The sequence below is a fragment of the Castor canadensis genome, chromosome 11 (genome assembly GCF_047511655.1).
Source record: "Castor canadensis chromosome 11, mCasCan1.hap1v2, whole genome shotgun sequence".
Taxonomy (NCBI): Eukaryota; Metazoa; Chordata; class Mammalia; order Rodentia; family Castoridae; genus Castor; species Castor canadensis.
In genome coordinates, this window is record NC_133396.1 from 36,955,582 (window position 1) to 37,099,760 (window position 144,179).

Here is a 144,179-nt window from a genome sequence, read left to right on the forward strand (position 1 = left end):
CCCAGAACTACTTTTTTCCCCCTCCTAACTCAACAGTGTCCTTTGCCTCAATAGACTAGGTAAAGAATGATTTGTATTCTTTCTGTTCATACTTACATTCTGCTGTTAGCAGTTGTTGTCTCTACTCCTTTCCCCATCCCCTTGCTCTCACACCCATTTTTGGGAATCTCTAAGCATTGTTCAAGAATAAGGTCAACCCATGCCCTTTCAACATGACCTCCTTGGTGTGGTCTGCTCACTACCAAGCAATTTGTGGCTGGAGCCTAGCACACCTTTCCAGATGCTCTCAAACATGCAAGACCCTACAAAGACCACAATGTTACAGATTCTTATCAATCCTCACTCTCTTTGTCACACCACGTTCTGGGAAGAAAAGACATGAGAGAGACAAAATGACTGCCTCTATCTGACAGAGCTCAGAGGTATTGGAAGGTATTGGGTTAGAAAATAGAGGCAGAAACCACCTTCTCTTATGTCTGTCTCTAACCGAGGCACCCCACACTTCTCCCCGGCAGCCTCACTAATTCATGCAAACCAGGCATTCAGGTGGCTCTACCAGGTACCGTTCAGACTTGAAGAAAACAAGAGCAACTGGGGACAGACACATCCTGAAGGAAAGAAGAAAGTCTCAAGGATGAGCTGAGCCTAGCAAGGAGGTTTGGAGACTGCTCTCTGGATTTGTCCCCAGCCTTCATGGATTAAGCCAGAGTCAGTGGGGCCAAGGGAAAAGGGAAAAGCAAACTGAAAATAAGTTTTCATTAAACACAGAAAGCTGGAAGGCGCTGGAACTCAAGTTGCCATCTCAAACTGAATTCTCTGCCCAACACCCCACAAATTTTGGGTCACTGCTGTTCCCAGTATGTGCTCCAAGACATGCAATTTGGAAACAATTGCCCAACTGAGATTTCAATATGTTATAAATTAAAATATATCTATAATTAAATTTACCTGAGTTGTTCTGTATATTTTGTCAAAAATCTACAAATGGGGTGAAAGGTATGAGGACTCTCTGAGCTGTCTTTATATAACTTTTCTGTAAATCTAAAACTGTTGTAAATAAAAACTTTTATTGAAAATAACTACAAGGCACAGGTATTTCCCAGGACAGGCCTCCATTGTAAAAATAAAGGCATGTCACGTGGGTTATAAACATGGGTTTTGGAATTAGTTATAGAGGTAAAAGCTAAACTCTTGACTCTGGCATTTTGATCTTGAGTATCATGGTCAAGTTGAATATATTTCCAAAGTTTTAGATTTCTCATTTAACAAATAGGAATGGGGGTTGAGGGTGTAGCTCAGTGGTCAAGTGCTTGCCTGGTATACATAAGGCCATAGGTTTGATCCCCAGCAGTGGAAAAAAAAAGAATAGTTTCTCCTTTTTGAGTTTGTTGATTATTAAATGGAAAAATACTACGAAAATTTAAGCTTATCAAGAGTCTTTCATAGCCAGATGTGGTGGCTCATGTCTATGATCCCTGCTACTTGGGAGGCAGAGGTAGGAGGATTGTGGTTCAAGGGTAGCCCAGGCAAAGGCACGAGACCCTATCTGAAAAACAAACTAGTGCAAAAAAGAGGGGGAGAGGAGTTCAAGTGGTAAGGCCCTGGAGTCTTATCCCAGTACCATTAAAAAATAATTATTTCAGGGGCCGGTTCAAACCCCTATACCACACACACACAAAGTCTTTCAGAAGGTTATGCTCAGAAGCTGGCATTAATGGTACCTGCATGCTACCGAATCTGTGACTTTTTACTCCCTATAGCAGAGGGGCATGCCTGCAAGATATGCAAAAGAACCCCTGGAACCAGAGACGAAGTGCAGTTAGACAAAGCTGCCATGAAATGTGACAGCTCCCAGCAGCTGTGTCCAGAAGACCAAGGCTATAAATTGGAACCAAAGATCTTTGAGTTCATTGTGGGTAGAAAATGGGAAGCAAAACTCCTGCATTTAAAATGTCAAATGCATGTTAAGATTCTAGATTATTGTTTTTATCTTTTACATTTGGGTCCATGATCTATTTGGAACAGATTTTTTTGTGTGGCATGAGATGAGTCAAGGTTCATTTTTGTTTATATGGATAATCAAATTAATCAACTATCTTTATAGAAAAGACCATTCTTTCCCCCATTTGTTTAAACTACGGTGAATCCTTTGTTATAAATTATATTAGAAATAAGACCCCCAAAGATCACTGGAGTCAAATTGAAGACACAGAAATGGGGAATTGCCTTGGCAAGGCAAAATTTACTTCTGCAGAAGGGTGCATGGGCACATGGGCACAGCACACTCTAAGGGGCGGGCAGTCTGTCCTTCCTTATATTCCTGATACGACTGATTCTGCCTCTTGACCTGGATTGGTCCGGATCAAAAGTTCACAATCTTCTTGGTTGTCTGAAATTCTGTATTAACTTGGGGGAAGGGTGAAGATACCTAGCGTGGAGGGCAATTTTTGCAGGCAAAGGCTTAGCAAGAACCAGAAGAAGAACCTGAACTACAGACAGTATAGGTAATTAAAATGGTGACACACGCTTTGTTTTTTTTTTTTCATTTTTCTTTTATTATTCATATGTGCATACAAGGCTTGGTTCATCTCTCCCCCCTGCCCCCACCCCTTCCCTTACCACCCACTCCGCCCCCTCCTTCTCCCCCCCCTCAATACCCAGCAGAAACTATTTTGCCCTTATTTCTAATTTTGTTGTAGAGAGAGTATAAGCAATAATAGGAAGGAACAAGGGTTTTTGCTGGTTGAGATAAGGATAGCTATACAGGGCATTGACTCACATTGATTTCCTGTGCTTGGGTGTTACCTTCTAGGTTAATTCTTTTTGAGCTAACCTTTTCTCTAGTTCCTGTTCCCCTTTTCCTATTGGCCTCAGTTGCTTTAAGGTATCTGCTTTAGTTTCTCTGCGTTAAGGGCAACAAATGCTAGCTAGTTTTTTAGGTGTCTTACCTATCCTCACCCCTTCCTTGGTGACACACGCTTTGATAGAAAAGACTGCTTTCTCACAATTAGGAGACTGTTTTTTCTCATATTGACTAATTTGTACTCTTGCACTAATACCTCACTGTCCTATTCACTGCTGCATTATAAGTCTTTATAAAGGTTAGCTTAAGTTCTGCAACTTTACCTAAGATTGTTTTATTATTGCCTTTTAGAATTTTCATGTAAGTTTTAGAATCAGTTTATTAATCTTCATGAAAAGTCCTTCATTATTTTGGCTGAAATTGTAATAAATATGTAGTTCAACATAGGAAAAACCAGGACTTTATAAATCAATCTTCCAATTCATGAACATGGTATGTCCCCCATTTTTTAAGGAATTTTTTCTTAGCAATAAATTTATTTCTAGGCAATTGATGTTTTGGGGTGTTTTTGTTGTTGTTTGTTTGTTTGTTTTTGTGGTACTGGGGGTTGAACTCAGGGCCTACACCATGAGCCACTCCACCAGCCCATTTTTGTGATGATTTTTTTTTTTTTTGAGATAGGGTCTTCCAAACTGTTTTCTGGGGCTGCCTTTGAACCATGATCACCCTGTCTCTACCTCCTGAGCAGCTAGGATTACAGGCGTGTGCCACCAGCACCTGATCAATCGATGGGTTTGATGATATTATCAAACATATATGAAGGCTGGGCACCTTCATATAGGTGCACTGACCCAGCTGTCAAGAGATCCAAAGCCTTGGTCAGGTTCCATCAGTATGTCACTGGTGGTCACATTCCAACCTCCCTGGAGCACTATAGCAGAGGCATGAGTAAGTAGGGTGTTTTGGCTTCTGTAGAGAAAGATACAGGTGTCCTGAATTGTGGCCTTATCCCCAATGTCTTGGTCCTAATTCTGTGAATTGTGAAATGTCTGGCCACTCTGGGGCCTGACTCCCTGTGCCTGTTTGCTCTCTGCCAACCCCAGGGGCCAGAGATTGACTCAGCACCTTCATTGAGGACCACAGTGTTTCTCTGCTTCCACGATCTCCTGTTCACTGCTGTTCTGTAAGCCTTGCTTGCAAGACTGGCCTTAATGTTCCCTATACCCCATCCCTTGGTCCCCAGACAAAGTGTCTTCCTCTCAGCCCACCCTTTGAGTCCCAGCTCTGAGGACTCCTAGCTCAGGTTTCACCTGACTTGGAATTGTTATCGGTCTGGGGTGCAGTGGTGGAACTAAGCCACTGTCAACCATGGCATCTCCAGTAATTCCTTGAGCTGAGACAGGTCCCATGTCCTTATCTAGCAGGTGGAGATAATAAAATGGCACTCGTAGGACAATTAGGAAGAGCATAAATGAGGCAATGTAGATTAGAGTTCTTGTTTGTGTTAACTTCTTTGGACCCTAATTATTTGAAAGCAGAGACAACCTTAACACATTTTTTCTTGCAGGCACTGGGGTTTGAACTCAGGGCTTCATGCTTGCTAGGCAGGTGCTCTACCACTTGAGCCATACTGAAGGACTCAATAATGCACTGACTTCAACTATTGAAGGCAATAGCATTCTTTGTAGATTTGGGTGGCTCCGTTCACTGGGATTACAGATATCATTTATACCTAGAACACACCAGGCCCTGCACTGGGGTTTTACTTGGTTATACTCTCTACCTGAGGAACTGTTCCTGTGCCCTGGTGTGACTTGCTAGTCAGAGGCAAATTGCCTGTTGGTCTGTTTAGACCTGTCCCTGTGCTGCCCAAGCTAAACCTTTGCCACTCAATGGAGAAGCAGAATGTAGCAACAGATCCCGTCTCCTTTTGAAGCTGCTTAGTCGTACCCTCCACCACCCAGCTAGCAGACTCTGGACAGCGACAGGATTCAGGGGCTGGTGCAGGGCCCAGGCCTTGAATATGAATTGTGAGCTCCTGCTTCCTGGTCCTCATGGGTTCTTGGCACCTTCAGCTGAAGCATCTGCCTTGTGCCCTGAAGCAGCAGCCTTTGGCTCCCTTCCCTCCCCACCCCCATCCCACCACCCTGCCTTTCTATGCAGCTTTTGGTGTGGAGAGTCCTTACCGCCCATGCATGGCACACAGGGCTCCTCACCTCCGGAGAACCAAGCCTTTGGCCTTTTCCTTCCTTAAAATCCACTCTCAGTTTTTACTTTGATGTTGTTCAGAGGCCTTTGGGTTGCAGTTTGAGTGAGCCGAGATGACTGCCTGCTGCTTACTGGGAGGGGACTGTGGTTGTGGGGTGAGTTGGGAGCATGCTCATCTGGCCACCATCTGTCCCAGCAGGTGTCATGTGAGTCTCCTCGGGAGCAGCACCTGAGTGGAAATGCTGTCAGTGTTGGAGAATGGACAGGAGCTCCCGGCTGCCATCTCAGTAGGCGGGCACAGGAGGATCAAGGGTGGAAAGGGCTGTAGAAGGCTGCATGGCTTTTCTCACTGTGATATGAATGGGCACTGTCCACGGAGATAGCCAGGTGGAGAAAAGATTCCGGCAAAAGCAGGCTCTGATGAGATCTTGTCCTTCCTAGGAGATGTCTGCCCTTTTCTTGCTTGTAAAATGGAAATCTGTGTAAGGCACAACGGGGACTTAAGGTGGGTTACCTGAAGACCAGGAATTTTCGTTCAACCCTCAGCACTCTGCTTTTACACTGCAAGTGGTTCACAGTTTGCTGAAGACTTTGATTGTCTGAAACAGTTCTTCCCAGTCACTCGTTTGTTGCCCCACAACAATGGCAGTAAATTGGCAGCTGACATACATCTTTGAACATTTACCATGCTTCAAATACAATTGTTTGTGACCAGCTCACCAGAGCCCCTTAGATGCCCTGTCTTGGAGAGTCCTTTCCCCTGGACTGGCCCTGGGCTGTCTTGGGCACTCTGGACTGGCTCTGTCAGTTCCCTTGGATTGGGAAGAGGTTTGGTAACTTTTAGGGTCAGTGGAAGCCTGAGGTGGCTTCTTGGGGGAAGCCAGAATGTCCTTTTCCTCCCCATTGTTGTTCCCCACTTCACAGAACTTTCTCCTTGAAAGGAACTACAGCCCTCAGAGGTAAGCCTTCCCCACCTGGCCACCAAAGGGTCAGCTCCACCTGTCTCCCTCTGGCTTTCATGCAAAGGCCCTTTCCCCATCCCACCCAGAACTCCCTCAGCTGTAGCTGAGCCCCCACTGAGCTCAGCCCCCACAATGGCAGCATAGACTGACTCCTTGAGGGTTTGTTGGGCTTCTAGAACTTACGTGCTATTTATCCCTACGTGCCCTGACCCAGCACCTAGCAAATACTCAGAAGTAGTGTTTGCACTTTTATATAACTAATGGTAATATCTTGCATATAAAAGAACATTTAAAATTGAGACTTCTTCAGGGTTAAAACCTTTTTGTGCTTCAAAGGACACTATGAAGAATGTGAGAAGACCACCACAGATAAAGAAGATATTTGCCAATCCTATATTTGATAGGGATCCAGTGTATCCAGAATGTATGAAGAACTGTTAGAATTCAGCAATACAAAGACAATCCAGTTATAAAACAGACAAAGGATTTGAACAGCGTTTCTCCAAAAAAAAAGGAAATGACCATGAAGTACATGTAAAGATTCTCATTGCTATTAGACTCAGGAAATGCAACTCAAAACCATAATGAGATACTATTCATTCCAGTAGGATGGCTATAATCAGTAAGACACTAACAAATGTTGAAAAAAAATATGAAAAAAATTTTTTGTCTTGGTGGTACAAGCCTGAAATTCCAGCTGCTCAGGAGGAGAGAAAGTTGGATCACAGTCCGAGGCTAGCCTCTGAAAAATGGTAAGGAGGAGCGCCTATCTCAACAACTAAGCCAGGCATGATGGCACATGTCTGTAATCTCTGTAATCCCAGTTACTGGGGAGGCAGGAGGATGGCAGTTTGAGGCCAGCCCAGGCCAAAACAGGAGACCCTATCTAAAAAGAAAGCAATAAAAGTGCTGGGAGCATGGCTCCAGTGGTAGAGCTTTGCTACCAAGCACAAGGGCCTGAATTCAATCCCCAAGTAGTACCCCCCACGAAAAAGTGGAAAAATTGGACCAGTGAGACATTGCTGGTGAGAATGTAAAATAGTGCCGTCACTTTCGTGAACAGTTCAGCATTTCCTAGAAAGGTTAAACGCAGGGGTTTTGTTTGTTTGATTGGTGGTTTGTATGGTGCTGGGGAGCTCATGCATGCTAGGCAAGTGTTCTGTCACTGAGCTACATCCCCAGCCCAGCACAGGGTTTTATATGACTTAGCAATTCCTGCCTGAGTATATACCAAGAGATTTGGAAATGTGTCTACACAAGAACTTGTACGTGAATATTCATAGCATTATTGCCAAAATTTGAACCAACCCAAATGTCCATTACTGATCGGTCAATAAAACATGGTACATCCATACAGCTGAATAAGGAATGAAGTCTTGATAAATCCTCTAGGATAGATAAACCTTGAAAACATGCTGAGTGAGAGAAGCCAAACACAAAAGGTCACATGTTGCAGGAATCCATTCATATGAGATGTGCAGAACATGCAACTCTGTAGAAGCAGAAAGTAGATGAGTAACTGCAGTCACTCCCAATTCCCTTCTCTCCATCTCCGGCAATCATTAATATACAGTGTTTCTTTGGGGAATGATGAAAAGGTCTAAAATTAGTGATGAAGGTTACACATTTTTCTGAACAACCATTAAATTCTATAATTTAAATGGGTGAATTTTGTGATGTGTGAATTGCAGCTCATTAATTTTTTAAAATTTAATTTTCCAAAGAACATTAGCGTTTACTCTTTGGGCTAAAATAAAAATGAAAGAGTTAAATATTTAGCCATCATCATAACACTTAATTCAAAGCAGTTTTTTTTGTAATCCCTTCTAGTCTAGTGTGTTTGGAAAAAACCCATTTCTATAGTTTTCACAAAATTATGATTCAATAATTTTTGCTTTTTCCAAAGGATTTTGTGTGCACTTTGTAATGTATTCAGTACATTTATTTACTATATTACACCAGGCATAGTGCCAAGTGATGGAGACATAAGGATTGAGTCCTGTCCTCAGGAGCGTTGCCCCCTCTGCTGTAGATGAGGAAGGACTGTTTCATTTAACAGATGGGGAACTGAGGCTCAGAGAGGTTAAATGCAATGTCCGAGGTGCCCCCACTGGTTATGACAGAGCTGAGACTGAATGGAAGCCTTTGGCTTCCAGGCCCAGGATCTTCCCTAATGTAACCATGCTATTTTCTTACTGTTGTTGTTTGGCACTGCGCTGGAGATTTAACCCAGCACATGCTCGGCATGCTTTCTACCATTGAATCACACCCCAGCCCTTTCTCGATGTGTTTATGTCCCTTAGCTCATCTCTGCAGAGTGCTGGCCATGTAAATTAGCTGGAAACCTTAAGCCCTGCCCTGCCCAGTCTCCTATAGACATTAACTGTGATGGAGCCAGAATTTAAACACAAGATTATATAGCTATAAATTCACTGAATTTGGTTAGAAAACAAAAAGAATCCACAAGGAAGAATATCCAAATAATATCTTCTCTATGATTTATCTTTATTTGTGATAGTTAATGAGCAGAAGGAGTCTATATACACATACACAGCTGTGTGCGCATTGTAGTTGAGCACGCATTGGATGACAGGCCAAGGGTTACATTTTAGGGCTTTCTATAGAATCATCCCCTAAAGGTGTCTGTTGTTTGGCGCTGCCTAGGTCATCAAGAGGAAACTGGTGGGATCCGTGAAGGCACTGCAGGAGCAGTATGTGTGCACAGATACAGTGGTCGCTAGTGAAGACGGAGATGCCAACACCATGTGCAGTGCCTTGGAGGTTCTGTTTATCCACGACCTGCCTGCATGCCAAACACATCCAAGCTGAGGCTGGAGGAAAAAGGAAGAAACATGTCTACCAGAAATCTCTGCCTCAGCCTGTCTTCTGGCCCCTCCTGAAAGCTGTCACCCACAAGTGAGATCAGCTGGAGAGGGTTTGGTTGGGGGAGGAATGTGGGATCCTTGGCTCTTTCTCTCCAGCCGTGTGGAAGACACCCTGTGGTGTAGTGTAGAGATAGTCAGATAGGCCCAGAGTGTCTACTAGAAAGGTTTATCTCCAGATCCAGCTGCCCAGCCAGTCACTAGACCTTTCCACCCTCAGCCTTCAGGCAAGAACCTGTGGCTACTTCCCCACCCCCCCCCCACCCCTGCACAGGGCCTCTGACTGTTTTGACCACACCTGGCAGAGAGAGGCATTTATTAGAGTTTCTGCGGCCTTCAAAGCCTAAAATATTTACTCTGTGGCTCTTTACAGAAAAAGTTTGCTGAACCTGCCTTTGAATATATGAACATCTGTGTCCTAATTATGACATTCATAATGAGGTTTGGGGATTTTTATCAAAGAATGGGATCCAGTTGGAGCATCTGAATTTCACCTGGGGACCCTGTCTTTGGCCTTCCCCTTAATTGTCTGGGCTTTTGAGCAAGTAGCTGTCACTGCGCCTCTAAGGGATATTAAATGCCACCTTCAGCCCAAAGGTGCCTTGTCAGTCTCTGATCTGTATTTCCATGCCTGTTACCACTCCCCTAGGTCCAGTTCTTATCCCTCTCCTGGGTGACATTGACTTTCTAGCTGTCCCCCTACCTTACTCTGTGTTTCCTTGGGCCAGTCAACTGGTCAGCCCATACTGAGCTGAAGCTAACTGGAACTCAGCCACACTGTCCAGGGGAGTGTGGTCTGCACTTCCACATAGGAGGCATGCTTAGGGCACTGTGGCAGCAGAGATGAGGGGCAGTTATGTCAGACTGAGGCATCCAGGACCTGAGTTTGGTACACCTGAGGTCTGATCTCCTTACCCAGAGCGATCCACCCTAAAGTGACATAGCTGTGGCCAGGTCACTTTCCTGTACAGTAATCTTTGGCTCCCACATGCAAGCCTGGAGTCCAATTCACTAAGTTGCGGCCCCTGCATCTGTACCCTGGTAAGTTCTCCAGGGGCTTCTGCTACACACCTATGTGTGGGAACCTTTGCTCCAAGTGGCCTTATCAGTTTGATATTCAAGACCCTCCATTACCTGGCCTTGCCATGTAATCAGCCACTCTCCCTTCACCTGTTGTAACTGCAGTGTTCTCACTCCTGTTACAGGCCTGTTGCTTTCCTACCCTTTATCCCTTTTTCTTTCAGAACATTGTGCCTAGAAGGTTCTCCATCTTTGCGTCTGGAAAGCCTTCAGGGACTCGCTCAGCTGCTGACCTTTCTGTGGCATTTTTCTTACTCTAAGTTCGAACGTCCCACACAAGCTTCACTAACAGAAGGGCTCCATGGCAGTTTCTTGGGGCTGGGGATATACCTCAGTGGTAGAGTACTTGCCTAGCATGCACAAGGCCCTGAGTTCATTCTCCAGCTATGCAGAAAAAAAAAAAGTAAAAAGAAGAGGAAAAGTTAGTTGGATCAAGGGTAGGAACCATGTCTTTACCCAGTATCATCCCAGCTCCAAGGACCTGTAGGCTCAGGAAACCTGTCTTGGATGAGCAGATAATGTCAAGGATCTTAGGGGTGGTTGTAATGAACATAGTGATTATATTTCATAACACCAACCTCAAAAAGTTATGGGCTATTGTGTAGTAACATCTCCCCTTAAGACTATTATCTGAGTAGGGTGCCAGTGTGACTCACACATGTAATCGTAGCTACTTGGGGGGCTGAGATAAGGAGGATTGTGGTTCGAGGCCAGCCTGAGTAAATAGTTTGAGAGACTCCCATCTCCAAAATTAAAAGAAACGAAACCTTTTCCGTACTCCAAGACACAAAATTTATACCTATATTTTCTTTCAAGAGTTTTATAGTTTCAGGTCTTACATTGATGTCTTTGATCCTTTTTGAGTTAATTTTTGTATTGGTGTAAGATAGCAATCCAACTTTATTCTTTGGCATGTGCTTGTTCACTTATCCCAGCACATGTGTTGAAAAGACTGCCCTTTCCCCCCAGTGCAATGTCTTGGTGTCCATGTTAAAAGTCAGTTGCTATCAGGTGCCAGTGGCCCATGCCTGTAATCTCAGTAACTCAGAGGCAAGATCAGGACTATTGCAGTTTGAAGCCAGATGGGGCAAATAGTATGTGAGATCCTATCTTGAAAAACCCCAACAGAAAATAGGGCTGGCAGAGTGTCTCAAGTGGCAGAGTACCTGCCTAGCAAGCATGAGGCTCTAAGTTCAAACCCCAGTATTGCCAAAAAAAGAAAAAAAAGGCAGTTGCTTATAATTATCTACATATTGACTATAATGTCCCAGAGTATTGTTTGGGGTTATGATGGGATTGGTAACAGCAGAACTCAGCCTGAAGACAAACAGGCACACAATTTGCATTCTAAAACCCTCATTTTCATCAGCCCAAATGAAGCAGAGCTTACTGTATCCTGTGGACCCAGTCTAAGCCATTAGGGCAGGTATGTACAGTCTTTGAGCTCCAGGTAGCCTTGTTGCCTTGTGAGCCTGCATATATTCGTCAGTGGCATACTCACTGGTTTTATAAGGAGAAGAGACAGAAAATGGGCTCGTTAGAAGGGGAACTTGGACTCCTGGAGGCCTCAGGAAGGAGAGGAGCAATCCTAGCCATGGCACATTCCAGAAGTGTTTCCGTGTAGCATGTGTGTGTACAAAGGCAGTAATGTCTCCCTGTGGTGCCTCTGAAGGGACAAGGAGCTGCAGTCCCACCAGGAGGCTTGAGTAGGTACCCACTCTGTGTATAGTTTTGTACATTCTGTGTACAGTTGTGCCCACTCTGTGCATAGCCGTACACACTCTGTATGGTTGTACACACTGAGCTCCACCAGCAGTTTCTGGGGACATGAGGTTTCTCTGACCCCATGCCCAGGTCAGCTTTGAGGGGGACCAGCCTTTGTACCTCATTGCGGCCTTACTTCCTCACAGCTGAGTAAGGTAAGGAGAAAGTACTACTTCCCCACGACATAATTTGTCCTTACCTCACCCAGCGCCTGTTCCAGAGAGCAGTCTTGTGTCTTGGCTGCTTGGCTGTCGGGAGCCCAACAGACACTGTCAGTTCCAGGAGGCTCGGTTGCAGATGGTGTTGGAAAGCAATTGCCCACAATTGGGCAAAGACCACCGTTAGCCTGTTCAGACTGGCGGTCAGTTCCCACTTGCATCAAGTGCTCATATCCACCATGTGAGTGTTTGATCTGAGACCCCAGGCTCCACAGCTCACCTGCCCACCAAGCCCTAAGTCCTGGCCTTTGTGGGGATCACCAGAGGAGGGCTGTGTGGGAGCCAGGAATGCCATGGGTAATTAAGAGGCCCCCGTGGCCTCAGGCATTCTAGCCCTTACCTGTCACACAGGTTTCTTTGTTTAAAATTTCTACAGTGTTGTCAGAATTCAGCAAAGCCCAGGGAAACTCTGTGCCATCCAACAGACTGGGCCAAGAGACAAGAGGCCCACACTACAGGCCTACATCTCCCTCTATGGGCTCACCACCAGCATGCAGCTGCACTCTGATAAGCCTATGGATCTCTTTCCTTCCCAAGCATCCTCTGGGACCCCAGATGGTGGCCACAAGCAAGAGCCACTGCCCCAGGTGTCTGCTAACCCAGACATGAAGCAGCCAGTCTCTGCCCAAGCTGCCCCTGCAGGGAGCACTTCAGCAGCCTTCTAGTCCTGTGAGTGGAGCAGTCCGCCAAGGGAGTGGTCAGCAGAAAGCCCTGGACTGTGGTGGAGTTGGACTGAAGCTTGTGGTTTCTCCCCCCACCAGTCCAGTGAGTGTGCAGGCTATTTGGGGGAGTCCTGGGGAAGAGTCTCAACTAAAGCAGGGTTTCCCCAGCTAGAGACTCTGAGAGGTTGATCACAGCATAATGGTAAGCTAATGTGTCTTGGCATGTGAGTAGCAAAGATGAGCCAGGCACTGTGTTAATCACCCCCATGTGTATCTCCTGTCATCTTCATCTTCATGATTCTGAGAAGGAGGTACTTCTGTCTGCTCCCAGTCAACAGCACTCACCAGCCTAGGCCTTGGGCAAGGGACTTCACCTCTTTGAGCCTTGGTTTCTTCCTTTGCACTTTATTGTTATTAAATTATTCTTTTTATAAAATACCGTGTTTTGAAAAATACTCATTTTACAATATGAACCAGGTTTAGAACTGCGTGGTGCGTTATGGCAGCCCTTAACCACTTAAAATGTGGCCAGACCAAATTAAGATGTGCTCTGTAATATAAGCACCAGATTTTGACAACTTAGTATGAAAAGAAGAATGCAAGCTCTCTCATTAATATTGTTTTATTGATTACTTGCACATAATAATAATGTGACATATTAAAATTAATGTCACCTATTTCTTTTTACTTTTTTAAATGTAGGTACTAGAACATTTAAAAGTATACATGTGGCTTACATTGTGTTTCTATTGCACATCACTGTTCTAGAATAAGTCACTCTAATTTGTCAGTAACTTGTGAAAAGCTAGCATTGTGTATCTCCTTGAGAGAGCTGTGTTCTCATAGAGAGGCTTGAGGACTGTTGCCCAGTGACTCGAGCTCCATAGCCTCTTAGATTTGCCTGGTCTATGACATTTCCCAGCGAAAGTTATTGACTTTTATTTTGTGTTTGTAGGAAAGAATGCCCTTTCTGTGACTCAAGCCCCCCAGCCCTGCAGGGTAGGGAGGGTAGCTGCTCAGGAATGCTCAGGGAGGTCTACAGAGGGAAAAGAGAAAGCCAGAGTAAGGGGAGAGAGAATGAACTTGCAGAAATGAGTGTCTCTGACTGCTTCTCTCTCTGGTGTTCACAGTTAAACTACATCATGGAAGCAAAGCAGAGGTAGGAATTTGCATGCCTGTGCACACACAGACACATAAAGCCTGGAGTTAATCCCAGCTCCCCTCTGGGACTCAGATTGGTTTATGGTCTTACTCCTTTTAGTTCCAGCCAAGCTTATCTCTCCTTTCAGTAATGGCTTCCAGATCATATAACTCAGGATGGGGTCATGCAATAGACAGGAAAGGCACAGCTCCTGTGCTGCTGCCACCCCCCCCCCCCACACACACACCGCATTCTCTTTTAAGCTTTTTAAGACAGTATCCCACTATATAGCCCAGACTGGCCTCAAGTTCATGGTCTGCCTGCCTCCCTCCACTAACAAAGTGCTGGGATTAGAGGTGTGTGCCACCATGCCTTGCCATCTCCCCTGCATTTTAATTGGTTTATTGACATGTACTTCACATATCACCTGATCAGTGTAATTTGATATTTCTTAGTATATTCATACAATTATGCAGCCATCACCACAATCTACTTTTACAGTGTTTTACCTCCCATTAAAGAAACTGTACCCATTAGCATTCAGTATTCAGCTCTCTCCTTCCTTATCTCACTCCCTTCAAAGTCTGACAATCACTGATTTACTGTCTTGATAGAGTTACCTGTTCTGTAAATTTGTATGCGTAGAATCATAGGATGATGGTCTTTTGTGCCTGGCTTCTTTTGCTTAGCATGATATTTGTAAGGTTCATCCATGTCATAGCATGTATCAGTACATCATTCCTTTTTTTGCTGAGTTTTATTCCATGGTACATTCCATCTTATGACTAAGTGACATTGTACTTATGTGTTCATTATTTGAAAGACATTTAGGTTATTTTGACATTTTAGATATTGTAAACAAAGCTGTGACAGACATTAATGTGCATGTTTTCATATGGGTGTGTGTTTTTAATTCTCTTGGATGCATAACTAGGAGTGGAAATTTTGGATCAGATCGTAACTCTACATTTAAGTTCTTCTGGAACTCCCAAACTGTTTTCCAAAGCAGCTGCCCTATTTTATACTTCCACCAGTAATGTATTTCTCCACTTCCCCACCAACGGTCATCATTATGTAGTTAAAAAAAAAATGCATCTATCCTAGTGAGTAAGCAGTGGTAGCTCAAAATGACTTGCATGATTGATTTGCATGTTCCTGATGCCTAAAGATCCTGACACCTTTTCATTTACTTATTGATCATGGAATCCTCTTTTGTGAATCAGTTATTCAAGCCATCATCCCATTCCTAAAGTGAATTGTGTCTGGTTTCTCTATTGACTTAGGGTGCTCTCTATATAGAGATAAGAATTTTTTATTAGAGGAAAAATACATATGTGTCAAGTATCTTCTTTCAATCTATGCTTTTCCTTTTAAATCTCTTAATGTGTTTTTGTTGTTGTTGAACGAATGCTCTTTGTTTAGGAGTTTGGAATGCAGCTCAGTAGTACAGCACTTGCTTAGCAAGCATGAGGCCCTGGGTATAATCCCCGGGTGTAATTTTTTCTCTTTTTTTGGTTGGGTGGGACTGGGGTTTGAACTCAGGGCTTTGCAATTCAGGCATGCTACCGATTGAGCCACCCTTCTATCCCAAAAATAATGTTCTTAATTTTAATGATGTTTGATGTATTGATCTTTTTGTTTATGGTTTGCATAGTATTTTGTCCTACTTGGGAAATATTTGTCTACCCAAGGCTCTAATGATACTCTCCTATGTTTCCTTATAGAAGCTTTGGAATTTACCTTTCACAATTAGGTTTTTGTCTTATATAGATTCATTTTTGTGTACTGTGTGAGGTGGGAGTCAAAATTCTTATTTTTTTTTTTTGTGGATATCTTATTGACCTAGCACCATTTACTGAATATGACTGTATAGATCTTGTAATTGTAGTCAGACTCTCCATATTTCCTTCCTGGATTGGAATCCTTCCTGGGCTCGGGTTTGTCATGCCTGCAGGGCTGGAAGTGGACGGCCTTGTGGTTCCCCTCCCAGTACGGACATTATTCCCTTGATTATTTCCAGTAGCTAGGTGTCTAGCATGTGGTCCTGGGCGAGCAGGCCACCCCTCCTGCCTGAGACTCTAATTCTGCAGAGAGGAGCTTTTCAGGTCCTCTGAGGCACCTGTAGAATTTTGGCCACAATTGGTACCTCATAAAACAGTATCTCAAGGATGCCTTCCTTCCAGTGTTCTGCCTCCATCCCTGATCCTCCTGGGTCCTACCCAGAATACTGTGTGCTGTTGCCCTGCTGGACAGAGAAGTCAACAGAAGCTGAGAGGCCCTTATAACTCTGTCACCCATCCTGTTTCCAATGTAGAGTGACCCTCAGAGACAAAACTTTTTTTTTTCTCACCTCCTTTTTGCTACAGAAATGTCTCATACTTCTTTGGTGACTAATGACATTGAGATGTTGTCACCTTCATGGGCAGGTGACAGGTTGTCAGGTCATCATTTTACAGATGGTTAACCCAGTGCTGACTTGGTGACATAGATAGAAACTGAACTCAAATTTTATGCTGGTAAAGACATTTAGTGAGTCTCAGAGATGCAGGAAGGAAAGGGTGGGAAGTCCTATAGAGGATGGACTGGGACTAGAGCCCAGGCAATATTCTGCTCGCTCTTCATGGAGCAGCCCTCCCCCGTGCACTGTGTAAAGTGCTCACGAGGATGGGGCACAGACATCCCCTGTCACCCGAGGCAGGCCCTGTGACTCGCAGCTCCCACCAGAGCCCTGTGTGGAAGGAGTTTCCCCAAGATTGTCCTGTTCCCAGAAAGAAGGGATGGGGCAGGTAAAATCTCATCCTGCCCAGTTGTCTCTTTCATACTTGTCACCTCACCTTCTAGGCCCATCTGCCGTTTCTGCCTGAAGCTTGTTTAATTTACATGGTTCCAACCAGTGTGTTTCTAGGAACGTGATGATGTCACAGAACAGGGGTTTCAGAAGGCTTTGTGGCCCACACTCCCACCTTCTTCAGAAAAAGGAGAGTGTTTAGTTAAGCAGACTTGGAAAGTGGCTGTCGAGGAAGAGGACACCTAGCTTTACAGATCCTTGCAGAAGGCCTGGGCAGGCTTGGAGCTGGGGTCAGAGAGGGATGGGAAATAGATATGCCAGAATAAGGGGCGATCACATGGTGGGGCCACTGTCTTGTCTGGGGGGACCCCAGAGGGACTCTGTGGGCAGAACCAGAGCTGCCTGCTTCCCACGGCTCAAGATCCTCCCGAGTCAGGATGGGGTGGTTGCTGGAGGCATCTACATACTAAACAGCTATTTGCTGTTTGCCTGAAATTCTAATTCAACTGGGAATCATGTCATTTTATTTGCTAATTCTGTCATGTCTCAAGTGGGAGGCAGAGAGCAACAAAAGAATGTCCCCCAGTTGAGAAGATAGAGACCAGCAGGGAAGCAAGCTTACTAGTGAGGCCAGCCCCCAGTGAGGCCATCTTGTCCCCACACAAGCTGCTCGACACCCAGGGGCTGGCTGGGGAACCCAGGCCTTATCCTTCAGCATCACACACCTGGTTTAAGGGAAGAGACACATACCCTGTGACAGAAACAGTCCCAGTCTCTGTTTTCATGGCATTGATCATTTTGGAGAACACAAACCATGCTATTTTATAGATGCTCCTTCTCTTTGGCTCTGTTTCTTCTGGATTAGACACAGGCTATGCATCCTTGGCCAGAATGTCACATATAAGAAAGTTGTTGCCCTTCTCAGAATATCATGTCTAGAGCCACACAGTGTCCCTTTATGCCTCATTGATAAAGTTAATTCTGATTGCAAGATCAAAACACAGCGAACAACTAAGCAATTGTAAGGGACTCTTAAGAGCACATACACATCGAGTTCTTCATCTACCAGCTCAGACAGCCCCATTGACAATTCTCACTCACACCAGTTTAGGATGGTATACAACGTTAATGGGTGCAGGGTTTATTTTGGGTTGCTGAGAAAGTTCTAAATTTGACTTGCGGCACAACTCTTCAAATATACTAAAAACTATTGAATTGGACAGTTTAATTAAATTAATTAATGTGAATTACATATTGTGCGTTAGATCAAAAAAGCTGATAGGAAAGCATGTTGTCTATAGTTACATCATAGCCCAGCCTTTGAGAGCAGGCAGTGTGAATGTGGAGCCCCAGGTCTTCACACACACACACACACACACACACACACAGAGTGACACTGACAGCAAAGCTTATTTCTACACCTGGCTCACTCTTACTTGCTTTCTGATATGCACCTCTGAGTGGAAAAAGGAGGGAATGTGACCTTAGGGAACATCATGTATCATGCGTCTGGGATGAGATTGGGGGAGATCAGCACCCAGTGTCTAGCCCATCTAGAAACACTCATTCAAATATATATGGACAAATGTCGTTGAAACAATTTTCACTAATCTGCCTGCCAAGCTTACTCCCCAACCCAATACCTCAGTGATACCTGTACCTGGGCCAATTACAAAAGAACCTACAAGGGAACCAGCTTAGCCTTGGCTTTTAACTATTGAAGCTGGGAAATGGGTATGTGAAGGTTCATGGGAGTACTTTCTTCTATAACATTTCTTCTTGTAAATGTTAATTTTTTGTGATCAGAAGTATTAATAATAAATGAGAGGAAAGACACAGGACCCCTCCAGGTGGTGAATGAGAGAGGACATTTGGCTACTCTCTACAGATTCCCCACGCTCTCAGAGAAGACCAGCAGAAAGTCTGTGAGACAAAATCCGCAGGCCCTACCAGGTGCCTTCTCCCCTCTGAGGATGAGCACAGTGCGGTCTTCCAGGGCATCAGCTGCCTCCTTGCTGTAAATGGGGACATGACCATCAGTCGCTGTGAGTTGGCCAAGATACTGCACAAGGAAGATTTGGATGGGTTTGAAGGCTACTCCTTTAGCGACTGTGAGTGCCATTTCCTCCACCCCTCCCCTTTCTCCTTTTCTACTCATGCCCAGTGCCCCTCTTCTTTCCTCTTTCAATGCCACGTTGAAAAGGATACCCATCCCCAAGAAACCTTACCCACATTCAGTATTCATCCAACAGTTATTAACTGAGCTCTTATTATATGCCAAGAATTGTTTTAGCCTCTGAGAATGTAGTTCCTTCTGTAATAGTGTTCATACTCAAGAGGAAAGGGCAGCAGCAGCCAACCACACCACACACACACACACACACACACACACACACAGACACACACACACATGCTCACACACACACACACACACACACATGCTCACACACACACACACGCTCACACACACACACACACGTCTTCCTACACCTTCCTCCTCTATCCTGCATTGTGATTTTCTACATACATATCCTCATTCTTGCCCTATAGACTTTAAAGTGACACCTGTATTTGACCCAGTTGAAAGTCCCTTATTAGGCTTTGCATAGGTCCTGACACAGAGGAAGTGCTCAGTAAGTGCAGAAAGCATGGATGGACAGATGGAAGTTGTATGAGTGGATGGGGTAGATGAGTTGAATGATTCCAGGAGAAGCCCATGGGTGGTTTTAGCCCTCTGGCCCTAACTATTGCGTCTTGAGCCTTGTTCCTCCCTTTGGATTCCTTCCCTCCCTTTCTCTGCCATCTCTTTTCTCAGTCATCTTACTCCTCCCTAAATCCTGACCCTCCTCTTCTGCTCTAAGGGCTGTGCCTGGCTTTCATGGAAAGCAACTTCAACATTTCAAAGGAACATGAAAATTCAGATGGCAGCTTTGATTATGGCATCTTCCAGATCAACAGCCATTACTGGTATAATGCCTACCAGAGTCACCCGGAAAACTTCTGCCACGTGGACTGTCGAGGCCTGGCTAGGGTCCCAGGGTGGGAGGGGACACCAGGCTCTTCTCCCACAACTTCGCTTCCAACCCACATCCTGGGCATGCCCTCCTGGGGCTATTCAAAGAGTCAGGGAATCCCTTAACTAAACAGAGACTTGACTTAGTGGCTCTAATGTCCATCCAGTCAGGAGTTACTGCAGATATTTTGAGACAATCAGCAAACTGAGTTTCAAAGAGAGAACTGAGCCAGGCGGGTATTTAATGTCTGTATTGCCATACACCAAGCTAGAAATTCTCAGAAATTTTCCATAGCAGGTTCCTGTTTCTGTTGGTGAGTTTGAGTCCCTCTGGTCTCTGCAGACAAGCTTCCTCTGCTCCCCAGTTCACAAGACAGATTATAGGCCCCAAAATTTATTAGCAGAAATCCTCAGCAACCATAGAGAATGACAAGGCTCAGTCCTAGTCCAAAATCCTGAGCTAGATAATCTGATTGGTTCAGCTTGAACCATGTTTCTGCCCTGTCCACTCAGTTGTAGGTGTGGGAGAAGTTAAGCTGTGAACACATGGGTGTCCCAGGGGCTCTCTCATAATTAAAAGTGTGGTGCTCATTAACTGGGCAGATACCATTAAAGCTTTCAGGTTCTCAACAGTGGATGCTCAGGATGGCCACTTGCCTTTTCTGTGCTTCAAACTGGACTTGTAATATAAATGACTGCCTCTACAGGCAGCTGTGAGTACGGAAGGAACTGTGTGTCTTGTGACTCAAAACACCATCTAGGAAGGACATGGTGATTGTCAGGGCTGATCTTTCTGAAGACTCAATGGTTGCCTCTGTGATTTTTTTTAAATTACTTTCAGTCCTGTAAAACAGTGCTGTCGAATATTAAATAGTTAATATTCGATAAATATTGTCTCAATAGAGATGATTAGCATATATGACCAGGGATGTAGCACCATGGAAATAAGAGAGCAAGAGGATTTGCTAGTTTCCCAGATTCACTTTTAATACACAATTCTGAGTTCTTGTTAAGTCAATTTTCTTTTTTTTCTTTTCTTTTTTTTTTTTTTTTTTTTTGGTGGTGGTGGTGGTAGTAGTTTATTTGATTGTGTGGTTTTGGTTTTTTTTTTCAGAATTATAAATAAGTGTTTTTTTTTTTAATACACAATTCTGAGTTCTTGTTAAGCAAATTTTCTTAACATTATTTTGTACAAATAGTCTCTCAAAATATGTATTAAGTGGGTAAATCAGACCTGATTTATAGTAAATTATTATTTCAAGTGATAAGACATATTCAAGACTACTCGTAAAATCCTGAATCTGAGAGCTTTGGACCAGGAAAGAAGAGGGAGAAGTGTTGTTATGGTTTGACTGTGATCCCCAATGCAATGAGAGTGAAGACCTTTAAGCAGTGTTTAGGTCATGAGGCTAGGGCTGTAATAACCTGATACTATTGCTCTTGCTTCTGCAGTAGTGGGTTTGCTATTGAGAGTTCAGCCCCCTCTGTGCTCTCTCTTTTGCTTGATTGTACTTGCTCCCTTTTGTGTGCTCTGTCTTTGTCTCTGTCTTTCTCTTTCTCACGATACAGACTTTCTTGTCTTTCTGCCTATACAGCAAGAAGGCCCTGCCAGATGTTGGCCCCTTGATCTTTGACTTCTTGGTCTCCAGAACTGTGAGAAATTACCTAGCTTCAGGTATTCTGTTATAGTAGCACAGAACAAACTAAGACAGGTGTGATAAATTTTCGTGGTGCAGTGAGATCTCAGAGGATTGGCTTTTATTTACTTATTTTAAGGCAGAAGAATGGGTCCAATTATAATCTAGGGACGTACTTTGAGAAGCCCTCCCTCCACCCAACAGAATGTGGCTCCACTACACATAATATATACTTACAGCATGCATGGTGGAATGGAGGGATGCCAGGCTCAATGGTGGTGCCTGGTGCTCAGTAAGTGTTCATTGAATGAATATTGAAGGACAATATACCATTCATAATTTTGGGCACAAACAATACATTGTAACATCCAGGAAAGTTACTATGTTGTTACCAGACAAAAGGTTACATTCTCTATTTTTTATAAGATTAAAAAAACTAACCTGATATTTTATATAATCAAAATAACATGCTTTAAAATGTTATTATCCCCTAGCTGAGAGTTGGGGATGTAACATACCCCATAATTAGCATCTTCTTGCTTCACTTGGTGATAGTGCTTTTCTTTTCCTGGGAAGGTACACCTGCGTGTGCTCTGGGAACAATCTATAGGCTTCTGCACTATCCTGGCCATTTGGACCTGTGATTCAAACTTGCCTTGACTGATTTTCCTGAGACAGAATCCTAAGATTCATCTGGCTTCATCCTCCTGATGAAACTGTTAATTTGTTCCTGTGATTATCTGGACCCTATGATGCTACCTTTGTTTTGGTTTTTTTTCAATCCTCTATTTTCAGCTGTTTCTTTGATTCTGTAAATCACTCTAAGGCCTTCCAAAATTTTCTCTTTTGCTTTAATTAGCCAGACTTAGTTTCTTTTCACCATAAACAGAAGACCTTAATAATAGGAAAAACCTTTGTATTTTACCTTTTACTGGCTTTTTTAGTCCAAGGTAGAAAAATGCTGTTTTTTTCCTTAGGTTAGCAACAGATCATGGAACATCTGTTCCATGAATTCTGACACTAGTGGCTGACTTTGTGCCAGTCAATTACCAGTTTATACAGAACAGGAGCCACAAGTGAGGAACTGTTCACTCTAGATTTGTTGGGCTTGTAGTGCTGGCTGCTTATCTCCCTTCTTATCAAGTATGAATGGAGAAGATTCTTATTTAAAGTCTGACTTGAAAGTATGACTATCTTCTTGGATTAATCTTAGTCTGTGAGTTGGTCCTCACGGAACAAACAGTTCAATTTTGTCTCAATTGCTTGTGATAACAGCAACAGCTTTACATAGTTTCAACCTAAGTATATGAAAAAATGATCAACATCATTAATAATCAGGCAAATGCAAGTTAAAATCACAATGAGGTATCATCCCACTCCATTTAGAATGGCTATTAAAAGGACAAGAGATGCCAGGGGTGTTGGTGTATGTAAGCCACTTAACTGTGGAACCTGGGTGACTGAAGCCGTAAAAGAATGGGGGGACTACTGAGTCCTGCTCAATAGTCACTTTAATGAAGCATACTACTGGTTTTATAAACTCCTTTTACACAGAGCACATTTGGTCAGAAAAAGTATGCCAAGTATTACATTTCAAGGTTACATTAGTACGGGGAAGCACAGTTGAAATTAACTCTGTTATGTCTCCTTTAAAATGGGAACAGAAAAAATAAATAAATAAAATGGGAACAGAGAAGCAGGAGAAGCACATGGTCAGTATAACCTTCTTATTTACATCTGAAGGACACGAAGCCATCTGGGAACCTTGAACACTGTTTTTCTGGACGTCTGGCTTTCTCACAATGCCAGATACCAGATCACACAGGCACAGTCTGGTCCTGAGACTTTTGCCTCAGTTCCTTGGAGCTTTATCATAAGGCCAAATACCAACTCACACAGGCACAGTCCCACTGTTGGCTCCAACAAAGGGTACACCAGTAATCCCAGCACTTGGGAGGCTGAGGCAGGAGAATCTTGAGTTTGAGGCAAGCCTGGCTACTCAGTCAGATCCTGTATAAATAAATAAACAAGTAAATAAATAGACAAACAATAACAAGTGTTGGTGAGCATGTAAAGACAGAAAAACTCTCATATACTGTTGATGGGAATGTGAATTAGTACAGCCATTATGAAAAACGGTATGGTTGCTCCTCAAAAAATACCCATAGGAAGGAAATGTTGAGGAGATACCTGCATTCTCATGTCCATTGCAGCACTACCCACAATAGCCAAGATACAGAATAAACAAGTGGCCATTGATGGGTGAATGGAGAAAGAAAGTGTGTGGGACATACACACGCACACACATGAATATGTTTCAACTATAGAAGATTGAAATCCTGTTATTTGCAACAACATGGATGGAACTGGAGGACATTAAATAAGTCAGGAACAGAAAGACAAATATCACATGTTCTCTCTAACAAAAATGGATCTCATTGAAGTAGAGAATAAAACGGTGGGTATGAGAGGGAAGGGGCTGTGGAGATGTTGGTAAAAGGATACATAACCCCTGTTAAGTAGAAGGAATCAATTTTAAAAGAAATCAGTTGTATAGCAAGGTGACTATAGTTAATGGCATTTTATTATATTGTTGAAAATTGTAAAGAATGGGTGTATGTGCTATCACCAGAAATGATAACTATGTGAGGTGATCCATTTGTTAGCTAGCTAGATTTATCCATTCTGCACTGTGAATAAACTTCAAAATATTTTGCTGTACAAGACAAGTTACACAATTTTACATTTCAGTTTCTAAAAATCAGAAAGATGGTCAGGCATGTTTTCTTTTCTGAACTTCATGGTGATTTAAGGGATTTAAATTTTTTCTTGACTGATATTTAAATTTCTTCTCGTTTTCATTTTGAAATACTCTGTTATTTCTCTGTCTTCTTAGGCTATCAACTTCCTCAATGGCATTAGAGTTTAATTTGTAGGTGTGGCTCATTGCTTAACAGATTATTGATCTGATTTAAATATTATAATCTGAGAAAACAGGTTTTTCTATGTGAATGTCTTTGGCTTAGTGCTTCCGTGAAGGCACAATGACATGTTCACTGTAGTTGTCAGGTGTTTCTTCAGGTCCTCGATTTCCTCATCTCTAGTTTATAATCCATGTCTTCTAGGATGTTATCTATTTTAGAGAATAGCACGTCCCACTTTAGGAAAGAAGGAAGTGATAAAAATAGGAACTGACAGCTAAGAAGTATGATCAGATAGAAGAAAGCTACTGCTTAATAATGAAAAAAAAAACCTCTTCAGGGCTACAGAGATACTTATTGTGAAAACCAGGAATATGATACATTTTGCCAATCTTGCTCCAGGGTATGCTTTCTATAGTTTGCAGGAAAGGAACATTTAGAAGAGAGTTAATTATATATTATCTAAAATTTTATTTATATATTAATTACATGTTCTACTTTTGTATATTATAAATTAAATATATCTTTTAGACAAGCCTGATAAATTGTATTAGACAATAACTAGAGTTCTGGATAGCAGATAAAATTTAAAACATTTTATTGTTAGAAAACTAGAAATTGGCTGGCGAAGTGGCTCAAATGGTATAGCACTTGCCCAGCAAGCGTGAGGCCATAAGTTCAAACCCCAGTACCACAAAAAAAAAACAAAACCCAAATAACTAGAAATTATCAAATTAGTCATAGCTGCAACTAAAAGATCAATAGGTGAATGGGATAATAAAATAAACAATCTAATTATTACATAATAAAGCCTATAGATCTAGTTTTACTTGCCTTCTTATTGGTATTCTGACTTATCAGGAAACCATTTTATATGATCAAGCAATACATTTTTATACACTTTCCCATCATCTGTAAATTAAGGCACAAAAAATTATATAGACAGTTCAAAAGACTATAAAAGGATAATTTTTAAATGTAAATTTAAAGACTTACTTTCTTAATTTATACCTTTACATTTTTCATGCCTATATACCTCTTTATAAATAAGTCCAAAAATAAGATGAGACTAATTCCTCCTTTTTTTTTTTTTTTTGTGGTGTTGGGGATTGAACTCAGGGCCTCAAACATGCTAAGCAAATATTCTACCCTGAGCTACACCCCAGCCCAGGAAAAAACTCTTAATGTGTATAGTCTACACTGCAACCAGCATACCTCTTTCCTCACTCTGAGTTCTCCCTTCCTTCTACTACTTGGTAATTCATCTTTTTTCTCTTTGCCCTGCTTATGCTTTGTCTCATGGTAATGGTACTCTTAATGGCAGAAGTGATAGGGCCTTTCAAAATAACAAGTGTAAATGTCAGAGGCAGAATATTTTTATAACTAGAGGTCAATGTCTTCATCCTCTAGGGTTTTATAGGAAGTCACAGCTCAACTTCTATGCTGTTTGCACACTCAAGTCCACTCTATCACAGACATGTTCCACAGTAGTGCGTGAAGTATCTCCCAGTAACTGGCAATGTTTTCAGCAGCTCCTTATGTTCCTTATTTGTGAGCTCTATCCCCATATTTCCCAATACTTTTTGTATCACTTTGGTACCAGTTTCTCCTCCTTTAAAAAAATATGGGAATGGTAAAAGTGAGAACTGCCTTCTGACTCCAAATGATGAAAAACTGTCTCCAAATGATAAAGGATTGTCTTCAGTTTTTAAATGGAGCTCAGGAAATGGATGCTATCTGGTTTCTTTTCCTTTTTTTGGGCAGTAACTGGGGTTTGAACTCAGGGGCCTTGTGCTTGCAAAACAGGCAATCTACCACTTGAGCCATGCGCTGGGAGTTATTTCTTTAAATCAAAAAAAAAATACTCATTTTTAATAGTTGAAGGACCTCAGAGGTTAACCCAGCTTATAGTAAAGTGATATCCTGGGGGTCCAGTCATCTAAGTATGCATGTGTTGTTACCTAGTCTAAATCCCATTACCATAAGGTAGAATCTGTGTTATTCTGCTTTGCCTGAGTAATGAGGGAGATTATCCTTCCGTGTTGATCACATTATTCGTAATCCTCTCAAAGTTTTAATCTTAACATTTTCTGGTTACAGTAAGTACTAAGTAAGTATTTTGAATGAAAATATAACCATGGTGATAAGAATTACAAAATAAAAATGAGGTTTCAGAATATAATTATCACATTGTAGAGATACATCACCACAAAATTTTGCTAAAACATAAACAATCTGATGTAGTTTTCATGTCATTAGATCCAAAATTTAATCCCTAAAACAGCTGAATTTAAGTCAATAGGTAAGAAAATTCAATTTTAAATGTATATGTAAATGTGAAATACTTTCATTAGAGTTTTGCATGTTTTTACAAAATGTTTTTCCTACCTGTGAATTTCTTTGCTTCTTTTAGCAATTTATGCAGATCAGTCATCCCAGAAGCTGAAACATAAGCCACAATTAGATATGCATAATTGTGTACTGATTCAGAAAGATCATTCAGTAGAACTCTTTTCTTTATAATTTGCTTTGAATTATAGCCTAATGACATACACAGATGAATATGAAATAGGGAAATTACTGTCTAAATATATTAACTATTAATCCCATTATTTATTATTTCTCTTTTTAAAGATCTCAACCTCTGCACACCATGAACACCTGCCTCCTCTGGCTTGCTGTCTCTGCCCTACTACCTCCAGGTCCTGGGAATGAGCTGAAAAAGTTTGGAACACTAAGCTATTTGTCCATTGAACATTGTCCCTACCAACATCCCTGTTAGCTTCATTTATTGTAATTATTTTCTACAGATCTTGTTCCTTATACACTCCAATAGTGGAGTGCTTTAAAATAAAAAGGATATATCTACTTTTTCTGTATTCCATTTAGAGATCTGAACACAGCAACTAGCATCAGGCTTGATGGCATCATTAAATAGTTCTTTTACAGGTGGTGAGGAAGGCTAGAGTTAGGGAAAGTTTGGGACTTATAGAAAATATATGACTTACTACTATATTTCAGATTGAACATTCCTTTCTTTCTCTGAGCCTTCTATTCAATTGCAGATGTGTGTAGGTTGTCCATGCCATGGCTCAGGGACAGATCCGACAACCCTCACCTGGCCAGGGGACCACCATGCCCCTCCCCACTCATTGATTATTGGCTGGGAATCGCCATGTTCTTCCCTTCCCATAGGTTAACACCTGGAAAAGAGAAGCTCGTTCTCTCTGTTTCCAGCTTCCACCTGGGCCCATCATGTTTTCTTTTGTAATTCCCTTCCCTAACTTTTAATTAACTCCATTCACACCCACATGTCCTGCCATGGATTGTTCCATCCGGGACACAAAGGATTTGAAAATCTTCTGATCAGAGACTGCACCATTTCCATTAGCAGTGGTAGGAAATGATCTGAGTCTCATACATGCTAGCAAGCACTTTACCACTGAGCTACATCCTCAGCCTCTTATTAAACATTTTAAATGATGGCCTGGAACATTTCAGTGGTAGAATTGGCTCTTAAATCAGTATTTTTTTTCAGAATGTAGATGTGGTATATTTTAAAGCAAGAAGAAAACTAGAAATTGTGCATATTACTGATATTTCTTTACACAAAGGATATGCTATTTATTATTATGTAGTCCTATTCTTCCTTTGGGGTAGTTTCTATTATCATATAAGTAGCAGGTTTGCACTTTGAGAACTCTTACTACTTACAGAACATATATTATGTAAAACTTCTTGAAGTACAGGAAGAAAATACACAGAAAATGGTGAAGACAAGTTAAGACCAGGGAGAATATATATAGGGAGAAGGTTTAACATATATTTAATCAGAATTCCAGAAAAAATAGAAGACTACAGAATAAAGATAATATTGGAAGAGGGTTGAAGGCATGGCTCAAGTGGCAGAGCACCTGCCTACCAAACTTGAGGCCCTGAGTTCAAACGCCAGTACTGCCAAGAAAAAACAAAAACCAAAATCCTCAAAGACAATACTGGAAGAGGACAGCTGACGATTTTCCACATCTGGTAAAAGATTCCAATTGTCAGAGTCAAAAAACCCAATGAATCTCACAGATTCATTGTGAAATGAAAACAAATTAATTCCTATTTTCCACATCATGGTCAAACTTCAGAAAAATGTCCTAAAATCAACAACAAAGAAATGATTACTCTCCAAGGATTCATTATATTTACAGTGGACTTTCCATCTTTTCTCTTCAGTAATATTTTAAAGCATAAGATGGTGGGATGATACTTTAAATGTGATGAAAGAAAATAACTTTCTAACTAGAATTCTTTATCTAGAGAAAAATATCAAGAACAAAAGTAAACCAAAGAAATCTATTTAAATTAATCAGTTAGCTAATTAATTTTAATTGGTGTATATTAAGCTGTACATAGTAAGGGTTTTATCATGACATTTCTATATATGCATATAATGTACTTTGGTCATATTCACTCCCTTTGTTATTCTTTCTTATCTCCTCCTTCCTCCCCTTATTCCCTTCCCCTTTAACAAGTGGTGCTGGGAAACCTGGATGTCTACATGTAGAAGACTGAAACGAGACCCCTCTGTCTTAACCTCACACAAAAATCAACTCAGAGTGGATGGAAGACCTTAATGTAAGACCTGAAACTTCAAAACTGCTAGAAGAAAACATAGCAGGGAAATACTTCTGGATACAGGTAAAGCAAGGACTTTCTGAATAGGATACTAAAACTCAGGAGGTAAGAGCAAGAATTGACAAATGGGGTTGTATCCAGTTAAAGAAATCTTTCCAACATATGTTTTAGACCTTTGTCAGGGATGAGATGACAGTGCCTGCTCAGGCTTATTTCTGGGTCTCCTATTCTAGTCCATTGGTCTGGTTTGCCAGCAGCGTATGCTTTGTTCTGCGGCTCTGTAGTGTAGTGTGAAGTCAGGTCTGTGACACCTCCAAGCATTCCAAGCACTCTTTTTTATTTTTTGGCTTGGAATTATTTTGGTGTTTCCATGTGAATTTTAGGATTGATTTTTCTATTGAAAGGGTTTGCATTGAATTTGTATGCCAGCTTTGGTAGTATGGTCATTTAAAAATATTTATTTATATAGGATTTCACTATGTAGCCCAGGCTGACCTGAGTTCATCCTCCTGCAGCCTCCCAAGTGCTGGTATTACAGGCATGTTCTACTATGCCTGGCTAAAAAAATAAAGCTATTTTTGTACCAGAAAAGAGAGTATTTATTACTAACAGATCATTAATAAAGGAAATTGCTCTAGGCAGAAGAAAAATGATCTCAAAGGAAAGGTCAGAGATTCAAGAAAGAATGAAAAGCAAAGAATAGGCGAACATTTTGTAAATCTGAATAAATTTTGGCTTTATAAAACACTGCTACTACTACTTACTAAAGTAAAAGAAAAGATAGATGAATAATGTCAATATAAAGAAGGAGAAAAGTTAAAATGTTCTTAGGTCCTTCTGTTTTTCAAGAGGAAATGAATCTGGAGAGACACAAACCTGCATGTTTCTATGGTTCTATAGCAAGGCTCAGCAATAGAAGAGAGATTCCAATGACTGGGTCAATCAAATGCCAAGTGTGTCATAGAGCAGGAATGACAGAGAGAGCAGCTGGACAGTGAAATAGGCTAGAAGACAGTTTTATATTGAAAGAAAATGGAATTTTTTTCCTTTATTTTTGTGATGGGTGGGTGTACACTGTGGTATTATAGAGGTTCTTACAATGTATCAAATATATGAATTGACCCCCTCAACTACTCTTCTCTTTATCAGCCCCCTCTCCCCATTCCTGGAGTAGTTTCAATAGATATAATTTTTGCACTGACTTACATGTGTACACATTTTTGCACTGTATTCACCCTCTTACTCCCTTCCCCAAACACCTCACCCCTCCCACTGGTGCCAGTCCTTCCCTCTAGACAGGACTTGTTCTGCCTTCATGTTCTTCGATTTTGTAGGAGAAAAAAGAGAAAATATACAATAAAAAACATTATATTTTAGCTTGTTTGGGATTACACAGGGAGTTTCCTTGTGATATTTCCATGTATATGTGTATTGTAATCCCAAATGGTTGATCTCATCTAATTTTAGGGACTAATATTTTTTATAATTACAGGGATAGATTTCTTGGGAATGCTAGTAAAAGAACTCCAAGTCTATTTTAAAGAGAAACTAAAACATTGCTGTTTAAAATTCCTAATGTAGAGAAGGTATGAGACTAGGAAGGAATAATGTGAGCTAGTATAAAATACAGGAAGAAGGGACCAGGAAGTTGGTCTATTACAAGGTAGAAGAATGACTTTTGAATGATGTTGAAATGATCTAATTAATCTGAAATTAGCAACCTTTTCTCTGTGGGTAATAAACTGTCCTTTAGCTTCTCTCGAGTAAAGACTTACCACCTATAACTCACTCTGGTACATATGTCATGCACTCTGATGTTAATGAAAATATACCAAATCAAAATGTGCTCTCATGTGGACTGGGTTCTTTAGATTTTGAAAGTCATACTAGCATTAAAACAGATCTAATTTCAGGAATTCTCACATATAAGACTGTAAGTCTAAATATCTCTATAAGGACTAATAATATCTATTATGCTCACTAGCCACTGGTAAGTTTTGTAACAAATCTTTAAGTTTCTCATCTGGGAGTTTGATTTTCATGTTTTCCAAAGTGTTTTTCAGGTTATTAACATTAACCTTCCCACCTAAGGAAAGAATCAGAAATGCAAAGGAAATGTAATGAGTTTACTGAACAAGAGTGAATTTCAGTTAATTACCACATAATATGGCTATCAGCAAAAAACGTCCAAACTCAAAATATCCAAGTGCAAAAAAGGGGACTGTTAGGTCCCTGGCATTCTTGGGGTGGGCAGAAGGTCCTGAGGCTAGCACTGAAACCAGACCCCCTGATTTATGACTGCTTGCCAAACTCCCCTGCTTGTTTCCCTGCTCTGCTTACAAAACTCAGGAACTTCCAGTTACTCAACTAGCCAGGTATGTCGACCTGTTCCATCTGGTGATCACAGATAATCAGAGACCAGAGACTCTCTCCCTCCTCTATGGCTCGGCGCCTCCTATAAAGCCCACTACCCATTTCAGCCAAAGTGCTGCACTCTGAACCCGAGAGTGACATTCCTGCTGTCTGGTTCCTAATAAATCTTTCTTTTCCACATGTGGCATGGTCTTTATTTGGCAGTTCCTTATAGGGACAAAGTAGACTTAAAATTGTCTACTTGCTTGGTCTTCAGGAAAATCCTACCAAATAGAAATTCACTCATCAATGAATTATAATGGTGGAGAGAAATCTAAAACTTTCAGGAAGATAGGACTTAAAAGCTCAGTTTTGTTCATTTAGTTACTGAAATGCCATAAACAAGATTTTAATTTTTATAACAACCTTTAACTTGCCTTTAACTGCATTCATGTCATCCATCACTTTTTTCAGAGAAACATTTCCATTAGCTGTAATACAAAATACATTGTGGACAAGTGACAGAGAACTTAGAAAAACTGTAAACTAGCATCCATTGCAAGTCTATATATTTTACTAAATTATTTGTGTTCACCTTAAATTTATCTTTCCTGATTCAAGTGCTTGATTCCTTTGTAGTAAGAAGAACTACAGATTTTGGTCCATGTCCCTTGAACATAGGGTTTGACAATAACAAGTGTACTGTAGCTCTAGTTTTTGGGTCTCCAGAAGCTTTCTTGCAAGCATGGTAAAAGATACCGTTTATAAAGATTTTGGTGGGGGGAGGATGAACCTTACACAGATACGAGCTAGAGGCTTTGTATCTTCCATCTATTCCTAATATACTTTCCTCTAATGTTTCCAACTTCTGTAATCTCAAAATGGTAGTGACATGTGGTTGTTAAATACTTCAGAAAATATTAATGATGTTTTGCTATTCCCTATATTGATATATTTTCTCAGTTCTGACTCTCTTTGTATTCATGCATTCATTCATTTCCCTCCTCTTGCGCCCATATTTGTTTCTTCCAACTATTCTTTGGCCTGTCCTCTCAGCTTTGCTCATAGTCAAGTAGGACGATAACTTCAGACAAATAAAAATGACAGATGACAGAATTTCTTCTTACTTTCAGGCCAAGTTCTTCTCCATTAAAAATGTCCTAACTACCTCAAATCAACCTAATACCCCAAGATTCAAAATTTTCCCCTAAAAGGTAAAATAGTTATTTTGATGCTCACCATTAATAGGCTGATTTTGTATTACACTTTTAAGTTCCTTATTTTTGAGGTTGATTCTCATTTTCCCTAGAATTGTTTCAGGTTATCGACTTCAACCTTTCCTCCTTAAGAAAGAGATAGATATGTGAGACAAACCCAATAAAGATACGGTGTAAAAATACTTCTCATACTAAGTTAAATTAACCTTCAATAGGCTTGGCTGCTAGTGAGCATTAATTGGAATTCTATTACTGGGAAGTGGTTTGGCAATTAACTCTCATGCTCCTTTAAAATATTCATTACTAGTGTTGGGTGTGTTGCTCAAACAGTAGAGTGCCTACCTAGCAAAAGCATAAGCCCTGAGTTCAAACAGTACTGTAAAAATAAAAAGTTCGTAGCTGCTCACCAATTCTACTTTTTACAGAAAAAGGCTATGCAGAAGGGGAAGGGTAAGTGTTCATTATATTTATAATAAGTAAAAAAAGAAGAAAAACCCCAGAAATTAAATACCTAATGACAGTGTATTATTAAGTACACTAATATATTTTTATTCCATAGAAAATTATATCACTACAGCCATTAGAAAAGATGGTTACCACAGGAAGAGTTGCTTTCTAACAGGGTAGAGTTATATTGTATGGTCATTTAACTTATATGGATTGAAATCACTTGCCTAGTAAAAACAGACAGGAAGTGAATAGCATAAATGATGTCCGAGACCCTGCCCTACCATATGCAGCAGGCACAAGAATAGAGTGAATCTCAGAGAGACAACATCAACTCATTACTCCAAGAGATGTATCTGTCATTGTAAGTATCACCAATGCAATGTGATTTTAGCATTACTCATATTTAAGCCAATTATTACTTCATCTAGCTGCTCAAATATAGGCGTAATAGCCTGTTCCAACACTGAGGAAAGTAATATTAAATCATCACAACTAGAATGTTTGTATCTTTTATGTAAATTTCCAACGTCATTTCAGAACAATTTTGACTATATGAGATTTTAAAGAATATTTTAATTATAGAGAGCTTCAAAATATTGAGTGATTATGATTATATAGTAAGACTATGAGTGATAATTTAAAATTTTTAAGTGTTTTCTCAAATGGACATATGACATCTTTTTAGATTTATTTATTTATTTTGGCAATACTGGAGTTTGAACTCAGGGCCTTACACTTGCTAGGCAGGTGCTCTACCACTTGAGCCACACAACCAGTACTTGCTTTTAGTAATTTTTTTCAATAGGATCTCTCCATTTATGCCCAGGCTCTGACTTCTGTTTGTACATTCCATGTAATTTATATTGAAAAAAATAAAACTAACAATTCACAGCTGAGCATTATGATTTTTATTTCTAGCACTTTGAAGTGCAAAGCTTTCAATAGATCAATCCAGGAATACACACAGACATACACACACACACACAAAACCAGCTATGATGATATTTACGACTAGTTCCTTTGAGTCTGAGCCTGTATGTGCTTACACAGCACATACATAAAAAACCATAAGATCAATATGTAACCAATATATAGAAGAAGTAGCAGAGAAATCATAACCTAATAACTTGGAAAAAAGATAAATACAAAGATTGAGAATCTCAGTCCTATAAATTTTTTCATAAACTTTATTATACACCTTTAAAAGTCTTCAAGGCCAATAACAGTCTATTCTGAAAAACAATCTGTAAGAAAAGGTACAGTTCAGGACAAAGAATGTCTTTCAAAGAGAATAACAATTAGACTCCTTAGTTTTACTGACTTGAGGAAAGTCTCTTTCACCTTCAAATCATGATGAAATTAAGCAATAAACTCTTATGGTATGGAGTGGTTTACTGGTGTAAAGGTCAGGGGTCTTCATTTAAATCTTTCTCTGCTACCGATTAGCTTTTGGGCTTAAACAAATGCATGCTATATTTCCTCCAGTGTAAAATGGGATAATTGTCATCATTGTATGTGGTGAAAATGGTACCTGAGCATCATTAGGACTCAATAAGTGCTAGAGGTTATTATTAATAGACCTAACTCCTCAACACCCAAGGCAGCTGTTGGTTTACTGACTGTAGAACTGAAACCCATATACTCATCTTTTCTTTTCTTTCTTTTTCTTTTTTTGAGACAGGGTCTTGCTATATAGCAATGACTCCTGATCCTTTTGCCTCAACCTCTGGAATGTTGGGATCTTTCCTATTTTTGACTCCTTTCATTCTATTTCTTTCGCTTCCTCTTACTCCTAAAGTTTAGCATGCCAAATGGTCTAATAGGTTAACAACAAGAATTTTTTTTTTTAGTCCCTGATGTTAAACTCATGTTTGTAGGTTTTGCTAACTTCCAAACTAGTATAAAAATATGGTAAAATGCAATTTCATAGCAGCTGGTACAGGAATTATTTATAGAGGCAGATAGGCCTTTGCTGAGAAGATTCTTCTTTTCTTTCTTTGCAACAAGGTCTCACTATGTAGCCCAGGGTGGGCTTGAACTTGAAAGCCTCCTGCCTCTGTCTCTCAAGTGCTGGGATTATAGTGTGTACCAGCACAGCTGGCTAAGAGATGCTTTTTAAAGCTCACTTTGAGAAGACATTTCACCTTTGTGTTTAAAGGAATCGAGAAACAACAATGATAATAGACAAGGGAGAGAAATTTGGCATCCTTCCAGAAATTGAGGAGAATGAGGGAAGAGTTTTCAGGGTTTAGCTCTGTAACGGATAAGGGTCAGGAAAAGGGAATTGTCAGTAACAATCTATGGAAAAGTGACTCGGGAGGGGACAATGTCTCATGAGGACTTTTGCAATGTTTACTGAGAAATAAAAGATGTAAATCCTCCTTTCCTCTCCCTTACCAAATCATCAGCAACATCTCCTCAAAAATGATTTTGTGAAAGAGGTTCTTTTGGAGATTGAACTGTGCACCTGAGTTGATAAATAATAATAGAAGGACTGTTTATAAGGAAAAATGAGCTGCAGGATGGGTGCAGGTAACATCTGAACATGCATCACTTTAAAATATAAATTTCAAAAGTAGAACCATAAAACTAAACTTTCTGGAGGTCATAGTAATACATATGCAGCTAGCCATCAACTAGCAATAATTCTGTAGGTCATAGTAACATACAGACAGCTCACCATCCACTGGTAGTGATTCTAACAGTTCCACACATTCCTTGTTAGTGACTTTAAACCCCATGTCTCCAAGCACACTTTTCAGATCACTGGTATCAATCTTTTCTCCTTTAAAAGACAGAGTGTGGTTACAGGTGAAAAAATTTAAAAATTCAGTATTTTAGAGGTTCATAAGAATGTGTTATTAGCCAGTGACACACTGGATAAGGAATTGGATTGCAAATTGAATAATGAATTGCCAACAGAAATAATTCTAGCAATAATTATCTGACAGATATAACTGATCATTCAAAAAGTGATCTTGGGCTTTCCAAAAATTTACTCAGTTTATGAATGTACTTAACCAAAATTTAGTTATTTTGCCTATTTACATAAAGGCAAAGAAATATTTATAAATGCAAAATATCTCTAAGTATGTAAGACTTGTTATGAAGAGTAAGTCCTATAGTTTATTTTAATATGCAGATTGCCCAAGATCAAATAAATTTTATCAGGCAGAAATATTTTGCAACAACAGGGTAAATGGCTAAATTAATATCAACAAAATATTAGAAAAGTAACACCTAAAATAAAATTTATTGTAGAGCATTAGTGTATCAGTGACATAGAAAACCACCTGTGAAATCCTTCATTTTCATCATTACATCTTTTCTTTTATTCATATGTGCATACAATGCTTGGGTCATTTCTCCCCCCTGCCCCCACCCCCTCCCTTACAACCCACCCCGCCCCCTTCCTCTCCCCCGACCCCCCTCGAAACCCGGCAGAAACTATTTTGCCCTTATTTCTAATTTTGTTGTAGAGAGAGTATAAGCCATACTAGGAAGGACCAAGGGTTTTTGCTAGTTGAGATAAGGATAGCTATACAGAGAGTTGACCCACATTAATTTCCTGTGCATGTGTGTTACCTTCTAGGTTAATTCTTTTTGATCTAACCTTTTCTCTAGTTCCTGGTCCCCTTCTCCTATCGACCTCAGTTACTTTTAAGGTATCTGCTTTGTTTCTCTGCGTTGAGGGCAACAAATGCTAGCTAATTTTTTAGGTGTCTTACCTATCCTCACCTCTCCCTTGTGTGCTCTTGCTTTTATCTTGTGATCAAAGTTCAATCCCTTTGTTGTGTTTGCCCTTGATCTAATGTCCACATATGAGGGAGAACATACAATTTTTGGTCTTTTGGGCCAGGCTAACCTCACTCAGAATGATGTTCTTCAATACCATCCATTTACCAGCAAATGATAACATTTCATTCTTCTTCATGGCTGCATAAAATTCCATTGTGTATAGATACCACCTTTTCTTAATCCATTCGTCAGTAGTGGGGCATCTTGGCTGTTTCCATAACTTGGCTATTGTGAATAGTGCTGCAATAAACATGGGTGTCCAGGTGCCTCTGGAGTAACCTGTGTCACAGTCTTTTGGGTATATCCCCAAGAGTGGTATTACTGGATCATATGGTAGATCAATGTCTAGCTTTTTAAGTAGCCTCCAAATTTTTTTCCAGAGTGGTTGTACTAGTTTACATTCCCACCAACAGTGTAAGAGGGTTCCTTTTTCCCTACATCCTTAGCAACACCTGGTGTTAGTGGTGTTGTTAATGATGGCTATTCTAACAGGGGTGAGGTGGAATCTTAGTGTGGTTTTAATTTGCATTTCCTTTATTGCCAGAGATGGTGAGCATTTTTTCATGTGTTTTTTGGCATTTGAATTTCTTCTTTTGAGAACGTTCTGTTTAGTTCACTTGCCCATTTCTTTATTGGCTCATTAGTTTTGGGAGAATTTAGTTTTTTAAGTTCCTTATATATTCTGGTTATCAGTCCTTTGTCTGATGTGTAGCTGGCAAATATTTTCTCCCACTCTGTGGGTGTTCTCTTCAGTTTAGAGACCATTTCTTTTGTTGAGCAGAAGTTTTTAGTTTTATGAAGTCCCATTTGTCTATGCTGTCTCTTAGTTGCTGTGCTGCTGGGGTTCCATTGAGAAAGTTCTTACCTATACCTACTAACTCCAGAGTATTTCCTACTCTTTCCTGTATCAACTTTAGAGTTTGTGGTCTGATATTAAGATCCTTGATCCATTTTGACTTAATATTGGTATAGGGTGATATATATGGATCTAGTTTCAGTTTTTTGCAGACTGCTAACCAGTTTTCCCAGCACTTTATGTTGAAGAGGCTGCTTTTTCTCCATCGTATATTTTTAGTGCCTTTGTCAAAGACAAGTTGGTTATAGTTGTGTGGCTTCATATCTGGGTCCTCTATTCTGTTCCACTGGTCTTCATGTCTGTTTTTGTGCCAGTACCATGCTGTTTTTATTATTGCTTTGTAATATAGTTTGAAGTTAGGTATCGTGATGCCTCTAGCATTGTTCTTTTCACTGAGTATTGCCTTGGCTATTTGTGTTCTCTTGTGTTTCCATATAAATTTAACGGTAGATTTTTCAGTCTCTTTAATGAATGTCATTGGAATTTTGATGGGAATTGCATTAAACATGTAGATTACTTTTGGGAGTATCGACATTTTTACTATGTTGATTCTACCAATCCATGAGCATGGGAGATCTCTCCACTTTCTATAGTCTTCCTCAATCTGTTTCTTCAGAAGTGTATAGTTTTCCTTGTAGAGGTCTTTCACATCTTTTGTTAGGTTTACACCTAGGTATTTGATTTTTTTTGAGGCTATTGTAAATGGAATTGTTTTCATACATTCTTTTTCAGTTTGCTCATTGTTAGTGTATAGAAATGCTAATGATTTTTCTATGTTGATTTTATATCCTGCTACCTTGCTATAGCTATTGATGATGTCTAGAAGCTTCTGAGTAGAGTTTTTTGGGTTTTTAAGGTATGGGATCATGTTGTCTGCAAATAGGGATATTTTGACAGTTTCTTTACCTATTTGTATTCCTTTTATTCCTTCTTCTTGCCTAATTGCTCTGGCTAGGAATTCCAGTACTATGTTGAATAGGAGTGGAGATAGTGGGCATCCTTGTCTGGTTCCTAATTTTAGAGGGAATGGTTTCAGTTTTTCTCCATTAAGTATAATGCTGGCTGTAGGCTTGTCATATATAGCTTTTATAATGTCGAGGTACTTTCCTTCTATTCCTAGTTTTCTTAGAGCTTTTATCATGAAATGGTGTTGGAGCTTGTCAAAGGCTTTTTCTGCATCTATTGAGATGATCAAGTGGTTTTTGTCTTTGCTTCTGTTAATGTGGTTTATTACATTTATTGATTTTCATATGTTGAACCACCCCTGCATTCCTGGGATGAAGTCAACTTGGTCATGGTCAATAATCTTTTTGATGTGTTGTTGAATTCGGTTTGCCATTATTTTGTTAAGGATTTTTACATCAATGTTCATTAAGGAAATTGGCCTATAGTTCTCCTTTTTGGAGGTGTCTTTGCCTGGTTTGGGATAAGTGTAATACTGGCCTCATAAAATGTGTTAGGCAGTTTTCCTTCCCTTTCTATTTCGTGGAACAGTTTAAGGAGGGTTGATATCAGTTCTTATCTAAAGATCTGATAGAATTCAGCAGAGAACCCATCAGGGCCTGGACTTTTCTTTTTAGGGAGACTCTTGATTGCTGCTTCAATTTCATTTTGTGTTATAGATCTATTCAGGTGATTAATTTCCTCTTGGTTCAGTTTTGGATGATCGTATGTATAAGAAATTTGTCCATTTCTTTAAGATTTTCAAATTTATTTGAATATAGGTTCTCGAAGTAGTCTCTGATAATTTCCTGGACTTCCATGGTGTTTGTTGTTATCTCCCCTTTTGCATTCCTGATTCTACTAATTTGGGTTTTTTCTCTCCTTATTTTAGTCAGGTTTGCCAGGGGTCTGTTGATCTTGTATATTTTTTCAAAGAACCAACTTTTTGTTTCATTAATTCTTTGTATGGTTTTTTTGGTTCCTATTTCGTTGATTTCAGCTCTTATTTTTAATATTTCTCTCCTATTTGTTTTGAGATTTGCTTGTTCTTGTTTTTCTAGGAGTTTGAGATGTATCATTAGGTCATTGATTTGGGATCTTTCAGTCTTTTTAATATATGCACTCATGGCTATAAACTTTCCTCTCAGGACTGCCTTTGCTGTGTCCCATAGGTTCCGGAAGATTGTATTTTCATTTTCATTGACTTCCAGGAACTTTTTAATTTCCTCTTTTATTTCATCAATGACCCATTGTTTATTAAGTAATGAGTTATTCAGTTTCCAGCTGTTTGCATGTTTTTTGTCTTTACTTTTGTTGTTGAGTTCTAGTTTTATTGCATTGTGATCAGATAGTATGTACGGTATAATTTCTATTTTCTTATATTTGCTGAGGCTTGCTTTGAGCCCTAGGATATGATCTATTTTGGAGAAGGTTCCATGGGCTGCTGAGAACAATGTATATTGTGTAGAAGTTGGATGAAATGTTCTGTAGACATCAAGTAGGTCTATTTGATCTATTGTATATTTTAGATCTTGAATTTCTTTATTTTTTGTTTGGATGACCTATCTATTGATGATAATGGGGTGTTAAAGTCTCCCACAACCACTATGTTGGAGTTAATATATGCTTTTAGGTCTTTCAGGGTATGTTTGATGAAACTAGGTGCATTGACATTGGGTGCATATAGGTTGATAATTATTATTTCCTTTTGGTCTATTTCCCCTTTTATTAGTATGGAATGTCCTTCTTTATCTTGTTTGATCAATGTAGGTTTGAAGTCTACTTTGTCAGAGATAAGTATTGCTACTCCTGCCTGTTTTCGTGGGCCATTGGCTTGGTAAATCTTCTTCCAGCCTTTCATCCTAAGCCTATGCTTATTTCTGTCGGTGAGATGGGTCTCTTATAAGCAACAAATTGTCGGACCTTCCTTTTTAATCCAGTTTGTCAAATGGTGCCTTTTGATGGGTGAATTAAGTCCGTTAACATTAAGTGTTAGTACTGATAAGTATGTGGTGATTCCTGTCATTTAGTTGTCTTAGTTGTTTGAAAGTTTGATTGTGTGTACATAAGTTGAGGTTACTCTTTACTTTCTTGCTTTCTTTTCCTATAGTTTGCTGCTGCCTGCCCTTTCATGGTTATATTGGGTTTCACTTTCTGTGTGCAGAATCCCTTGAAGAATCTTTTGTAGTGGTGGCTTTGTGGTCACATATTGTTTTAGTTTCTGCTTATCATGGAAGACCTTTATTGCTCCATCTATTTTGAATGATAGTTTTCCTGGGTAGAGTATCCTAGGGTTGAAGTTATTTTCATTCAGTGCCTGGAAGATCTCACCCCATGGTCTTCTTGCTTTTAATGTTTCTGTTGAGAAGTCTGCTGTGATTTTGATGAGTTTACCTTTGTATGTTATTTGTTTTTCTCTCTTACAGCCTTCAATATTCTTTCTCTGGTCTCTGGTTTTTGTTGTTTTAATGATAATATGCCATGGGGTAGATGTATTTTGGTCTGGTCCTTTTGGTGTTCTGGAGGCCTCTTGCATCTGTATGGGAATATCTTTCTCTAGATTTGGGAAATTTTCTGTTATTATTTTGTTGAATATATATGCATTCCCTTTGCTTGCACCTCTTCTCCTTCTTCAATGCCCATGATTCTCAGGTTTGGTCTTTTGATGGAGTCAGTGAGTTCTTGCATTTTGTTTTCACAGGTTTTGAGTTCTTTAACTAATAGTTGTTTGGTTTTTTCCTTTAATTACCATTTCATCTTCGAGTTCTGAGATTCTGTCTTCTGTTTGTTCTATTCTGCTGGATTGGCCTTCCATTTTGTTTTGCAATTCTTTTTCGTTCTTTTTTCTGAGGTTTTCCATATCCTGAGTCCCTTCCTCTTTAATGTTGTCTATTTTCACCCTGAGTTCATTTATCTCTTTATTAATCGTGTTCTTTGTTTCACTTTGGTGCTGATACAGTGCTTCTATGGTTTCTTTTATTTCTTCTTGTGCTTTCTCAAATTCTCTATTTTTGTTGTCTTGGAATTTCTTGAGTGTCTCCTGTACATTTTGGTTGACCATATCCAGTATCATCTCTATAAAATTCTCATTATGTGTAGTATTTCTTCTTTTAGATTATTTTTGTGGGCTTCACTGGGTTCTTTGGCATAGTTTATCTTCATTTTGTTGGAGTCTGGATCTGAGTATCTGTTTTCTTCATTTCCGTCTGGTTCCTGTACTAATTTTTTGCTGTGGGGAAACTGGTTTCCCTGTTTTTTCTGTCTTCTCGTCATTGCCCTTGGTGTTGTTATTGTCCCTGTACTGTGTGCTATTAAGTATTTTCTAGCTTGTAATCATAACAATGGTGATATTTAGAATGGAAGGGTGAGAGGAGAGGGAAAGCAAAGAAGTTAAAGAAAAAGGGAAAATCAAATAAACAAGTAAAAAAACAAAACAAAACAAACAAAAGTTTCAAAGCTATAAGCAGGGAGAGATAACACATATCTTAAATGTATAAACAAATTTTAACCATAAATAACTAAATGACATTTTAGTCATATTTAACTGGTTATCAGAAGTGAAGGCAAGCTGGGCAGGGTGGTTCATGTGTGTAACCTCAGCTACGCAGGAGATAGAAATCAGGAGACTCATGTTTCAAGCCCAGACCCTGCAAAAAAGTTAGTGAGACCCCCATCTCTACAAATAAGCCAGGTATAGTAGTACATGCTACATACAATTGCACCTATGAAGGAGGTGTAGGAAGGAGGGTGGGTTTTGAAGCTGGTATGAGCAAAAACCAAAGCTCCTATCAGAAAAAGCAAAAAAGGCCTAGAGGCATGGCTCAAATGGTAGATTCTTGCCTAGCAAGTACAAGCCCTGAGTTCAAACCCCAGTACCACCAAAAAAAAAAAAAAAAAAAGGAAGAAAGAAAGAAAATGACATTTTAAGCATAAATATAACAAAGAAAATTTCAAGAGGTTTTTATTTGTTTTTCTTATTTGTTTTGTTGTATTAAGGATCAAACTCAGGGTCTTGGGCAAGCTAGACAAGTGTTCTGACACTAAGCTACATCCCCAGCCCTGGGAACACAGTACACTGTAACCCATGTTTTCCTGTAATATTTAAAAAGCTATCCATTTACTATTATAAACAGTGCTGGCTAGGGATATAAGCCAGTGGTAGAGTGCTTGCTTAGAGTGCATGCATGAGATCCTGGGTTTTATTTTCAGCACTGTAAAACACAAACCAAAATAAAACAACAATAAAAGAACCCATTGTGGAATAGAATCTTAGAGTTATCAACAATGCTGCTGCGAGAATGCTTGCATGTGTACTTTTTGCAAAGATGCTTGTATGGTAAATTGCTAGCAGTGACGTTTCTAGATCAAAGAACAGTTGATATGGACTATAATAGAAATATCTAATTATATCCTCTGAATTGAGAGTGCTTGTCTCCCACACCTTTCCCAGTCCTGCATACCTTCAGCCTTGAAAGGTTTTTTGTTAATCTGATAGATGAGAAAAATCTCAGTACTTTTTTGTGCAATTATGTTTCTCCTCATAATTTTAGCTCTTTAATCTACCTGCCATTTTATTTCAAATGTGGTATGAGTTAAGGACTTTAACTTTTCTTTTCTTCTTAAATACAGTATTGTCCCAACAAATGGATAGGCAGTTTTCCTAACATCAGTTAGTCATTTCCCCAATTATTCAAAATGCTGCAGCATAACTGTGTATATTCCTTCACATGTACACTGACATGTACTCTCTGTTCCATCAATCCATTTGTTCATTTCTGTTAGTGACAACTTTTATACAATATTCCAATATCTGTAAGGCAACTAACCACCTTTCTGCCCCCACCAATAACAACTGGGCTACTGTTACCCACTTTCTGTTCCAGATTAATTTTAGAATTAACTTGACAAATAAAAAACAAAACAAAACTTGGAAGTAAAAACTAAATCCAATTGAGAGTTTGGTTAAAATTATAGTATATTTGTAGATTAATTTGAGACAAACTGAGTTTTCTTATCGAGGATCATGATATGATTTCATATTTATTCAGAGGCCTTTTTTTCCTTTTGTAAAGTTTCATAGCTCCCTCCATATCAATTTTACACATTTCTTGCTAAGTAATAATCAATTCACTTAATTTTATCAGAGTATACAATAATGAACAAGGGAAGTTCCCTTTTCTCATGGAGCCTATATTCTACTTACTTATTTCTTTTTTTTATTTTCGACTTATTTGGCAGTTTTCAGAGCCTTGCACTTGCTAGGCAGATACTTTACCACTTGAGCCACACCTCCAGCTCCCCTCTTTTTTTTTATTCCTGTATTTTTCAGATAGGGTCTTGAGTCCTTGTCCAGGGTTGGTCTCTGGCTACAATCCTCCTACCTATGCCTCCCACTGTAGCAGATGCACAATGCTTCTAGGTCAGGCTTGTTGGTTGAGATGGGAGCTTGCTAACTTTTTGCGTGGGCTGTCTTTGAACCATGATCCTTTGGATCTCTACCTTCCAAGTAGCTGGGATTACTCATTGAGTCTATATTCTATTTGGGGAAGACAGACAATAAATAAACAAAAAAGAACTGATAGTGAGGACTGGGGAAATGGCTCAAGTTGTAGATCACCTGCCTAGCAAACGTAAGGCTGTGAGTTCAAAGCCTAGTACCACAGAAAGAATAAAATTCCTTTTGCTGGGTGCTGGTGGCTCATACCTATAATCCCAGCTACTCAGGAGGCAGAGATCAGGAGGATCACAGTTTGAAGCCAGCCCAGGCAAATAGTTCATGAGAACCTATGTCAAAAATAACTATCACAAAAAGGGCTGGCAGAGTGGCTCAAGGTGAAGGCCCTGAGTTCAAGCCCCAGTACTGAAAAAAAAAAAACAAAACAAAAAAGAACAGATAGTGAGAAGTTCTGTGTAGAGTTAAAATGGGATTATGTGATAGAGATGTTGGGTAGCTATTTTAGATTGGATAGTTAGAAAAATCTCTTAATACTTAAACAAATCAGAATAGCCAGAAGAAAAAGCCAAGAGCCCCAAGACTCATAAGAGCTTTGAAAGTTCAAGGAACAGCAAGAGAGCCAGTGTGGCTAGAGGGTAGTGGGCAAGGAAGGAAACCTGTTATGAAATAGTGTTAGACAAACATTTAGGGGCCAAATAGATTATTCAGGCCTTCATAAGGAGTTTTATATTGTTTTAAGTGTGATGGGAAATCAGGGAGTATTTTGAGTAAGGGAATTATTTGCTCTGATTTATGGTTTCCACAAGATCACTGTAGTAGCTAGTAGAACAAGGAAGGATTGAGGAGGGGAAAGAGTGAAAGACAGTAAACTTGTAAGGAGGCTAGCTAGTGCTGTGATCCAGGTAAGAGGTAACAGTGCTTGCACTGGAGTAGCAGTGGTGGAGGTTGTGAGAAGTGGTGGGGTCAGTATTGATGTTGAACAGTTATTCACAAAGATTGGCTGATGACTTAGGGTAGAAAGTTGGTGGGGAGAGGGACAAGAGAGTGAAGAGAATACAGACTAGCTCCTATGTTTTTTGGCTAGAATCGTGTGGTAGATGGTGATGCAGTTTACTTGTATGGGTAATACTGAGGATGGAGGAGGCCATGTTAAGATGAAATGCACATTAGACATCTTGGAACTATCAAGTACACAGTATATAGAGTATGAGATTCAGGGTGAAGTTCAGGACTGGAACATGAATTTGGGAGTCTTCAGCAGATAGTTTTTAGAATCCTGGTCTTATATGAAGTCACTCAGGGAGAATGTATAAGTAGAGAAGAGAGCCCAGGACAAAGTCCTGGGGTCACTCTCAACAATCTGAGGTCTGACTGAGAAGAAAATAGCAAAGGAAAATGAGAAACAGCAGTCAGACAGTAAGATAAGAAGAAAACCGGGAAAGCATGGTCTCTTAGAAGCCAAGAAGTGATAGTTTCAAGAAGGAAACAATGGTTTGATGTACTATTAAATTTCAAGAAGGAAGCAAGGTTTCTGCTTACTACTTCACCTAGAACAAAATAGGAACAGAAAAGTTATCATTAGCTTTGGAAACAGAGAGGTCTGGTTATATAATGAAAGGAGTCTTAGTAGTATGAAGAAATTGGTTGCCCAATTGGGTTTAGGAGAAATTATGATATAGGAATTGGAAATCACATTTAAATGTATTTTTGTTGGAGCTGGGCACCAGTGGCTCAAGCCTATAATACTAGATATTTAGGAGGTTGAGATCAGGAGGATCACAGTTTGAGGCCAGTCCAGGCAAATAGTTTATGAGACCCCATTCAAAATAACCAGAGCAAAATGGACTGGAGGTGTGGCTCAAGTGATAGAGTCCCTGCTTTGCAAGCACAAAACTGTGAGTTCAAACCCCAGTCCTCCCATAAAATTTTTGTTGTTGTTGTGAAGGAGAGAAGAGAAATCAAGTAGTATAAAAAAGGTAGGTTTTTTGGGGTATTAGAAATCAGACCCTGCACAAGTGGAGATGACCCAGTAGGAAATGAGTAATTGAATGAGACTCCCATCTCAACCAATAAGAGTTGTGTGTGGCAACACTTCTGTCATCTCAACTACACAGGAAGTATAAATAGGATGATTGTGGTCCAAGATGGCTTGGTCCTCAATTCGAGACCCTATCAGAAAATAACTAAAGCAAAGGGGTTTAGGTGTGGCTTTAGTGGTAGAGTGTCTGCCTACCAAGCACAAGGCACAGAGTTCAAAATCCATACCAGAGGGAGAGACAGAGAGAGAGAGAGAGAGAGAGAGAGAGAGAGAGAGAGAGAGAGAGAGAGAGGAGAGAGAAATTGAAAAGGCAGGAGCAAGAAAGGCTAATTGTTGATGCAAAGTACTTGAAAAGATGGGAGGAGAAAAGTATCTAGAACACAAATGATGAGGTTACCATGTTTTTTCCCTCTCTTGTGGTGCCTGTCACTCTTGTGGTGCTAGGCAAATGCTCTACCACTGAGCAACACCCAGTGAGGGTTACCTTTGATAGTAGCAAAACCACCTCACTAGGAGGATGAAGAACTGTGAAGCCACGGTGTCATATAGAGAATGTGACTAATATTTTGAAGAATAAAATTGCTGAGATGTGACGAGATGGTCTGGGGACTAGCTTGCCTAACATTCATGAAGTCCCAGGTTCACTATGGCAACACACATACACATGCATACGCACACTCTTGCGCACACACACACACACACACACACATACACACATACACACACACTATGACAAGAGTAGTTAGTGGCAGAAAAGGAAACAGTAAGCCATGTGCAAATGAAGAGAATGTGATTAATGATCAGTGGGTGATGCCGTTTTCCAGTAGTGACAATTCACATTAACTTTAAAAGAACTTGAAGGTTTATTTTTTTTTTCAGAGTTCAGCTTTTTATTAACATGTTACAAAAGAGGTTTATTCAAAAAGACCAAAGTCATCATCAGACTCTTCTTTTTGTGCTTCCACTTTCTTCTCCTTAGCTAGAGTGGCAGCGATGGAGGGGGCAGGACCTCCTGCTGGAGTAGTAGCAGCTGATGGTGAGTCCACTAATGCCTACATTTGCCGAGGAGGCTCCCGATGTTGACAATGGCCAAGGCCTTTGTAAATAAATAGTCCAGGCCAAAATGGTTCAACATTCACACCAGCTGCCTTAAAGGAGGGTATTGATCTTACCCTCCGTGATGGTCACCTCAGCCTCCTGCAGGATGAGGGCAGAGTAGACGCAGGCCAGCTTGGAGACACAGGCCATGGTGCAGACTGCCTGGCTAATGAAGTGAGGCCTCACTCAACTGCAGCTGATGAGCGCGAACTTGAGTTCCGAGGGAAGACGAAAGAAAGGTGATAGATCTGGAGACAGCATGAGGAACAGGCCATACGGTAAGAATACTTGTGAAAGGATGTGCTTGAATGGTTGCAAGGGATGTAGTTTTCTCAGGTGATAAAGTAGTTTCAGTTGCAAGGGGAAGTTGACAGGAACACTGAGAGAAGAGCTTGAGAATAAAGGGGACATGGTTGGTGAGAGATGAAATGGTCAGTGAAGAGTAGGATACAGAATGAGAGTAATGGAAGTAGAGTTTAGAACCTAGAGATTAGCTGGGGTAATGATAGATGATTTGCAGACTACTAGTTGAGATGGAGGTAAAAAGGATTGTAAAATGTAATGGAATTATTCTTCAGTAGTTATAAAATATGGCCTATAGAGTTGTTAGATTTGATAATAGGGTTTGATAATGTTGGGGAGGGGGTGGGGGGGTGCAGAAGTGGGAGGTGTTGGGGGGGAGTGGCCTAAACAATGTATACATATGTGAGCAAATGCAAAAACGATTAAAAAAAAAAAAAAGCTGGGATTTTCTTTTTGTTGTTTTTTTGAGACAGGGTATCACCATATGTCCCAGGCTGATCTTAAACTTCCAAGCCTCCTGCTTCAGCCTCCTGAGTGCTGGGATTATAGACCTGCCCCATGTATCTGGCCTCAAGCTGCTATTTTTTTCCAAACATTTTATCATTCTGGGACTAGTGTATTTTGGGTAGGAAATATCTTTGAGTACATTTTCATTTAATTAATCTGTTTTCTATATTTTCTTAGAATGATTTTATATACATATTTTTTGATATTATTTTGACATCTAGTGATGCCAGAAAATAGTGTTGTGTATTAGGAGATGATGGGACCCTGCACAGGGACTTGTAGGGGAGGAGAGAGTTTGGCCTCATCTCCCTTATTTATGTTTATTATGAGAATTTTCTACTGCATTTCCGGTGCCCTGTTTATATGTACATTTCCCCCATTCCCAATTTAGTATCATTCCATTTGAAAATCTCAAAGACTGTACAGGAAAGAGCTCACAGGAGCGGTGGTGAACTGAGCAAACACGGAAGAGTAAATTTTAAACCGATTTACTGCAAAAAACGTTTGGTACTGAGAGCATATTAGCCTGCCCACTCGGAGGTTCATTTGAATTCGGAGGAAACCCGCGCAAACGTTTTAGCGCTGGAATTGTGACCTACTGGGCAAGGCGGAGGGCAGTAACACCAAGTCGTTAGAGCACACGAGGTCTTAGCAGGTTTTGCAACCTGCTGTGCATCCAGAGCAAGTCGGGGAGAGCATTATGTTGAACGAAAGCGGGAGAGCTCTGTTAAGAACAAGTTACACTCAGCGCTCCTAAGTCAAGTCTGACATAACATAGTGGGAAACGGCACCGCGCAGTTGATGGTGCAGGTCCCAAGTTTTCTTAACTAAACTGAACACTGCCTCCCGCAATTCCCAGCTTATGGGTGCACACTTTTCCCAGCCTGCTCACAAACGCTCTTTGCAGGGAAGTTTCCCGCCATTTTACTACAAGGAGTAGAAGTTCAAATCCTAGCCTCCACCCTCCTCCCCCACTTTCTACACTCGTGGAAGGCCCGAGCTTGCAACGCCAGCAGGTGGACAAAAAGGGCAGGAGACAGCACTGCCGTCTAGGGGACTGAGCAAAGAAGGCGCGACTAACCACGGTGCTTGGCAAGTGCTCAGCAACTGCGGAGAGGCCGGAGCGCGCAAAAACAGGCGGCAAGAAGGAAACCAACAGCGCAGTGCGCGGGCCAAACGCCCGCCACCGGAGGAGGGAGCGCCGGCTTCCAGGAGGAGCCAGGGCTGGGGGTGGAGGGCGGGTGCGCTCCGCTCGACTCCGGATTGGTCGATTCCGGGGAGCCGCGTGACGTCAGCGGGGGAGAACGACTGATTTGTGTGGTGGGCCAGGACAGGCGGGGGGAGCTCTCTGCGCAGGCGCAGCTCGGCTTCTCTCTCCCCAGCGCTCCGGCCCTGCTCTCGCGGACAAGTCCAGACATCGCGCGCCCCCCCGCACCCCACTCCGGGACCGCCCCCTGCTCCCTCTCCGCGTCGAAGATAAACAATAGTTGGCCGGCGAGCGGCGAGTGTGCCTCCCGCCGCCGGATTCGGCGGGCTGCGTGGGACCGGCGGGATCCCAGCCAGCCGGCCATGGCGGGGCTGTACTCGTTGGGAGTGAGCGTCTTCTCCGACCAGGGCGGGAGGAAGTACATGGAGGACGTTACCCAGATCGTGGTGGAGCCCGAGCCGACGGCAGAAGAAAAGCCGTCGCCGCGGCGGGCGCTTACTCAGTCGTCGCCTCCGCCGCGGTCCCCGTCCTCTCTTCCTGGTGGTGGAGTGTCGGGGAAAGGCCCGGCGGCGACAGCCCGCGACACCCGTGACCCTTCTCCGGACGCCGGGGCCTCGGCGGGAGCCGGCCGCTGCTGTCGCCGCCGCTCCTCCGTGGCCTTCTTCGCCGTGTGCGACGGGCACGGCGGGCGGGAGGCGGCACAGTTTGCCCGGGAGCACTTATGGGGTTTCATCAAGAAGCAGAAGGGTTTCACCTCGTCAGAACCCGCCAGGGTTTGCGCTGCGATCCGCAAAGGCTTCCTCGCTTGTCACCTGGCCATGTGGAAGGAACTGGGTAAGTTCCCCGGCTAGTTTGGCGCCCTCCTCTTTTTTTTTTTTCTTCTTCCAGGCAGTTTAGGGCTTTTATGGCATCAGCAGCGCATGGGCCCCCGGCACCGAGAGCACTCGCAGTAAAGTGATGCGAACAGTGGCGGTCAGGGTCGAGGTTCGGGCATCCCAAGTGGCCTTGGAAAAGACGGTTGCTGTCTCCCAGCAACCGCCCCTCGCTTTACTTCCACCCTCCAAGGATCAGGGGAGCAGTCCTCTTCCCCTCCGCGGGTTCACCTTGGTGGCAGCCAGTAACAGAATTTTTGAAACCCGGCGCCAGTTCCACCAAAAGATACCTTGAAGAGACGTTGGTTCCTACGTGGGCAGGGCGGAGGAAGCGGGAGAGGACAAAAATTGGCGTGTTCCTTTCGCATCTGTCATCCTTTTGCTCTTGGAGGACCTGTCCGTCTCGGTTGCCTCCTACCGGTGGCGTCAGTTGTCCAAATTGAGAACTAGAATTGGAGTTAAGCGTTAGCTTGTTTCGAAGAACTGAGATGTAATCATCTCGCAACTTAAAGTCTTGGAAGGGATTCTGTAGTGGCGATCATGTTTTAGAATCACCAGCTTGAACTGCTTATGAAAAACAAAAGCACGGGTCGTGTCGGTAAACTGGCCACACGGTAGGGGGTGTGAAATTCTGCTAGGGCTTTTTTGTTTTGGTGGTGTTTGCCTTAGATAGTTGCCTTCGAATAGCTCCCAAAAGTTCCTAGTTAAAAGCATTTACAAGTTGTAAATGCCCACTAAAGTAGCAAAAGGTATGACATTAGTGTATGCTGAAAGGAAATAGATTTCTAAAAATTCGGTGAAGTTGTAGTTTCATCTACATTTTGAATGTTTTGTAAGGCAGCGAGTATTTCTGTAAGCAACATACATTATAATACAGGATTATAGTTGCTTACACCTTTGTAAGAAGCGATGCTCTTCTGTCATTAAAATGACCTTTGTTGATGGTAGCATAATAAAGTTGTTTTATTTTCAGTAGAGGGATAGAGACAGAGAAAACAGTGTCACAGATTTGTAAAATACAGGAGATTTTTAGAAAGGTATTGTCATAGAGTTGTACAGGAACTGGTTTCCGAGTCTGTTTTCCATTTGCTTGGCTTTTTGCCAAGAGGTATTTGATTGACTAAAGACCCAACCACTAGGCCTTTAGAGGCGGTTCCCATCCAATCCCAGGGGCCCATATTATGAATTTATTTTGTTTTTGTGTGGGCAGAGTAGCGCTGAAAACACTGTAGTATATTCTAGAAATATATCACTGAAGAGGAACTAAAAGTGGACAGCAAGGCAACAAGATAGAGGAATGTGAGACACAAAGAACTATTTAGAGGCCTGTTTATTTTGCAGTACACTTTGAGCAATATGAATTTGCAGTATGTTTGAACTTTAAGAATTAAAAAAACCTTTAAGATTTGAACTTTATTGCTTGGCCCACCCCTCCCCTCCCCTTTTTTTTTTAAAATAAATTTTCTTGTGAGAATTAAACCCAGCGTCTCTCATGTGCTAATTACGTGCTACACCATGTACACCCCCAGCTCCTTGAACATGTTTTTAAATAAAGCTGGGGGCATGCTGTTAAATTCGAGGGTTTTTTTTTTTTTTTTTACACATACTTTTCAAGTCAAGCTTTCATTCTTTTTTGTGTGTGGGGGGGCGGGGCGGAGCTGGAGTTTGAACTCAGGTTTTCACACTTGCAAAGCAGAAGCTCTTCCACCTGAGTACTGAGTCACATCCACAGTCTATTTTGCGCTGGTTATTTTGGAGATGGACAAACTCTCCCAGCCCCCCTAGCCCCCCAACCCCACACACTGGTCTTTAACCACTATTCTCCTGATCTCAGCCTCCCAGGTAGCTAGGATTACAGTGAGCCACTGGTTCCTGCAAACTTTCATTCTTAATCATGGTTTAAAATAGAGCCTTATGCCTAGACACATATGTTAAAGTTTACTTTGTATCACAGCTGAACCTAAGACTTCGTACTCACACTTGAATAGAATAAAAGAATATTCTGAGTTTCTAAGAGTCTAGAAATGGGAAATACAAATTTAAAAAGATTTCAGTTCCCAGTCTGTTTTCAGCTTCTCATTTTCTATAAAATAAGGGTGAGCTGTGCAGTTCGTAATCTACAATCAAATCCTTTCCAGTCCAAATTCAGTCTCCCCATTCATATTAATCATGTTTTTATCAGATTAGTGTACTTAACTTTTGTTTTCTTTTCCAGGGCACATTAAAATGTTCCATTTTCTTGCATTCCTACCCCCCATAAAACCTGACAAACAGATTTATCAGACAGACTCCAAAGTCAGTGTTCTTCTATGGAGACTTCAGTTTCTGGTGCTAGGGATTGAACCCAGGACCTCACACATGCTAAGCACCTGCTCTACCACTGAGCCACTACCTCAGACCCCTGTCTCTTTAAATTATTAAGGGCTCCAAAGAGCTTCTGTTTAGGTGGGCTACATGTACCAATACTTAACGATATGAGAAAATTTAAAAATACCCTACTTAAAATAATAACTCATAGGTGAGCATATGTTTCATTAAAAATCACTTTTTCCCCCAAAAAATATTAGTGAGAAGAGTAGCGTTGCTTTGTATTTTTGCAAATGTCTTTTAAGGTCTAGCTTAAAAGAAGATCGCTAAATTCTCGTAACTGTGCACTCAGTCTTGTGCTATTTGGTTAAAGTGCATAAAGAAAAGTCACCTCACCCAGATGTAGTAGGAAAAAGGAATACATTTATTAGCCTGTTGAATATTCTGCACCGATCGCTAAATTCTCGTAACTGTGCACTCAGTCTTTGTGCTATTTGGTTAAAGTGCATAAAGAAAAGGCACCTCACCCAGATGTAGTAGGAAAAGGTAGCCTGTTGAATATTCTGCACCAAAGTGATAGCTCCTTAAGGTTGGTTGAAGTGGAATCTGAAACTTCATTCATGAACTTCTTGTACTCAAGATTCATTGGTCTCCTGAACTTTGATAGAATCTTTTACCCATGTGTGATTTTGACAGGGTGCATCAGTCATTTGCAAAATAATGGTGCACTGAGTTATGAATGTATTCTGAATATTGGTGCATTACATTATGTAATGTAAAAAAAATCACATTTGTTAATATCGTTGATACCATCAGAAAGTCTTTATTGAGGAGCTTTTGAGTTCACTGTGCTGGATATGCATATTCCAAAATTGATTTTTTTCAAGCAATAATTAGAAATTTATCATTGGCAAGAAATACTGTCAGTTGTTTCTCTTGAAGCAAAAAGCTCGCTTTGCTTTGAAGAAAATGTATACCAAGTCTTACTAATGTTTGTTAGTCTTTTTTTGGGAATACCAGGGTTTAAACTGAGGACCTCCTGCTCTACCACTTGAGCAACCAACACCCTTTTTTTTTTTTTTTCACAGTACTGGGGCTTGAACTCAGGGCCTTCACCTTGAGCCACTCTACCAGTCCTATCTTTGTGAAGGGTTTTTCAAAATAGGGTCTCGTGGAACTGTTTGTCCAGGCTGACTTTGAACCACAGTCCTCCTGATCTCTGCCTCCTGAGGAGCTAGGATTACAGGCAGAAGCCACCAGTGCCCAGCTCCTTTTTTTTTTTTTTTTTTTGAGATAGTTTTGCTCTATAACCCAGGCTGGCCTCTAACTCACAGTCCTCTTTCCTTTACCTCCCTGAGTGCTAGGTTTAGAAGTATGAGCCACAATACTGGCTTTTTTTTTTTTTTTTTTGGCGGGATTGGAGTTTGAACTCAGGGCTTCACACTTGCAAAGCAGGTGCTGTACTACTTGAGCCACACCTCCAGTTCATTTTGCTCTGGTTATTTTGGAGATGGGAGTTCTCCTGAACTATTTGCAAGGGCTGGCCTGGAACCAATATCCTCCTGATCTCAGCCTCTCAAGTAGCTAGGATTACAGGCATGAGCCACCAATGCCTGTTTGTGTTTTTTAAACTGTCAGTGAGGTGCCTATGACAAATACGATGACTGCTTAGCTCAGTTGTGTGCCATTGCCATGATTCCTGCAAAGGCACTAGCAGCTTTACCAACTATTGCTTTTGTACCATCAGTGAAAATGCAAACACAGTGAAAAGGGCAAATGAACTCTCAGAATTATTGTGGAACCCCCCTGATCCCACAGACCACTTGAAAACCAGTATGCTATGATGTCCGCCTCTCAGCTAGAGCTTGAGGTCTTTGGGAGCAAAGATAATTGCCTTACTCATCTTTTTTTTTTTTTAAACTGGTTAACTTTTTTTTTTCATTTTTCTTTTATTATTCATATGTGCATACAAGGCTTGGTTCATTTCTCCCCCCTGCCCCCACCCCCTCCCTTACCACCCACTCCGCCCCCTCCCTCTCCCCCCCCTCAATACCCAGCAGAAACTATTTTGCCCTTATTTCTAATTTTGTTGTAGAGAGAGTATAAGCAATAATAGGAAGGAACAAGGGTTTTTGCTGGTTGAGATAAGGATAGCTATACAGGGCATTGACTCACGTTGATTTCCTGTGCGTGGGTGTTACCTTCTAGGTTAATTCTTTTTGATCTCACCTTTTCTCTAGTTCCTGTTCCCCTTTTCCTATTGGCCTCAGTTGCTTTTAAGGTATCTGCTTTAGTTTCTCTGTGTTAAGGGCAACAAATGCTAGCTAATTTTTTAGGTGTCTTACCTATCCTCACCCCTACCTTGTGTGCTCTCGCTTTTATCATGTGCTCATAATCCAATCCCCTTGTTGTGTTTGCCCTTGATCTAATGTCTGCATATGAGGGAGAACATACGATTTTTGGTCTTTTGGGCCAGGCTAACCTCACTCAGAATGATGTTCTCCAATTCCATCCATTTACCAGCGAATGATAACATTTCGTTCTTCTTCATGGCTGCATAAAATTCCATTGTGTATAGATACCACATTTTCTTAATCCATTCGTCAGTGGTGGGGCATCTTGGCTGTTTCCATAACTTGGCTATTGTGAATAGTGCCGCAATAAACATGGGTGTGCAGGTGCCTCTGGAGTAACCTGTGTCACAGTCTTTTGGGTATATCCCAAGGACATGGTGTTTTATGATGAGCTTGGCACAGTAGGGATGGGCAGAGGCCATGGGTAGGACCTGTGAGGTAATTGCCCTATGCTTCAGAAGGGGCCTTGTAAAAAAGAAAAAAAAAAAAAAAAAAAAAGGAAGGGGCCTTGTAGGCAGCAGTTTTTCTGCACATCAGGGTCTGTCAGCATTGCCAGCATGAGGGCTATCATAAGATTTATTCCACCAATTTTATTTACCCTGTAGTTGGACCTGTGGAATTAGCAGTGAGCCTGAGTAGTTGTGGGCATCTCAGGTTTCTTTTCTTTTCTTTCTTTTTCTTTTTTTGTAATTGACTAGTGAGATTTCAATGATTAATGAGCTTTCACCTTTCATACCCTCCTTAATGGGAAATGGATATGTAGCAATTGCTGTCCTGGGAAGCAGGCTGCAAGCTGGCCAGGAAGGTGGTTTCCATGTTCCTCCAGCTTCTGAGGTTCACGGAGAGTGCTCACATGCAGGCCTCAGGGGTGCCCCTTCCTCCATCTCTGTGATCACTTGCCCACACTGACTCCCCAGCCAAGAGAAAGAATTGAGCAAGCCTTCCAGAGCCCTGAAGTTTGTGCTATTGCTATGCCAGACTGGCATGAGTGTTCATTATCAATGGCAGGGTTTTCCCATAATGCCGAGCACCTACCGTCTGACCCGTCCCTGTAAAATCTTCATTCTGTACCTCTTTCCCCAAGAATGTGGAGGATGTAGAATTATACTTACTCTATTCCCTAATTAAGCCCTGGGGGCATATGAGGAGCAAGCACATTTTTGTGATCTGGTGCTCGAATTTCACCTCTAGCTTCTTCTCTTGCAGCTGTATGACTTAGGTTTATCTACCAGCAACAGCAAGAATTCATGATTCCTAAATAGACTCACCTTTGGGCCTTAACTTTTGCAGTACTCTCTCCTGGGTCCCTCACCTGGAATACCCTCTCCTTTTTCTTGAAGATTTCTTGCTCTTGCCTTGAGACTCAGCCCAGGTATCACCTCCTTTAAGAAGCCTTTCCTGACTGCCCCAGTCTGCGTGTTCCTGTTGAGTCTGCTATGTGTCTGTCTCTGCCCTTGAACCTGCTGTATTGTATGCACTTTTCTGACTACGTCTCTTTCCCCAGTAGCCTGCATCTCCTGCAGGGACTGTGTCATCTTACTCACACAGTGTTCTCCAGCACCCAGCGGAGGGCCTTATGCACAGGAGTTCCCAAGGCCTGCAGTGCTCTACAGTGTGACAAGACACCCTGATGCTAAGACCTTACCAAAAGCCTTACCCTGGCTGCAGTCATTGACTTTGAAGCTCTTTTTGGATGCCTAGAAGTGATTGTTATGCTGTGTCCTGAGTACTCTGATACAAGTATTACATGTTTTTGGTTAGTATTGGCCTAGCCTATCTGTGTTAGTCAGACTTTCATCGCTGTGACAAAATACATGACATAAATAATTCATCAGTGGCTCATGCCTGTAATCGTAGCTATTTGGGAAACTAAGACTGGGAGGATCGTGGTTCAAGGCCAGGTCAGGCAAATAGTTCGCAAGACCCCATCTCAGTCAATAACTTGGTGTAGTATTACACACCTGTCATCCATTTTTAAGTCTAATTCTGTCTTACAGGTGATACCTCAACTTTCAAAAATGCTCAGGCTGTTTATTAGAAAGTGTCCTTCCGCAGAATCTTAACAGACAAGAGTTACAAGGTTTTACAAGCATAATACACAACAAAACCCAACAAAAACAGATACGTAAAAAGCAAATTCAGTAGACTTGTTAAGAGTCATTTTCCCCAGATTTGATTGCAAATGCTCTAGAAGAATCACAGATACAATGACAAAGCAAAACGAGCAAACAAAAACGTTAAAATAGCCATGGTTAAAATTTTGATAAACAGTTTAGCAACTAACAGAACAGTCTAGGTATTTCTACTGTTTTCAGCATTGTAGGGTAATAATTAATCATGACTGGCAACATTACATCAGCACCATTAACGTCTTGTTATAGTTAGGAACACATGCACAAAAGCCTGCAAAAGACAGCCATTACTAACAGTTTAAATTTGGAGGATACCAGCTTGGTACAGCATTTTCCTAAACTTTCCATTTCAGAAAGTTTTATAAGCTTGGAAAACACAAATATATTTAATATACAAAGGAGTCAGCAACAGCATTACTGTTTTACAGAAGTCACACACACACAATAATTTAGTTGCTACCCTTGGAGCAACATTAAATCTTTGAATAGGTAGGATGTCAGGTTTATCACACTGACAAATTTCAAAATCCTAGATTTCCCATGAGTTTTGGGCGGGCAGTGTCAGTGACCCCAAATAGCCCCAATTTTTAACATTCAGTTGCATCTCATATATATAACAATGTTTACCCACCCAACACAAATAGATGTAGTTCAGGTTCCAAACAGCAGGACTAACCCAAATGGCCTCTTGCCTCTGAATGGCATTGATCATAAATAACAGAAATGCCAAAAGTCCTATTGATCATTTTTACTTATTTATTTATTTTTTTTGTCTTTTCTTTTTTGGTGCTGGGATCGAACCCAGGGCCTCATGCATGCTAGGCAAGCGCTGTACCACCGAGCTACATCCCAGCCCTATTGATCATTTTTAAATGTAAGTGCATCTTAGATAAAAAAAAGATGCAGTGCATCTTAGATAAAAGAGAGCATCAGTTGGTCATTTTATTTTCTTTATTTTTTTGGTTGTACTGGGGTTGAACTCAGGGCCTACACCTTGAACCACTCCACCAGCCCTTTTTTATGTTGGGATTTTTCAAAATAGGGTCTTGCGAACTAGTTTCCTGGGCTGGCTTTGAACTGTGATCCTCCTAATCTCTGCCTCCTGAGTAGCTAGGATTATGGGTGTGAACCACTGATGCCTGACTTGTCATTTTATATTTGCCAACAGGCAAGCTGGCTATACAAAAATGTTCTTTTCTTTTGTGACCCCTGTTACATTTTCCTCACTGGCAATTTGTTCCTTCCATTTCTATGGAAAAGAGGCATTGCAATTGTCTAATTCCTGCTCCTCAACAAAAAGCAAATTTTAAACCCCTGTTACAATTTTATAACTTTTTTTGTTATAAATCTGTCTTTAACTAGGCACAAATTACTCTTGTAAAAAAATCATGGTTTTCCCTTCAAATCAAGCATCTTGCTTAAACTTCTTATTTAAAAAGGGTGAAAAAAACCCTGGAGTGTAAGATGAAGACATTTCTAGGAAAATGCTTTTCATTTTGAAATCAAAAGACTGTCTCATGCTGGGAATGGTGGTTCAGGCCTATAATCCCAGCACTGGGGAAGCTGAAGCAGGAGGATCGTGAGTTCAAGGCCAGCGTAAGCTATACAATGAGACCCTATGACAAAAAAAAAAAAAAAAAAAAAAAAAAAAGGCTCAAGTGGTAGAGCATTTGCTTAGCAAGTGTGAGGCCCTAAGTTCAAACCCCAGTGCCACCAAAAACAATACAAAATAAGAGAAAGGAAAAAAAAAGGTTCATTATTGAGTGCTACCATTTTATCCAGGAAGTTTTAGAGCAAGAAAAATTCTGAATAAATCTTCATTAACTTTATTTCAGAAAGTGGTAAAATAGCTGTGAAATACAAACCCACTGATGCCAGAAGTGAAGAACTACACAAGTTAATAATTCAAATACATGGAGAGGACACCCTCAAAGCTTTCAGCTTCTCAACAGTGGATGCTCAGGTGGCCACTTGCCTTTTCTGTGCTTCAAATTGGACTTGTAATATAAGTGACTGCCTCTACAGGCAGTTGTGAGTATCTAAGGAGCTGACGTTCTTCCACTCTTTGTCCAATTGTTGCAGAATTCAGTAACAAAGATTAGCTCCCTTTGCTCTCCAATTTGACCAGGCAGCTTTCCACCCCTTATCTCTTACTGACCATCAGAGCAGTAAACCTGCCAGGCCAAGACGTATAGCTTCAGAGAAGTGGTGCCAGACACCTGGAGAAGCAAGGCCAGTGGGCATGGTAAACATGTATCTGATCACGCAGTCAAGCTGAGCCCCGAATTCGCCTTTAAGAGGCGGACATTTTCTCTCAGAAGTGGGACACAGTGCTTTGAGAGTGTTATGTGCCAGAGTCCAAGTGTTGCAGGCCAGTGTCAAGGGTCCTTGCCTTTACAGGTCAGAGAACTGGCTCATGAGGCAGCTGAGCAATGAGCCAAAGCCGGTATATAAAGTAGGGTTTATTAGAGAGAAAGGAAAGGCTACAGCTAGAGAAGTGCAGCACAGCCTGAAGTCAGTAACTCCCTGCACAGGTGAAGGCTGGGGCTTTTTAAGGATGCTTTAACTCTGGGTTAGGGTATCAGTTAGGTTTTCTTTTCTATTGGCCATGTATTTGCATGGGGGCCCCTTTAGATGAGCTGGTCTTTTTGCCCCTTATTGGGGGACGGGGAACAACATTGAGAGAATTTTGTTTATCAGTCCTGTGGCAGATTTGTGGGTCCTTGTATCTCTTCCTGGCAGATTTGTGAGGCCCTGTATCTCTTCCTCAGGGAACAGGAGTGCAGATTCATAACTCCTTCTCAGGGTGCGGGGCTCATGGGGTTCTCCATGGGGGATGGGCTACTTTCTGATCTGCCTTAGGTATCCAGACCCAACAAGAGGTTGACTCTCCCGTCCAACTCCTTGTCAGATGAATAATAAACCTTACTTCCTTCTCAAAACCTTGTTCTCCTTATTTGTAAATTGTGAATTGGCATTGAGGCCAAGGGATCAGTTTTTCAGTAACAAAACTGGCAACCCAGATGGGATCCACAGGGGGTCCTCACTCCTTGAGTGTTAAGAGGCCCCCTGGGTTGCACTCTGGCTGGATCTCAGCAGAGGTGCTGGTAAGTGAGGCTGGCAGACAACTAGAGGACAATTCCCAGCAGCTGCCAGGGTAAGATTAACTCTGGGGACCTCCCATTGTCTCCTCCAAGAACCACAAACAGGACCTGTAGCCTCCAGGCCTGTGCACCCCAAAACCTGACTCTGCCTGTCTGAGAAGGTCCCACTGGGATCTTCACCTGGTCCCTCCAAGGGAGGAATTTGTTGGTGCCATTTTTAGGGTAGAAATCTCGGGTTAAAAGAGACCAGGGAATCTGGGGATCTGTTTTGAGGGGGAGTTGTCCCCACGTGGTGTTTTCTTTTGTTAAATATCCCCATCTGGTTTGGGGGGAACTTGTGCCCCCTTTCTGGCTTCTGTGAAAGAGTCTTGTCTGTTGGCCTTAGGTCTAGGGGAGGAAACTCCCATCTGGTTGTTTGTCTGGTTCTTGATTTAGCCTGTTTGACATGGGAAACATAAATAGATGTTCTATTCTATCTGAAAGCCCTTTGGGAAATGTTAGGAAAAAACGCCACTCACAAAGAAAGCTCACAAGAAAAGTCTCATGTCCAAGACCAAGGTTTAATGACAGGCTTGAGCTGTCAGGCTGACCCGGGAAAGATGGCACAGCACTGACTCTGGGCTAGGTGTGGCTTTCATAGAAGAGGGAGCTTGAGGAAGTTAGCGCATGTGTGGGAGTCTCTGTTAGGGGTGGAGCTGTCTTAAGAGTGCAGGAATTTCTGTTAAGGGTGGGGCTGCTGTTGGGGGTGGAACTGCCTGGGGGGGGGGCTCCGTTTCTCAAGAAGTGAGGCCTGAGGATAAAATGGCTGCTGATTCACAAAATGCCAACATTATTACTCTATCAGGGAAGTCTTGTGGGGCCTGCTGGGAACAATGAGAAGCAAGGAGGGTCTTTCCTGCCCCAGGTCATACAGTCAATGTATGGAGCTCTGCATGAGTCCAGGGAGGGAGAAGGGAAAAGGAGGGGAGCCAGGACAGATTGGCAATCTCAGAATGGAAGACGTGGAGAAACCTGAGATGGAAGTCCCAGGTGTCGCACACCATCCTGCAACTCAGGCCCACCAGACTGAGGGCAGGGCTCTGCAATGCCTCCCTTCCTCCCCTCTCAGATTACTGCTCCTCCCCAGCAGACAACAGATCAGGGTGGAGGAGGAAAATACTCCCTGAATCTCCCTGGTAACCAGTACAGGCAGCCTGCACAGTCGTCCAATTCTGCAGGCAGGTGTCTGCCTCCTTTAGGAGCCCAGCCATGAGGTTGGCTTTGGGGCTGAATGAGGTTACTAGAAACACAATGGAAAGTAAGAGTCAGGCAAGTTGGAAGAGGACTTGGTGCTGTGGCTGGAAAACGGAGGGGAAAGCAGAACTAATATCTCCCCTTCTCTTGCCTAGGTGGGCTTTTTCTGGTTAAGGTGGCCAATTTGGCTTAAGGATATGTACAGTGTCACACGCGAGAAAAGTGTGGGCCAGAAGCTACCTGATACAGACTCTTCTGATGACGATGAGATTTCCAATAAGGATGCAGGGAAAATGGCTGAGGGGTGATTTAAGATTCCTAGCTAACACAGGAGTAAGGAAAAGTTGGAACTTTAAAGTGTAAAAGTCTTCATTGTTCTTCTCCAAGGGAGCTCAGGGAAGTCATCACAGAGGCTTCTGGAACTTCAAGAGGAAAGGATTGCAATGTTGTTCTCCCAGCAAAATCATCATAGACTGTTCTGGAACTTCAAGAGAAAAAGGCTTGCATTATTCTCACAGGGAGCTCAGCCAAGGCATCATAACAGTTCCTAAGGAGGTAGATTCAGTCCTAGAGGATGAAAGAGGGAACTGGCTTTGTTGCTGTCCACTCAGCCTAAACAGTGATGCAACTCCTGCCTCAGAAACTGACAAATTTTGTCTTCTAACACAGCTCGGCTTGTCAAATCTTACCATTCTCTTTAAAATGTATGAAATTTATAACCAATTCTCTCCATGTAGTAAGAAATTGAAACCTAAACAGTTAAATAATGTATGTGCAAATCACAAGGACAGAGGCAGGAAAACCAGAACTGATGCTGGACTCCTTTGTGGCAGTCTAGCTTCTGCAAGAGGCAGTGTAGGCAGTGAAAGTGCTTCTTGCCCTACCTCCTCCAGTGTAACCATCCTCTGGGCATCAGAAAACATAGCTTCAAGGGGTGTAGATTTTTAAGTCAAATCCCAGTTGTTCTCTTGCCCTTTCCTCTAGTTCATCAAGAACCAGTCATTTCCAAGGTATTTGCCTCTTGCCATCAGGGAACTGTACACCTCTAGACCTACTCACTAACTGTTGGGGTCACTAGAATAGCTACATCAGTGAGTCTACTAGAGTGTGGGGCCAGGTCTTGTCTTTTTTATTCCCAAGCCCTCAAACTAGTACATGAATATGGTCCTGTCTTGGAAGGGTTTTCCACTTTGACAAGCAGGTAGAAAATTGATAGCAGTGCCTGCCAGGCACTGGTGGCTATAGGCACAGGTACAGCTGGCTTAGGCACGGCTATACACTCTTACCGTCGCCTATCTCAACAACTTATAGATGATGTACAAACTCTATCTGGAACCATTAAGGATTTACAGGACCAAATAGACTCCCTGGCAGAAGTGGTCCTTCAGAACAGGCGAGGCTTAGATCTGCTAACAGCCAACCAGGGAGGTATCTGCTTGGCCTTAGGGGAAAGATGCTGCTTTTAGGCCAATAAATCAGGCATAGTACGCACCAAAATTAAACAGCTTCAAGAAGATTTAGAAAAGAGACGAAGGGAGCTATTTGAAAACCCCCTCTGGACTGGGCTTAATGGAATTCTACCCTACCTTCTTCCACTATTAGGCCCCTTGCTAGGTCTACTTTTAATTGTGACCATAGGGCCCTGCATTATAAACAGGCTGATACAATTCATTAAAGAACAAATTAACACCTTAGCCTCTAAGCCTATACAGGTCCATTATCATCGCCTGGATATGGAAGACCGTGCTCCTGAGACCTTCCTTTCAATAGAAACTCGCTAAATGCTCCACCTGGGTTTCCAAATTTTCTCTCTGCCACCCCCTCTTCTTATATAACATTCTTGACCACTCATCGCCCATTGGGCCCTCCTCCACTGGGCCCCTCTGCTTGGGGGAGGCAGCACCCAGGGAGAGTGATCATAAAGGCTTTTCTAAACGAGGGTGCAGGTAAGACTGCAGGAGGGTGGATCTTAGGATCCCCAGACCCAAGACCTCTGTATGACATGCCCTGGTGCATGGCGGTTGGCATGCTCCTAAAAAATCCGCCTCCTCAAAAAACATGCCGAGGAGATTCTCTTGAGAACTTAGCAAGGACGCTTGCTTACAAAGCAAAAATGATCTCCACCCTGAGGAACTGGGCCTCTGTCATCCCCTCTCAATAAGCCGACATATTCTGATCATGTTTGTATAAGAATAAGTGGGAAATGTCGGAGACAAGGCTCCCTTTGTGAGCCATTCTGTCTTGACCTTGCCCTGGAACATTTTGCGGTTGTTTGTCTTCCTGGGACATCTTGCATTTCTCCGAACGTCCTGTGTTCATGCAAATACCCTGTGGTATCGCACCACCCGCCCAACTTCTCCATCTCCAGCACAAGATGGAGACCACCGTTAGCCTGTTCAGACTGGCAGTCAGTTCCCACTTGCATCAAGTGCTCATATTCACCATGTGAGTGTTTGATCTGAGACCCCAGGCTCCACAGCTCACCTGCCCTCCCAGCCCTAAGTCCTGGCCTTTGTGGGGATCACCAGAGGAGGGCTGTGTGGGAGCCAGGAATGCCATGGGTAATTAAGAGGCCCCCGTGGCCTCAGGCATTCTAGCCCTTACCTGTCACACAGGTTTCTTTGTTTAAAATTTCTACAGTGTTGTCAGAATTCAGCAAAGCCCAGGGAAACTCTGTGCCATCCAACAGACTGGGCCAAGAGACCAGAGGCCCACACTACAGGCCTACATCTCCCTCCATGGGCTCACCACCAGCATGCAGCTGCACTTTGATAGGCCTATGGATCTCTTTCCTTCCCAAGCATCCTCTGGGACTGCAGATGGAGGCCACAAGCAAGAGCCACTGCCCCAGGTGTCTGCTAACCCAGACATGAAGCAGCCAGCCACTGCCCAAGCTGCACCTGCAGGGAGCACTTCAGCAGCCTTCTAGTCCTGTGAGTGGAGCAGTCCGCCAAGGGAGTGGTCAGCAGAAAGCCCTGGACTGTGGTGGAGTTGGATTGAAGCTTGTGGTTTCTCCCCCCACCAGTCCAGTGAGTGTGCAGGCTATTTGGGGGAGTCCTGGGGAAGAGTCTCAACTAAAGCAGGGTTTCCCCAGCTAGAGACTCTGAGAGGTTGATCACAGCATAATGGTAAGCTAATGTGTCTTGGCATGTGAGTAGCAAAGATGAGCCAGGCACTGTGTTAATCACCCCCATGTGTATCTCCTGTCATCTTCATCTTCACGATTCTGAGAAGGAGGTACTTCTGTCTGCTCCCAGTCAACAGCACTCACCAGCCTAGGCCTTGGGCAAGGGACTTCACCTCTTTGAGCCTTGGTTTCTTCCTTTGCACTTATTGTTATTAAATTATTCTTTTTATAAAATACCGTGTTTTGAAAAATACTCATTTTACAATATGAACCAGGTTTAGAACTGCGTGGTGCGTTATGGCAGCCCTTAACCACTTAAAATGTGGCCAGACCAAATTAAGATGTGCTCTGTAATATAAGCACCAGATTTTGACAACTTAGTATGAAAAGAAGAATGCAAGCTCTCTCATTAATACTGTTTTATTGATTACCTGCACATAATAATAATGTGACATATTAAAATTAATGTCACCTATTTCTTTTTACTTTTTTAAATGTAGGTACTAGAACATTTAAAAGTGTACATGTGGCTTACATTGTGTTTCTATTGCACATCACTGTTCTAGAATAAGTCACTCTAATTTGTCAGTAACTTGTGAAAAGCTAGCATTGTGTATCTCCTTGAGAGAGCTGTGTTCTCATAGAGAGGCTTGAGGACTGTTGCCCAGTGACTCGAGCTCCTTAGCCTCTTAGATTTGCCTGGTCTATGACATTTCCCAGGGAAAGTTATTGACTTTTATTTTGTGTTTGTAGGAAAGAATGCCCTTTCTGTGACTCAAGCCCCCCAGCCCTGCAGGGTAGGGAGGGTAGCTGCTCAGGAATGCTCAGGGAGGTCTACAGAGGGAAAAGAGAAAGCCAGAGTAAGGGAAGAGAGAATGAACTTACAGAAATGAGTGTCTCTGACTGCTTCTCTCTCTGGTGTTCACAGTTAAACTACATCATGGAAGCAAAGCAGAGGTAGGAATTTGCATGCCTGTGCACACACAGACACATAAAGCCTGGAGTTAATCCCAGCTCCCCTCTGGGACTCAGATTGGTTTATGGTCTTACTCCTTTTAGTTCCATCCAAGCTTATCTCTCCTTTCAGTAATGGCTTCCAGATCATATAACTCAGGATGGGGTCATGCAATAGACAGGAAAGGCACAGCTCCTGTGCTGCTGCACCCCCACACACACCGCATTCTCTTTTAAGCTTTTTAAGACAGTATCCCACTAGCCCAGACTGGCCTCAAATTCATGGTCTGCCTGCCTCCCTCCACTAACAAAGTGCTGGGATTAGAGGTGTGTGCCACCATGCCTTGCCATCTCCCCTGCATTTTAATTGGTTTATTGACATGTACTTCACATATCACCTGATCAGTGTAATTTGATATTTCTTAGTATATTCATACAATTATGCAGCCATCACCACAATCTACTTTTACAGTGTTTTACCTCCCATTAAAGAAACTGTACCCATTAGCATTCAGTATTCAGCTCTCTCACCTTCCTTACCTCATTCCCTTCAACGTCTGACAATCACCAATTTACTGTCTCAATAGAGTTACCGGTTCTGTAAATTTGTATGCATAGAATCATAGGATGATGGTCTTTTGTGCCTGGCTTCTTTTGCTTAGCATGATATTTGTAAGGTTCATCCATGTCATAGCATGTATCAGTACATCATTCCTTTTTTTGCTGAGTTTTATTCCATGGTACATTCCATCTTAAGACTAAGTGACATTGTACTTATGTGTTCATTATTTGAAAGACATTTAGGTTATTTTGACATTTTAGATATTGTAAACAAAGCTGTGACAGACATTAATGTGCATGTTTTCATATGGGTGTGTGTTTTTAATTCTCTTGGATGCATAACTAGGAGTGGAAATTTTGGATCAGATCGTAACTCTGTATTTTTTTCTGGAACTCCCAAACTGTTTTCCAAAGCAGCTGCCCTATTTTATACTTCCACCAGTAATGTATTTCTCCACTTCCCCACCAACAGTCATCATTATGTAGTTAAAAAAAAATGCAGCTATCCTAGTGAGTAAGCAGTGGTAGCTCAAAATGACTTGCATGATTGATTTGCATGTTCCTGATGCCTAAAGATTCTGACACCTTTTCATTTACTTATTGGTCATGGAATCCTCTTTTGTGAATCAGTTATTCAAGCCATCGTCCCATTCCTAAAATGAATTGTGTGTGGTTTCTCTATTGACTTAGGGTGCTCTCTATGTAGAGATAAGATTTTTTTATTAGAGGAAAAATACATATGTATCAAGTATCTTCTTTCAACCTATGCTTTTCCTTTTAAATCTCTTAATTTTTTTTGTTGTTGTTGAATGAATGCTCTTCGTTTAGGAGTTTGGAATGCAGCTCAGTAGTATAGCACTTGCTTAGCAAGCATGAGGCCCTGGGTATAATCCCCGGGTGTAATTTTTTCTCTTTTTTTGGTTGGGTGGGACTGGGGTTTGAACTCAGGGCTTTGCAATTCAGGCATGCTACCGATTGAGCCACCCTTCTATCCCAAAAATAATGTTCTTAATTTTAATGATGTTTGATGTATTGATCTTTTTGTTTATGGTTTGCATAGTATTTTGTCCTACTTGGGAAATATTTGTCTACCCAAGGCTCTAATGATACTCTCCTATGTTTCCTTATAGAAGCTTTGGAATTTACCTTTCACAATTAGGTTTTTGTCTTATATAGATTCATTTTTGTGTACTGTGTGAGGTGGGAGTCAAAATTCTTATTTTTTTTTTTTGTGGATAGCTTATTGACCTAGCACCATTTACTGAATATGACTGTATAGATCTTGTAATTGTAGTCAGACTCTCCATATTTCCTTCCTGGATTGGAATCCTTCCTGGGCTCGGGTTTGTCATGCCTGCAGGGCTGGAAGTGGACGGCCTTGTGGTTCCCCTCCCAGTACGGACATTATCCCCTTGATTATTTCCAGTAGCTAGGTGTCTAGCATGTGGTCCTGGGCGAGCAGGCCACCCCTCCTGCCTGAGACTCTAATTCTGCAGAGAGGAGCTTTTCAGGTCCTCTGAGGCACCTGTAGAATTTTGGCCACAATTGGTACCTCATAAAACAGTATCTCAAGGATGCCTTCCTTCCAGTGTTCTGCCTCCATCCCTGATCCTCCTGGGTCCTACCCAGAATACTGTGTGCTGTTGCCCTGCTGGACAGAGAAGTCAACAGAAGCTGAGAGGCCCTTATAACTCTGTCACCCATCCTGTTTCCAATGTAGAGTGACCCTCAGAGACAAAACTTTTTTTTTTTTCTCACCTTTTTGCTACAGAAATGTCTCATACTTCTTTGGTGACTAATGACATTGAGATGTTGTCACCTTCATGGGCAGGTGACAGGTTGTCAGGTCATCATTTTACAGATGGTTAACCCAGTGCTGACTTGGTGACATAGATAGAAACTGAACTCAAATTTTATGCATGTAAAGACATTTAGTGAGTCTCAGAGATGCAGGAAGGAAAGGGTGGGAAGTCCTATAGAGGATGGACTGGGACTAGAGCCCAGGCAATATTCTGCTCGCTCTTCATGGAGCAGCCCTCCCCCGTGCACTGTGTAAAGTGCTCACGAGGATGGGGCACAGACATCCCCTGCCACCCGAGGCAGGCCCTGTGACTCGCAGCTCCCACCAGAGCCCTGTGTGGAAGGAGTTTCCCCAAGATTGTCCTGTTCCCAGAAAGAAGGGATGGGGCAGGTAAAATCTCATCCTGCCCAGTTGTCTCTTTCATACTTGTCACCTCACCTTCTAGGCCCATCTGCCATTTCTGCCTGAAGCTTGTTTAATTTACATGGTTCCAACCAGTGTGTTTCTAGGAACGTGATGATGTCACAGAACAGGGGTTTCAGAAGGTTTTGGTGGCCCACACTCCCACCTTCTTCAGAAAAAGGAGAGTGTTTAGTTAAGCAGACTTGGAAAGTGGCTGTCGAGGAAGAGGACACCTAGCTTTACAGATCCTTGCAGAAGGCCTGGGCAGGCTTGGAGCTGGGGTCAGAGAGGGATGGGAAATAGATATGCCAGAATAAGGGGCGATCACATGGTGGGGCCACTGTCTTGTCTGGGGGGACCCCAGAGGGACTCTGTGGGCAGAACCAGAGCTGCCTGCTTCCCACGGCTCAAGATCCTCCCGAGTCAGGATGGGGTGGTTGCTGGAGGCATCTACATACTAAACAGCTATTTGCTGTTTGCCTGAAATTCTAATTCAACTGGGAATCATGTCATTTTATTTGCTAATTCTGTCATGTCTCAAGTGGGAGGCAGAGAGCAACAAAAGAATGTCCCCCAGTTGAGAAGATAGAGACCAGCAGGGAAGCAAGCTTACTAGTGAGGCCAGCCCCCAGTGAGGCCATCTTGTCCCCACACAAGCTGCTCGACACCCAGGGGCTGGCTGGGGAACCCAGGCCTTATCCCTCAGCATCACACACCTGGTTTAAGGGAAGAGACACATACCCTGTGACAGAAACAGTCCCAGTCTCTGTTTTCATGGCATTGATCATTTTGGAGAACACAAACCATGCTATTTTATAGATGCTCCTTCTCTTTGGCTCTGTTTCTTCTGGATTAGACACAGGCTATGCATCCTTGGCCAGAATGTCACATATAAGAAAGTTGTTGCCCTTCTCAGAATATCATGTCTAGAGCCACACAGTGTCCCTTTATGCCTCATTGATAATGTTAATTCTGATTGCAAGATCAAAACACAGCGAACAACTAAGCAATTGTAAGGGACTCTTAAGAGCACATACACATCGAGTTCTTCATCTACCAGCTCAGACAGCCCCATTGACAATTCTCACTCAAACTGTTAATGGGTGCAGGGTTTATTTTGGGTTGCTGAGAAAGTTCTAAATTTGACTTGCTGCACAACTCTTCAAATATACGAAAAACTATTGAATTGGACAGTTTAATTAAATTAATTAATGTGAATTACATATTGTGCGTTAGATCAAAAAAGCTGATAGGAAAGCATGTTGTCCATAGTTACATCATAGCCCAGCCTTTGAGAGCAGGCAGTGTGAATGTGGAGCCCCAGGTCTTCACACACACACACACTCACACACACAGAGTGACACTGACAGCAAAGCTTATTTCTTTTTTTTTTTTTTTTTCGTTTTTCTTTTATTAGTCATATGTGCATACAAGGCTTGGTTCATTTCTCCCCCCTGCCCCCACCCCCTCCCTTACCACCCACTCCACCCCCTCCCGCTCCCCCCCTCAATACCCAGCAGAAACTATTTTGCCCTTATCTCTAATTTTGTTGTAGAGAGAGTATAAGCAATAATAGGAAGGAACAAGGGGTTTTGCTGGTTGAGATAAGGATAGCTATACAGGGCATTGACTCACGTTGATTTCCTGTGCGTGGGTGTTACCTTCTAGGTTAATTCTTTTTGATCTAACCTTTTCTGTAGTTCCTGGTCCCCTTTTCCTATTGGCCTCAGTTGCTTTAAGGTATCTGCTTTAGTTTCTCTGCATTAAGGGCAACAAATGCTAGCTAGTTTTTTAGGTGTCTTACCTATCCTCACCCCTCCCTTGTGTGCTCTCGCTTTTATCATGTGCTCATAATCCAATCCCCTTGTTGTGTTTGCCCTTGATCTAATGTCCACATATGAGGGAGAACATACGATTTTTGGTCTTTTGAGCCAGGCTAACCTCACTCAGAATGATGTTCTCCAATTCCATCCATTTACCAGCGAATGATAACATTTCGTTCTTCTTCATGGCTGCATAAAATTCCATTGTGTATAGATACCACATTTTCTTAATCCATTCGTCAGTAGTGGGGCATCTTGGCTGTTTCCATAACTTGGCTATTGTGAATAGTGCCGCAATAAACATGGATGTGCAGGTGCCTCTGGAGTAACAGTCTTTTGGGTATATCCCCAAGAGTGGTATTTCTGGATCAAATGGTAGATCGATGTCCAGCTTTTTAAGTAGCCTCCAAATTTTTTTCCAGAGTGGTTGTACTAGTCTACATTCCCACCAACAGTGTAAGAGGGTTCATTTTTCCCCGCATCCTCGCCAACACCTGTTGTTGGTGGTGTTGCTGATGATGGCTATTCTAACAGGGGTGAGGTGGAATCTTAGTGTGGTTTTAATTTGCATTTCCTTTATTGCTAGAGATGGTGAGCATTTTTTCATGTGTTTTCTGGCCATTTGAATTTCTTCTTTTGAGAAAGTTCTGTTTAGTTCACATGCCCATTTCTTTATTGGTTCATTAGTTTTGGGAGAATTTAGTTTTTTAAGTTCCCTGTATATTCTGGTTATCAGTCCTTTGTCTGATGTATAATTGGCAAATATTTTCTCCCACTCTGTGGGTGTTCTCTTCAGTTTAGAGACCATTTCTTTTGATGAACAGAAGCTTTTTAGTTTTATGAGGTCCCACTTATCTATGCTATCTCTTAGTTGCTGTGCTGCTGGGGTTTCATTGAGAAAGTTCTTACCTATACCTACTAACTCCAGAGTATTTCCTACTCTTTCTTGTATCAACTTAAGAGTTTGGGGTCTGATATTAAGATCCTTGATCCATTTTGAGTTAATGTTGGTATAGGGTGATATACATGGATCTAGTTTCAGTTTTTTGCAGACTGCTAACCAGTTTTCCCAGCAGTTTTTGTTGAAGAGGCTGCTATTTCTCCATCGTATATTTTTAGCTCCTATGTCAAAGATAAGTTGCTCATAGTTGTGTGGCTTCATATCTGGATCCTCTATTCTGTTCCACTGGTCTTCATGTCTGTTTTTGTGCCAGTACCATGCTGTTTTTATTGTTATTGGCAAAGCTTATTTCTACACCTGGCTCACTCTTACTTGCTTTCTGATATGCACCTCTGAGTGGAAAAAGGCAGGGAATGTGACCTTAGGGAACATCATGTATCATGCATCTGGGATGAGATTGGGGGAGATCAGCACCCAGTGTCTCGCCCATCTAGAAACACTCATTCAAATATATATGGACAAATGTCGTTGAAACAATTTTCACTAATCTGCCTGCCAAGCTTACTCCCCAACCCAATACCTCAGTGATACCTGTACCTGGGCCAATTACAAAAGAACCTACAAGGGAACCAGATTAGCCTTGGCTTTTAACTATTGAAGCTGGGAAATGGGTATGTGGCGGTTCATGGGAGTACTTTCTTCTATTTGTAAATGTTAATTTTTTGTGATCAGAAGTATTAATAATAAATGAGAGGAAAGACACAGGACCCCTCCAGGTGTTGAGTGAGAGAGGACATTTGGCTACTCTCTACAGATTCCCTACGCTGTCAGAGAAGACCAGCAGAAAGTCTGTGAGACAAAATCCGCAGGCCCTACCAGGTGCCTTCTCCCCTCTGAGGATGAGCACAGTGCGGTCTTCCCGGGCATCAGCTGCCTCCTTGCTGTAAATGGGGACATGACCATCAGTCGCTGTGAGTTGGCCAAGATACTGCACAAGGAAGATTTGGATGGGTTTGAAGGCTACTCCTTTAGCGACTGTGAGTGCCATTTCCTCCACCCCTCCCCTTTCTCCTTTTCTACTCATGCCCAGTGCCCCTCTTCTTTCCTCTTTCAATGCCACGTTGAAAAGGATACCCATCCCCAAGAAACCTTACCCACATTCAGTATTCATCCAACAGTTATTAACTGAGCTCTTATTATATGCCAAGAATTGTTTTAGCCTCTGAGAATGTAGTTCCTTCTGTAATAGTGTTCATACTCAAGAGGAAAGGGCAGCAGCAGCCAACCACACCACACACACACACACACACACACACACACAGACACACACACACATGCTCACACACACACACACACACACACACATGCTCACACACACACACACACACACACATACACACACCTGTCTTCCTACACCTTCCTCCTTTATCCTGCATTGTGATTTTCTACATACATATCCTCATTCTTGCCCTATAGACTTTAAAGTGACACCTGTATTTGACCCAGTTGAAAGTCCCTTATTAGGCTTTGTATAGGTCCTGACACAGAGGAAGTGCTCAGTAAGTGCAGAAAGCATGGATGGACAGATGGAAGTTGTATGAGTGGATGGGGTAGATGAGTTGAATGATTCCAGGAGAAGCCCATGGGTGGTTTTAGCCCTCTGGCCCTAACTATTGCGTCTTGAGCCTTGTTCCTCCCTTTGGATTCCTTCCCTCCCTTTCTCTGCCATCTCTTTTCTCAGTCATCTTACTCCTCCCTAAATCCTGACCCTCCTCTTCTGCTCTAAGGGCTGTGCCTGGCTTTCATGGAAAGCAACTTCAACATTTCAAAGGAACATGAAAATTCAGATGGCAGCTTTGATTATGGCATCTTCCAGATCAACAGCCATTACTGGTATAATGCCTACCAGAGTCACCCGGAAAACTTCTGCCACGTGGACTGTCGAGGCCTGGCTAGGGTCCCAGGGTGGGAGGGGACACCAGGCTCTTCTCCCACAACTTCGCTTCCAACCCACATCCTGGGCATGCCCTCCTGGGGCTATTCAAAGAGTCAGGGAATCCCTTAACTAAACAGAGACTTGACTTAGTGGCTCTAATGTCCATCCAGTCAGGAGTTACTGCAGATATTTTGAGACAATCAGCAAACTGAGTTTCAAAGGGAGAACTGAGCCAGGCAGGGTATTTAATGTCTGTATTGCCATACACCAAGCTAGAAATTCTCAGAAATTTTCCATAGCAGGTTCCTGCTTCTGTTGGTGAGTTTGAGTCCCTCTGGTCTCTGCAGACAAGCTTCCTCTGCTCCCCAGTTCACAAGACAGATTATAGGCCCCAAAATTTATTAGCAGAAATCCTCAGCAACCATAGAGAATGACAAGGCTCAGTCCTAGTCCAAAATCCTGAGCTAGATAATCTGATTGGTTCAGCTTGAACCATGTTTCTGCCCTGTCCACTCAGTTGTAGGTGTGGGAGAAGTTAAGCTGTGAACACATGGGTGTCCCAGGGGCTCTCCATAATTAAAAGTGTGGTGCTCATTAACTGGGCAGACACCATCAAAGCTTTCAGGTTCTCAACAGTGGATGCTCAGGATAGCCACTTGCCTTTTCTGTGCTTCAAACTGGACTTGTAATATAAATGACTGCCTCTACAGGCAGCTGTGAGTACGGAAGGAACTGGGTGTCTTGTGACTCAAAACACCATCTAGGAAGGACATGGTGATTGTCAGGGCTGATCTTTCTGAAGACTCAATGGCTCTCTCTCTCTCTCTCTCATTCTCTATCACCCTTTCTCCTTTTTAACCATCCTTGCCTGTAGCACTGGACACTTAAAAATCAGCTATCATTTCTCTTTCCCAGCAGGAAGCTTTAGTTGGGGAACGGAAATCACCAGTCCTCTGTTAGATGCTAAGAACTGGGCTTGGACATGATAAAAGCGAGAGCACACAGGGAGGGGTGAGGATAGGTAAGACACCTAAAAAACTAGATAGCATTTGTTGCCCTTAATGCAGAGAAACTAAAGCAGATACCTTAAAAGCAACTGAGGCCAACAGGAAAAGGGGACCAGGACCTAGAGAAAAGGTTAGATCAAAATGAATTAACCTAGAAGGTAACACACATGCACAGGAAATCAATGTGAGTCAATGCCCTGTATAGCTATTCTTATCTCAACTAGCAAAAACCCTTGTTCCTTCCTATTATTGCTTATACTCTCTCTACAACAAAATTAGAAATAAGGGCAAAATAGTTTCTGCTGGGTATTGAGGGGGTGGGGGGGAGAGGGAGGGGGCAGAGTGGGTGGTAAGTAGGGGGTGGGGGCAGGGGGGAGAAATGACCCAAGCCTTGTATGCACATATGAATAATAAAATTTAAAAAAAAATCATACAAAAAAAATAAAATTATTTGCTCAACTGAAAAAAAAAATAAAGAACTGGGCTTGGTTTTGGGAATGAGAAAAGAATAAGCTATGAGTCTCTCAGGTCCTTCAGGAGGTTATGAACTAGTAGTAGACAAAGATGTGATATGTGAGTTAGAGTTTATACTTAGAGAAATTTGCATTCTCAAAGAATGTTAGCGCAGATGAGCCTCTAACAGTTTTAGCTGTTTGTAAAATTCATAGACATATGTGCCTTCCTTCATCTAACAGCCATTAGTAGCTTGGAGATAGAGTGAGTGGCAGGTGCATCTGCTCTTTAGGTTAGATTCTCAAGCAGGAGCTAGTGGTTGGGAAGATGGAAACAATTCTTTGCTCACTCACAGCCCTATACTTTTGCTGCAGGGCTCCTTAGTTACTTTCATCATCATTACTACCACCAGAGGTCATAAAAGCCTTCCAAATAATCAGGGGCCCAAAAAATGACGCAGGAAAGTACTATGACTCAGGACTAACAGACAATATTTTTTTAAGGCTCACTATGAATATAGAACTTAAAATGTTCCTTCCTATTCATATACTCTTCACAACTACTCTATGAAATGAGTATTGATGAATAGTAAATGTATCTAAAATAAAGTCTCTGGCAGGTTGCGATTTTTGTGGCAGTATCACCTGTGACCTTAAGTTCATCTTGGTACCAGACATAAGGCTGTTCAGTATCAGATCCTGGCCCTAAACAGATCACGATGTCAAGAACTTGCAAATTTGGTTTCAATATATGGTCAAAAAGGATCATTAAGGTAAACCTTGTAGAATTAATTTGACTAACCACACTCTCCTTTCAACATTATAATCCTTTATACAGGATTGAACTGGGTTGTGAGGAGTACATGCAAGAGCCCACCCACTGTTGAGGGTGAGTGGATATATCTGAATTGGCCCACCACCTAGAATTAATAATAATCATTCCAAACACTTGGTTGGTGGAGCCCATAATTTTCTCCAGTGTTTGCGAGGAGTGTAATAATAAAACAAAAGAACAATTAGCTATAGAAGGTCTGTTCTCAGTGCAGGGAGGGGACAGGGAGAGGGCTCTCTCTTTTTTTTTTTTTTTTTTTTTCCTTTCTTTTAAAACTTTTTTTGGTACCTCTCAGGCCCCTCTCTTGCTAAGCTACTGAAGTTCTGGGCAGAGTTTCTGTGCCTTACATCATCAGTTTCACTTTTGGCAACACCTCACAGAGTGTTGCAGTGTAAAATTTGAGAGCAGACTTCCTGCCAAGAAGCATAGGAGGAGAAAGGAAATAATTTTTTTCTAGTTTTTGGTTAAGAACTTGCTTTATGGTAAAAGAGTTTTTCAAATACAGATCTCTTTGTAGTCTTCAGTTGTCTCAGCAAAATCATCATCTAATAATTTCCATAAACTCTTGTGTAAATGTTCAGTTCTTTGCCTACTCCCTACTCATAAAAGGGCTTGAGCAGAAAACGAGTCAAACGTGGATACCTACAAATAGTTCTCAGATCGATATTGAGTTTTTTCTAGAACCCATGGCCCTTCAGCTTTTGTGTTTAAGTCAGAGGCAGGGCTGTTAGCGAATGCAGTTGAGTAGGCTCCTGTGGCTTATGCACGGGTAGGAGCCAGAGCATCTGTTCTGCCACCAAACCGTTCTCAGTGTATGTGATGCAAGAAGGCAAGGGTCTGTAGGGGGCAGAGCTTCCACTTGTCAATTTGAAATTTGTGCCAAGTTCCCGGCTTAGATCCCCCTTCTGATACATCAGGACCTTCCAGAATAGATTAAGACAATGAAAATAGACCCTAGCAGCATGTACCTACAGCAGAGCCATGCAGCTAAACCCTGTGCTGTCTACCTGTAATCACAAGGATAATGACCTGAGAATCGTGGGTGTATTATTTTTAAACATAGAACAGTTATCAATCATAGAGATATTTTAAATCCATCTGTTTTGTTGGATATAGGGCCCTCATCCTTCTTTGTGAAAAGGAAAACAGAAGCTCACTATTCAGAGAGCTTTGTCAGATGCCTTCCACAAACTGACCATTGTGGTTTTAGGTAAAACTTTCTTGACTGTCTTTAAAAGACTTCAGTTTCAATGAGAAAATAAACTCACTGCGAAAAGGTAAATGGGTGAAAACATGGAGACTTAAAATATTCCATATTATGCTTTCATCCACTAGTCTTTTATAATGATAGTTTCATATGTTCTTGTGACATTTGTGAGAAAAATGACTGCAAATCTTCTCTCCTTAGACCAAAAGCCTAATGGCTCTTAGTGTGCTTTGAGGAAAGTTGTATTGTGTATAAGGTACATGGTGCAGTTTCTGTCAATAAAAGTTTCTCTAAAGCTGTGCTCATTGTATGGAGTGGATTTGGTTGTTAGAGCTTCCCCCTTGCTTCTAATATGAGGTATCTACTCGTCCGTTGGTCTCTCTTACCAACTTTGAACTCACTTTGACCCCTGCCTAATGTCTTACTATCCATTCAATCCTTTGAACATTTTTGAATCCAAATTCCTGTCATTATTCTTACTTCCTGTCCCTAAAATCACAAAGTTCTTTGAACCAAAAACAGTTGATATTTCATATGTGTTTTTAAACACACGTTTATGTTAGAAATTGTGGTGTAAGATGAGGACATTTTTAGGGAAATATTTTCCCTTTCTGCTTTTTGAAATCGAAGACCGTCTCATGCCAGGCATTGTGATGTAGGTCTGTAATCTCAGCATGGGGAGCCTGAGGCAAGAGCATTGTGAGTTCAAAATTTAAACAGAATGACTCATTATTGGATGCTATTGTTATATGCAATAAGTTTACAATAAGAAAAATTCTCAATTGATCTTCATTAACTTTATTTCCGTAGTGGTAAAATAGCTATAGAGTACAGACCCAGGGAAGATGCCAAAAGTGAAGAACTACATGAGTTCATTCATGTGGAGAGGAAAGCTCAAGGGTGACTTAGCCAGTGTAGCCATGCTTCAAAACAGGCAACAGGATTTGGAGGACTTGTGCACATATCATTCTTAGCAAAATGGGAACCTCAAGTGAATTAATTGAATACAGGGGATTTCTGGGGCGTTTCCTAAACTCCCAGTCTTAACTCTGAGCTCTTGTTTGAAGTGTGGAGAACAGGACTGAGGCCTCTGAGTACTACTATAGTTGTGGATCCAAGAGAGGGTCTGGGCTCCCTCCGTCTGCAGGGGTTCAAGAGGTCAGGATGATTGAACATAAATCTTTTTAGAACTCTTCCCAAACAGGATCCCAGGGATTAGGAACAAAATACTACCTTCAGCCTTATGCCATTATTTTATGCCTGTGAAAACCATTACGCTTTTCAACTGTGGAGTACTACCTAAATCTCAGCATCTTCCCATGTCTCACGGAGAATATTTTGCCTTCCAAAGAACCTTTCTATAAATCAATTATCTGAAAGTCCCTAAATCTTAAGGATTAAGTTGCCAAAGTAATTTCTAGAAGGAAATAGATACTACTTACTGTGTATAGGATAGGCTAAGAGGGGAGGAGCAAAAAGTGTGTTTCATGCCAGTGGGAACTTAATTTAGGGATTTTTTTGATTATTTAACTTGATCTGAAGTTGTGAAGTGTTTTGTCTTGAAACGGTAGAGATGAAGCTGAAAAAGTATTGGAAGCTTTTCCCGTGTAAAATAATTATGTTCATTCAGTTTAAATAAAACCAGTCACAGTTTAGGAGGCCTAGCTTCCTGTGAAACGAGAGAGAAGTCAGCACTGATTTCAGAAATCTGATTATAACAGATCCATCCTTAAAACCATCACAATGTGCCCAGCCCTGTGCAAGGCGAGGGGAATAAATAGGATGAAGCCTATTCTGGGACTTTACATGATGGGCCATGGTGGACAATAAACATACAGTAAAATAGGTTGTTGTAAGAAGGGCTCTGAAGGAAGTAATGTCTTGTCCACGCGTGCACATGGGGTAGACCTCTGAGTCATGGTGGTGTCACTTCTAGATTCTCACTGTGTTGAGCCAAGGCGGGATGTGGTTGCTTCCCCAGGCCAATGTAAGGGGCCATGTCAGATTCTAACCTTCTGTGTCAGGCTGAATTGCCCACCGCCCAAGACCCCTCCTGCAGAACTTTTGGAATCATCCCTGATTCTCTGGTAGCCCCAACAAGGGAGTGGTGGATCATGAACCATGGAACTAAGAGTTTAGAGGAAATGGCAGCATTGTGGAATAAATAACTGTAATGTGTGCTGTCTTGCCTGCACCCTAATTGGCTCTGATTTCGCAGGCGAGTTGCTTTTCTTGGAAGCAGTACAGCCAAGGGGAAGAGTATCTCTGGGATGTCCGCTTGGAAGAGGAGAAGCTCAGGTTGCCCAAACTGGATTAGCCCTGGGAATATCCCTGGAGGCCCCGCCCTGCCCCACCATACCCAATGGGCTGCTGGCCCCAGGTCTGAGCTCCAACCCCGCCTCGCTGTGGGGGAGTGGCCCCATAAAAGGCATTTGTGGCCTCCTCTAGGGGAATGACATTTGGGTCTTGTCTTTGTGGGAAAAGGCTCCTTACTGCAGGGCCTGAAGCCCAACTGGGCTGAGCCTTGTAAGGGTTTGTTTCCTAAACAAAGGTGTCATAAAGGGTGGGCGTGGCAGGAGCTGTGCCAAGGTGAGCTAGGGAAGCTGCCAAGGCATTACTCCCTTGACTCTGTCCCTGTTGCATGTCATGTCCCTTCTAGGTATTTGGGCCCCAAGGCTCCTTCTCATGTCGCTAGAGACATGGTTGTTGACCCAGGGTTTTCCCATTCCGAAGAGGGCCCAGGACTTGGTCCAGCTGACCTGCGGGGAACAGAATCAGGCCCCAGCTCTGCCTCTTCTACTCAAAAGTAAGACTCAGCCTGTCAGTCTAGATCAGGCTTCAGATCAAGTATTTGATGTATTTGTTCCACTTCTTGATCATAAGAGATCAAAAAGAAAAATGTTTATTGGTTTACCCTGGAAACTGAAAAAGTATGTAGCTCAGCATCACGAACTTGAGGACACTGTGGTTGGAACTCCACACCAATTTGCAAACCTTCAGCTTCAGACACAACCCTTGCAGGATGATGACACAGATCCAGGTCTGAGCACAGCTGATTCTGACAGCCCTCCTCTGAAACCTCAGGAGAGCACAGATGAGCCTCCAGAGCCCCTTGAGCAAGTTGAACCTTCTGCAGTCCAGCAAGAAGCCCCAGTTCAACCCTCAGACTTGCCAAAAGTCACCGTGAAACATACCGATCTGGAGGTTACAGTAACTCCAGAGCCTTCTCCAAGGCAGAAGCAGGCCTCAGAGAATACTGAGGACGTAACACTCTCATCCATCCAACAAGAGGCTCCAGCTCAGACTTCAGAGCTCCCTGAAGACACTGAACCTTCTGCAAGCCAGATGGAAGCCCCAGTTCAGCCTACAACAACTCCGAAAGAAGTCAAACCCCCTGTTGAGCAAGATCCTACAGATGAAGCTCCAGAGTCCCCTATAGAGAACATAGCTCCAACTCTACCAAATCAGGAGGTGACGGTTCAACCTCCAGCTCAGGATCAAGCTCAACAAACTATCTTGCCCGGTGTTACAGGTAAGCCTGTGGATGTGGAAATCACCATGACATCAGAGCCTACCAAGGCGGCTGCATCTTCTCTAGCCCAGCCACGGGCCCCAGCTGAGCCTTCTGAATCTCCCGGGGAGGCTGAAACTTCTGGAACCCATCTGCAGTCCCCAGTTCAGCCTCCAGAGTATGGTGAGGAGCTTCAACCTTCTTTAACCCAGCAAGTGGTCCCACCTCAGCCTTCAGGCCCTCTTTCAGAGACTGAAACTTCTCCCAGTGAGCAAGAACAGCCAGCTCAACCTTCTGAGTCTTCTGAGGAATTGGAACCTTCTGGAAGCCAGACAGAAGCTCCAGTTCAGCCTGCAAAGCCATCTGAGGAAGTCAAGCCTTCACCTGAGCAAGAGGTTCCAGTTCAAGCTCCAGAGGCTTCAGTTCAAGCTCCAGAGGTGACAGTTCAAGCTCCAGAGGTGACAGTTCAAGCTCGCGTTCAGAATCAAGCACAACAGGATAACTTGGCCAGTGAAACAAGTAAGCCTGTGGATGTGGCAATTACCATAACTCCAGAGCCAGCCCAGGAGGCTGCATCTGCTCTAACTCAGCCTTCAGAGTATGCTGAAGGGGCAGAACCTTCTCTTGGTGAGAAGGAACAAACAGTTCAGCCTTCTGTGTCTCCTGGGGAGGCTCAACTTTCTGGAATTCACATGGCTGCTCCAGTACAGGCCTCAGAGCATACTGAGGAGTTTGAACCTCCTCCACCCCAGCAGGAACAACCAGCTGAGTCCTCAGTGTCCTCTGAACAGTCTGAAGCTTTGAAAAACCAGCATGAGATTACAACTCAGATGCCAGAACCCTCAGAAAAGGATGAACTTTCTCCAGTCAATCAAGGGGCTACAACTCAGCCAGAAGAGCTTCCTGAGGAACCTTCTCCAAGCCAGCAGGAGAGCTCAGTTCCTCCTGTAATGCCCCCTGCGAATGCTGAACTTTCACCAATTCAGCCACAACTCCCAACTCCGTCTCCAGAATCCTCTGAGGCTAGTGATCTTCCTCCATTGGCAGATAACACATCACTTTCACCTCACAATCTAGAAATGATATTTAGAAATCAGCATGCAAATTTGCAAGAAACCACAGTTACACATGGGGATGTGGAGATTACCATGACTCCAGAGACCACTGTGGAGTTTGAACCCATTCCTGGCCAGCAGGACACTCAAAACCCTACAGATGCCCCTGAGCAACTTGGATTTTCTCCAACCCGGTCTCATCCCCCTTCCCAGACTCCACAATTCCCTGAAAATGTTGAGTCTTCTCCAGGCCAGCCACAGCCCACAGCTCAGCCTCCAGTGCATTATGAGATGGCAGTTCCAACAATAGGTCAGGATGAAGCTCAGTATTCAATGTCCAGTGTCACATTTCAACCTTTGGATCTGGAGCTCCCCATAACTTCCAAACCCACTACAAAGGTTAAAAATTCTCCACCTATGAAGAAGACTAGAACTCCTCCTCCAAAGCCCCCTCAAGTGACACTTCCACGTCCGGTCCAGGTTCAGGATCAGCATCCAAATCTGACCGAAGACACAATTCAACCTGTGGATCTCCAACTTAGCATAGCTGTACAGCCTATTACTGAAGATGAGCTTTCTCCAACCATGCAAGAGAACCCAGTTCAGCCTACTGAGCCCCCTATGGAGGTGGTACCTCAATCACCAGTTCCAACACCAGGTCAGGATGAAGTTCAGTATCCAACATCACCCAGCCCCTCATTTGAAACTTTAGGCCTGGATCTCACCATAACTCCAGAACCCACTACAGGGGCTGACCTCAGTACAGCCCCACTGAACCCTACAGCTCCTCTAAAGCATCCTGACCAGATGCAGGCTCACCATCCAAATCTGACCCAAGTCTCAGTTCGACCTTTTGAAGTAGAACTTACCTCAACTCCAGAACCCACTACAGAGGCTGAACATTTTACCAATGTGAAGACGACAACAGCTCTTCCTCCAAAGCACCCTGGGGGGACACTTCCACATCCAGTCCAGGATCAGGCTCAGCGTCCACACCTGAATGAATTCACAGTTCGGCCTTCCAATCTGGGAATTACCTTAACTTCAGAGTCCAGTTTGCAGGGTGAATCTTCTCAAACCACGCAGGACACCCTAACTGAGACTCCAGAGCCACCTAAGGAGTTTATACCTCAAGCTCCAGTGTATTATGCAATGACAGTTCCAATGTCAGGTCAGAATCAAACCCCGCATTCAGTGTCTCTTACAGAACTAGATCTTAGCGTGACTCCAATACCTACTGCAGGGGCTGGATATTCTCCAGACCTGAAGATGACAGAGTCTCCTCCAAAGGAGGTGACACTTCCACATCTAGACCAGGTTCAGATTCAGCATCCAAATCTGACCCAAGTCACAATTCTACATTTTGATCTAGAACTTACCTCAACTGCAGAACCCACTACAAAGGCTAAACATTCTAAGACAACAGCTCCTCCTCCGAAGGTTGAGGTGACGCTTCCACAAGTCACACTTCAGACTTTAAAGCAGGAGCTTACCAAATCTTCACACCCTACTACAGAGGCTAAACGTTTGTCTGTGCAGGAAACCTCAACTACAGAGACTACAATTCAAACTCCAACATCAGGTCAAGATCAAACTCAGCATCCAACGTTGCCAGTTACAGAGGCAAATAACACTCCAACTCCTCCACAGCACACTGAAGTGACACCTCCACATTCAGAACAGCTTCAGTCTGGTCTGAAACGCACCACTATTCCACATCCTGTAAATCCCACCACAGAAAATGCTCTAACTCTGCAAACGGAACCGAATGCCACCCCGTACACCAACATATGTGAGCTCTGTACCTGTCGAGATGAATCACTGTTGTGTGTTGGTCTCAGCCCAACGCAGAAGCTCCGCCAAGTGCCTGTGCCGAAGCCCAACACCTACAAGAAGGTTCTCACCACCCTGTAAGATCCACCTTTCCTCCCTTGTGCTCTACACTCTGCCTGCAGGGCAGCCTTTTCCTCAAGGTCTTCCTGGGCCTTCCTCATCTCCCTAACCCACACGGACTGTCTGCTTTTACCTTTTGCTTTTCAACTTTTCCTTGTCTGCATTCTCCTTCTTATTATGGTTCCCTTCTCTGTTCTTTAATTCTCAATTGCCCTTTCTCTTTTTCCATATCCATTTTTATTCAGCTGTGTCATCTCACTGCTTAACCTTTGCTCTCCCAGTTTTGCTTTACAACTCATCTCATTAGTGAGGATACAACAAAGTGGCTAAGAGTTGATTCTGGAACCTGACTGCCTGGGTTTGAATCTGGGCCTTTCATTTATTAACTTTGTACACCTGAGCAAATTATTTAGCTCTGTGACTCAGTTTCCTCATCTGTGGAAATGGGAATTATAATAGTTACCATTTCATAGGATTGTTGTATGATTTAGATGAATGAATACATGTAATACTTATCTGTATATGCTAAATATTCAGATAACTATTAATAATATTATTCAGTCCCTCAGTTATGTCCAGAACTCATCCTTGTCCTTATAATTTCTACATATTGCATCCATTTTGTGCCCAACCCAGGGCTAAGTTCTGTGGGAGTCACAGAATTATGGCATTGTCTCCAGAACATGAAAATGATAGATGCAAAGAAAGGAAAAAAGGCATAAAAAGGAGAGATGGTATATAATGAAATGCTAAAAGAGAATCAGACTATAGGAGCTGTAATTCGTCGGATTCTGTAATCGCTGAGTTGTGGAGGTTATAGAAAACTGGAGGATAAGCTGAAAGTTTATCTAGAGCTTAGAGAGTGGCTGTAACTGTTAAATAGACAAAAAACAACCTAGGCAAAGGCACGGCTGCAGCAATAATCAGGCTTTAGTAGACCAGTCTGCCTGCAAAGAATTGGATTAGGAAGCAATGAAAGATGTTATTATGAAAGACCTTGAATATGAACTATAGGGGTTTGAAAGTTACAGTGAGGTGTGGAGAGTCACTAAACGTTTCCAAGGAAGAGAGATGAATGATTAAAGCAGGAGGATTTGTTGTTGTTTTGGATTAAAGTCCTGAGCCACTGGAGCCTGGCTTACACCTTCTTTTAAACACGTGTCACCTAAGGATAGATTCCCACTTTTAAAAAAGTCTCAAATGCTGGTGTGGTGGCACACGTGTTTAATCCCGCCACTCTGAGGACTGGAACAGGAGGGTGTGAACTTCAAGGCCACTCTTGACCACACAGCAAGGCTCTGTGTCAAAAAAAACCAAATGGTTGGGGATGTAGCTCAGTGGTAGAGCACTTGCCTAGCATTTTGAGGTTGCCTGGGTTCAATCCCCAGCACCTCAAAAAGTCATAGAAGCATGTAGGAAAAATGTGAACGTATACAGCCACCCTCACACCCTTTATCACCCACTCTTCCATGCCTACCACCCATAAGATAACCCCTGTTTCACACCCCTGTGTGTCCTTCCTTCCACTTTCTCTCCTTTGCACTTTTTCCCTGATGAGGTAATGCTGTAAACTCCTCCTCAGATTTGTGCTTCCCCCTGCACCAGAGACCTTTCCACATCAGCTCATTTCTAATTGTCCTCCCCCTTCAGGAATGCACTTCCTGCTTTCTATATGCTCTTTCTTTGTAAGATCACTTAGGCAAAGCTTTGGTGTTACCTGACAGAGTTTCTTTATTCTCATTTGCTAATAATGATAAAAATTTCCCCATTTTCCTATTGAATTATTTGTCCTTTTCTCATTGATTTGTAGGAGTAAGTTTAAACACAAATGATTTTGAGAAAAATACTTGCATTCAAAATAATTGACTGGCATTATATATACAAGCGATTGGACAGTGGGACTTGGGCTTCTGATGAGATCCTTCATCATTTGTGCTGCTCGTCCCGTTATTTCTTTATTAATTGCAAACTGAACAACTGGGAGTTCTCAAAGTTACAAAGCTGGTGGTTTTCCTATATTTGAACATTCCCTACTTCCCCCTCGCCCCCCCCCCACCGCCCTGTTTGCAATGATTCTTTCACTTATTCTGCTCCTCATTTTCCTACTTATTCAAGGATATAAACTATTTCCTCACAGAAATTTCCATGGAAACGCTATTGATTACATTGATAAAAATACATGGAAAGCATATCGTTGGACTGAGAAACTGTGAGTATTTTCTTTCCAAATATGAATACAAAAACTGCATTGTAAGAGCCTCCTTGGTGGAGAATTTTGAGGTCAGTAACTCTGAGAAAAGGTATTTCCCCTCCACATCCTGGATTGAACTCAATTGATTGAAGTTCTGTGGTTATTTTAAACATGCATGCCTACCTGCATATTTATATACAGCAAATAGTTTTATTGCATGATTTTCATAACATTTTCTCTTCACTGTGTCATGTTTACTTCTTTCCCTGTACATAGAACTTTCCCTACCCATAAGCTCCTGCAAAATATTCCACAGTGGGGCACATTGTGGTTGATTTCATAATTCCATATTCTTTTTAGAGCATGTCAAGTTTTCTTGTTGCACTCATAGCTACAATGAACAACCCTGTACATACTTCTTTGTGAGCATGGACAAATATTCCTGTACAATAGGGATCTAGGAATGAGATGGGTAAGTTAACGACTAGTACAGATAGGGAATTTTAATTGCCTCTAAAAAGTGGCACCAACTTACACTCCAGGCAACAGAATATGATAGCACTCCTTTCCCCGAGCCTTTCACCACTCGATTCTTTACATCTTTTTGATGAATTTTGATACAGAGATAACCTTTCATCTTCCAGAATTCTCAGTGAAAATCGCCTGACTGAACTACGTAAGGATTCATTTGAAGGCCTGCTGTCCCTCGAGTATTTGTAAGTTAGTCAGTTGATCACATTTATCTGTGAGTTACTATTTATGAAATGTATAAAGTGTTCAAAGTAGATACTTTCTGGAATCTCCTCCAGCAATAAAATTCTGCCCTTTTGTAAGTCTGTGTGGGTCTCAGTCCAACTCTGGCATTAAATGCTTTCTTTGCATTTTCAGATTTTTAAAAATTGTATAGATAAGATACAATAAGATGTAGGGCTGGAGGTGTGGCTCAAGCAGTAGAGTGCACACTTTGCAAGCACAAAAACCTGAGGTTAAAACCTCAGTACCACCACCACCAACAAAAAGATACAGTTGTAAAAAACTAATTATGACACTCCTATGAACCTTGGTTTATAAGTGTGTTTTGTATTTATATTTAGTCTATGGTCCATGGAGCAAATTCAATCCACAGTCTGGTTTTATAGCTCATAAGTTAAAAATGGTTTATCCTTTTTTTTTTTTTTTTTAAGTGGATCTGGTCTCACTAACTTGTCTGTTCTGGCCTCAAACCTCAGATCCCAAGTAACCACCACACCTGGCTGCCCTAACTCTTCACTGAGTACAAAATAAAAATCTCAGCAGCTTTTGTGGATGAGGAGGGACTATTTGCATAGTATTTCTGTCTGTTCGGAGATAAGAAAGTACTATGTTCTTTGCCTTGAAAGTTTGACTTTTGTCCTTTGTCCAGGGGGTGCAGTTGTGTGTACTTCATTGAGCTTATTAATGCTTACATTAATTAGCTTACTAATCTAATTAGCTTTTATCAAGTAGTTCTCCTTTCAAAAGAAGACTTTTGGGAGCGAGTATAAAGAGCCTCACATGGCACAAAACATAGTCCTTTGAATCATCAACCCTTCATGGGCTCCCAGGGAAAACAAATGCATAACCTTAAACCATACTACAGCAAAGGTGCAGAAGAGGTTGGTCAGGAAGAAATAAACTCCATGCCTTTTAAGTAGTCATTTTTCTTCTGCTCACTCCCCTGCTAGTGATTGAGTTTATAAATATTGGGTGTGCTTGGCAAGGCAGACAAGTAAGACCTAGTGCATGCTTTCAAGGAGAAATGGGATGGAAAAATAACCATTAAACCATAAGCCATAGAAACATTAAAAAGGTATAAATTGTATGAAAACCACAAATGAGAAGAAAAATACTTTGAACTGGGTCAGAAAAATTGTTCCCAGAGCAACACTGCTGGAACAGAACCTTAAAGGGCGCCAGGGAATCGCCAGAGAGGTATCTTGGGGAAATGTCTCTCTCTAAAACTCTGCAGAAGTAGAGTGGGAGAAAGGCAAAAGGCAAGAAAGTGCTTGAGGAATGCCATGAGTACCTGTAGAGTAGAAGAGAAGAAGAGTAGGAGATTGCAAGCAGATCTAAGACTTTGAATGCCAAGCAAAGGAGTCGAGATGGGGAACCACATTATCAGAGCCATGCTGTAAGACAACCTTGAGCCTGCTTCAGAGTTTCCTGGAGGGCTTGTTACAACTTGTTTCTGGACACCACGCCGACAGTTACTGGTTCAGTAAGTCTGTAGGAGGCTGAGAATTTGCATCCTTGAAAGTTCCCAGATGGCAGGGGTGGTGGTAAATGCCTGTGATCCCAGCACATGGGATTCTGAAGCAGGAGGATCTCAAGTTCAAGCCCAACCTAGGCTATGTAGAAAGTTCCAGGCCACCTGGGCTACACAGTAAGACCTTGTCTCAAAAACCAAAAACAAGTTGGGCATGGTAGTACACCTCTGTGATCCCAACACTGGAGAGGCTGGGGCAGGAGGAGCAAGAGCTCAAGGTCTTCCTGGCCTACACACTAACACCCTCTCTCAAAAAACAAAACAAAAAATTCCCCAGTAATGGAGGTGTTTGAGAACCACTTCTGGAGAGTCTACTGGTGACTATTCAGAATTGACTAGAAGGGGAGAGAGTAGAGGTAGGAATCAGTCAGGACAGTTACACCCATCCAGGTGAACAGTGAGGGGCAAGCTGGAATGGAGGAAGGAGGAGAATTACCTGTTGTAAAGGATGGCTGTTTTCAAGAATCCAAGTTCATGTTGTTTTTGTTGTCTCACCACTGTACAACTGAAGCAGTTGTCTTCTTGGAATATTAAGTCAATATGAAACAAAAAATGAATTTGTTAACATGAAAGGATAATTTTGAATTAGTTCAAAGTCATATATTAGAGAAGCAGCTGCCTTTCAAATGATATGAAAGGGTATCTTTTATTCTGGTATTGAACTGATTAACAAAAACAAATCAGGAAGATATATATGCGTGTGTGTGTGTGTGTGTGTGTGTGTGTGTGTGTGTGTGTGTGGAGAGAGAGAGAGAGAGAAAATTCCTCCTAATATTACCATTATACATACAACTTAAAACCTTTAGCTCAAAATATGGAATTTGATGAGAATACAAAAGGTCACATAGTCCTCCTGCTATCAGGAAAGATTATCTCCAAACTCCTTCAAGATCTACAGTTGTATGTTTTATTTATGAAAATCATGAAGATGAGTCTTAGGTGGGAACAAGATTAGGGGCTTTAGAAAGTTCAAATCCAAAGGTTTAGAGTTTAGAAAAAACTATGTTTTCAGTACTATTGAGTCTAAACTCTATCTATTCATGCTAATTAGATATCTAATAACTAATCGATGCAATGTTTTCCTTTTCCTAGAGATTTATCCTGTAATAAAATACAGTATATTGAAAGAGGGACATTTGAATCACTACCTTTTTTGAAGTTTGTGTAAGTTACTTGATTATGCCTAGAATCTTGTTACTCATTTTGAAAGATAATTAAAATTTTGCTAATAGAAAGTTACTAAAAGTATATATGCAGGTTCTTTTAGTGTGCAGCAAAGATGAATGTGAGGATCATTACAGGACAGAGTGAAACATTCCACAGCAGTGCTTCTCCATCAGTGTGACTTTACCCCCAGGTGACACTTGGTGGCTGTGGATATGCTATTGGCACCTAGGGGGCAGACAATAGGGATGGTGTTAAATATCCTACAGTAGACAGAAAATTGTCCAACCAGAAATGTCAGTAGCACTGAAGATGTGAATCCCTGTTGTAGAGAAATAAAGATCACTTGACACAAGTAATCCTCAAGCATTCATTGTTTTGTATCTAATGCACTGCATTTGTAAATATGAAAGTAAAATCATAAGCCAGTATCATCCACAGTGAGATTTCTTTAATGTAGGAGGAAAGTATTGACGTTATAGTTCATCAAATGTAAGTTAGAATCACTACCACATGATGAGTGTTCTGAAAGAATATCTTTTTCCTTACCTTCTTTGGCTTTTTTTTTTTTGTAGAAATCTTGGTTGCAATTTCATCACAGAGTTGAACTTTGGAACATTTCAGGCATGGCATGGAATGCAGTTTTTACAGCAAGTGTAAGTGGAATAAAAGATAAGCATGTTTCAAAACTGAATTATGTCTTAAAAAAAAAGAAAAACCTCATTAGATTACTGTTAGCTGGGTATAAGCCCTGTACAAATTCTGTGAGTAGTATGTCTTGATCCATTCTGTTTTTTGAAGTAAGGAAACTAAGGCACAACAGGACAGGAGCCTTGTGTGACTTATATGTGACATGCTCTGATTTCCCTAGTACTGATCTTTGGCAGGGGCAACTGGAGGTATCGTGCAAGTAACACTCAAATTAGCATAGTCATGGTGCCACTGTCATATGTGAAAGGCCCGTGAAATTCCACGCACAAGCTTACACTGATTCCATCTCACATGCAGAGTTCCTAACTGCTTAAATGTTTGCAATGTAGAGCTGCTTACAAAGAGCCAAGTTGAACACAGAATGCTCCAGGAAGCAAATGTGGCAGGTGCCTTTGCAGTGTCAGTTTCTCCCAAATGACAAATCAAAAGAATTCCTAAAAACCTGCCACAGGGCACCTCTCTCTTCAGAACATTATTTTTCAAGAAAAAGATGCTGCTGGCAGAGTGGCTCATACGGTAAGAGCACCTGCCTAGCAAGTATGAGGCTCTGAGGTCAAACTCCAGTGCCACCAAAAAAGAAAAAAAAAACATCGTGTTTGTGTTAAGCTATATGGTAAAAAAATATTCATAAAGAAAATACATTGCTCTAGCCTGACTCCATATACTTTTTTCCCTTACTACCTTCAACAAGAAGTGTGGGGTTTAATACCTTTTTAGCTAAAAATTCTACGATGTGCTGGGTGCCATAACTTGTGCCTATAATCCTAGCCACTGACAAGCGTAAATGGGATGATCACAGTACAGTTTATGCCTGGGTATAAACATGAGACCTTATTGGAAAAATAACTAAAGTAAAAAGGGGATGTGGCTCAAGTATTAGAGCACCCGCCTAGCCAGCATAAGGCCCTGAGTTCAATCCCCACTACCAAAAATATAATAGTAAAAATTTTAAAATTCTATGCTGTTCTCCAGGCCTGGTGTTACACACCTGTAATCCCAGCACTTGGGAGGCAGAGGCAGAAGGAGCTCAAGTTGAAGGCTAACCTGGACTACATAGGAAGGCCCTATCGCAAAAAAAAAAAAAAAAAGAAAGAAATCTATGATGTTGAAGAACCTAAAGGCATTTTAGACTCAAGATGGACAATTTTCACTTTGAGTCTCCAAACTCTATTCTGGGAAAGATCATCCACCTTCCTTGTGCATGAGAAATTCAGGTTCCCAAGTTCCTTTCTGATTGGAGGGGGGGTTGACCTGTGCCTGGAGGTAGCGGCCTCCTTTATCCCTTCATCACTTTGCTGATTCCTACTTGGGAAAAGAACCTGGGGGCAGGGGGAGGGGGTGGTCTTTGGTTTCCAGTCAAATTAGGGATGGGTGGTCAATTAAGAAAGACTCATAAAGGAGGATGCACCAACTTGTTATCTCTAGTTACTGTGTTAATCTTAACAGGAAAAGACATTTGCTTCCTGATGATGAGAAAATCAGAAGAGGTAGGGCATGGCTCAAATAGTACACTCCTGCCTAGCAAGCACAAGGCCCTGGGTTCAAACCCCAATAGTGCCTGGTACTAGATTCACCCCTGGGTTCAGGTAATTAGAACCCAATAAATCTCTTGAGTAAAGCCTCTATGTTACTGAAAAACAACAAGTTAGCAGCATGTTAGAGCCCAAATCCACCTCAGAGGGGAGCCAAGCTCGTTAGCAAAGCACCATTCTTCAAATGGTCATAGCAATCCTATCTCTGTTTCAGATGAAATCAGGAGTGGAACACATACAGAAACCAGTAGTGGCTGGTAGTCCTAAATGTTAAGTGCACTTCCTGCCCACCACCAACTTTAAAGTACTTCTTCATTCTCCTGCACAGGTCCAGACTGATGGCTTAGTTTTTAAAATTATTTTAGTTGCTTCATTGGTTCAAAGAACACAAGCTCCACAATTTTAGAAACTGAAGGATTCTACCGGGTAAAAAGTATATATCTTATTTGGACAGAGCATTTTCACAGGGCTTGTCTGTCTCATCAAGATTGTGCTAAGAACAAAAGCACTAAGACAAAGAGGAAGGAAAATCCAAGCTTTCTCCCTGTTGAACTACTTGTTCCACTATTGAGAATATCCACGAAGCAGGAGTGGCCACTATGAAGGCAAACTGAGCTGCAGTCTCAGAAACACCCTGTTCTTCCTCCCAGACCGCTAGCATTGGTTCCCATAGATAGCTGTAGGTGCCTCAAAATTGGCACGCTTCAGGCTGCGGTCATCACTTTTGATTTGTGCTGGAATCCTGGCATCTTCTTAGATTGAGAGAGGCCAAATCATTAAAGATGAAAATAACAGCTCAGGTCTTTCCTTTTGGGATGATTTACGTTGGCTGCTTAATTTGTAAAGGTTGGAAAGTTTTGAGCAATTTTGACCTCTTTTCTTCCATCTGCATCTTATTCTTCACATCTGTGCAGCAAACCATCTTCTCTTCTTTTGGAAACTTAGTGAATTCTTCCTCTGCTCATAACATTTCTTTTATACCTACATGTATGAGGTGATTATTGTGTTCTTACTTCATCATTTTCACTGATGTCACCATGTGCCATGATTTTAAATCTCTAAAGTCTTATGACCACAGGGCAAAGGGAATTTAAAAAAAGGAATTATAATTCTCCTCCAGGCTTTCCCAGATGAGCATATGAGGCTTATAAAGTTACTTGTAACCAATTTCCATATAGGTAATATACTCTAATAAAGGAAAAAATATTCAAAAAGTTATTTCTGTACTAAGTCCTCTCAGAATTAAGTTTTAAGTTATACCTGTCGTGACTCCCTTTTCTTCATATAGGTTAAACACAGGCTTTGGGGTCAGAACTGAGTTCAAATTCCAGCCTTGCCTATTACTTTCTTGGTGACCTGAGACAATAACCTCTCTGTGCCTCAGTTTCCTCTTTTATAAATGGAATAATGATAATATCTACCTCACAAGATTACTGTGACGATTAAGTGTGTAATGATAATCAGAGATGCCTGCCGGCCCAATAGATACTAGCTGTAATAATCATTTGTGTGTTCCACAGAAGTTATGCTAATGATTCTTGGTTAGAGTTAACCTAAAGGCAGGTTTTGTTTTCTTCCTATTTCTTTCTTTACTTTTTGTTTTTGTTTACTTGGCTTAAAGAATTGAAAAGAAAACCTATCCATCCTTTTGAAGTAAAAATTTATATCAAAAGTGAATTTATGCCAGACACAGTGACAGACACAGCCTGTGGTCAGTTAATGACAGGCTGATGTAAGAGGACTGCTTGAGCCCAGGATTTCAAGGCCAGCCTGGGCTACATAGCAAGGCCCTCTACCAAAGGAGAGACAGAAAGAGGGGGGAGGAGGGAGAAGGGGGGGGAGAGAGAGAGAGAGAGAGAGTGAATAAGAATGTATATAGTATGTATACAGAATGTTATTTATTTATTCAACAAATACCTGTTAAGTACCTAGTAAATTTCAAGCTCTATGCCAGGGATGATAACAACAAGGTGTGGTCCCTGCCCTTAACCTGCTGATAGTTTGGGAGACTGATAGGAAGACAGGTGATTAATTACCTGCAGTGCAACAAAGGCTGTGATGTGACAGAAGAATACAAGTGAGAATATGGGATGGGAGTGTGTCTTTCACCAGTTCAAAGCCAAGGAATTGGTCCTATTTCTTCCTTAACTGAGTGAATCAGTCATGAATTGTTTTACATCTCTAAATTGAAAGATGAGCACCTTTGTGAATTTTGGAGGACACTAAAAATAGTGTTTCCTACAGGGCAGGGCTCCCTACCAGTGTAATCAGTTCAAGAGTTTTTGACCTGAAAGTTCTTTGGCATATTTTTTTTCTACCTTTCCCCCCTCTTTTCTCCACTTTACTTTTTTAGAGACTTGGGTAGTCCCAAAGGAAGGCTGTTTACGGATTCTAAAAGTGATTTGTAGGTAAAGACAGAAAATTATTTTTTAACCCAGAATTTTCATACAAAAAATGAATACAAACCTTTCATGTAGTCTCATAGATATTGAAAATGACCATTTAATTCCATTGCATTTTTCAGAATTCTCAGTCATAATCCTCTGACAACTGTCGAAGATTCCCATCTTTTTAAATTGCCAGCATTAAAGTACCTGTAAGTATTGCAGTACTTTTTAGGAGTCATGAGATGATTTCTCTTCTTGTTTACCTTCATCAAAGGTTAAGTCATTATTTGAATTTTAACTAGGTAATTGAAAAAAATGTTATTGGCAAAGGAAAGGGTTATAATGAACAAGACAGCCAGTCAGGGAAGAAGACACAGAGATATTGAACGTGTAAACACAAGTACAAATACCATTTGTTCCTGAAAGCAAAGAGTAAAGGGTAGGAGTGAAAGTAACAGAAAATGAGAAGTAAGCTAATGGTTAGAAAAAGGACTTAGGCTCTATTCAATGCCAAGGTCATTAATTTGATGATGCAAATGGTAAACTTAAATTTCTTCAATAAGAGTAATTAACTTCTGTAACAAACTTCTGAGATGGCTCGTATTATAGGGAAGTCAAACCTGAACTAATAACATTTCCTTGAAATGTCTTTTTAAGTACACACTCTTTGTGTTAGGTTCCTCATGAATGTGTGCTTTCTCCCCCAGGGACCTGGGAAAAACACAAGTGCGACTTGGGACACTTGAGAACATCCTCCTGATGACTCTTAACTTGGAAAAACTGTAAGTTAGTTTTTATTAGATCTATGTATCACCTAGTCTCCTTTGGTTTGCTTGGTTAATTTCTTAAGTCAGGCTGATTGAGATGCCATTTCCATGTAATAAAATTCACACTTTTTTTTTTTGAGGGACTGGGTTTTGAACTTAGGGCTTTGCACCTATTAGGCAGGTGCTTCTACCACTTGAGCCAAACCTCCCAAATTTACACTTTTTAAGTCTACAGTTTAATGGGTTTGCATAGCTATGTAACTCCAACCCCACTGATGATAATTACACGATCCTGTCATCTCCAAAAGCCCCTCACATCCTTTCGGGGTCAGTCCAATCCACCCACTGCTAGCCACTTGCAACTATCAAACTTTTTTTTTTTTTTTTTTTAATGGTACTGGGGTTTGAACTCAGAGTCTTGTCCTTGCTAGGCAGGCAGGTGAGCCACTCTGCCAGCATTTTTTTGAGCATTCTTTCTTTTTGGGGGGAGGGTAGTGGGATTTGAACTCGGGGCCAACACCTTGAGCAACTGCACCAGCCCTTTTTTATGATTTTTTTTTTTTTTTGAGATATGGTCTCTCAAACTACTTGTCCAGGCTGGCATACAAACGACAATCCTCCTGATCTCTGCCTCCTGAGTAGCTAGGATTACAGATATGAGCCACTGGTACCTGGCTTTTTGAGCATTTTATATATGGAATCATACAGTACATAGCCTTTATGTTTGGCTATGTGGAGTGGAGGTCCAAGCAGTAGAGCACCTGTTTTGCACTCTTGAAGCCCCAAGTTCAAACCCCAATCTCACACACACACACACACACACACACACACACACACACACACAAAACTTCAGCAAAAAAAAAAAAGGCAGTGGAGGGGGATTGGAGGGGTGGTGGTGGGGAAGGGACTGGGTGTGGCTCAAGTGGTAGAGAGCCTGCTTAGCAAGTACAGGCCTTGAGTTAAGAACCATAGTACCAGAGGTGCAGCTTAAGTGTTAGAGCACCTGCTTCTAAGAGCAAAACCCTGAGTTCAAACCCCAGTCCAACGCAAAAACAAAACAAAAAAACAATATTAAAAGAAAAATCCATATACCCGAAAAACTGTTAAGAATGAGAGGGGATGGGGCAAAGAAAGAGTAAACTAGATGACCAAAGAACTTCATATGCCTGTTGAAAATACCACAATGAAAGCCCTTTGTACAGTTAAGTTATGCTAGTAAAAATTTTAAAACCCACAGTGGTGACCAAAAAAATCATTGTCTAAGCCAATCATAAAGATTTTCTCCTATGTTTCCTCGGCCAGTCGACAGGATTGCTCAAGGTTAGTATGGAAAAGGCCCTTCATTTAGCCCTCTGCTCTGATCATTTTTATGATCCCCACACTGTCAAATCTTTTGGTTTCTGCTCCAGTCTCATCATCCTCAACCTCCAATACAGTGTCTGCCAGTTGATCACCCACTGTCAGGGAGATGCCTTCCTCTGGATAGCAGAGGCCTCATCACTAACCAGGCTTCTTAGTTACCCAAGGTAGTGGTGTTCTCCCTGTCCTTCCTCCCTCCTTTCCCTTTGCTTCCTTCCCTCCCACCTTCCTATTTCTCTTCTTTTCTTCTTTTTTGAGACAGGGTCTTGCTATGTAAACCCCCCCTCCCTTTTTTTTTTTATTTTTGTGCTGGGTACTGGTACATTGTATGATTTACCCAAGTTCTTACAATGTATCAAATACATCATACTTAAATTCACCCGCTCCACTGTTCTCCTTTATTCCATCCTCCCCCCAAGCTGCCCTTAAATTTGCAATCCTCCTGCCTCTCTGTCTCCTGAGTGCTGAGATTACACGCGGGCATCAGCATGCCCTGTTGCTTTTTTCTTGGATAGGAAAAACACTATCATTCTCTGTGGCCATTTTCACTCTTTAAGTTTTGTACGTACCTCATGGACATTTATAAGAACTCGTTCATGTCTTTGTGTGCTCATTCTAACATACATGTAAATTCTGTGTTGGTTTTGATTGATTGTTTTTCCCCTCAATACAGATCATTGCCTCTTTGCATCCTTAGTAATTTTTGGATTCCACACATTGTGAATTTGAGTTTGTTGTGTGCTGTATATATTTTGATATTCCTATAAATATGCTTGATCATATTTCAGGTGAGGTTATGTTACTCAAAACAATTTTACCATTTGGGCTCTAACTTTGAAGATTTGTGAAGAGGGACCACAAAGTAACCCTTAATCCAGAGTCATTATTGACAAGTACTAAGGCAAGACCTTTGAGTACCCAGTGCCCTATGATCATTAGGGTTTCCAGTCTGCCTTGTGGGAACAGGCAGTATTCCTAACCCTGTGCCATATCCTCTAATCTGTTTGGTGGGGCTTTTCCTACCCCTGAGTAGTTTCCTCACACACATGCACTGATTAGCACTTGCTGTATACTTGACCATCCTTCGACACAGCTCCAGAGTTTTTTCTCTGTGACTCTGTCTCATCTGGTACTGTGCTCTGAATTATAGTCACCTTGGTTCACCTGGATCTCGAGTTTCATTTCTTTTATTTATTTATTTATTTATTTATTGGTAGTATGGGGCTTGAACTCAGGGCCTCACACTTGCAAGGCAGACTCTCTACAACTTGAGCCACTCAACCAGCCCTCAAGTCCATTTCCTTAAGTAAGGAGATCATCAGTCTCTGCTTGTGTTCCTTCCCTACTTTGTAACCTGGAAACTCTCTCGGAGTGGTAAGCTAGTGTGTTAGTCAGCTTTGCATCCCTATGACAGACTACCTGAGAAAACAACTTAGAAGAGGAAAGGATTCTGTTTTCTCAGGGACTAACAGGTAGGGAAATCACGGGGCTCACTTCATTTACTTCCCATTTAATGACTGTCTGATACCCAATGTCTTGAAAACTTGTTCTTTCATATATTTTATTGCTGTTTCGGTTGTAAGTTTAAATTGGTTCCTGTCACTCCATCTTGGCCATAAGCCAGTAATGCTCTTTAAGTCTGTTTTTATTCACAGACCAGCTGTTATTTCCTTTAGTCTAAAACATTTCACCACTTTTTTTTTTTTTGGTCTTTCATGACATTGGGACATTTAAACAGTCTGAGACAGTTGTCTTGTAAATGGTTCCACAATCTGGATTTGTCTTTTCCTCAAGACTAAATTTAGGTTAACCCTGTGATATACCACATGATTTCAGGTGACCCGTGCTACTGTCTAGTCATCTGATTAAAGTGGCATCCTGAAGATCTTCAAATTCTCGCTTCATCATTATGATATAACCAGTGGACCATCAATTAGAGATCACTGAAGATGCTGCCCTGAAGCATCTTTTCACCCACCTATGCATCAGTGAGAATCCTTATTCAAACCAGTTATTACTTGGTGCTCACAAAATGATGCTTTTCTAATTCTGTCATTCCTTCTACATTTATTAGCTTGCATTATTCTATTACTGAACAGCCCTCCTCCACCTGTTGGTTTTTTGTTTTTTTTTTTTTTTTTGAGTATTACTATGGGTACAGGATTCCTCTTATTTATGCTGTACCTTATTATCATCTTTACAGTTCTTGTGTGGGTGATGCTGACATCAAAGCCAGGATCTTCTCAGACATCTGGACAAGCCCTCTGCCACTGAGCTGCACCCCTAGCCCTCTAGTTTTTTGTGTGCTCAGATTGCCCAGATTTACACAGTGTTTTCTAACCACACAATATGGATTAAGCTATGCTGTTTTTAATGCCCAGAATAATTTCTAGTATTTGCCACTTCCGATGGGAATTGAGAAAGTGACTTCCTAAGTTGGGAGTTTATCATAGAAGTCTGCCTCCTTCCTGTGCACTGCCAACCCAGACTGAGACTTGAGTTGAGAGGAGATGCTTCTGATTGATACTACAGACCAATGTCACCCAATTCTAATCCTTAGCACTCTATTTTAGGCATAGGACACCCACTGCCATGCCGATCCTTCAGTTAGGCACCTGTCTTCCTTCCTGTTTATTTTCAATATGCAAGAGCAGCAATTTACCTTTGGGCTCTTTCCAACCTGTCCAGGTTATGTGCTACCTGAAGAGTTCTTTTTGCACAGCCCTGTGGCCTTCCTCTTCCACCCTTCAGTACCCCCTTTCCATTAACTTAATTATCTGTGTTTCCATCTGTAGGATCTTACCTAGCCATATGGCCTGCTGCCTCTGCCAATATAAAAGTAACATTGAAGTTGTCTGCAAGACAGTCAAGCTGCATTGTGACAATGAATGTCTGCCAAACACCACACAGTGTCGTGAGTCCGTTGTCTTTTGAAAAATGTTTTAATTTTAATTTCTAATATTCAGTTTCTAAATAGTGATAAATTATTAAACTAATAATGTAATTGCTTTACTTTTATTTATTCACCCAGAGTTAAACTTCCTAAATTTCTGAACTGCTCCCGTGCTCAATGTCAGGTTCTTAGTTGTCATTGCATAATTTCTAATAGAACTCTTCCATATGGGCAAGGACCTAGAAGAGGCAGGGAATAATATTAATGGTCACTGTACTGTATTCTCCCCTTGGGGCTTTGACATCCAGGGATCACTTATTCATACAGTGTCATGCAGCTTGTAAGTAGCTTTTATATGTGTTATGTCTCAAGTGCTCCCTGACCTACAGGGCAGCGTTTTGCTTGTTTGTTTTTGCAATTTTATATAAAAAAAAAAAAAGTAAGTGCTACTCTCTTATTTGGAATCTGGGAGTTTATAATTCTGTAACTAGCAATTACTGCCTTACTCTCCTAATGAAGTGAGAGCTCTTCATGCTTAGACTGTCCAACTCTGAACTCACTCTCAGTTGAGGCTTTTCTATCTATGCACAGATCCCTTAGGTGCTTTTATGGGTATATGTAGGTATTATATCTTGTCATTATCACTAATGTCTTGGCTTCCAAAATATCAGTGCTTTGATATCCTGATAGCTTGAAAACACAAGCCTACTGGTGAAGTCACTTTGTGACTTACGTGAACCCAGTGTTCAAAACAATTTTTCAGCAGTAACATTATTCTCGTTTTACCCGCATGAAAAACATACTTTTTCATTTCCTTTTATCCTGAGGAAAATAAGATCTCAGGTGCCATGTGCTTTATCCCAATACCTGGATCATCTGTCCCCAGTTCTGGGCTCTCCAGGAGTCCACATTCTTCCTTCCTCATCACCCTTGTCTCCTGCTCTAACTCTCATTACCACCACAAATACTCTCAAATGTCCTGGAAAAAAAAAGCCTAACTACACCATACTCCAGCTGACCTCGATGCAATCAGATGCTTTGGATGGCTCCCAAGTTGGAATTGTTAGTAATGAAATGAAAGCAGTTCAAACATTGGGCTAAAGTATCTTTTCAAAATAAAAATAAAGTTTAAAAAAGAGAAAAAACAAAAAAGGACAGAAAAGAAAAAAAAGTAGCTTTCCCCCCAGGGATTTAGGACCTCAAGACGTGTTTCCCCAGAAGTTGCTGTTACTCTACAGATTTGTTGCACATTGCACAGAGACATACAGCCAGGCAAACTGAAAATTCCTTGACCTGCATATCCCAGCTCCCTGACCAAATTTAAGGAAAAATCCAGGAATGGTAGAGTGTTTTTGTTTTTGTTTGGTATAGAGTCTTCTGTTATGGGGGTTAGGCTACATGGGATCAGAGCCCAAGCAAAGGAACTAAATGGGTAGGTGGAGGGGGACAGGCCACCTGAAGATTTCTTAGCGAAAGAATGCTCCCCTCATAGGACTGTCCTTCATCTGGCTCTCTGTGACAGTAGCAAGAACACAGTATGGGGAAGGGGAGTTGAGAGAGAAGCTTTGTTATCCTTCTGTGTCTGAGTCAGGACAATATGGGAACTGTGAATGTGAAGAGGTTTGCTGAGCAGGCAAATATTTGTCTTCCAGTCTTGGTATTTTATTGAGTATTGGGCATTTGGCTTTCCTAACCAGAGTTCCTGTATTTCACACTATGGAATGTTCTGAATAGGTAGCTACTTTGTCAAAGTTGTCTTTTTCTCTCTTTGTTGCCATTTCATAGGTTTAAAGTTTGGGCTTATTTTTCTCCCCTTTAAACGACACTCAAATAATGCCTCCCCTCTACTTTGTCTGTGATTTGTAGCGATGATCTGATTTAAGAAAAAAAAAAAAACTGTCCACCAGTCTTCCCCTTCTCAACAGCAGTCTTTTTTTTTTTTTTTTTTTTTGACAGTTGAAGAAGCATCTATAGAGAACACAGAAGGAAAATTCATGAAGGTGTTACAGACCCGGAAGAAGAGCACAAACACTGAGTTGACTATTGAACCAGAAAGGGGATATGAGGACCAAAATGGTGTCAGCTCTTCTGGCTTCATAAATGAGCAGCCAGACTTTAATGATGATGAAAGTGATCTCATTAGTGCACTAAATTACCTATTGCCATTTTTCTCACAGGGAAATCTAAAAGATGTAGAATCAAAATTGTTACCATTCATTAAACTGCTTTTTTCCAATGTGCAAAATGGAAATAATTCCCCTGGTAATTTGAAAACTGATACAAGGAGACCCCCTCTTAAACCTTCTTCAGACAACTCAGCTTACAAAAGTAAATTGAACAAGCTCTATTTTCTGGAAAGTTTGTTAGATGCAGAAATTCAGGAAAAAATTGATGAGGTTAAAAAAGAAAAAACAGCCATGTTTATGCAGCCTAGCCTTCTTAGTCCCAAATCTGAACGCCAAATCTTTCAATGGAAAATGGATACTGACCAACCCCAGGAAAACAGCCTGGCAGAGACTGCAGAGAAAAGGCTGCAGAGGGTGAACAGAGTCCTCAAGGGGCCAAAAAGCATACAGAAAAGGCATTTCAAGGAAGTGAGGAAACAGAGCATCTGGGGGAGACAGAGTGCCCTGCCTCTTATGGAGAATATTGGTGCAGAAAGAAGGCTTAGGAGACCATCCCTAGGGGAGCTGCAGAAGCTTCCCATGGTACAGGAGCCATGGAAATCAGAGGAATTCACCTTCCAAACAGACCCCTCACTCACAGAAGAACAGAAGGCAACTGTCTCTTCTTCCCTGAATCCATACTCAGCGGACATGTCTACTATTGCAAAACCACTACCTGACGTCAGAAATAAAGCAAAAGACTTAACCGACACCATGTTTGTTTTAGAAGATGCAAATGCTAGAGTTAAAAACATAGAGGCTTCTAAACCAATCATACATGACCGAAAAAATCTCCTTCATAAAACAGGCTCTCGTGTGGTCCATGGAACACCTAAGTCAAAACTGACTCAAAAGGTCAGAAAGAAAAAGTCTCGCTTGAGCATGCTGCTTGCACACAGGCCTCCCTTCCCTGCGGTGAGGAGCCTCATAAATTCCCCTTCACAAAGGGCCATTGCATCTTTGGGAGACCTGAGTTCTCAGGACAACCCTTTTTCAGAATTATATGCTCTTTCAGAACCTGTTACAGAGGACACTCCTATACAAATACAGACTGAAGAAAATGCTCTTATGGCAAACACTGATGAGCCAGAAGAAAGTTTCTCTGAAGCCACAAACCAGGAAGATGCTGCTGATGCAGATTCCAGTGTGGGTGCATTCAAAATACCAACTGTGAAACAAACCAATGAGATACAATGGGAGTACCCCAACATGGGCACTGACTCAACCACCAAGCCCAAAGATCTCCTTACCACACTGGCATCCCTGGCTGACCTTCTTGTATCAAAACTAATCCAGCAGCTTCAGTCCCTCATCCCCAACAATGATGTGAGAACACTTCTTTCTCAAATGATCAAGACCTTAGGGGTTGACTGCTCTGATGCTGATGTGCAGAAGGCCTGTTCTAAGCTCATCCTCAGAACAGGCTACCTAATGAAACTTCTCAGTGAGGAGCGAGAACACAGTGTGTCCAGAACTGACTGGGATACAGACCACTGGAAAACAGAGGACTACATCAGTGACAGTACAGAGCTTCAGCGTGGACAGAAGGGGCAGGAATCAAGTGAGGTGAGGAAATCTGTAAAACATAAGACCCTGATTTTCCCATCATTCAGGATACGCCCAAGATTTCCCATGCTTAGGCAGGAAGCAGGAAGACCAGGGGTGCTAGTGCAGTGCAAAGTTATGAGGCTAAGACTGTGTCCCCCATTTTGCTCCTTTGGAGACTGAAGTGGACCTAAAACAGATAAAATTTAATAGAAAAATGCAAATTAATAAGGCATGTAACATATTTGCATTCTTTAAGAACCTACAAGCTACTCATCTGGAACAATGGGGTTTTAAATAGTTTTCATCCTTCCCATCTCCTTGCTACTTAACAAAAACTATTATTTTTCTTTTTAGCTCACACAAGAAGTTCCAGCATATGGTTATGAAAACAAACTTATCTTGGCAATACCTGTGGCCATGGGAGTTACGATCTTGATTATAATTTTCTGTCTCATTGAGGTAAGAACCACAATTCATTCAGGTTTCCAGGATATGTGTTGTCTTTGTAATAGAATCAGACCCCACAAACTGAAAACCAAAGGCATTTTCCCACTCTCTACAGAAAGGTAATTCCGTGATGGTGTACACAGTGTTCTTTCTATAGAATCATATTTCTCAATGTCAAGCCATTACATAGCATTCGGAATTTGGGTCAATCCTGCCATATTAGTAAGATTACAGAGTCTAATTGTGTATCTAGGAGTCAGGGACCAGCATGGGGTTAGTTTGTGAAGACCTCTGGGAAGCTGATCACTGGCCACTGCACAGGCAGTACCCTCTGCATCTCCCAGTAGCTTACAGCCATTCTTGAAATTTCTATAAACTCGTATACTGCTTTTAATTTGTATGTTCAGTTCAAGCTGCATTTGTGTTTATTTATGTTTACATTATTTCCTCTGCTGTTTAAACGATAGGCTCTTTGAAAGGACAAAAAGCCTGCAATATTTTACCTGAAATAGAAGGTAATGGTAGTCAAAAGAAGAGAGATATAAGGCATTGGGTCAACTCCACAAAGAGGAATAATACAATTCAATATTTATTTAAAGTAGCATGCAGAGTCCAGCAACAGACAGACTAGGTCTTCCCAAGTTTTGTGTGTGTGCTGGAATTAAAAAAGGGCCTTTCACATGCTGAGCATGTACTGTACCACTGAGCTACACTTCTAGCCTAAGACTTCAAAGGTCACCTTCTAATAATTCTAGTCAGTGGAACAAACGGTAATAGAAGAGCTGCCTAACTATTTAAGAGCAAGTAACAAAACACTGCTACACTTCACCCTAAACAAATATATTTCCATAAATATAAAGACAGACTGGGAGACAAGCCAGAGGGAGATGGAGGGAGGGAAGAAGGGAGAGAGAGATAAAGATTGAGAGGAGAGAGAGAGAGAGAGAGAAACTAAACACAGGCCATACTTTTATAGTTTTGTGGTGGAAAGAGCTTTCTAAGTCTGATACCATGGGCAGGAACCTTTGGTAGATTTGACCACCTTGCCTCTGGTGCCATAGCAATCTTAGATTTATGGGTGCTAGGCATAGGACAAAGAGTTTTCCATAGATCTGATATAGTCCTCACAAAAATCCTGTGAGGCAGATCTCATCAGTCCTGTTTTACAAATGAAGATCATTTAAGGCCCCAGTGACAAAACCAAAGGCATAAAAGCCTCCAATTTTCCTGGCCATAAAACTTGAACCACTTACTACCAGTGCTCTGTTTTGCCTCCTTAGAGACAATACTGGGAAATATCTGAAACACTGAGATCCAAGGAAAACCATCAAAAACCATTGAATGAATGAATACATTTAATGTAAAACAGGACAAATACAATTCACTGGGAAGGGAGTCAGGGCTGTAAAGAGCAGGTGTGTTTCCAGTGGAAACCACCACATCGATCAGCCCCCATCCTCACCCCACACCTTGCCTCAGAGCTTATGGGATTTTTGGTTTGGGTTGTTTGTTTGTTTCTTTGTTTTGTACTGGGGTTTGAATTCAGGATCTCACACTTGCTAGGCAAATGACTAGTTTATTCTTAAGATAGGATCTCAAGTTTTTGCCCAGGCCAGGTTAGGACCATGATCCTCCCATCCTCACATGCCCTGCCCTGAGTTTTGGAATTTTATCACATAAATCATATACATCTTTGCGTAAACTTATTCTCAGGGACTTCCTACATCTTTATTGCTAGTGTAAGGAGCTCTTTCATTTTTCTAATTCCTATTGGTGATACATGGGAAAGCTATGGAGGTGTTCGGGCTGATCTCTTCATTTTCTATCTAATTACATTAGTGAGTTCAATTGGTGCCAATTAAATTTTATTTGATTGTCTTGGGCTTTTTGAATTGTTCATCATTTCACATACAAATAATATTTTGGCCCTTCCTTTCTAATGCTTATAACCCATTTGTTTGCCTTATTACATTGACTGGGACCTCATCAACAGGGATGATTGAAGCACTAATAAGAAACATTTTACTCTTGCTTTTGCTCTAAAAACAGCACTGCTAGTTTGCTTTCTGGTAGATACTTTTTTTTTTTTAATCCACATAAGGATGTTTCCTTTTGCGATTTAAAGGGTTTTTATTGAGAATTCTCCACTGAATTTTATCTAAAACAGTCAGTACAATGTTATCAAGTGCCAGCTGCATGCAAGTTCCTAAGTTAGGAACTGTGGAAGAGAAAAAGAACTATCGACAGACTAGAATTCCTGTGTTAAGAAAAGTTACATGAGTTAGTAAGACTTAAAGGGATGGATAAAGATTTGAAGATAATGTTTCCTGTGGTGGATAATCATAATTGTGCTTTCTTCCAAAACAGATTTATTCCCACAGAAGAACAGAGGATGATAGAGAAGGGTCCTCAAGGTAAATATAGATCTAGCACTCTTTTCATGAGGGTCTGAGAACTAGGGGAGAACTTAGAACTCATCTCTCATCTCTAGGGAAGCACGTAGAACTCACTGGTTTCACAGTGTGTAAACACCCAGATGCCGGAAGAATACTCATTTCCCATAGGGTTTCGACTGGCTCCAGCAAAAGTAGTTCCATAGTCAAGGCAGAGGAAGCCAGGACTTTACTATCACCAGTCCCTCAAGCAAAGAGGGCAAAGAGTAAGAGGTCATGCGTGCTCCTGCTGGTGGTGGGCATCTAGCTCAGACAGAGACTTTACTGGAGGCTTTGGGGCCTCTGTTGGGATGCCCCAGGATGTTAGGCAGGGCTGGTGAAAGATGGAGTTTCTGAGTCCTTCCTGTAAAGTAGTGTGAAAACTGACCTTCTCAATCCTATTAGCTACCTTCTCATCTCTACTCTCTCTTTTAACCAAACCTCATAGATCTTTAGTTAGGAAAGACCTTAGACAGTAGTTGGTCTCTTCTGTTTATCATAAGGAAATGGGAAAGAAAAAGGGTAAACATCTTGTCCCATGGTCATACTGCTAGTGAGTCTCAGGAAGGTGGCTCCTTTGAAGCCTGACACTTCTCCATTACTTACACTGTGGTTGGGCTGTGATTACATTTTATATCACGAATCAGTACTCACATACCATGCAATGAACGTAGTTTCTAGAACAATACACACAAGATACTTTGTCTTTTAGTGCTAGTATTAGCCTTTAAACTGATTCCATGCTGCATTTATTAGTAACAGCCTCAGTAGGAAAATCTATGAGCTAGATACTTCATTAGTTGGACTCATATATTTACTTTGGCTGCCTATGAGTCCACTTATGGGGAAAGCAGCTAGGAAAACAGAACTACCTTCTCCCTCACCCTGCCCCCCACCCCGCCCCAGTAAGTGAATGATGCATGAGAGCCAAATCTGAAGAGGACTAATATGAAAGGCTCTGAGAGTGTGAAATGCTTCTTCCCAGTGTGGTTGTGCAGCTTGTTCACTGCACAAGGGCACACAGCAGAGGGGATAAGTGGGACTACTGATCCTGTCTACACTCCAAGCCACACCCCATACAAAGGGCTTCCCAGACATTGTCAGGCTCATTGGGGCAGACATGGACAGCTCCTGGATGCATGGAATTATTTTAAAGCCCCCAGGTCTGGGGTGACTTTGCTTGTTGTGATTATGGACCAAAGCACAAGTTTTTGTCTTAGTAAGACCTGAGATGTACATTTTAAGAGACATGTAAAATAACATGACTCACTAACTGCCTTGTGCATGTGTTTTCCTCCAAGGGGATTTTTCGGATTTCTGCGCAGGAGAAACAAAAAGGAAAGTGAGAGTCAGGCAAGTTTGAAGAGGACTTGGCACTGTGGCTGGAAAACGGAGGGAAAGCAGAATTAATATCTCCCCTTCTCTTTCCTAGGAGGGCTTCTTTGGGTTAAGGTGGCCAAATTGGCTTAAGGGTATGTACAGATCGATCAGTGTCACACCCAAGAAAAGTATGGGCCAGAAGCTACATGACACAGACTCTTCTGATGACAAGATCTTCAATAAGGATGCAGGGTAAATGGCGGAGGGGTGATTTAAGATTCCTAGCTAACACAGGAGTAAGAAAAAGTTGGGACTTTAAAGAGTAAAAGTCTTGCATTGTTCTTCTCCCAGGGAGCTCAGGGAAGTCATCATAGACAGTTGTAGAACTTCAAGAGAAAAAGGATTGCAATCTTTTCAAGTGAACTCAGCGAAGTCATCATAGACAGTTCTGGAACGTCAAGAGAAATAGGATTGCATTATTCTCCCAGCGAGATCCTCATGGAGGCTTCTGGAACATCAAGAGAAAAAGGCTTGCATTATTCTCCCAGGGAGCTCAGCCACGTCATCATAACAGTTCCAAAGGAGGGAGATTCAGCCCCAGAGGCTGAGAAGAGGGAACTGGCTTGAGTTGCTCTCCACTCAGCCTATGCAGTGATGCCTCTCCTGCCTCAGAAACTGACAAATTTTGTCTTCTAATGCAGCATGGTTTTTCTCATTAAAATGTATGAAATTTATAACCAATTCTCTCCCTGTAGTAAGAAATTAAAACCTAAACAGTTAAATAATGTATGTGCAAATTACAAGGACATAGGCAGGAAAACCAGAACTGATGCTGGACTCCTTTGTGGCAGTCTAGCTTCTGCAAGAGGCAGTTTAGGCAGTGAAAGTGCTTCTTGCCCTACCTCCTCCAGTGTAATCATCCTCTGAGCATCAGAAAACATATCTTCAAGGGGTGTAGATTTTTAAGTCAAATTCCAATTGTTCTCTTGCCCTTTCCTCTAGTTCACCAAGAACCAGTCATTTCTAAGGTATTTGACCTCTTGCCCTCAGGGAACTGTACACCTCTAGACCTACTCACTAAATGTTGGGGTCACTAGAATATCAGTGAGTCTACTGTAGTGTGTGGCCAGGTCTTGTTTTTTTTTCCCCCCAAGCCCTCAAACTATTACATGAGTATGGTCCTGTCTTGGAAGGGTTTTCCATTTTGACAAGCAGGTAGAAAATTGATAGTTTGTTTTTCTTTTAAAAATCTCAACCCTGCTAGCCACTGGTGGCTCACGCCTGTAATCCCAGCTATTCAAGAGGCAGAGATCAGGAAGATCTCAGTTTGAAGCCAGCCCAAGCAAATAGTTTGTGAGACCCTATATCAAAAAAAAAAAAAAAAAAACCTTTACAAAAAATGAGCAGGTAGAATGGCTCAAGCTGTAGGCCCTGAGTACAAACCCTAGTACCACACACACAAACACACACACACACACACACACACGTACAAATCAACCCTTGGACAACTAGTAGGGAGACACAAAGAGGGATAGTGTAAGAATGTGCAAGGGCGGTAATTTCCTAAGATTTCCCTCCCTAGCCTTTATTTCCAAAACTAAAGTGGTGGGGCTACTTCTCCATTCACTTCGACTGCCCCAGCCTCTCCCATTTCCACTGAGGGTCCCACATGTGCTGCTCAGCTCCTTCCAACTCTGCTCTCCTCCAAACCTATCTTCTTCCTGCCTTGTCCAACTGGCATCCATAGCTACATGATTGCAAGTGGCCATTTGCAGAGGATGCAAGGGTTCCTTCACTCCATGCTCAAAAATAGTTAGTGTTAAGCACAACTGTGAGTAAAAGAAAATCAGGGTAAACAAGACTAATCTACCTACTGATCACGAGAAAATGCTGGTATTCCAGTAATATGAGATGAAGAACAGTATCAGCCACAAATGGATGAAGAGCCCCAGGTCTCCTGGAGGAGCAGTGTGCCTGGAGAGCACCTCAGTGTGATTTGCTGGTTAGGGTTCCAAGCAGTGAGTGGCCTGTCAGTTCGTCATCTGGCTGATGAGTTAGCTAATTGTGGGCAGGAGACCCCTTTTCTCTTGATGCTTCCCATAGTTCCTTCCTGAAAATGAAAATCAGTGTTTCTCCTTGGGTGGTGACAAGTGAGTCAAAAAAAATTTACTGAATTTAAAGCATAAGATTAAATAGTAATAATAAGAGGAAGCAAAAACAACTACCACTTACAATCAGTTTACTTGGTGCCAGGCCCTTTGTTAGGCATTTCACAGTCTTTCATCAAGAGAAAGCCCTACAGTCACAGAAGCATAGAGTTTTTGGCTTTTTGTTCTTATTGTTGTTGTTTGGTTTGTTTCTGTTGTTATTGTTTGTTTTGATTTTTATCATCATTTGATATAGAAGGAAGCAGGGTTCAAAGACTGTAGATAACCTACCTAGGTGCTTAAGGCCACACATCCAAAATAAGGAGTTAGGTTTTTAGCCCAGGACCAGTAGACTCCAAAGCCACTTAACCATTACACTGCCCTGCTGTAGGGTACAGGGGTATGGTGAGGTACAAACCATGCTGCAAGCACAAATAAAGGCAGTAACAAAAAAGTGGTGTTCACTCAAACAATCATAATACTGATGGGGAAGATGATGGCCATTACTTTTTATTGAGCATCCAAGATTAGATACAGCACTAGGCACTTTGGTTACAATGTTGTCACAAGGACAGAAACGCTCTAAGCCAGCTCTCATTAATGGGGGGCAGGGTATTGTTTTTTGGTTTCCTTTCATTTTTTGGGGGGAGGGGCTGGAGTTTGAACTCAGGGCTTTGTGCTTCCAAAGCAAGGCACTCTACTGTTAAGCCATACCTACAGTCCATTTTGCTCTGGCTATTCTGAAGATGGGGGTCTCTTGAATTATTTGTCCAACCTGGCTCAATCTGTGATCCTCCCAATCTTAGCCTCCCAGGAAGCTAGGATTACAGGTATAAGCCACTGGTACCCGTATAGAGGTGTTTCCCTAATAAGACTGTTGGACAAAAAGCCAGGAGGTAACAAGAAACCTCCATGGCCTTCCCACAGTGTGAAACAGGATTCCAAGAAGCTTTATGGTGTCTTATTTGCATTATTTTAAATTTGACACAAAAAGTGAAGGTCATTTTTATTGTAATGCTATCAGATTTTACAATTAAATTGTACAATTGATTAAACCCACAAGCTTTAGTTTCTACATTGTCCAGCTGGACCTAGATGAGGCAGAATTTCTACCCAAATCCAGACTTTCTGCCCGGCCAGCTTGTGGCCAGCTGTTCTATCCTTGAGCCAGGCACCCACCCCTAACTGTAATCTGGAAGAGGAATGGTGTCTTGGGTTGAGTGGCACAGAACATGACTATCTCTGTCTTACTGATGGGCAAACCATAGCTCAGAAAAACAGCTCTTAGTGGAGACTTAAGTGATAGAGGTGGACACCAGACCAATGCCACTGCATGAATGAAAACTCTCACTGACCCCAGTGAAACCTGTCAGAGAAATAAGACATTCTTAACAAGATGATGAAATGAGACGAAATATAATCGGGGCAAAAATGCTGCAGACCAGAGATGTGTCAGGTCACTGAAGGAAAAGTTAGGTGGCCTAGGGAGAGTCCATAAAAGGATGGAACTTAAGCTGGGTAGGAGTTATATGCAAGATGCTGTGCCTTGTGTTGGGGAAAAAATTGACTAGGACAGAGTCCCTTTCCTCAGGGGACTCCTAGGCTGGGAGGATGACAGAGATCTTAATCCACACTGAGAAGACAGTGTATTGAATGAAACTATGGCTGCGTATCAAGAAGTAGTGCAGCTCTGGGTTCTCTGTAAAGGAGCAGAAATAAGGGATGAAGGAGCATGACATGCAAGCATGCAAGGAGTAAAAAGTGTAAATCCTACAGGCTGCATAGGGGCCAGGGACCATGATCCCAAATGCATAGGAACCAGAGGTCGAACTACTGATAGGTTAAACAGTGAGAAGACATGATCAAGTTTGGAATTTAGGAGAGTCCTTTGATGGTGGCCTAAAATAGAGAGAGAGCAGAAGATAACTAGGGGTCTGGACTAAGCAGGAATTGGGAGGAAAATGGAGCTCCAGATAAGAAGTTTGATTCAGCAGGGGCTTTTCTAGCTCAACAGGAACCAGCAAGCTCAATTGGAAAAATTAGGCTAACGAGGTCATCTCACCACCAAGCAGTATCCAAAAAGGTAGCATAGATGTTCCCTGCTTCCCTAGTCCTATGAACATGTAATACATCCCAAGACAGGCTCCTTCCATACAGAAACTCCAGCCTTGGTGTACCCACAGTCCTAATCAGCCCGCCCTGACTTGCCTCCTCTGAAAGCTTGGGATACAAAGAGTGTACTGTTATCATTCTGCTCAGAAATACCTCTCCCTAAAAAAATCACACTAATTTACACGTGCAGCATTTGGTGCTACTGTCCCCCGAGAGTGGGCGAGGAAGTTTGTGCCCAGGAAAATCAATGAGTAGTTGGCATGGAGGGGAAGACTTGGAGCCTGGGGTAAAAATCCCTACCCATTCCAAGGCTCCACTAATATACCAGCTCAGAGGGTCTCCAGTCTTTTTGGCTCAATCTCTGTATCAGAGAGTCAGTTATCTAATGGCATGTACCAGATCGCCCCCAAACTGTGACTTAAAATAGCCATAAATTTCTAATCCTCTTAATATTTACGAGTCAAGAATTGAGGAGTAGCTATAGAGTGTCAGCTCTGAGAGTCTCATGAGGCTCACAAGCTTTTGGTCAAGGCTGTGGCCATCTGAAGGCTTGACTGAGGCAGGAGGATCCACTTCCAAGGTGGCTCATTCCTTCCTGCTGGCAAATTCTGCCAGTTGTCAGATGGAAGCTTCAGTCCTGCCTGTATGGGCCTGTCCACATTCTATTTGACTGAATGTCCTCACAACATGATGGCTGGGCTTCCGGAAACAGAAGCACTTTTTTTTTTATGACCTAGCCCCAGATAGCACAGAGAATCCCTTCTGCAACACCACATGAACAGCAACTAGTCGCTAACTGCAACCTACACTCAAGGAGAGAGTATTTAGATAGACTCTGCCTTTTGAAGCAAGAAGATTCAAAGAATTTGTGGACGTATTTTAATACTACCTGCATTAGGACAAGAACTTTTTCTCTACTTTTGACATCAGATTGGGGGCGTGTCCCACACCAAGTAGTTTTCCAATTTTCTGTGGACACCATCTGGGTGTCCTATCATTGGACATAATTTTGCTGCTAAGCAGAGTTAGTGCCAGACCCCTCAGATTAAGGACTCAGTCCTAGAAAACTGCCATACTTCAGATACCAATCTTATGTCAGATTGTCACACATGCTTCTGACTCACCATTGACCTCAAGTTTGATCATTTGAAAGAATGGCTCCTGGAGTATAAGAAAACAGTGTACTTCCTACTGTGGATCTAGTACAAAGGGTATTTTATTTTACTTATTTTTTGTTATTATACTGGGGATTGTACTCAGGGCCTCATGCTGGCCAGGCAGTACTCTACCACTTGACCCATGCCTCCAGCCCTAAAAAGGGTATTTTAAAAGATACAAATGAACAGTCATATGAAGAGATGCATAGGGTAAGGTCTGGTTGGGAAAGGGTCCCATGGAGCATGGATTTGGGATACACCACCAAACATATCCCAGCATGTGGATGTGTTTATCAACCCAGAAGTAGTCTGAATCCCATCTATTAGAGGTTTTTTAGGGAGGGTGCTTCATGCAGACATGCTTGACCATTAATTTCCACCTCCTAATGTCTCCCTGGAGGCTGAATGCTGCGGCTTAAAGCTTCAATCATTATGATTTGGTCTTTCTGGTGACCAGCCCCCATCCAGGAGCCCACAAAAAGTTACTTCATTAGAAAAAATATTCTCCTGTCATCCCCAAAATTTCCAAGGGATTCTGGAGCTCTGTATCAGGAACTGGGGGCAGAAACCAAATTTATGTTATTTCTTATTCTGTCATATTAGCTCAGACAAGAAACTAGAAGCCACTCTGGATATTTTAAGCCAAAAGAGATTTTGTCTAGGTCATTGGTGCTTCCCTTCCAACCCCTAGAGACAAAGAGGACCTATCTGAGCAAGCCTTTGTGTGCTGAGTTCATTACTAAAGTATCATCTTCGAATATCCAGGGTGGCTTCTAGTGTCTTGTATGACGTAGTATGTCATAACAAGATGAGGGTATAGCCCGTACCTATGTGAAGACTCCATAGTATTCAGAAGTCAAAGTCTCAATGTCCTTTAGTCCTGCAAGCCCAAGCCCTCTAGTGTGGCACCAAACCCTCCTTCCAACATTATAATACAGAAAGCCACCACTTGAGCTGCTCTTGCCTCTTCTGTTTGGACCTCAAGATACTCCCTCCTGTTTTGTTTTGTTTTCTTCATTGTTTTGTTTTGAGGGCACTAGGGTGGGAAGCTAGAGCTTCACCCTTGCTAGGTAAGCGTCTACTGCTGGGTTGCACCCCATTCTACTTTCCTCTTAAGGGACACAACCTCCTCTACATGAGGTAAAGCAGTAAGATAGACAGAGCCTGGGTTCCTGACAGTGTGGACCACCAAATTAACCCTGAGCTTCTTAATTGCATTACTACATCTTTTTTCTTTCTAATCCACTGTGTGTTTGGACTCTCTTGCAACAGCTGAACTTACAACCTACTAGAAGAAATGGGTTAGAAGGCTGAGTATGGCGGTTATACCTGTAATCCTACCTACTCAGGAGGTAGAGATCAGGAGAACTGTGGTTCAAAGGCAGATAGAGCAAAAAGTTAGCAAGACCCCATCTCAACACACAAGCCAGGTAAGGTGCTACATACCTGTGACCACAGACAGCCAAGTGGTAGGTATAAGTAGGAGGGTCGTGGTTTAGGCTACCCTAGGCAAAACCACAAGACCCTATCCAAAAAATAACTAAAACAAAAAGGATCAGGCACACAGCACAAGCAGTAGAGTATATGTCTAGGAAGTACGAGGTCCTGAGTTCAAAACCCTAGTACTGAAAAAAAAAACAAGAAATGTGTTCGGCTGAATGGGGTGGTACAGCTATGGTCCCAGCTACTCAGGAGGTAGAAGTAAGAGGATCAAAGTTGAAGACCAGCCTGGGCAAAGTTAGCACTAGACCATATCAGACAAACTAAAAGTAAAAGGATTGGAAATGTGGATCACGTGGTAGAGTACTTCATGCCTGAAGCTCTGAGTTCAATCCCCAGTACCAGCAAAAAAAATAAAAATAAACAAATAAAAAAAATAAGGAATGGGTTAGCTATCGCTGCAGTGATGTAACTCAGGGATTAGAATGACCCTTGCAGGGCTGTAGCTGTCTAATGTAGTTGTGTTCTAATACTATGCTAGCTGGTTGGCTCCACCTTACCCTGAGGCTCTGTCCCACCTGTGCTCACTCTGCCACTAAGGGTGGAGAGGTGGTAGTTCAGAGGAGATGCTCCTCTCCTGTGAAGGCGGAAGTACACTGAAGACCAGCAGATCCTTGTGAGGCCTCTTCAAGCCAACACTTGGAACTGTACTTTCATTTCTACTTAATCTCACTGGCCAAAGCAAGCCACAGCAAAGCCTAAAGCCAGGCAACTGGAAAGGACAGTTCACCCACAATGAGATCATGGATGCCATATGGGCCAACAGGTTGGGGCTAGTAATTCAGTGTGTGAGGAGTCCTGGTTTGGAGATTATACAATGAGGGCCTGCTGTTGCTGCAGCCACCTGGAAATATGGCATAGTGAAGGAAGGGGGACTCAAGCACTGTTCTCTTTGAGGTCACTTTGAGGAACCACGACAAGGCAAGAACCACAGCTCCTGCTCCCCTCCCACCAGTGCCTAGCATCAAGCCCTGCTTTAGGGATGACTCAGGAATATTACTGAGTGCATTTTAGTCTGTTCCTTCAACCTCTCCATGTGATTCAGTATGAAATACAGATTGAATGACTGGAGGTCACAAATACTGTTATTGCCCCACAAACTAAAGAGACTGTGCCCTTTGGAGCTGAGATCTGTACCCAGATGTGTCTGACCCCAAATACGGGCTCTACTGCCTTCCACAGGGACCTCCAGAAGAAAAGGATGAACACCAAAACAGTAGTTAAATTTCTATCTCCAGGAACCATTTGAAATGGAAAAGATTCTCATCACCTTTGAAATACAAAAAGCCAGCCAGGCACCAGTGGCTCACACCTGTAATCCTAGCTACTCAGGAGGCAGAGATCAAAGCCAACCAGGGCAAATAATTCATGACAGCCTACTTTGAAAAAATAAAGGCACAAAGAAAGGGCTGGCTCAAGCCTTGTGGGTGGAGAATGTATTTTAGGACAGTGACTCATGGTAAATTTTTCCCCAAGTCCCCAAAACGGACTACTCAATGTCAAGCCCTCAAAACCCAAGTTGGAGGGATAGAGAACCTAGGAGTGCTGTGGGGTGTTTTCGCTATATATGTTGAAGATTTTGAAGCTTGTTGTAAAAAAGTGATGGCCTATGGCTCTCCAAGATTGCCTTCATGAATACAACAGATGTTTTGTAGTAGTTTTAAAAAATTGATCCCCATGGAATGTAGGCACTGGTAAGTGAAAGAAGAAGGATAGTGGGAGACTGTGTGTTGTGTATTATCTGTACAAAACTGGGTGTCCCAATACAGTAATCACTAGCCACATATCACTGTTTAAATATAAATTTAATTTAATACAAATTAAATTTTAAAAGTCAGTTCCTAAATCACACTACCCAAATTTCCATTGCTCGATAGCCACATGTGCCTGGCCAGTGGCTACAATGGTGAACAGCAATGGTAGACCATTTCCATCATCACAGTTCTTTTTTCAGCAGTACAAGGGTTTGAACTCAGGCCTTAGCACTAGCTAGGCTGTACCATGTGAGCCCACACCCAGCTTTTTCTTGAGTCGGTTTTGGATAGGATCTCGCAGTTGTTGCCTGGGGTCAGCCTCAGACTGCAATCCTCCTACCTATGCCTCCCATGATTGGGACCACAGGTGCCCACCACCACGCCCAGCTTCTTTGCTGTGATGGGGGGTCTCATTAACTTTTTGCCCATTTTGGCCTCAAACTGGGATCCTCCCGATCTCTGCCTCCTGAGTAGGGGGGATTCCATCATCATTACAATACTGATGGACAATGCTACCATTGAAAACCTCTGGAGGGACATACAAGATACTGATAATGGTGGTTTCCTTCAAGGAGGGCAGCTGGGAGGCTGCAATGACACATGTATGTGCCTTTTTGTATACACCTTTTGAATTTCATATCATGTATTTGTATCCAGTATATGAAAAATAATACAAAGATACAAATTGGGAATCCCTTCTAGGAGTCACTGTACTGGGAGAATGGTTCCCAGGAATTTACTTTGCAATTTTTCTACAATAAAATAAGCTAGTAGATTTATGACTTCGCATGTCATGTTTTTTCACAAACTTCTTGGCTCCTGCCAGCCTCTCTCTGCTCTTAGAAACTCACAGATTAGAAGTGAATTAGTATGTAGTATAGGAATGTTAAAGGAAAATCTCACCCAGCTCTCATGCACCACTTAGCATCTTTTTTTCCCCTTTCTGACAAATGTGAGTCATTGTGATTGTATTCCATGCGAATAAACAACAGCCATAGTTCCTGTTGATAAGGCTGTTCCTGGTTCTATAACAGAAATAAGTGGGTTTCCTTTTTGGCATTCATAATCGCTGATCACTCTGCCTCCCGAGCAAGGTTGCAATCAGTGAAATAGGGAATGGGGATCTTGCTTGGCATGAACCTGTACTCAAGCTAGTTAAGGTAGGAATGGGGTGGGAGGACTGTGCAACATGACTGTGCTCTTAGAGAAAGAATGCATTCAAACTGAAAGGGGAGGGAATCCAACTAAATTGCTTAAAGAACAAATGCAGCCAGGCATGGTGTGGTGGTACATATCCGTAATCTCAGCACTTGGGAGGGGGAGGAAGGAAGATCTCAAGTCTAGGCCAGTCTAGGTACATAGCAAGACCCTGTTTCAAAGAAAGAAACAAAAAATAGTGCACAATACATCAAATCATAACAATTACTTAGAAACTGTTTAAAAACATGTGCACGGATGCGATGAACCTAGAAACCTCTCAAGTTCTCTTCTCTGATCACATAGGACTTTGTCGATCCCTTTATTATTGTTCAAGTCACATCGCAATATGAGATTTTTTTTCCATCTGGAGTTTGCCTGGTCAGCTCATGGCCCATGAATGAAATCTTTTGTGAACATATGGCATATATACGTGCATTTGTGCATGTCACTCTTGTCCCATCCCCACCCCCATCACATCCCACTCCTGCCTTTGTGCATTTCACAAAAGCATGGAGAGCAACATGAGAAGAGGTAAACATACCTGCATATTTTTCAGAAGACCAGGAGCCTGCAAAGTAAAAGACCAGTAGAAAAGGGCTCCTGAAAAACAAAACATTATTTTGAGGGAATTCCCCACAGCCCCAAAACTCCGTAGCTATGCAACAGTTCAGTGGAGTAAGGTAGCGATATTAAGTGCTCAATTGGGAAGCAGAAGCATGGTTGTGCCAAGTCACCAATGCTCTGGCTGTGCCAGAAGTACTATTCTTTTCCCAAGGTAGCTCGATGCCTGTAGAAAATGCCTTAATTCTGGCATGGCTTTAAATGGGTTTGACAGTGGGGAGGATGGAAGGAAAGGGTGTAAGAGAGCGACTATGATGGAAATATTATGCACTCATGTAAGTAAATGGAAAAAATGAAACCTGTGGAAACTATTCCAGGAAGGAGTGGAGGGGGGAGAAAGGAGAATGTTGGAGGGGGTGAATTCTTTATGATATATTGTAAGAACTTTTGTAAATGTCACAATATACTGAATTCTCTCTGAATTTATTTCCTCCTTCCCAGTAAAATGGGGATAATCGGAAGACATGAACGTGAAGCTCTGGACAGCTAGTGTAGTGATCACTGACTAATAACTGTATTTGGGAGTTTTCCTTTGGTAAGCGTCTTTTTTAATTTTATACATCTATGGAACCAGTAAAGCAGTCTCATCTGATACTGGTCTACAGAGGTGACGGGGGAGGCAGGCAAGAAAAGACAAGTGGAGAACATGAAGCTCTGTGAGCAACCTTTTGCTAAAGCTGCATCTGGAGTACACCTGTTAAATATAGGTGATCAATAAAAGCCTTTGGAAGTGTTAAAAAAGAAAACAAAACAACAATAACAAAACCAATTGTTGTACCTGTACACCCAGTACAATTTTTAAGAGGCTGGTTTGACAACAAAAGAACATAGTTTGTATGTATTTGTAAACCTCCTCCTCAACTATCAACTGTTTTGAAAACACTCAACTCACCTAGCCTAAAACTCAGCAGGGGAGGTTCTCTCTCCTGCAGAACCGGCAGTCCCTAACAGCTGGTTTTATAAATGGAAGCAGACACTAAGTCCTCAACCTTTGCAGAGACACCAGCGATAGCTGCCTTGCAGAAGTCACCATGGAGCTTGAACTGAGCTGTTCCCACCCGCCCGGTGCGCGCATGCGCGTAGCTCTCCCCACGCCCACCGCAGCGCTCCACACTCAGGCCCGGGGCTCCCATTTAACGGAAAAGCCCACATCTCCCGCCCAGCCCCTCACTGGCTGCAGGTCGCTACTCTGGCCATTTTTCTTGAGTCCTTTAGGAGGAGAGATGTCACCTCTTTAAAGGAAAGAAAACAACCAGAGGACACGGTCAGAAGAGGAAAAGCTGGCCCGGGGCTCCACGCCTCTAGAGAATGACAGGCCAGGCACACGCGGGAAAGTGCCTGAAGGAGCAACGAGGGGAGCTCGTGGCATAAGGTGCGGTCAAAACCGGTGTTTTCCTGCCCTGGGCTCTGCCCACTGAGCTACACTAATGCGTGGGGGAGGCACAATAGGGCAGGAGTTATTTGGCTCCACTCACAAGTTCAACCTTCGGCCGAGGAGGGGGCGAAGTGACAGCCGCAAAGTCGCACTGTTGGTGCCAAGGCCAAGCGAGGTAAAGGACTCAGAAGCCAGGAGTCTGGTCTGCCGCAGAACTGCTGGAAACAGGCTGTACGGACGCGTATTGCCCGGCGCGGGTGACCCAGCCTTCCACCCGAGGCTGGCGCCCTGGGAACCGAGCGACAGGTACAGGCAACGGCTCCTGGGGAACGTTACCTCCAGGCTTTCCAGCGGCTGGCCCCGCCCCACGGCTTCTCTGGGCTCCTCGATTGGCTCTGGGGGTGGGAGGCGGGGCCTGGGCGCGGAGCCTACGTGATGGCGTCAGGCGAGCCCGCGCCGCTTACTGACGTCGGTGGCCGGGAGACCGGAGGGTCGGCTCCCTGGCTGAGGCGCTGCAGCGGCCGGGAGCTCAAGCCGCCGGGTCCCTGCTCCCTGTGGTCAGTTGCCGGAATGAGGTGAGATGGGCAGCGCAGGGGGGCGGGGCCGCGATGCGGAAAGGCGGTGACGTCTAGACCTCCCCGCGGTCCCAGGTCCACGGTTTCCCCGAGGCAGTCCGGCTTCTCAGTCCTCAACCCTTCCCAACCCTCTCTCCATTCTCGCCCCAGCCTTCGGCGCTGTGGGAGCTGGCCGGTCCCCTCCATTTTTTCCCATCGTAACCCGACCTCAGCGCTTACCCGCATGCCCTCATCAGCGCTCTTGCGTAAATGCACCCCACTCGTGACCCCTCTTTAGCGCAGTTGCAACGCGATCTCCGTCACATCCCTTCGGCTCCTCTTCCTCATTGTCACCCCTCAACCCCTCTGGCAATAATGCTCCTCGCTGCCCTGCCCCCCTGTCATTGAAGAACCACCACCAAAGTAGGTACCCTGTTAATTCATCCCTTTCTTCTTGATAACTGATCTCAGCCTCACCCCAAGTCGATTGTGTACCTCCTTGACCTCACTCACCCCCTAACTTCCTAGTTCATCATGTAGCTCTTTTCCCTCTCTTACCATCCTGAGGACACACCTTCCTAAATCTTTGCTAAACTGTCCCCAACTCTTGTTGCCTCAGTTCCTACCAGTTGCTCCTAGTCTTGTTAACAGTGAGATCTCCATGTCCTGTCTCCTCTGCTGTCCCCATGGCAGTTCTTCACCCAAAGTCTGTGCCCATTCTCCCCTTGGCGCAGCTCTCATTCAATCTGAGAACTTAGTGCATAGCCCCTGCCAGACGCCCCCGAGCTGACCCTGAACAGCCAAGTCTAGGGGTTGCTCAGAGCTGGGCAGTTAGAGACTGAACTTGACTGGCGTGTGCAGGGCCTCAGGCAGTAATAAGTGTGGAGGAATAGACATCCCTCCCCTACTCTTGGGTTTAAGCCTTTCCCCCATTGTCTGGTCCCCTGTACCTATCGCCAAGGTTTGTTTATCTGGCATCCTATTAAAGTACTTGTGCTGGCTGTTGGAATGGTCGGTGTCATTCAAACAACTGGAAGGTGAGAGATGGCCACTCACCCAGTTTATTTAACCTGGCGCAATGAAAGCCATCACTTCCTTTTGGCTTGGTTCTGGCTCTGGAGAACCTCAGGGAGTGGCACTGTGTGGTGAAGGCTGTGATCACAGAGCCATGCCCATGTGTGTTGTCCTGGCATGGTCCTGACCCTCTCCCTCTGCTCCTCCCTGCCAATGCTGATTGCATTGCAGATCAATCCCATTGCTGGGACACAGGGACACGATAGATGTCAGAGGCATGTTCCTTCTTGGGGAGAATGATAGGTGAGTGGGTCACAGGGAGGCTGTGACCCAAGGGAGTACAGACCAGTGGAGTTGCTCCCTGTTTTTATAGGTACTGGGTCACTGAGCTTTAGCTTTCTGGGTTTCATGAACACAGGAAACCAAATTAAATTATCTCTCATTACCTGAGGCAGAAGCACCAAGCTCCCATGGTCAGCATTTATAGTTTCCTGGAGTCTTCTTGGTTTACATTTGCTCTGAATTCTGATCACCTGCCAGCAAACGATGGCAATGTGTGTGTGTGAGTGTGTGTGTGTGTGTGTGTGTGTGTGTGTGTGTGTGTGTGTGTGTTAGGCAAGTCTTGTACTACTAAGGGAGACTCCTACCTGTGCAGGTAATTTAAAAGGGCCCCCAAAGGACCCATTGTCTGTTGTCTCCTTCCTTTAAAACCTGAAAGCTATTAGACTTTAGTAACCTCCCATTTTGGTACAACCTTTTGAATGGCTTCTTCTACCCTCTTGGCAACTGGGTTAAAGGTCAGTTGTGGCACAGCAGGCCTATCACATTAGAATTGTGTGCCTTAACTCTCCGGTCTGTGAAATGGACATACCTGCCTTATGCCTGGCTTTTTTTTTACTGATCAATTCAATCAACAAGTGTTTTTTGAGCACCACTATGTGCCAAGCACTGTTCTAGGTACTAGGAATGCAATGGTGAATGAATCATGCAAAGTTCTTGTTTTCATTCATTCAGAGTTTGCTTCTTGTTAGAATCCTAGAGCATATGGGATAAGATAATAGTACTGCATGGAAAGAAGGAGGAAGGAAAGAATGATACCCAGTGTTTATGACTTCACAATTCTGCCCCACTCAACTGATTAGATAATGAGGCCTTAATGAACCCTGGCTATTATTTAGATTGTGTAGGTCTGAGTCACACGGTCCTCACCTTAGCTGACAGAGAGAAGGGCAACTCTGGAACTTGAGGGCTCTGTCTCATAAAGGGGGCCTGAGGGAGAGTCATGGGCCATGGAACTGTGGATTGGGATCAGAATCTAGGAATCACAGGCTAGAAGTTTCTCACCCTCCAGCATATTTAATTTGAAGCTATTGCTTCAAAGCCTCATCTCCCACTTCCCCAACTCCAGTGAGTGTCCAGGAAAGGACCCTTGTCCAGAAATCCAATTTTTTTTAGGTGGAAGGAGGTGCTATTTACTTACTCAGCACTCACATGTCTGAAAGATCAGCTGCCTTTCTGAATCAGAAGATAATTTTGTCATTTTTTTTCCAATTGTTTTGTGCCGGTGTTGAAGTTTTGCAGGCTGGAGTCAAAGGTCCTTGCATTCACATGCCAGGGAACTGGCTCGTGAGGCAGCTCAATGATGAGCCAAAGCCAGTGTATAAAGTAGGGTTTATTAGAGAGAAAGGAAAGGCTATAGCTAGAGAAGTGCAGCACAGCCCGAAGTCAGTAACTCGCTGCACAGGTGAGGGCTGGGACTTTTTATGGACGCTTTAACTCTGGGTTAGGGTATTGGTTAGGTGGGTTTTTTGTATTAGCCATGTATTTGCACGTGGGCTCTCTTAGATGAGCTGGTCTGTTTGCCCCTTATTGAGGGAGGGGGAACAACTGTGAGAGCATTTTGTTTATCAACGCTGTGGCAGATTTAGGAGACCCTGTATCTCCTCCTCAGGGTGTAGGAATGCAGATTTAGAACTCCTTCTCAGGGTGCAGGGCTCATGGTGCTCTCCATGGGGGATGGGCTACTCACTCATCTGCCTTAGGTATCCAGAACCAACCCAGCTGAAATAGCGTGAGTCATCAATTGGCACAGCCGCCGGATGGCATAAAGACCATGCTATTCTGAATAGCCAGGTACACACAGGATTCAGGCTATGAAGAGAAGGCTGTGTGGGGTGGCTGAGAGGTCTCTTAAGAGAAGCAGTTGCTGCTTACTGATCGAATATTTTGAGACTCAAGCCAGGTTATCCGTTCCTGCTGTTGATGTAAGTCCCATCTAAGCCATTTCTCTCTTTTCTTCCTTCCTTGAACTTTGGAGGAAGCGAAATTGGACATACCATATACAGAAGACAAGCAATATTATGCAAAACGTCCAGGGCAATTCCTTCCTGTATGTTGAACATTTAAGAAAAGGTAACTCTGAAACTTGGGTACCATGGGAAGGGCCTGGGGCTCGACTGGCTGGGGTATAAGTCTGTTTGAGGGACAGTATCTTGTTGCTCTCAGGCCTTAGTCAAAACAAAATAGAGCCTCTGAGTACCTCTGAAGAATCTAGAAGTAATAATTTGCCTGAGAAATTTCAAAGCAAGCATCTGAGACAGTTTGATCTGGTGAAAGGAGTAAGGAAAGCAGAGGACCAGGTAAGGCCTCCCTTACCTGAGGCCTGTTTTTACTAAGCCTATCAGTAAAATAGGGATGACCATCTCCCACAAGACTGTTGGAAGAATTCAGTGAGGTTGGAAAATGAGATCAGAGAAGTTCACTTTGTTTTCACTTGAAAACTGTGGAAGTGCCTGGGGTGGAAATAGGCTTGGTGCAATTTGGAATTTCCTAAATGGCAGGAGTTGCCCCTGCTATCCCAAGTAATGTTGAAGAGCCCCGGTAGCATTGCCCAGACTCTCTCCTTAGTCCTGTCAGTGTAGTACTCCTTGAATCTGTGCCTCTACCCAGTCTTGTTCTTGGTGTCAGTGAAGAATTTTTGAGGATGGGAAGTGACACCAGTCCCAAACAGTGGTAGCTTTGGAGTCTGAGCTGCCACTCAAACTCATATAGGATTGTGACTCATGTCTGCAATCCTAACTACTTGGGAAACTGAGATTCGGAGAATCATAGTTTAAGTCCAGCCCCGGGCAAATAGTTCAAGAGACCCCCGCCCCCATCTCCAAAATAATCAGAGCAAAATGGATTGGAGCTTGGCTTAACCAGTAGGGGCCAGCCTGGGCAAAAAGTTCACAAGATCCCATCTCAACCAACAGCTGGCTCAGTGGTGTGAGCCTGTGGGAAGCTGAGATCAGGAAGGTAGCAGGCAGCTCAAGCAAAAAAATTCACGAGATCCTGTCTCAATAGAAAAAGCTGGGCACGGTGTGCCTGTCATCCCAGCAATGGTGGCAAGTATAAAATAGGAAGATCATGGTCCAGGCTTATCTGAGGAAAAAGCAAGATTATATATCCAAAATAACCAGAGCAAAAAGAGCTGGAGGCATGGTTCTAGTGGTAGAGCACCTGCTTTGCAAGACTGAAGCCTGGAGTTCAAATCCCAGTGCCATTAAAATTTTCATAGAAATATATGAAAAATTTTATTCTCTAAGCTTTTAACTGAGATTTTCTCCTCTTATCAGAAACCTGGTGCACCAGTGCAGAGAAAACAGAGATTGTAGGGAGGGAAACAGAGCATCAGGAAGGACTGTGACTACATCTGCTCCCCTGAGCATCAAGTAGGTGAGCTCTGACCTTACTTTGGCCTTTCTGTGATTAAGAGTTTGGTTCTATCTGCATTTTCTCAATTGTGTGACCATCCAGAAGAGTAACAAAAATATAACTGAATGTGTGAGGTATCCCTTTACTATTGCCCATCCTGTTTATGTTTTATTCCAACACTTTCAAAGTATGAGAACCCTGGGAAAAATTGTTCATATTTCTCAAGGAATATATAATCATTATTTTAAAAATCCAAAATGTAAGAAAAAAAAGATGGTGGGCTAGGGACATGCTCAGGTGGTAGAGTACCTTCCTTTGCAAGCACAAGGCCCTGAGTTCAAGCCCCAGTAGTGCCAAGTTAAGAAAGGAAGAAAGGAAGGGAGAGAGAGAGAGAGAGAGAGAGGGAGGGAGGATGTAGGGAAAAGGAAAAAAGAAAGAGAAAAAAGAAAAAAGAGATGGTAAAATTTACCTACAACCTCATTACCGGGAAATAAACATTGTCACTATCTGTATCCTTCCACATATTTGATCAGGATGTGTATGTACAAAATAAGGCATCACACTCTACATCATTTTGAAACTCATTTTTTCCACTTAACAATACATAGTAAATAGCTTTCCCAGACTGGGTATTTCCACAACTCTGTTTCTCCCCCAAAACTACAGCATTCACATGGGATAGCCATATTTTAGTTAACAACTCTTGACCAATATTTAAAATTTAGATATCAAAACATTGTCATAGATCTAAATCTTTCCATGCATCCTCAATTGCTTCCTCAGGAAATCTTACTTGAAGTGTTTCCAGCTCAAAGAACATGCATTTTTTTAAATCCAAATATAGTCTGCCAAAATATATTTATGAAGACATATTTTTATGCCAAAATGTTTGACCAATCCCCCAACACTGGATATAGTTTGTCACTATTTGACAGTAAGAATAATTTTATATGAGTTTACAGATTTAAGTCACATATGTTTTAAAAACAACTTCAGTTACGCTTGTGAAACATGTGCTTGTTGGTGGAATGTTTCAGCAATCTTTTTCAGTAAGTTGCCACTCCTAGAGTGGACAAAGAATGAAAAACACATATTTGACAACTTCTTTGTGGTAGGTCTTTTCAAATACATTATTTAGCTTAATATTGAAGATTTCTTATGATGCACATATTCATGTCACCCCATTTTACAGATGAGGAAACTGAGGAATGAACAAAGTGCTTTTTCTTTTGCTCACCTTGCTGTGATCCCTCCCCACTCACCTTCTTAAATCACCTGAGTAATATTTATATGTTCACATTGTACTGTCAAAAGGGAAAATCTTAAACTAATTAAATTTGGAGGTTTTTTATTTTATTTTTATTAGCAATTATAAACAAAGCAGAATAAAGCAAAACAAAACAAAAACATTCACAAATCAAGCAGGTTCAGAGAACTCCCACCAGTATCTGACAGTATTTAGCAGAAGCAGAAGTGCCAGGTAGAAACAGCTTGTATCAACTTGGTTGGTTAATTGGTTACAGAGCCTCCTGCAGTTAACTAAAGCTTAAATATGTAGTTAAATTACCTATTGTAATAGGTTTAGTGCAGGAACTTAGTCCAAATCAATGGCTTCCCCTAAATTTTACTTACCAGTAACTAACAGCATCCCCAATTTGCATTAGATTGGTGTTAGGGATGGTGGCCAGCCCCATTGCGCCATCTGCTGGCTATCACTGTCCAGTGCAGGCTCTTCCCACTCATGATGGTACTACTGGCTACAATAGATGAGGTAGAAATATCTGTAAATGTCACACTTTTGCATTTAATCTTCATAACACCTTTTCTAAATAATTATTATTCTTATTTTAAATGCATGGAAACTGGGACTCCAAGAGATGATGTGGGTGTCTCATATCATGGCAAAGCTAGTGTCTTTGCCTCCAAAATCAAAACCCTTTCCAGCAAAACGTGCTGCCTCCCTGATTGAAGTGATTCTGCATTTTCCTCCACACCATTCAACCAGAAGGGAAAAATAGCACCCAGCATCTTTGCATAGAGAGGGCACAAGTGTGTGCTCTGGAGTGGCAGCTGCTGGCCATGAGATTGTAACAGGTCCTTTAACTGCTTTTGCTGAAAAGCACTGACCCCTTACTTGGGCCCATGAATTAATGAAAAGCAGGAGAAAATCTTGGCACCCCTGCCTCCATTTTTGTATTTGTCTTTGCTCCAAGCCATTCTCTCTGCAGTCACTTTGCAAATCTCCTTGGATTCCAGGAAGGGCAGGACCGATGATAACATTTTTATGACAGAAGACTGAATCTACCCCTAAGGAGCAGCACAGCCTCACAGGACAGACCCCACACACACTCTGCCCCAGATAAGGACAATTATCTCTAATGATGAGGCTGCACCCTGGAGCAGGAATAATCATCTCATGGGAACCAGATTGTTCCCCTCAAGTCATGACAGTTAGGAAAACTTGTCCTGAACCCTGGGAGAACCAGAACTGAGATAATAATTAACAAGGCCACACTTGGACCAGGATGGTTTCATTATGTGTACCTCTCTCCCCCTGCCCCAGTTCTTCCTGTATTTAAACCTAAACCTTATTTCTGTACCCCAAAGATGGCTGGAGATGGGCTGAGTGTTGACCCTGCCTCTTCTTTCTCTGCTCTTCACCATTAAACCCCTTTTTATTCATCATATGGGGCAAGTGGCTAGACCTGACTCATAGAATCCCAGGACTTTGAGCCTGGGTTCTAAACTCCAGTTTCACTCTGATTCACTTATAGTCCAGTTCCTCACTCAGGACTGTTTCTTTCTGCTCACACTCACCTCTTGCTGCTCTCTGCAAAGCCCAGCTACAGCCAGTGAGTTCTTCCCAATGGTTCCGCCCTCTCTGGCTGAGTGACTGGGCTTCCTCCTTTAAGCAGAGCCCCATTCATGAGGCCTTCTGACTGGCGTCAGCCATTCCTGGGACTGTTGTCATTGTCCTGGCTCATAGGTAAACACGGCTGCTAGCTACACAGGCTTGGCAGGTAGCAAGGGGGCTTCTTTCCAAATCTCCCTTTGGAAGTTAGACTTGGCTCAGATGCTCCTCCCACTCTTCCCTAGCTCTGTGCTTTTACAAAGAGCCACTCAAGCTCCCAGAGCCTGAGTTTCTATAAATTGGGGTTATGAATACTTCACAGAGGTCTTGTAACAAATAAATGAGATTAAGGACGTGAATCATTCACCTAGAAATGGCACAGTAACAAGTACTTGCAAAGGAAAGCAAAACAAAACAGAAAACCATGGGAGAATGGGAGCCAGATCTGACTCGTCTCTGCAGACATCCTTCTTCAAGAGGAACCCTCACCCTCCTGTGGTGGTGAGAATCCACCATGTTTAGAATCCTGGAGACCTCAACTTGAATCCCAACCAGCCTGTAGCCCTTCCCTTTTATTACCTTGCTGTCCATGCTGGAGGTCACTATGGTTTGGATATGATTTATCCCCCGATGGTTCGTGTGCTGGAAGCATGACCCTCCTCCGTGTGGTAGTGTTGAGGTGGTGGAGACTTTAAGACATGGGGCCAACCACTACTGACGAATGGATTAAGAAAATGTGTTATCTTAAAAGCAACTGAGGCCAATAGGAGAAGGGGACCAGGAACTAGAGAAAAGGTTAGATCAAAAAGAATTAATCTAGAAGGTAACACACATGCACAGGAAATCAATGTGAGTCAACTCCTTGTATAGCTATCCTTATCTCAACTAGCAAAAACCCTTGTTCCTTCCTATTATTCCTTATACTCTCTCTTCAACAAAATTAGAGATAAAGACAAAATAGTTTCTGCTGGGTAGCGAGAGGGTGGGGGGTAGAGGGAGGGGGCTGAGTGGGTGGTAAGGAAGGGGGTAGGGGCAGGGGGGAGAAATGACCCAAACAGTGTATGCACATATGAATAATAAAATAATAAAAATTAAAAAAAAAAGAAAATGTGGTATCTATACACAATGGAATTTTATGCAGCCATGAAGAAGAATGAAATGCTATCATTCACTGGTAAATGGATGGAATTGAAGAACATCATTCTGAGTGAGGTTAGCCTGGCCCAAAAGACCAAAAATCGTATGTTCTCCCTCATATGTGGACATTAGATCAAGGGCAAACACAACAAGGGGATTGGACTTTGAGTACATGATAAAAGCGAGAGCACACAAGGGAGGTATGAGGATAGGTAAGACACCTAAAATATTAGCTAGGATTTGTTGCCCTCAACACAGAGAAACTAAAGCAGATACTTTAAAGCAACTGAGGCCAATAAGAGAAGGGAACCAGGGACTAGAGGAAAGGTTAGATCAAGAAGAATTAACCTAGAAGGTAACACACATGCACAGGAAATTAATGTGAGTCAACTCCCTGTATAGCTATCCTTATCTCAACTAGCAAAAACCCTTGTTCCTTCCTATTATTGCTTATACTCTCTCTACAACAAAATTAGAGATAAGGGCAAAATAGTTTCTGCCAGGTATCGAGGGGGTAGGGAGGGAGAGGGAGAGGGCGGGGGGGGGGGGGATAAGGGAAGGGGTGGGGGGGAGGGGGGAGAAATGACCCAAACATTGTATGCACATATGAATTAAAAAAAAAAAAGACATGGGGCCAAGTGGCCCAGAGCCTGGTGGTTGGGTCATGAATGGATCAATGTTGGATCTTGCAGGAGGGAGTTAGCTTCCTCTACAAGAGGTTGTTATAAAAAATCTGAGACTGGCCCCTCCCAGTCTCTTTCTGTCTCACCATGCCATCTCTGTCTTCCACATGCTTCTCCCATGACACCATCCACTGTGTTGTGAAGTAGCCAGAAGGCACTCACCAGAGACTGGGCCAGGGTAACCTCACTCAGGCTAACCTCACTCAGAATGATGTTCTTCAATTCCATCCATTCACCAGTGAATGATAGCATTTCTTCTTCTTCATGGCTGCATAAAATTCCATTGTGTATAGATACCACATTTTCTTTTTTTTTAATTTTTATTGTTTTATTATTCATATGTGCATACACTGTTTGGGTCATTTCTCCCCCCTGCCCCTACCCCCTAGAGGTGCATACCACCATACTCAGTATGTTCTTTGAGATAGGATCTTGCTAAGATTTTTGATTGTTGTCCTTTTTTGGGGGGGCGGGCAGGTCTGGCCTCAAACTGCAGTGTTCCTATCTCTACCTCCCAAGTAACTTGGATTACAGGTGTGAGCCACTGTGCCTGGCTGAAGACCCTTGATAACGTAAAAAATGTTAGGCAACACACATGATACAGGATCCTGTTGACTAAGTGATGCTATTAAACCACTTTGTATTTTATCCGCTACAACAGGTTCTATGTGCATTTGAGAGATAGCACGTACTTATTCTGCAATATTTGCTGTATACAAAGGTTTTAATAACCTCGTGCACTTAAGTACTATCCTTGAAAGACATGCACTCAAGGCAGGAAGGCGCATCAAGGTCTAAGATCTCACTCTTCGCCAGGCCTGGCCAATCTCAGACTACCCTGCAGAGTAGTTGATAATATCACTGTTTTACATGTGAAGAAACTGAGGCTCACAGCAGTTAGATGTCTTACCCAAGGCCTCAGAGATGATTAGAAGGAGAGACCAGGCCAGTCTGTGAAGCACGGTGGTATTTGCACAAGCCCTCTGCTGTGGCCAGTGTTCACTGGACATCACATTCTCTCACATGTCCCGTTGTCCACAGCATTTTATATCTTTTGTCATCTCCACGTCAACATAAGCAAGCCTCGTTCTTCCTGGGTTCTGTGATCACTGATGAGTGGGTTTATGTAGCTTGTTTAACCGTTACCCTTTGGTAGTCATTCCATTTGGTTGGCATCTTTTGCCGTGGTGCAGATTGCTGTCACACACATCATTTTACCTCAGTTTTTTTCACCTAAAATAAATTTCTATAAATGAAATAAGGTCAAATATTATGAATAACTATTTGATCACAAGTGGTTTTCAATCATTACATTTAAGGAGTAAACTTTTTTTTTAAAATAGAGTCTCAATTTGTAGCCCAGCCTGGCTTCAAATTCACTATTGAGCCCAGGCTGGCCTCAAACTCATGATCCTCCTGCCTCAGTTTCCTGAGTGCTGGAACTACAGGTGTGTACCACCATCCTTGGCTATAGGTAAACATTTTGATAGGATTTATTTTGTAGAATAAACACTTATTTTCCAGCCACTGTGCTAAGTGCTTTACAAAATTAATTAAACTTTTTTGTCTTTACTGAAACCCTGAGATATGTATTACCCCCATTTGACAAATGATAACGCCAATACGTAAATAATTGTCCAGGGCCACACATCTAGAAAGTGTAAGGACTACTGTCACATCCAGGAAGTCTGGCTCGTGAGTTCACATTTGAAGGATAATGCTACACTTCTTGGTTCCTTTGAGGTATCATTCCGCCTAGAGTTACCCTAATCCTCATAAACAAATATTTCTTTTTGGGAGGATCAAATGAGCTTCATTATATTTTATCAACTGTAAAGCTTATAAACCTTATAAAGTTACAGGAAGCCAGGTGTGGTGGTACATGCCTGTAATCCCAGACCTCAGGAGGTGGAGGCAGGAGGATGGCAAATTCTAAACCAGCCTGTACGAGATAGCAAGACCCTGTCTCAAACAACAAGTAAATTAATTAATTAAAAATAAAGCAAACTTCTTTTCATGATTCCCATATAAACTAGGCGCCGGTGGCTCACTCCTGTAATCCTAGTTACTCAGGAGGCAGAGATCAGGAGGATCATGGTGCAAAGCCAGCCTGGGCAAAGTGAGACTCAATCTGGAAAAAATCCATCACATGGAATTGGAGAACATCATTCTGAGTGAGGTTAGCCTGGCCCAAAACACTAAAAATCGTATGTTCTCCCTCATATGTGGACATTAGATCAAGGGCAAACACAACAAGGGGATTGGACTATGAGCACATGATAAAAGCGAGAGCACACAAGGGAGGGGTGAGGATAGGTAAGACACCTAAAAAACTAGCTAGCATTTGTTGTCCTTAACGCAGAGAAACTAAAGCAGATACCTTAAATGCAACTGAGGCCAATAGGAAAAGGGGACCAGGAACTAGAGAAAAGGTTAGATCAAAAAGAACTAACCTAGAAGGTAACACACACGCACAGGAAATCAATGTGAGTCAACGCCCTGTATAGCTATCCTTATCTCAACCAGCAAAAACCCTTGTTCCTTCCTATTATTGCTTATACTCTCTCTACAACAAAATTAGAAATAAGGGCAAAATAGTTTCTGCTGGGTATTGGGGGGGAGGGAGGGGGTGGAGTTGGTGGTAAGGGAGGGGGTGGGGGCAGGGGGCAGAAATGAACCAAGCCTTGTATGCACATATGAATAATAAAAGAAAAATGAAAAAAAAATCACCCATTTCAGAGGTATAGATAATGCCTCTGACATTGTTGGTCATGATGGTAACAGCTGATGAAGTTTGATTATGCATGTGAAGATCACTGACTCCTTCCTAGCCTGCAGTCATCTTTCCCCACTGTCAGCCCATAAGTAGCCCCAAATCCTGTACTGGGGGACGGGGGGATGGATCTGAGATCTGCTCTCCTGTTTCTACGCTTGGATTCCTGTGAATAATCGCTTTCTCTTTCGCAAAACTCATAGTTCCAGCAGTTGCACAAAGTGGCAGGCCAAACGGGCCTAGTTTGGTAACACATTCACAAAGCATATGATACACTGAGTGTGATATTCTGGGAAGTCAGGCCACTGTATTTGTTGTTCTGATTCTTCCCAGTTCTTAGTTGCTTAGTGTCTCACACCTCATTGAATCACTGGCATCCCCCGATTCCTGGGGAGGTCCAGTAGCCCAGAATAAAGGTGCCAGGCTCAGCAGGGTGTTTCTATTAGACTTGGTTGAGTTAGACAACAGTACTTTTTACTGAGAAAGAAAGGATCTTGGAAATTTCAGAAGCACAAGACTTCCAGAGCTGAGTCACAGCACAGAGAGGACACAGGATATGATGTGAGCGTTCATCCCACAGAAAGGGGAAAGCCCTACTGGTTAAGGGAGAAAGGGAGTAGTTTATTGGAGCACAGTCATTTACATTTACTGTTTATTTTACAATGTGTCCACCACCATTTCCCTGCAATGGAAGTATTGAGCAGTTGCAGAAGAAACCTGTGGCATACATACCTTCAGGTGCTTACTCTTTGGATTTTCATCCAAAAAAGTCACTGACTCCTGCTGTAAATAGTAAGAAAAAGTTAGAAAAACCTAAGCATTCAATAGTGAAGAATTAGGAATGCTTTGAATATAGGGATGTGTGTGTGTGCATTTATTTCTAAATGTATTATTTGGAAATAACATTGTTACTATGTGCTGTGGGTCTTAGAAAGATGTTTGGTATATAATGTTGAAAATTTTAAAACCAAGAAAATTACAAAATGAAAATAGAATGTGATTATTTTGTGCATACACCAATGGGAAAGAATATAGGAAGCTGTGAACCAAGAAGTTAAGGTGGATTTCTTTGGATGGTGGCATGGATTTTTTTTTTTAGTCATCTTATGTTTCTGTAGATTCTGACTTTTCTATAATGAGCATGAATAAATGTGTATTCCTTGAGAAATTAACCCCTCCCCCAAGTTTCCAGGTTTCTCATATTTGAGATGGTGGGATAAATGGTTCTGAGACAGACCTTTCCTTTGAGAAGGGCAGGGGAAAACCCCAGGGATTTCGCTGGGTTTCTGCCACATTTTTGGTAGTTATACAATTGTGAAAAGCCAGTCTTGTCCTAACACTGCGTGATATTTCCTTAATGTTTAAATAGAACATAGTTAATTTCACTATATCTAATGTATGTGATTCAATATCAATTATACTCTATATTATAATGTCTTTAATCTGGATAAAACATGAATTTCAATTCAGTGTTCCTATGATCAATATTAATACTACTCAGGAATGTAAAAAGTAGACATCTCCCATATTGTAGCATAAAATAAACATGCTGAATGACTCTTGTGGGGGAAAATAATAGTGGTAAGACTGAGGTGGGTGTCTGGAGGATGACGATTGGAGCCTTTCCTTAAGGATTAGATTTTTACATGGCCTTTTACTTATTTATTTAGCAGTACTGAGGCTTGAACTCAGGGCCTATACCTTGACCCACTCAACCAGCCCTTTTATTGTGATGGATTTTTTTTTTTTTTACATTTTGAATATTGATTTCATTTTTTTTCTTTTATTATTCATATGTGCATACAAGGCTTGGTTCATTTCTCCCCCCTGCCCCCACCCCCTCCCTTACCACCCACTCCGCCCCCTCCCTCTCCCCCCCCAATACCCAGCAGAAACTATTTTGCCCTTATTTCTAATTTTGTTGTAGAGAGAGTATAAGCAATAATAGGAAGGAACAAGGGTTTTTGCTGGTTGAGATAAGGATAGCTATACAGGGCATTGACTCACATTGATTTCCTGTGCGTGGGTGTTACCTTCTAGGTTAATTCTTTTTGATCTAACCTTTTCTCTAGTACCTGGTCCCCTTTTCCTATTGGCCTCAGTTGCTTTAAGGTATCTGCTTTAGTTTCTCTGCGTTAAGGGCAACAAATGCTAGCTAGTTTTTTAGGTGTCTTACCTATCCTCACCCCTCCCTTGTGTGCTCTCACTTTTATCATGTGCTCATAGTCCAATCCCCTTGTTGTGTTTGCCCTTGATCTAATGTCCACATATGAGGGAGAACATACGATTTTTGGTTTTTTGAGCCAGGCTAATCTCACTCAGAATGATGTTCTCCAATTCCATCCATTTACCAGCGAATGATAACATGAAATGGGTGATTTTTTAAAAGCAGGCAACTAAGAGTAGGTGAGAGGATTTGGTCAGGAACTAAGAACAGGTGAAGTGGGTGAAGCCTAGACTGTCTATTCAAGTTTTTCCTCAGTTTCAAACACATTTTTTAAGCTGTGAAGCTCTACACGGACTGTGAACTTTTTTTTTTTGCAGTAGTAGTATAGTATAAAATGCAGTAGCACTTTATAAATTAAATAATTCATTAAAGTGGTAAACTTAAGAGGTAGAGACTTAGGCATTCCTTCTTTGCCTCTGCCCTTCCCTGGTCACTAAACCTGAGACTTAAGATTTTGTCTGACTCTTCTCTGTCAGGTATCAGAAAACTAGTGCAGGAGGGATAGAAGACAGAGCATCAGGAAGGGCTGTGGTCTCATCTGCTTCCCCACACCTGTCACAAGTAAGACAAAGAACCCTGCCTCGTCCCCCCAACCATGTGTAACCAGGAAAATTAGGCCCTGCCTGGCCTTTCCAAACTGAGCTGCTGATCAGAAAAGGGACAGAAGTCCTTGGTCTTTCTGGAACCTCCTGCTTTACCTTTGCCCTTCTGGAGGAAAAACAGCTCCCAGGGCACTGTGCTCAGCTTTACTAATACAGGCCTTTCATCATGTCCCTTTTCTTTAATCCTATAAGTAGTGCTCATTAAATAAAAGTCACAGGGTACTATAAACAAAACCCAAAAAGAATGATCATCAACATAGCAACATTTTGACTGCCCAAGAAAATGCACCAACATTTCAACAGTATTTTATATATATATATATATTATATATATCATAGTATTATATATGTATTTTATATATATATATCATTATATTATATAGCCCTTTATATATTTTAACAAAAAAAGTCAATCCTGAAAATACTTTTTGTAACTTAAGTTTTTCTATAAACATCTTTCACTGTCAATACTCACTTAGCATTTTCTGCTATGTAGAAAATGTCACACCACCTCAGTAAGTTGCCTTTAATGGACATTCTAGGGCAAGGGTTTTCTCTCGTTTTGCTCTCCTCACCAGTGCCCCATGGTGATTCTTCTCACTCAATTTTACTACCTTCTTATTTCCTCCAGATGAGAAAACTAAGCTTCCCTGGTTTTAAGGGACTCAGGAATTGACCATGGCAACAAAACCGTTGAGTGTCCAGCTCAGAATTTAGCCCAGGACTGTGCTTGGCAGACTGAAAGGCACACAGGCCTCAGAGCCTTTGGACTCCAGCCAGCAGCTCACCACTGTGTGATTTAGAACAAATTGCTTGACCTCGGTTTACTTACCTGCAAAATGGGAATAACGCCTATCTCAGATGATTATAATGAGGACTAAATGAACTAATGTGGTCTGGACCTTAGCACATAATTTAAAAAATTAATGACAGAGAAAAGCATGAGGTGGCGGGAAGCTACATGGATGCCCAGTCTCCTGGGACGAGGGCTTTATTTCAGAGTGTTGCTTTGACACTTAAGGAACATACTTAGTAGTTTTTTTTGCTTGTTTTTGCAATGCTGGAGCTTGGAACCCAGGGCTTTAGTGCTTGCTAGGCAGGTGCTCTACCACTTGAGGCATACTTCCAGCCTCATATTTAGGAGCTTTTTTAAAACCCTCAGCTTCCACATCAGTGGAAAACTGAAAATGACGTGTTTCCATCTTGTGGACTATTAAATGAAACGTATGCATATACACAGCACAAACGTGTGGCAGAGCATAAGTGCTCAGAGAACCCATGACTGGCATTGCATGGGCCGCTCAGCTGCTGACCTCATGGGAGCTGGGATGTGTGAGAAGAATCTTAGGTCCATTCCTCTCTCTTTTCCCACAAAATGAGGCTCATTAAATTTATGTCAGAAGAAAGAAATGAACCCCAAAATGAAATGAAGCAAACGAAGCACTTGGCTCTGACAAACTGTGTGTTTGATATGGTTTAGTCTATACTCCCAAGTTACTTTAGTTGTGCAAGTAACTTCACATTTCAAACATGGAAACTCCCCTGGAGAAAAGATGGATGCTTCGGGAAGCCAGCCTTTGTGCAGAGTTTTGGCAGAAAGCATTTCTTTTCCTATTCATCCCTCCTCTCTTTCCTCTGTGGCCAGCAGAAGTTCTAGATGTCAGAGAGGAAATGAATCAATTTATGGAAGCTTCTCACCAGTACTCATCTGGTCATGAGCCTGGACACAGGGGTCCTTGGCTAGAACTTTCCTCCCCTCACACATAGAAGCCTCAGGCCAGAACTTCAGGCCAAGGCCTCACAGCCAGACCCACTAGGGAATGAACTTGTGCTCACTTTGACATGGTTTCTCAATGCCATGAGGACCAGTCTCACTACTGATGAACAAAATGAAGGATGTCTGCTTCTCCTGAAGACTGCTGGGACCTAACACAGCTTCCATTTCTTGAGCTCTCCTAGTGGAATATGAAAAAGCAGGGTAATCCCACTCTCAGTGCCCCTAAAAAGGCTCTGGTTGCACAGCCTCTTTAATTTGTCTCACTCCCTCAGTGTGCCCTACCTTCATTTCTCTAGCAACCCTTCTGCTTCATTCTCTGGATATCTGGATTAGAGGAACATTGGAAAGTCCCTTTACAAACTGTCATTCCCCATTGCCTTCCACCACTGCCCCATATCAAATTTCCACTCTATCCAGGTGATTGTCTTTCCTGCCTCATACAGTTTCTTCGTCTGTAAATTGATGATAAAGTTGTGTGTGTGTATGTATGTGTGTGTGTGTGTACACGTGCACATGCTGGGAATTGAACCCAGGGCCTCAAACTTACTAGGCAAGTGGATAATTAAAGTCTTGATCCTGACTTTAGACTTTCAAAATAGAAGAGACAAACTCAGGCAAGTCACTTAAATAAGAAGAGACATTCTCTCTGAACCAAGAGGGTCCTGGTTACAAGGGCCATGCCTTGCCACCCAGGCCTCTCAAGCACACTGTGGTCCTTGCTGCCGAAGAAGGGGACCCATGCTGTGATTCTGCTTTGACCTAGGGGACAGAGCTCTTTGGCCCTGGAACTTTAGGTTTCTTTATTTGGTTCGGTTTCACAGCTTTAGTGACCCAAGGTGGGTTTTGCTCAGAATAGCTTTCAATCAATTTATCCTCTTGCAATGGGCCAAGTATACATGCAAAAAGGTCCAGTGTCACTAATCATCATGGAAATGCAAATCAAAACCAGGATGAGACATCCTCTCACCCCAGTTAGAATGACTACTCAAAAGATAAAAAATAACAAATGCTAGTGAGGATGTAGATAAAGCGGAACTCTCCTGGGTGGAACTGTTAACAGGAATGTAATTATATAGCTATTATGGAAAACAGTGTGGAAGTTCCTCAAAAACCCAAAATAGAACGACCACGTGATCCAGCAACTGCACTACTGCGTATGTATCCAAAGGAAATGAAACCATTGTATCAAAGAGGCACCTGCACCCCATGTTTATTGCAGCACTAGTCACAACAGCCAAGATATAGAACCAACCAAGTGTTGATAGATGAATGGTATATGCCCACAATGGAATATTATTCAGTCATTAAAAAGAATGAAATAGTATTTGCAAAAGATGGATGAACCTAGAGGAAACTGTGTTACAGGAAGTAAACTAAAGATAGAAGGACAAATACTGCATGTTCTCACTCATTTGTGGAAGCTAGATAATTGATCTCACCCAATTAGAGAGTAGGATAATGTTTTTCAGAGGCCAGCTAGAAAGGGTATGGCAGAGAGAGAGAGTTTGGATAGTGTATACAAAAATACAGTTACAGAGGAGGAATTAGTTCTAGTGTTCTGTAGCACAGTCTATAATCAACATCAGTTCATTATATATTTCAAATAAGTAGAAAGGATTGAAGATCCCCAAAACATAGAAATAATAAATGTTTGAGGAAATGGAAATGCTAATTACCCTAATTTGATCATTACACATTGTATGTATGTATTGAATTATCATACTATACCTCATAAGTGTGTACAAATATTATGTGTCAATTAGAAACTTTTAAAAGTTATATATTTCTTGCAAATGTTAAAATGTCATAGAGATACAAATTAAAAGGGCTAAATCTGTCTTCATTGCTATTCCCTTGAAATAATCAGCATTAATAGTTTGGTAAACATTATTTTCATTTCCTCGATGAGTATGCTAATATTCACTTATATTATGTCCCATTTCATATAGAATTACACTGTGTAACATCTAGAAGTGAGCCCATTGTCTAAGTCCCCACCACACTTCCAGAGAACCATCCCTGAGGCTTGTCTGTGCTCATGGAATCTATTCTATTGTGAGGAATTGGTGTGGACTACTGCTGAGGAACCGGGACTGTGGAACCCAAGAACAATGTATCAGGAAGTGACGTGATCATTTATACTCTTCACCCTGGAAAACAGTAGAAGCACCAAGCCCTGCCCAGAATCCTAAGCCTCGTACAACCCAGAGAGACTGTACCTCGCTCTGCCCAGACTTTCCTTGCTTAGGTGTTAATTCTATGGTCTCCGCTCTCACACTTGTCCATCTCCAGGGAAAAGCATCACAGAACTATATGTCCGCACTTTCTGAGCACAGAACTCTCTTCTCTTATTTTGCTATATGAGCAATTCGTGGTCATTATGGAGAACTCAGAAATATCACCGATAAAAAGGTAAAATATCCACAGATAACTTGTTAATATTGTAGATCACCCAGATAACTACATTAATATTATAGAGCAAAGCTTTGATATTACACACACACACACACACACACACACACACACACACGTGCGCACGCACACACAGTGTGTCAGGAGCAGAATCAGCCATATATGCTCACCAGACTAAGATCAAAGTAATTGCTGCAAGCCTGGCCTTGGATATCCCAGGCCAACTGAAAAGTTTGTTCAAGGCACTGGACAGAAAGGGAGAGAAGACATCCACACTCTCTGTGAGAATTAGACCGTATATCATTTCTCCAGGGCCAGAAGTGCATGAAGATACAAATTAATAATACTTTGCTTTGTAAGTATTTGTAAATTTGAAAAGGCTAGAAATATTTCTAACTAAAAACAAAAGTTTAATATCATTAAGATACTAAATCACTCCTCAACAAGGGCTGGAAAGAACATGGGTGATAAGCAAATTAGCCTGTAACTCACACTCACACACATGTCCACACTGGTGTGAAACACTCAGGCCCATTGATTTATTTCACTAATATTGCACCTGGAAAGTGCTAGCTCTCTACAGAAACTTCATATATTGATTTACTCTCTTGACTGAAGGCTAGGCTCGATCACTGCTACTGTAAATCTGGCAGGTGGATCAAAGTGGATTGGGAGCTAAGGTCAGAGAAATGAAGGCTACATATGGCACCAAGGAACGGTTTGCCAGCACACCTTGGCTCATGGGTCAAGCTTAGATATCTTGGAGGTGGCAGGGGGGAGATGCAAGGAAATCTCACAAATGAAGTTTCTTTCTCTCATTGACCAGATCTAATTCACTTGACTCACAAGTATCATATCCAGCATGCATTTTGTAAAGCACTAATTTGATAGCGTAGGTGTTTGGGGGGCCATCTACAAGAAGAATATGCACAAGAACTAGCTGGGGGCTTGTTAAACTCTAAACTGCTCAGCCCTAGTTCCAAGCATTCTGTTTCAACAGGTCTGGGGTGGAGCCCAGAAATCCTCATTTCTTCCATGGGATGCTTATGGTACTGGTTCACAGGACCCAATTTGAATAGCACTGGGTATACCATTGGGGTTCTTTTTCAAGCAAAAAGCACTGATAGGCTGTAGGACTCAGTGATAATTGGCACAAAGAACTGGCAGAAACTCCGTTTTTGATCTAGGATCTGAGTATCTCATCCCAGAGGGACAAAAAGAAGAGGGATACTGGCAATGCTCCCTCCTCTTCTCCCATAACACTGCAGCTTCCAGCAGGGCTGTGTTTTCTTATGGACAAAACAGTACCAAGTGCCTGCAAGAAGACTGAGGGTGTCATGAAGCTAAAATTCTTCCAGGGATGCTCTCAGATCTCTCTCAGCACCAGGTCCCACTCCCTTCATCAGAGCAGTCTGGGTTCTAGAAAGACTGTTTTGTTTTCTAGCTGGATGAAGACCTGTAAATTGTCCAAGGTTACCTGCAGGGTCTGCTGAACTTTGACGAAACGTGCACAGGAGCACATTCTCCCAAGAAACATAAATGCTGCAGCAGCACTGGGCATGGTCACTCCTACCAAGTCCCTATCCAAGACATAAGTAGAACTGAAGACAGAAAGCTGCTTAAGGACAGGTTGAATACCCACTATCCCATATCCTCCACCTGGAACCACAGAGTAGGTGGGGCACTCAGTACTGCCTGAAAATCTCACATTTCCCTAGAAATTCACTTCTCCATCTTCCAAAATGACTACTTCACACTTCTGTTTCTTCAGATCTCCATCTTATCTTTCTCTCACTCCAGCCTCCACCATCAGGTCTCACTAGCTCTCTCACCACATCCTTCATTGAGAAAATAGTCATAAATTGGCAAAAATCCTCTTCCCTTCTATCCGCATGTATTGTAGCCATATATTCTGCCTTACCCTCTGTAGTGATGGAAAAAAAAAACTATCCCTACTCCTATTTAAATCCAACTCCACTTATATTCTGAATAATACCTCTTCTTATCTAATCAAAGACTTCACTCACCAATTATATCTCCCTGTTGAACAAAAAAGGAAAGTATTTGAAATATTATTAAGTACAAAGTATTTCCCCCACATTATTTCTTACAATAGCCTCATGAGTTGAGTATTAAGAACCCTTTATTCTTGATGAAGAAACCTAGAAATATTGTCAAGTTTACATCATTAGGACATAGAAGTGCCTGCATTTTAATCTAGGGCTTGTTGGTTCTAAAACTTCCTCTTTTGTCTTTAGTATGCTACCTCCAAAAATAAAAAAATCCATGATATATATTTTACTAGGGATTTGATTCTAGACAGCCACATTGAAAGAAGCTGCAGTGGGAAGAACTTGTCATGTTGGGGCCTTGGGAATTACCACTGTAGGATTTCCTAAAGCCCAGTTAGTAACTTGCTTGAGGATCTTGGTTAATGCTTGGAGGACTAGTAGCCTAAAAGACTGAGTCAATGATATCATCCCTGTCTGCCAAGCAGGAGAACTTAAGTCCTCTGAAAACTATGAAAGACACAGAGGGGCTTGTCCAATGTGAAATTTTGTAAACCCTACCCTTTTGTCCTCTTCATTGAGCTTTGCTTTCTCAGACTTGTACTGAAACTCCAGGGATCACAAATATTTCCTCTGCTGTGCCAACAAAATGCATCATTATGTAACCCTAAAGCCCCTGGGCCTCTCCAGCCTATAAGCAGTTCTATGGTTTAGATAAGTGCCCCCAAAGGCCTATGTGTTAAAAGATCAGTTACCAGCCTTGGACACTATTGGAAGGTGGTGGAACTTTTTGGAGGTGAGACCCAGTTTGGGGGAAGTAGGATCATTGGGAGTATTCCCTTGAAGGTTCCTTTCTCTCTCTTTCTTTGCCTACTAGCTGTTGTAAAGTAAGGACTTTCCTCTACTGCATCTTCCAACCATGATGTACTGGTTCATCATAGGCCCAAAAACAATGGAGCCAACCAACCATGGACTGAAACTTCTGAAACCATGAGCCAAAATAAACCTTTCCTCCTTATACATTGCTTATCTCAGGTATTCACAGCAACAGAGAACTGACAAGCTCAGGTGGGAAGGATATTATCTGAATTACAGTATGTGTTAGACTACTTAAATATAATAATAATGTAGTATTCCTTAACAGCTGCACCACCACCATTATTCAGGAAAGAATAGTGGAGACATCAAGAAATTACAAATCCTCCCAAGTACCCACTATCTTTAGGAGTGGGGTGGAGGATGTGAGATGGTGGTGGTAGTGATGGTACAACAAATAAACTCTGAGTTACTGACTTAACTCAGTGGAAGTTTATTTTTCCCTGGTATGAAATCCAAAACTTGAACGGCAGGCAGCTTTCCTCCAAGTGTAATTCAGGAACTGGTCTTCTTCCATCTTCTTGTCTTCACCAATTTCAGCACATGGCTTCCAGGATCAGTTGCTTATGTGCTTCAGGCCAGTGATAGGAAGAGCACAGACAGTTGTGCATGGGGAGGAAGAGAGTTGGGCAGCTTACTCTGGAAGTGAGATAGTGAGATGTATCATGGTTGCTTATATTGTTAGCTAGAACTCAGTCACATTGCCATAGCTATTGCAAGGAAAACTGGAAAATGTGGTCTCCCATGTTCTCAGGAAGAAGAAACGAGTCAGTCTCTGCCACTCGTAGAGAGAGTCCCCTCCCTGACTGAGGCTGAGGCAGCACAGACTGGCTGGTTGGTTACTGAACTTGGTGGTGAAGCATTCCACAGAGCCAGACTTGTAAAATGTCTGCTATTCCTAAGAGTTTTTACAAAAGGACAAAATGAAACCTTATACATAAAACCTGGATCAATACTTCTGGCAGCCTGTAATAAAAGAAGGCTTACGTTCTCTTGTGAAGTCAGAAAGAGGAAGTAAGATACGAGATTTCTTCCCACATCTGAACATGGCGAGAGGCTTACTTACCCAAAGGAGTCCCTACTTACTAGCATTTCAGGTAGTTCAACCAAATGGGGACTTTTAGATAGTGCTGTGGAAATTGAGGAATACCAGCCCCATACCTACGCCAAGCTCAAACCTCATGATATTAATATTTGGATCTAAAATCTGGTGGATGGGAATATACAAGGAAAAGGCATCAACAGTGCTGTGTGGAGGAGAGAGCTTGGGATTTGGAGCAGAAACATAGGCAATTCAGAAACCGTGTAGACCTGGGCAATTTACTATTGCCTTGTGTGTGAAGTAGACAGAGCCCCTGAGAATGTTTTTAATAGAAGGCATGGAGATGGAGTGCGTGTTTGTGTGTGTGTGTGTGTGTGTGTGTTTGTAAACTGGTGCATAGAAGTACCCAGTATATGCCAGCTCCCTCTCTCCCCGCCCCATTTCTCTCTGCCATTCAAAGTTACCTCCATTAGTCAGAGGCAGAAGCTGTTTTCCTTGGCTAACAGAGCTTCTAGGAAAACACATCATCACTCAACCTAAAGAAGTGTCAGCTACCTATCAGGATTACTCTTCTAAATACTTGTGTCTTGACCCAGGTTGCTCAATGGGAGCGAGTAGATAATTCTCACCCTGTCTCTGCCCATCTGCATTGTCATCAAAGGGACTTCCCTCAGCAACATGATGTTGTGTTAAAGAATTTGTCCTCTGTCACACAGGCATCTACTAAGTTGGAGTCAGCAGCAAGCAGTGATCTGGTCCCTACTTATACTATCTAGATCTGGTACAGGATGAAGACGTGTAGGTGGAGGACACATACGTGGCATTCATTCTCATGGTGTCCAGATCTTATCCTGAAGTCCCTGCCAGTAACCTTAGCCTTGGTCTAATTTGCCCTCGTTTCAGAGCATAGGGGTTAGTGGTGCTGGTATGTGGAACAGTTGAGTATTCGCTAGTCATTGTTGGTAACAACTCCCTCACCAAGCAAAGGTTCTCACCAGGATCAAGCCCTCTGAGTGGGGATGGTCTTCTCTAGTCAACTGCTGTGCTCTTTATCACCTTGTGGAGAAATTAAGTAAGATTATTTATAAGGGCTAGGGATGTAGCTCAGTGGTAAGTTTTGCCTAGAATGCACAGGACCCTACTTTCTTTATTGGTAAAATGACAATAATAGTGTATGTCTGTATTGGAAACCATGTGTAGCTTCCAAAGTACAACAATTCTCTTAATAGCCCTCACTCCCCAAACACGCATAGAGCCTCATCACGTGTTTTTTTTTTTTTTTTGTATTATCAGTTGGGGAGATGCCTGACTCAAACTGGGCCAATCAAATTCTTGCCCTCAGCATTCTGGTGATCACTCTCCTCTCCCATATGGTTTGAGAAACAGGAAGTTGGTTAGCAGAGAATGAAAGATGAAGTCGATATGAAAGTGAAGCAGAGATGATCCTAAATTCTCCTTTTCGGTAATCCTATCTGACAAACTGCTTCACTGCTTTGTTGGGAGTATTGTATTTGAGAACATGTATAAGAGTTTAGCCTGGAATAAAGCAAATGATAACATCACTATGAATTGTTACTCCCTTGGCTTGCACCAGGGTGAGCTTCTATTCAGATACAAGCCTTGTTAAGTTTCTTAGTTTACACAAGAGAAAATGAGGTTATTTAAGGTACCATAGACAAACAAGGCTTAAATGTTTAGCTAACTGGCAGCACAAAACAGCTTCCAGTTAAATCCAGTGAGGACAATCATGAACCAATGGGAACCCTTGAGCAAGTAGAGAAACCAGTCATTTGTGTAAAATGTAAATGGAATCACCCTTGGTAGACTTGGGGAAACCAGGTGACATTTGGTTTCAACTTAAAGTTGTTTGTATAAATAAAACATTACCTTTGTCTCTTAAACCAATGGTTTAAGAAATGTAGATTGTTTGTTTACCTCCATCCCCTTCCCCTAGAGTAGAAGCCCCCTAAGAACAAGTAACATGCCAGCCTTGCTCCCTCCACATCCCCAGCATTTAGCACAAGTTATGGCACACCACAGAAAATCAATAAATATTGTTCAAAAAATGAACACAGCTCTTTACTCACTAGTGTTAATTCTTGCCTACAATCACACATGCAAGAAATGCTCACATGGTGGGATTCAAATGAAAGTTTATTCAGGCCTAAAGCTGTGTCCTCTCAGTTATTTATGACAATGGAGCATCCAGTCTAGCAACTTAAAGACCCTACTATGCACACCCATCTTTAACCTTTTGCTCCTCAAATCCCTCCCACTCTCTCATTTTCTCCACCCCCAACACTTGGTCAAAATTCCCATTTATCTCTCTCATATTTAATAATTGATGATAATAAGCACCCATGTCGAGCACTAAGGACAAAAGTTAAATAAGATTCCATCTTAGCCATGAGGATGCTCACAGGAGACAAATGTAAAATGATAATAATGGTAATTAAGTATGATCAAGTGTGATGGAACTATGACAAGTACCAAGAGAAAGGAACTTTTCCAGGGCTTAGGCTGGCTTAGGATAGCCTTGGCAGCTAAGGACTTGAGCTTTGATTCATAAGAATTTGGACAGGAATTCCATGTTCAAGGTATAACCTGAGCTGGGTTGGTAAAGCATCATCTGCTAGGCAATGTGCAGCTACCACAGCAGTCCGGAGGGCCTGGCCAGTGAAGGTTGTGTGAGGAGCAAGAGAGGAGACAGAGAAGCTGGCTGAGACTTATTGCCAAAGCTCTGAAGGCCCCACTCAGCTCTGAGTAACCCACAAGGCCAAATCAGCACATGTTTAGGGCGCCCCAAATAAAATCAGAAATGAGGAAACCTAAAAAGAAATTGTTTTTAATGTCAGAATACCTTTGAGTATGTAATTTTAGAAAACATTATTGCAGGTTTTAGCATTTTAAAAATCTGTAATGAGATTTTTTTTAATGGAGACTACCATTATAACATTTTCAGTGTTACCAGGCTCTGTATCTGTTGCAGAAATTGGACACCAACTAATCTCACCTTTGAACTAGGCAGAATGGAGTTAAGGCAGTTTGCAAAATTGCTTCATGTATGG

At 42.1% G+C, this 144,179-nt stretch overlaps 1 protein-coding gene, 2 long non-coding RNA genes and 1 pseudogene across 3 annotated transcripts; 1 reads left to right on the plus strand and 3 right to left on the minus strand.

Moving 5' to 3' along the window:
* Nucleotides 1-46,727: 46,727 nt before the first annotated feature.
* On the minus strand, nucleotides 46,728-47,522 carry LOC109683318 (large ribosomal subunit protein P1 pseudogene; annotated as a pseudogene).
* Nucleotides 47,523-49,010: 1,488 nt separating this feature from the next.
* Nucleotides 49,011-105,711, plus strand: LOC109683319 (uncharacterized). The gene is made up of 13 exons (XM_074046269.1): nucleotides 49,011-49,762; nucleotides 78,593-82,409; nucleotides 84,530-84,601; nucleotides 85,228-85,299; nucleotides 87,960-88,031; nucleotides 88,607-88,687; nucleotides 92,799-92,870; nucleotides 93,369-93,443; nucleotides 97,583-97,701; nucleotides 99,637-101,411; nucleotides 101,748-101,852; nucleotides 104,208-104,254; nucleotides 105,574-105,711. The coding sequence occupies exons 1-13, from the start codon at nucleotides 49,291-49,293 to the stop codon at nucleotides 105,680-105,682; spliced, it is 6,888 nt and encodes a 2,295-aa protein (XP_073902370.1). The 5' UTR covers nucleotides 49,011-49,290; the 3' UTR covers nucleotides 105,683-105,711.
* On the minus strand, nucleotides 76,716-87,524 carry LOC141413779 (uncharacterized). The gene is made up of 2 exons (XR_012438655.1): nucleotides 87,304-87,524; nucleotides 76,716-87,202 (listed from the first exon to the last, which is right to left on the minus strand). It is a non-coding gene; the product is annotated as an uncharacterized lncRNA (long non-coding RNA).
* Nucleotides 105,712-111,354: 5,643 nt separating the features above from the next.
* LOC109700550 (uncharacterized) lies at nucleotides 111,355-117,697 on the minus strand. Its single transcript, XR_002213703.2, has 3 exons — nucleotides 117,559-117,697; nucleotides 116,004-116,062; nucleotides 111,355-115,631 (listed from the first exon to the last, which is right to left on the minus strand). It is a non-coding gene; the product is annotated as an uncharacterized lncRNA (long non-coding RNA).
* Nucleotides 117,698-144,179: the final 26,482 nt, after the last annotated feature.

Coding starts and splice junctions, on each gene's coding strand:
- LOC109683319 (XM_074046269.1), top strand. CDS start 49,291: ATGGCGGGGCTGTACTCGTTGGGAGTGAGCGTCTTCTCCGACCAGGGC. Junction 85,300..87,959: donor CTGCTGTCCCTCGAGTATTT/GTAAGTTAGTCA, acceptor TCCTTTTCCTAG/AGATTTATCCTGTAATAAAA. Junction 101,412..101,747: donor AGGGGCAGGAATCAAGTGAG/GTGAGGAAATCT, acceptor TTTTCTTTTTAG/CTCACACAAGAAGTTCCAGC.